Source organism: Sus scrofa, chromosome 6 (genome assembly GCF_054392235.1).
Source record: "Sus scrofa isolate SSC_HxYL_T2T_F1_AM1 chromosome 6, Sscrofa_HxYL_maternal_Yorkshire_Landrace_v2.0, whole genome shotgun sequence".
Taxonomy (NCBI): domain Eukaryota; kingdom Metazoa; phylum Chordata; class Mammalia; order Artiodactyla; family Suidae; genus Sus; species Sus scrofa.
The window spans coordinates 48,441,847-48,571,539 of NC_139388.1; the positions used below are offsets into that span (position 1 = coordinate 48,441,847).

At 44.7% G+C, this 129,693-nt stretch overlaps 1 protein-coding gene, 5 long non-coding RNA genes and 1 pseudogene across 16 annotated transcripts; 3 read left to right on the plus strand and 4 right to left on the minus strand.

Moving 5' to 3' along the window:
- Positions 1-25,287: 25,287 nt before the first annotated feature.
- Positions 25,288-37,702, plus strand: LOC146402333 (uncharacterized). Its single transcript, XR_014806190.1, has 2 exons — positions 25,288-25,530; positions 33,391-37,702. It is a non-coding gene; the product is annotated as an uncharacterized LOC146402333 (long non-coding RNA).
- On the minus strand, positions 33,169-51,024 carry LOC110261283 (uncharacterized). Of its 2 annotated transcripts, XR_014806194.1 has the most exons (4): positions 50,970-51,024; positions 40,474-40,660; positions 40,266-40,341; positions 33,169-35,188 (listed from the first exon to the last, which is right to left on the minus strand). It is a non-coding gene; the product is annotated as an uncharacterized LOC110261283 (long non-coding RNA). The 2 variants fall into 2 exon arrangements; XR_002345331.2 differs by lacking the exon at positions 33,169-35,188 and having other exon boundaries at positions 40,259-40,341.
- A 25,087-nt stretch (positions 51,025-76,111) lies between these two features.
- Positions 76,112-77,267, plus strand: LOC146402334 (histo-blood group ABO system transferase-like; annotated as a pseudogene).
- Positions 77,268-80,158: 2,891 nt separating this feature from the next.
- On the minus strand, positions 80,159-91,199 carry LOC110255296 (uncharacterized). 6 transcript variants are annotated; one of them, XR_014806173.1, is made up of 5 exons: positions 91,024-91,199; positions 90,379-90,540; positions 90,193-90,295; positions 87,193-87,231; positions 80,159-86,208 (listed from the first exon to the last, which is right to left on the minus strand). It is a non-coding gene; the product is annotated as an uncharacterized LOC110255296 (long non-coding RNA). The 6 variants fall into 6 exon arrangements; XR_014806170.1 differs by having other exon boundaries at positions 90,146-90,295; XR_014806171.1 differs by having other exon boundaries at positions 90,146-90,295; positions 90,915-91,042.
- Positions 91,200-98,184: 6,985 nt separating this feature from the next.
- Positions 98,185-114,405, minus strand: ZNF792 (zinc finger protein 792). 5 transcript variants are annotated; one of them, XR_014806091.1, is made up of 5 exons: positions 114,091-114,405; positions 102,884-103,010; positions 101,981-102,087; positions 100,652-101,352; positions 98,185-100,568 (listed from the first exon to the last, which is right to left on the minus strand). XR_014806091.1 is itself a non-coding variant. In XM_084960687.1 (5 exons), exons 1-5 carry the CDS (start codon positions 114,121-114,123, stop codon positions 100,542-100,544), a joined length of 1,011 nt encoding a protein of 336 aa, XP_084816813.1. In that variant the 5' UTR covers positions 114,124-114,405; the 3' UTR covers positions 98,185-100,541. The 5 variants fall into 5 exon arrangements, 4 of the variants coding, with proteins under 4 accessions (XP_084816813.1, XP_020952802.1, XP_005664528.1 ...); XM_084960687.1 differs by having other exon boundaries at positions 101,981-102,103; XM_021097143.2 differs by adding an exon at positions 104,471-104,622 and having other exon boundaries at positions 98,185-101,352; positions 101,981-102,103.
- LOC146402335 (uncharacterized) lies at positions 108,197-114,405 on the plus strand. The gene is made up of 2 exons (XR_014806203.1): positions 108,197-108,266; positions 111,230-114,405. It is a non-coding gene; the product is annotated as an uncharacterized LOC146402335 (long non-coding RNA).
- A 10,822-nt stretch (positions 114,406-125,227) lies between these two features.
- Positions 125,228-128,262, minus strand: LOC146402336 (uncharacterized). The gene is made up of 2 exons (XR_014806200.1): positions 128,217-128,262; positions 125,228-125,603 (listed from the first exon to the last, which is right to left on the minus strand). It is a non-coding gene; the product is annotated as an uncharacterized LOC146402336 (long non-coding RNA).
- Positions 128,263-129,693: the final 1,431 nt, after the last annotated feature.

Genomic DNA, 129,693 nt, shown 5'->3' on the forward strand with positions numbered 1-129,693 from the left:
GATTAGCTCACAGTCTTTAGATTAGAAGTTTGAGGGCTCAACGGAGTCTTCTGCATAGGGTCTCCAAGGCCAAGATCAAGGTAATGGTTAGGGCAGCAGTTTTCACCTGGGGCCTTAGGCCCTGTTCCAAAGTCACTGTTTTTGTTTGTTTGCAGAATTCATTTCCTGCTCACAATTTCCACCTGGGCTCCTTGATCTTCAAACTAGCAACAGTGGGTTGAGTGTTTCTCTCAAGTGAATCTCTTACTTCCTCTTTTACTACCAGCCAAAGTTATCTGCTTTTAAGGGATCATGAGATTAGAATAGGCCCCCACCCAGATAATCCAGGATAAATTCCTTATTTGATGGTCAATTGATAGTAACTTTATTTACATATGGAAAATCTCATTACCTTGTAATATATTCATGGGAGTAACACCAGGGGGCAAAAGATAATAGGTTCCAAAATTCTGCTTACCATGGTTTCCTTTTATCTATAAATTTATCTGTATCTATATATCTATGGGTTTGCAGATTTTATATTTTCTTACAGTAGGTCTGGAATTATTATTATTATTTTTGTCTTTTTAGGGTCACACCTGCAGCATATGGAAGTTCCCAGGCTAGGTGTCAAATCTGAGCTACAGCAGCCGGCCTACACCACAGCCATAGCAACGTGGGATCCAAGGCACATTTGCAACCTACACCACAGCTCTCGGCAACACCAGATCCTTAACCCACTGAGCAAAGCCAGGGATTGAACCCGCATCCTCATGGATACTAGTTGGATTCATTAACCACTGAGCTATGATGGGAACTCCTGGAATTATTTTACTTATATGAATTTAATAACAGTTTATTCACACAACTCAGCTATCCTCACGTCAGTTTAGAACACAAGAAAACTGGAGTTCCCGTCGTGGTGCAGAGGAAACGAATCTGACTGGGAACCCTGAGGTTGTGGGTTCGATCCCTGGCCTCACTCAGTTGGGTTAAGGATCTGGCATTACCACGAGCTGTGGTGTAGGTCGCAGACGCAGCTTGGATCCCACGTTGCTGTGGCTGTGGTGTAGGCCTGCAGCTGTATCTCTGATTAGACCCCTAGCCTGGGAACCTTCATATGCCACAGGTGCAGCCCTAAACAGACAAAAAGACAAAAAAACAAAAACAAAAAAAAAACCCAAAGAACAAAACACAAGAAAACTTACTACTATAGGCTCTGGGTGCCAGGCACCACTGTATAGATGACCTTGACTCAAATTGTGGTTTGTCCAGCTTTCACACAATGGTCTTAATCATAACCGTTTGTTTCCAAGTAATTCTGATTATCCTGGGTTTTGAAATCAAATGAATCATTGTGGGGAAAGTCTTCATTTCACTTAATTTTATGGAGTTATCTTTCTCTCTATTTCACCCGATATCCCCTTGGGGGCTCCCACGCTGGCTCTGTGAGGAATTAATACTGACTTCTGTTTACATCCCACTCCTGTCCTGATGACAAAGATCTCGCTTGTAAGAGATCTGGGACTTAAGCCTAATATTCAGTCTTTATTTTTTCTCCCCCCAGTACTCCATTTACATAATACTTTTTCTTCCTATTTTAACTGCAATAAATTGTTTTTTTAGCTGCATTAGAATTCACAGCTTTTGTTTATTTTCATATGGTGGTTGTACTAAATGTAAGAACTACATTTATATTTATTTACCCCAATTTTTCCTTTAAAGAAAACGTAGAATGTACATTAGTTTGCCAGCACTGTCATAATAAAGTATCACAGATTGAGTAGTTTAACCAAAAGAAATGTATTTTCTTATAGTTCTGGAGGCTCGAAGTCCAATATTAAGGTGTTGGCAGGTTTGGTTTCCTTTGAGGCCTCTCTCTTAGGCTCACTGTGTCCTCACAAAGTTGTCCCTCAGTCTGTTTGTGTCCTAATCTCCTCTTCTTCTTCCTTTTTTTTTTTTTTTTTTTTTAGGGCTGCACCTGTGATGTATGGAAGTTCCCGGACTAGAGGTCGAATCAGAGCTGCAGCTGCCGGCCTATGCCACAGCCACAGCAATACCAGACAGGAGCCGTATCTGCGACCTACATCACAGCTCGTGTCAACGGTGGATCCTTAACCCACTGAGTGAGGGCAGAGATCGAAACTGCATCCCCATGGATACTAGTCAGGGTCTTAACCCGCTGAGCCACTAGGGTACTCCCCTAATCTCCTCTTCTTATAGAGACACTAGTCTTATTTCATTGGGGCCTCCCCACATACCTCATTTTACCTTAATGATCTCTTTAAAAGCCCTATCTCCAAATACAGTCACATTCTGAGGTACTAGGGGTTGAGACTTCAACATATGAATTTTGGGAAAACACAGTTTTACCCACAACATTGTGAATTGTGGCATACACACTGGAAATTTTTTAAATAATTATTAGATAGCTTTTAATGACTCTTTCTAAAGTTGATACCTTTATAACTATCACTAAAGGCAAAACAAAAGAATATTAGCAGTGCCCATAGTCCTGAGTGGTCCATCTCAGTCACAATGGGATCCTCCCCCAACGGCAAGAATTGGGAAGCCCATATCCCGATTTTACAAATCAGTATTACCTGACTTTTGGATAGTTTTTCCTATGGTTTATGGGTCCCTAAAAGAGAATTTTGTTGTGGCTGATACTGATCTTTATATGAATGAAATCATATATTATGGTCTCTGTTTGGTTTTGCATCTTCTTCAAAATAAAAGCTTGTAAGATTCAGCCATTGTCATACCATAAATCTGTGTATCATCCATTTTTACTGCTATTGAGCAAGCAGTTTATCCAATCTACTGCTGATGCACCTTTGTATTGCTTTCAGTTACCAGGAATCAAAACGATGCTGATGTAAAGTTTCTATCCCTGTATTCTCATGTACATTATGGAATTCCTGTCATGGCACAGCGGTTAATGAACCCCACTAGGATCCATGAGAATGCAGATTTGATCTCTGGCCTCATTCAGTGGGTTAAGGATCTGGCATTGCTGTGAGCTGTGGTGTAGGTCGCAGTTGTGGCTCAGATCCCACATTGCTGTGGCTGTGGCGTAGGCCAGTGGCTACAGCTCCAATTTGACCCCTAGCCCAGGAACCTCCATATGCCAAGGGTGTGGCCCTAAAAAGACAAAACTAAATAAATAAAAATAAAAATGTATTTTTATAGCAGAAGTTTACACACTTAAGGATTTTTCATTGGGAAGAGTATTTATAAATGAAATGCAGAACTTCAAAACATATAAGGCAAAAACTGACCAAACTAAAAGATAGTAAACAAATTATTATCGTAATTGGAGACGCTAACATTTCTTTCTCATGAATTGTTAGAACAAGTAGACAAAAACCAAATAAGAGTATAAAAAAATTATTTTGACTTAATGCTTTTTGTCAACAATATATCCAACATTATTTGGACACACATTCTTTTGCAAGTAAACACAGAATACAGGCATATACTGGGTGAAAAATAGGTCTCAGCAATTTCAAAAGATTGAACATATACAATGGAATTAAAGTAGAATCCAAAAACTAATATATCTAGAAAGTCCTTAAGTATTTATAAATAAAGCAAACCATGCTTTTACATAAACAATGGGTCAAAGAAATAACAAGAAAAATTAAAAAAAAATTTGAAGTGAATGATAATTAAAAATAGCATATCAAAATTTGTGGATAAATTTGTGACTAAAGCAGTGCTTAAGAGACTGTTGCAGCTTTATGTGTTTATATTAAAAATTAAGCAAAATCTGGGAGTTCCCATGGTGGTGCAGTGATTAACAAATCTGACTAGGAACCATAAGGTTGCGGGTTCTATCCCTGGCCTCACTCAGTGGGTTAAGGATCTGGCGCTGCTGTGAGCTCTGGCATATGTGGGTTGGAGATGTGGCTTGGACCCCAAGTTGCTGTGGCTGTGGTGTTGGCCAGCAGCTGCAGCACTGTTTCTACCCCTAGCCTGGGAACCTCCATATGCTGTGGGTACGGCCCTAGAAAAGACAAAAAGACAAAAAAAAAAAAAAAAATTAAGCAAAATCTAAAAACAATGATATATTTTTTCATCTTAAAAATAGAGAAATAAAAAGAAAGTTAAGTCCAAAGTAGAAATAAAGAAATAACAAATATAAGAATAGAAATAGAGGAGTTCCCATCGTGGCTTAGAGAAACGAATCTGACTAGCATCCATGAGGACACAGGTTGGATCCCTGGCCTCACTCAGTGGGGTTGCCAAGATCTGGTGTTGCCATGAGCTGTGGCATGGGTCACAAATGCAGCTTATATCTGGCATTGCTGTGGCTGTGGTGTAGACCAGCGGCCATAGCTCCAATTCGACCCCTAGCCTGGGAACCTCCATATGCTGCATGTGAGACCCTTAAAAAAAAGAAAGAAAGGAAGAAAGAAAGAAAGAAAGAAAGAAAGAAAGAAAGAAAATCTATAGAGAAAATTAACAAAGCTAAAAGTGGATTTTAAAAAGACTAATAAAATTGATAAATGTCTACTAAGATTGATAGAGAAATTCAAATTCAAATTACCAATATCAAGGAAAAAAAGGGAACATTGCTACAGATCTGGAAGACGTAAAACGGATAACAAGTTATTACTTTTCCAGGAAGAAACTTGCTGGTCCAAATAATTTTCCTAGTGAATTTCATCAAATATGTAAGAAAGATATTTTACCAGTGTTACATAAACTCTCAGAAAATAGGGAAAGAGGTAGCTTTTCCTAATTCATTCTATGAGGCTAGCATTACCCTAATACTACAACATAATAATAACTATACAGATTAATATACCTCACAAACATAGATATGAAACCCTTCAACATTTTAGGAAATTAAATCTAACCAGCTATGAAAGATAATCTATTGTGGCCAAATGAAATTTGTAGCAGGAATGCAAGGTTGGTTTAATATTTAAAATCAATGTTATTTACGATATTAAGAGAATAAAGGAGAAAAGCCATAAGAACATCTCGAAGAGTGGGTAAAGTAATCGACAAAGTTTAACATCCCTTGCCCCCCCCCCAAAAAAAAAAATCTCTCAGTAAGGTAGGAATTGATGTGAATTTCCTTCATCCCAAGGCAAAGCAAGGCTATGGAGTTAGCACAAGAGATTATGCCTTGGGACACAAGGCTTTTAAACCCTAATGGATTTTGCACCCAATTGCTCTGCATTCCATCCATGCACCTGGGAGATCCCTCACAGACAGCTGTGTGGTTTCCTGAAGAGCTCAATTAGAAGACAAAGGCTTGTAGGGCTATGCTGACAATTGTCGATCTCTGTCCTACATCTTTGGAGGAGAGCAGAGCCCAGTGTGGCCGGCGGGTGCCTTATGAGTTGAACCAATTCAGTCTCCTGCTATGCAGCATGTACTCATCAGAGGTGTGCCATGGTGCTAAGTACCCTAAGGACTATAAAAATGGTCACCTATGATGCCTACACGATGAGGAGTCACCATGGTCATGAGATTAATGCATGAGCTCTGGAATCAGACAGACTTAGTTCAAATACTGACTTCTCCACTCTCAAGTGTGTAATGAGGAAGGCTCTAAAGATGAAATGCTGTCTGTCCTTTGTAAACTATGTGAAAAGAAGTGAAGGGAATCTGCCCTTCTGGAAAGGATGCTGTGGGAGCACAGGTCAGGTTAGGTTAGGATGCCTCAGCCCCACCTCAGAAAACTCCCCAGCCCTTCTGGGGGCAATGGGGACTTGTGCCTTTCCAGAATGGCCATGGAGGTGGCATGCCTAGAGAGTTCCCTGGAGGAGGCAGTGTCTGGTAGTCCTGAGATAGCATAAGACTGGAAGCATGTATGGGTAACTGGTGTGGTTGTGGTGGCTGCCTGAAAGCAAGAGGCTAAGCTTAATCGTATCCCATTCTGCTTGGTCACTCTTTCCCCATCGTAGCACATGCCCTGCTGCAGCCATCCTGGGCCACCTGAATGCACCAATATACACAAGAAACAGAGCCCCCCACCCCGTCCTCTCCATCCATGTCTCTCTTTATACTGACCTCAAGTAAGCCAGGCCCCCACTCTGTCAAGATCTAGGTTGCTCCAGCACTTGGCTCTGAGCAGATTCTGCCTTTCTGTGACTCCAGGACAAAGGGCCAGCAGACTCAGAGGCACTGACTGCTGCAGCTACTGCCCCGGGCCAAGTGCTGAGGAGGCTGCAGTCCCCATGCCCTGGTGGTCCTAGTTCTGCTGGCACCAAGTATGAGCAGTCCTAGGCAATGCCCACATAGCACAGGCAGACATCTGGCGCCAAACATCTGCAACCAGGTGTGGGAATCCCAGAGGGACTGAGGAAGGGCCACTGGACCCTACTGTTTGCCCTTTGGCACCTTCCCCCCCCCCCACCCTTTGCTGGCATGGCCTCACCCCTTCCAATGCTGTGTTACAGCATCAGGCTGAAGAGTGCATGGTTTGCCTTAGAGGGTAGGGATCAAAGAGGCGTCTCTACTCCCAGGATCAGGCAGAATATACACTGCTCTTCATCAGTAACTTTTTTAGCAAGCTTCTCCCCCACCCCTAAGCAGCTCCTGTTCCAGACCAGCTGTCACCCCCGCATTTATCCAGCTGACTGTGTTCCTCCCTCACTTCCATCAGTACCTCGTTTTCCACCGGCCAGCCCACCACTGTTTCCCCATCACTCCCACCCTTGAAGTCAGCATGTCTGCATATGCAACCTCCCAGTCTGCTCTGGAGATGGGTGTAACTGACATGGGCACTGCTCTCCTTCCCCAGGCTTTTATCTCCTGGTTTCCCCCAGGATCTAGGGTCAGCTCCCTCCCCTCTGACCAGGCCCAACCCAGTGTGGAACAGGTTCCAGTTTCCACCAGTCCACCTGCATTTCTATCAGGAGCTCTACCCCAACTTTGAACCTAAATTCCTTTATCCCAGGAGCCACCTCTCAGTCACATTTGGAGTCCCTCTCTCCAGGGCCCCTGTCTTTTCTAGCCTATCCATCTCTGCTTTTGTAGTCACCTGCTTTCCAGCAGCCAAGACCTCAGCCAACCAGGCCTCCAAGCCCGCCTTTGACTGATGAAATTGATATGGCTACAATGCCCCCTTCCCAGCTTCCTCCTGATAAGCTCTCCAGCTTTGACATCACTTACCCCATAGCAAGCATGGCAGTCCCAGGACAAGCTCCAGACTTAACCTCTACTGCAGCCCAGGCACCTTGTGGGGGCATAAATCAGCTTTTGCATATGTGACATGCCCATGTTCCACCTTTGGCATCCTTATCAGCACCCAGCCAGTCTTTGCAGGCATCTCAGGCATTTTGCCCCATTTGCACAGCTACTACTTCTTGCCCTGGAGCCATCAGCAGGACGCCCAGCACCAAGCACAGCTCACCTTTTGTTAACACCACTCCAGACCCAAATCTATCCATGGCAGCTGCAGTTCCTTTGGGGAAAGACAGCTCTGGGGTCAGCGGGTCTGCCCCAGGTCCCAGCTGCATGTCTGAAGCACTCAGCTTTAGGACAGAGCTGAAGGGGACACCCAGCAGCACAACTCTCGTTGAGGGAGGCTTAGGACCTGGACACTGGGGTTCTGCCAGCCTACAGCACCCCTGTTACACTTAGGGAGGCCAGCAGTACTGAGAGCAAAACCTTCCTGGCAGATACTTTCCTTCTTGCCTAAAGTCAGACCACCTGGGGCTCACCCAGCCAAAGCATACCTGCTGCTATTGGAAAAGACAACACCATTGAGAAGGAACATGTGTCAGATTCCTCCTTACATTCAGATCACCTGGAAACCATTTGGCCAAAGCACATCAGTTGCAGTGGGTGGGGGTCAGGACCATACCTGTATTTGGAGGCCCTTCCACCTCCAGACAGAACACCCGGGTTCCACTTGTCCAGAACACGTGTGTTGCCATGCGAGCAGCCAGGGCAATAACTAGGATGAAGAGTCAGTCTTCTCTTCCTGCATCTGGTCAGAGTGCTTGGGGCCCATATGGCCAGAGCCAACCTTTTACTGTTGGAGAAGCCTGAGCCACTGAGAAGAAACACATGCCTGGAGTTGCTTCTCTTCATGCCTTCTGTCAGACACTTGCAGGCCGAAGAATATGTGCTGCTGTGGGAGAGGCTGGTGCCATATCTGTGGTTGGAGAGACTACCGTCCATGAATACAGTCAGAGCATCCGGGGTCCATGAGTCCAGCGTACAGGTGGTGCAGTGGGAGGAGACAGCACCATACCTGTGTTTAGAGAGACATCTGCTCTCACCGTCATTCAGAGCTGCTGGGGGTGCTCATGGCCAGAGCACATCTGTTGTAGTCAGATGGGACATCATTAAACACTTTCAGGAAGACACTTCTAGTCCTGTCTGCAGTCAACACCTGGGGCCTTCCTAGCCAGGACACCCCTCTTTGACTCTGTAGGAGCTGACACTATTGAGAAAACACCTGTGCTTCAGGCACTTTTCACCTACCTTTGACCAGATCAAATGTGCCTCTTTGGTGGATCCAGCAAGCAGCAGTGTTGCCTTTAGGGCATCTTTATCACCTGTCGAGGGATTCTTTGCAGACAGGCGTATGGGGGCACCAACCCTTTCATTTTCTTCTCGTGCAAGAACTAGGATCTCAGCAACTAGGAGGCAAAAGCTTCCTCTAGAATGGCGGGTGACCGCTGTCCCCCATGAATGGACCTTGCTTTGCTAGGAACAGTCTCGGTTCTTCTAGTTGTGTCAAACAAACTTAACTTGTTTTTGTTCTCCAAGACCTAGCTGGAGGCTGAACACCTCAGGGTGTTTGTGACTGTATCTACGTTTGTGGGTCCAGATGAGGCTGGTCACAAGTCAACACACTGCCTTGGGAAGTTCCACCCTGGAGAGAAGAGAAAGATCTATATGTATGTACCAAACATGGCACACTCTGGTTTCAACGGTGAGCCTGCAAGCCTCTGAGCTCTAGGTCAATTTCCCTTAGTCTTGGAACTGGGGGGACACCCAGTATGACCTTCAATGGCCCTTTTTCCTCTTGCCCATTGGCCTCAATGTGTCCTTACCTTTCTTTCTAAGATATAATATTATACATATATTATTCTTGTGAATTCGTTCTCAGCTCATGTGTTTTTGCTCTTGAACTCAACGAGGGAGGAAGAATTGACTTCTATGAGTGGCAGTGGAATGAGCAAAACTTAACTGTGCAAAGTTTCTATGGCTCAGGGGAATAGGATATGGAGATAGTCCTACCTAATGACAGCACGAGCTGACTTTTGATGTCTGTAGTGCAAATGTAAGGGACAGTGTCCCAGGAGGAAATGAGGTGCAGAGGAGGGAGAGTCAGGGCGACAGTCTTGCCTCTTCCTTCTGTGCTTCTCCCCCACCATCTAACCTGTGGGTCAGATCACCCCTGCTGTGTGTTAGCAAACCACGCTCTATTATCTTAGCCTTATAAAAATATTTAAATGTATTTTTTGGGGGGGGTAATTTAGACTTATGTCAATAATCCACATACATTCACACCTCACCCAGTGAGGACTAATCTGGCATTTAAGCTTTTGGGCCTGGAGGGAAAAATAGAAGAAAGAACTCATGGCTGGCCCTGTAGTTTTTGAAAAAATTATTTCTAAGATGTAATATAGAGATTTTGTTATCATGCTGCTTTGAAAAATCAGAAATGATCTTTTTTTCAGGTAAATAACTGGAGAAGTTCTATTTGGAATAATAAGTCTGTCCCTTGTCTGAACCACTGAAATGTGAAGCTGCAAGATTTATAATCTTCACCCAGCCTTGGCTGACCTGAGAATTGCACGCCTCCACTATATTTTAGTGCTGAAAATAGAATACTTTCTGAGGCATTTTACAACTCACAAATACCGTCTGAAGATAGGGGAAAGAAAACACAAGCATTTTCTTCAGCTCCTTACCTATTATGTTATTAAATATTTATTGAATGACAACTCTACACCAGACACTGTGGCAGGCCCTAGTGACATATGCAAAGATACATATTGCTGAAAAGGAGAGATGATGAATAAACCAAATATTACAAAAAAGGGAATAGTGGTGGCAATGTGGGAGCAGAAAAGAAGGACAAAATTAAGTCTGGGAGAGATGGAACTTTGACTACATCTCAAGAAGGATGAAGTAGCCAGATGGAGACGGGCTACTCTCAGGAAATACCACGTGAAGAATCAGAGAAGAGAGAGTAACTGTGAGCTAGTGTGACACTAGGCAGGTGGTCAAATATGGTTGGAGAATGAAACTGAAGCTGGGAGAGGCTGTGCTTGGCAAGGACAGTTCCCAGACAAACTTCCGTACTGGCCATTGAAAAGTGTATTAAAGGAATGTTATGAAAAAAGTCCAGGCCACGCATTTGATAACCTAGATGAAATGGACCAGTTCCTTCAAAGACACAATCTGCCACAACTTACACAGTAAAGATAAATGAGGGGACCTATTTCTATTAAAAAAATTTAATCAATAATGTATAACCTCCCCAAACAGAAAGCACTAAGCCTGGATGATTTCACCAGTGAAGCCTACCACACATTTAAAGAAGAAATTGTACCAATTACTTACAATGTGTTTTATTTTATTTTTTTTGTCTTTTTGCCTTTTTCTAGGGCTGCTCCTTCAGCATATGGAGGTTCCCAGGCTAGGGGTCCAGTCTGAGCTGTAGCCGCCAGCCTACGCCAGAGCCACAGCAACATGGGATCTGAGCCGCGTCTGTGACCTACACCACAGCTCAGGGCAACGCAGGATCCTCAACCCACTGAGCAAGGCCAGGGATCGAACTGCAACCTCATGGTTCCTAGTCGGATTCGTTAACCACTGAGCCACGACGGGAACTCCTACAATGTGTTTTAGAAAACAGTAGCAGGTAGAATGTTTTCTAACTCATTTTATGAGGACGGCATTACCCAATGCCCAAACCAGGCAAAGACATCACAAGAAACGAAAACTACAAACCAATATCTCTCATGAATATAGATAAAAAAGTCCTCAAAAAATATTAGCCAGTTGAATCCAATGATGTACAATAAAAATTATAAATTGTGGCCAGGTGGGATTTATTCCAGGTATGCAAGGCTAGTTCAATATTTAAAAATCAATGACTACAACCCACTGCATTAACAGACTAAAGGGAAAAAATCATACGATGAATAAAAAATATTTAACAAACTCCAACACCCATTCATGATTAAAAACTCTCTGCAGACTCGGGGAACATCCTCAACTTGATAAAGAAAATCTACAGAAAGCCCTACATTGTACACAATGGTGAGAAACCAGATGATTTCCCTTAAGATAGGGAGCAAGGCGAGGATGGGACAAAAAATAAGTCTTAATAAACTCCTTGAGGTTGAAACTGTAACAAAGCACTTTCTCTGATCACAACAGAATTAAAGTAAAATCAGTAATAATAACATTTAGAAAATCCTCAAAAATTAAGAAATAAACAAAGCAAACATTTATGAGTCAAAGAAGAAACAAAGTTAGAAAATATTTAAAACTGAACAAAAATTAAAAACAGCAAATAAAAGTCTGTGAGATACAGGAGTTCCTGTTGTGGCTCAGTGGAAACAAATCTGACTAGCATCCATGAGGATACAGGTTCAATCTCTGGCCTTGTTCAGTAGGTTAAGGATCCAGCATTGCTGTAGGGTGGCAGCTGTAGCTCAGGACTCAACCCCTGCAGGTGTGGCCCTAAAAAGACCAAAAACAAACAAACAAACAAAAGTGAGATATACCTAAAGGGATGTGTGCTTAAGGGAATTTTGCAGCTTTAAGTGTTTCTATTAAAAATAATTTAAAAATTAAAAAACAGGAGTTCCCGTCATGGTGCAGCAGAAACGAATCCCATTAGGAACCACGAGGTTGTGGGTTTGATCCTTGGCCTTGCTCAGTGGGTTAAGGATCCTGCATTGCTATGGCATAGGCCAGTGGCTACAGCTCTGATTAGACCCCTAGCCGGGGAACCTGCATATGCCATGGGTGTGGCCCTCAAAAGACAAAAATAAATAAATAAATAAAAAACAAAATAAAAAACAATGGTTCAAGTTTCTATTCTGAGAATAGAGAAATTAGAGTAAATTAAGTAGAAATGAAGAAATAAGTAGAAATGAAGAAATAAATTAAGTAGAAAATGAAGAAATAGGAGTTCCTATCATGGCTCAGTGGTTAATAAATCCAACTAGGAACCATGAGGTTGCAGGTTCAATCCCTGGCTTTGCTCAGTGGGTTAAGGATCTGGCATTACTGTGAGCTGTGGTGTAGGTCGCAGACGCAGCTTGGATCTGGCGTGGCTGTGGCTCTGGCGAAGGCCAGTGGCTACAGCTCTGATTGGACCCCTAGCCTGGGAACTTCCATGTGCCACAGGAGCAGCCCTAGGAAAGGCAAAAAGACCAAAAAAAAAAAAAAAGTTAAAATGAAGAAATAATGAAAATAAGAGCAGAAATGGAAATTATACAGTAAGGAAAATTAACAAAGCTAAAAGAGATTTTTAAAAAAAGAGTGATGAAACTTTACTAAGACTGAAGGAGAAATAAAAAGAGAAAATTCAAATGACCAATATTAGGAATATAAAAAGGGGCATGACTCTCAATCTAAAAGACATTAAAGTGATAACAAGGGATCATAAACACTTTTCAAGGAAGAAATTTACAGGTTTAAATTTTTTTCTTGGGGAATGCTGTCAAACATGAAATGATACTACTTTACCAGGGTTACACAAATTCTTTCAGAAAATAGAGAAGGAGGCAACTTTTCCTAACTCATTCTGACTCATTACCCAAATACCAAAACCTACAAGAGAAGAAAATCGCAGGTTAATATTGCTCATAACATAGACATAAAAATCTTTAACAACATTCTTGGAAATCAAATTGAACCAAATACGAAAGGATAGCCTAGTGTGACTAAGTGGGGTTTTTCTCAGGAATGGAAGATTGTTTTAAATGATTAACTGATTGATGTAAATTTTATTAAGAGAATAAAAAAGAAAAGTCAACATGATTACCGCAATGGTTGTGGGAAAAGTAATTCACAAAATTTACACCTCTTTTTAGAAATTCTGAGCAAGGTAGAAATTGGAGGGAATTTCATTTATGTAAAGCACATCTACAAAAAAATCTGCAATTAATAACACACTGAATACTATATATATGTACTATGATATATCATAAATTATTTATATATGATGAAAATTGGCAAAGGCTATCCATTGTCTCCACTTCTATTTAATATTTTACTAGGTGTCATTGCAAAGGTAGACAGTAAGAAGAATTAATAAAAGACATACAGATTAAAAAGAAGTACAAGTGCCTTTATGCACAGAAAACGTGATGTGCATCTGGAAAATCCAATGGAATCTACAAAGAAACTACGAGAAGTAAGAAATGGATTTGGCACGTTTCCAATGTAAAGGTCAATATGAAAAAAAGCAATTGTTTTTTCTGTGTACTACTGAATTCTAATAATACCTATATAACGCATATGCATATGGATTATATGTACCTTATTCAAGTATATGCACACTTGTGGGCTGAGAAAGTTACTATTGGTGAGCCGTCAGCTTCAGTCAGGGCCCTGAAAGAGGGTCTGTGGAATTACTGTAAGTGATGTTGATGCCCCTGGGTAAGGCGTTTAAGCTGGGGTAGATCCTGCAGGTACCTGATGTGTGTCTCCTGTCCTGGTGCCTGGGAGAAGACTGCTCACCGACGATGCCTGACGGTGCTATGCTGACAGGTGTTGGTCTCTGCACATGTAAAGGTAAGAAAGAGAAATAAAAGGCATAGAGATTAAAAGAGGAATGAAACTAGCTTTATTCATAGAAACCATTACTGGAGTAGACAAAGAAACTACTAGAAGTGAGGTGATTTTAGGTAGGTCCCAGTATATAAAATCATATACACACACACACACACACATAGAATTTTCTGTATAGTACCAATGAACTATTGAAAACTGAAATTCACGAACCCCACAGAATATGTGGAACATTAACAAAAGCTATGGAAGATCTATAGACAGAAAACCATAAAACAGCGGTTGCAAATTTTCTCTTAAAAGGCCAGATAGGGAGTTCCCGTCGTGGTGCAGTGGTTAACGAATCCGACTAGGAACAATGAGGTTGCGGGTTCGGTCCCTGCGCTTGCTCAGTGGGTCAACAATCCGGCGTTGCCGTGAGCTGTGATGTAGGTCGCAGACGCGGCTCGGATCCCGCGTTGCTGTGGCTCTGGCGTAGGCTGGCGACTACAGCTCCGATTCAACCCCTAGCCTGGGAACCTCCATATGCCGCAGGAGCGGCCCAAGAAATAGCAAAAAGACCAAAAAAAAAAAAAAAAAAAAAGGCCAGATAGTAAATATCATAGGCTTTGTGGGTCACATGGTCTCAGTCACATACCCATGTGTGTGTTAAAACCCTTTAAAATTGTTAGCATGAGTCTTAGTTCACTGGTCCTAAAACAAAACAAAACAAAACAGGCTATGGGTTGAATTTGGCTCAAAGGCCTTGGTGTTGGCCCCTAGTATAAAATATTTCTGAGAGAAAAGAAAAAAAGGCCTAAATATACGGAAATATATGCCATCCTTGTGACCTGGAGAAGTTAATATTGGTAAGTTGTCAGTTTCGACAAGGATTCTGAAACCTGGTTTGTGGAATTATTATATAAAATATTGGTGGAGTTCCTGTCATGGCTCAGCAGAAATGAATCTGACTAGTATCCGTGAGGATGCAGGTTTGATCCCTGGCCTTGCTCAGTGGGTTAAGAAGCTGGTGCTGCCTTGAGCTGTGGTGTAGGTCGCAGACTCGGCTCAGATCCTGTGTTGCTGTGGCTGTGGTGTAGACCAGCAGCTACAGCTCCGACTGACCCCTAGCCTGGGAACCTCTATATGCTATGGGTATGGCCCTAAAAAGCAAAAACAATCAAAAAGAAATACCGGTGTCCTAGGGGCATAAGAGTTTTTAAGCCAGATGGATCCTGTACCCACCTAATGTGCATGCCCTAGCTCGGTTCCTGGGAGGAGATAACTCACAGACAGCTGTGTGGTTTCCTGCAAGACTCAGTTAGAAAAGAAATTCATTGTGGGCATGTGCTGACAACTAACTGGTAGTCCCTGACTACGTCATGTGAGGAGACTGAGACCCAGTGTAGCCAATGGTCCACTTCCAAGTTGAGCCCAATTACACTTCCCAGTAGGCACTGCATGTACTCACTACAGCTGAGCCATAGTGTTAAGTATGCTAAGGACTATTTAAAAAGTAACACATGAGGAGTTCCCATAGTGGATTAAGTTACCCCAGCTTTGGCCCAGGGATTTGATCCCTGGCCTGGGAATTTCCATATGCTGTGGGTGCGGCCAAAAAAAAGAAAAAAGTAACATGATGTAGACGTGATGAGGAGGCACCATTGTCTGATGATTAATATCATGATCTATAAGAACCCAAAAACAAACAAGAAAGCAAAAATCTAGGAGTTCTCCTGGTGGCCTAGCAGTTAAGGATTCCACGTTGTCACTGTTGTGGCTCCAGTTCTCTCAGGCCCAGGAACTCCTGTAAGTACATAAATATATATTTACATATACAATGATCTGTAGAAACAGCCTGAGTCGAGTCCTGGCAGAGTCACTACCTCCTGTGCGGGCTGAGAAAAGTTCTAGGATTTAAATATTGTTTTACCAAATTTGTAAAAATAAGAGAAAGAAAAAGTGAAGAGAATCTGTCTACCAGGAAGGGCCAATCTGGGGTACAATATTCAGGCAGGTCTGAGCACCTCGTTGCTACTTCAGGGGCCAGTCCAGCCCAGCTGGTGACTCTCTCAGCTCACGGTGGCCACATAGGTGCTGGGCTCCAGCATATGCAGGGGCTGCATAGAGGCTCCTAGAGGTTGGTGTCCTGAGCCCTGAGCTAGCTGCATGGGGGTGGAGGGTGCGCCTGTGGGCCAGGGTGCGGGGCATTGGCATAAACTGGTGTTCTCTCTGGCGGTTGGCTGGGGTGTCCCACACCCGGTGCTGCTCTGACCAGGGTCATCTCAATGCCTTAACCTTTTTTTGCCCTGCTGCAACCTCCCTGGTTACGTCATTCCCCCGGGAGACAGCACCGCTCTCTCCATCCTGTCTCCCACACCTAGCCCTCCCAGTGAGCCTGGTCCCCACTCCAGCAGGGTCCGGGTGGCTTCTGTACTCTGACTCTGAGCAGACTCGCCTGCTGGCAACCCCCAGGGAGAGAGCTGCAGGACCCAGAGGCACTGACGGCTGCAGCTTAGGCACCTTCTCCGGGCGCTGAGGAGTCTGCGGACCCCGCGCTTGCGCTCAGGGGGTGGGGTGGTGGGGGGGCGGTCTGGGTTCTGCTAAGGCCGAGCACCCCCAGTCCTGGACAGTCCCCATATAGCGTGGGGGTGCAGTGAGGGGGACATCTGGTGCCAAAGGCCTGCAACCAGGTACAGGACGTCTCAGAGGCGATAGAGAGTCCAGCTGGGGCCGTTGGGCCTCGCTCTTTGCCCTTCGTCACCTTTTCTGCGAGCAAGTCGCTCGTGTGCACTTCGCTCGCGCTCTTTACTCATGCTTCCTTTCTCTGTCTTAAGCATCGGACTGAATCATGCGGACTTCGCCGCGGGGGGACTCTGAAGCTAGGAAGCCTCTCTGAGTTTTCTGTTCAACTCCACACATGCTGTTCTTCATGGCAACTTCTCGGCCAGCTTTGCCCCTGCTATGCCACTGCTCAGCGGTGTTCCCGCATCTGGCCTGGTTCACCCCGCTGTCCCTGCCACTCACCCTGGCTCTGTGTGCAGACGCTTCTACTGCAATGGTGGGGCTTCATCCTTCCCTTTGGTATCTGTTGGTATCTGATCCCGCAGCCTCGGTGCTCCTCTCCGGGTCCTTCCCTCCCGTGTCCAGGGGGACTCTGGAAAGATGCCATTGCTGTCTGCTTGCACCACCACAGTGTTCAGCCAATCAGGAAGGATAAAGATCCTTCTGGAAAGGTTTAAGTACTCTCTTGTTTGCCACCTGAGCAGGCAGTCAGCTCTATGAGGTCTCTGCAGTCCAGTCACCCTCCCAGACCTTGTTCAAAGGAGACTGACCTGAGAGCCCCGGGATTGGGGAGGAAAGGGGTGGATAAGGAGGAGGGGAAAAACGAGTGCAGGCTGATGAGAGAAGCCCAGTCCCCCAAAGCAGGAGGAGCACCATTAGTGTCTCAGTCCTTGGAGAGGTCTTCTCTCTGGTGGAATCCTGGGCCTCTGAAGGGAAACCTCCATTCTCAGCGTCCAGAAGAAAGTTTGAATAAGAAAGTGAAAACATCTTCTCTGAGCCTGTCATCCAAGGCCATGCCATCTCCAGCTCTTATAGCCCTATTAGAAGATTTCCCTCTCTTTGGAAGACTGATCTGGGTGCAGCAGGGTTGTGGGGCCCACTCTCACCCTGCCCCTGCTGCCAAAGAGGTCCTTTAAAAAAGGTTTGGGAAAAAGCCACCCAGCTCTCCAACCTCGCTGAAATTAGAGAGGACACAGGGAGAAAAGCTTCCAGATGCTCTGTCCAGAAGGAATGCTCCACCCACATCTGCTGGTTGTAGGCTCCATAAACAAAAATTCCCATGCCCCTGCTATTGCCACGGCCACAGTTTTTTTGGTGGCAGGGAGCTGCCTGCTTCTCCTCCCTTCCTTGAATAGTCATTGCTGAAGATCTGGGAGAGAAAGCAGAGTGCCGATGGACCCGCAAGTGTTGAGGGCTAAAACTGAGGCCACTTGAGACAGCAGTGCCACCCAGCCTTCCCCTTATTTCTCCCTGCCAGCTGAGGGCATTTCAGACGCTGTGACTATAGTTGCTTACACCATGCAGATCCCAGACACTGCCACCTTATCGGTCACTGACTGCTGAGCAGTCTACCTGAAATAAGACTTTTAACTAAGGAACAACTCCCCCCCCACACACACCCCAGCTAAAAAGGCAGCTGCAAGCCTTTTCAGCCATGTTGGTCATCCTTCTAGTAATAATGTAGCAACTATATACCCTATGCCCAAACCAGCAGCTCTGCTAATCGTGTTCCCAGCATTGCTTATCAGTTCTGCTTCTGTAACCTTGCTTGCCCAGTTTCTTAGGGAGGAGCACTGTCTGCTCGGGGAAGGAGGGGGGCGGGGTGGTCCGGGATGCTTACACGGGAAAATCAAGCCCTTTTAATGTGTAAAAGTTGCTGAGAACAAAGACCTTGTGCTCAGACTCTGGAGATGACTCCTCTGAGCCCGCACGGGTGCTGAATAAACCTTGCTTTTCCACATCTCCAAGGGCCGTTTGTCTCCTTCCGCTGCCATGGTTTTTGCAACTTCTGCAACATACCTGGCCCCTCAATCCTGCCCACCCCTATACATTAGCCCACGCCAGATATTAATGAAATGAGATTCCTAATTCTTCTTTTGCTGTTCCTGCTGAATCTCTTTCTACCTACAGTTCAAGCCCACTTGGGATTCCACTGAGAAATGGGAGTGGAAATCCTCTCCATTCCGGTCTCTGAGTCTTAGCTGTAGGAGCTTCTGACCTCCTTGCACCTCCTAGAACCACAGTCATCTCCTTCAAGCCTGCCTCCTGCAAAGCTGAGTCACCTACACCTGTGGTGGGGATTGTCCTCTTGTTCTTATCGATCACTCTTCCAGTCCCTGCCACCAGTATCTTCACCAGCCAGCCCATCGCTGCTTCCATAGGCAGCCAGTACCTTCCACCATTGCAGCCAGTACCTCTGCATGTCCGCCATGCAGCTGCTTTGGAGTTTTGTGTAACTGACACAGGCACCACTCCTCTCCCCAGGCTTTTTTTTCAGGTGTCCCTTAGGCTCCAATGTGTGCTCCCTCTTATATGACCAGGTCCATCCTAGTGTGAAGCAGATGTCCCCTGCAAAGGCTTCAGTTTCCACACTGTCCCCTATGTTTACGGTCCGTAGCTCCATTCAACCTGCTCATCTTCCCTTGAGCCCATGGGCCTTCCCTCAGCTACATTTGGGGCCCCTGATGGGCAGCAGCAATGAACCACTTTACCCAACACCTCTATGTTTACTGTCCTACCCATCACTAACTCTGCAGTGTCCTGCACTCCAGTGGCCAGAAGCTTTGCAGATGGGCCATCCAAACCTATCTTGGACTCTGATGAAACGTATGTGGGGGTCACAGCCCCTTCCCGTCTTCCTCCTGTCTCCAACAAAAAGCTTCCCCCATTTTACCTGGTGCTTCCTCATTCTGAAAACACAAGGCTCAGTGACAGCATAGCCTCAGGATCGGTCCTCACCAGCTTGCCTGTAACACTTGATCTGGATCCCAATGCCAAATTTCAACCTTCCTTTTCAACTGGGAGCCCCTTATCAATCTACATTTGGGAAAAATGAACCTCAAGCCTCACCTGATATCATACGCAAAATTTATCTTGAAATGGATCTAGACATTAGCATAAAAACTAAAATTATAAAACTTCCAGAAGAAAATGTAGGACAAAATTTTCTTGACCCTGAATAGGGAAAGCTTTGTTAGGTAGAACACAAAAGGCATGAACCATTAACAACAACAGCAACAACAACAAAGAGATAAATTGGGAATTCCTATTGTGGCTCAGTGGGTTAAAAACACAAAATAGTGTCCAGGAGGATGTGGGGTTGATCCCTAGCCTCACTCAGTAGGTTAAGATCCTATGTTGCTGCAAGCTGTTGCACAGGTGTGGCTTGGATCTGGGTTTGATGTGGCTATGGTGTAGGCTGCAGCTGTAGCTCCAATTTGACCCCTGGCCTGGGAATTTCCATATGCTTCGGGTACAGCCCTTAAAAAAAAAAAAAAAAAAAAAGGGAAAAGAAAAAAAAGATAAATTGGGCTTTATAAAAATTAAACACTTAAGCTCTCCAAAAGAGTCCATGGAAAAAATGCAGAGAAAAACCACAGATGGAAGATAGATGTCCATATTACAAAGGACTTGTAAGTAGAACATAAGAGGAAGTATTATAACTCTTGGGGACCATCTTAGAAATCTGCCTACAAGAGTAAGTGTATCTAAAATATACTTAGTGCTTTGTCTTTTAAAACATCTTCTCATATATTTATATACTTTAACAAGTAAAAATATAACAATAACTATAAATGCCACTTGAAGAAGCAGAAAAAATGCACAGATCCAGAAGTTCAAGTTGACCATAAGCATCAACTGGAGCTTACCTGCTCACTGACCCAAATATTGCCTAATCTCTCCATGAGACAATAAGCTAAATATGGTAAGATATAAAAGATAAAGGATTCAGAGGAGGCTGTAAGATTGAAAAAGAAAAAAGAGAAAGTTTTTTTTTTTGAAACTGCAGCTTTAGTGGGATGGAAATCCTATAAAATTGGATTGTGATGATCATTGTACAACTACAAATGAAATAAATTCATTGAGTAATAAAAAAAGAGAAAGGAATTATTAGCAAATTTATTTAAATGTTTTTAAGATAAGATGCCATATCTTATGAGACCCTTCAAGTGAAATACAGATGAAAGTTCACAAAATGTTGACTGCGAACTTTATAATTTTTAACTTCTGTTTCTATCTAATCCAGGCCAAAAGAGATCTTAAACAAAACTATCAATAAGAAATACAAAATTTAAAAATGTTAAGGCACTCGAGTTTTTGATTATGTAATTCCTATGGTATTACATTTGCAGTCTTCACATTTTATGATCCCGGGCTGTCTGAGGCATAGAGTGTGGCACTTGGGGTAATAAACAAGAGATTATAACTCAAGAATATTTTCTTAACCAAACCTTGTGATGCCTCCTTCATTCAGTCATGAACCTGACTTCTATGATCCAAACAATACTAAAGTCATGAATCTACTGGCTAATATATAGAATACGTTCTGTATCCCTGTCCCTTGTGATTAATTTAGATTTGGGAGAATAAATCTCAATATTTTCTGTCATTCATGGATTTCCTCAGAACATGCTAAACCTTAAAACCACGATTATTGATATGCTAGTATAGAAGGCAAACTAAGTTTTACATAAAAATAGATGAAATGGATCCTTATTATAGAGAAAGAGTCTCACTATCTCTTATCTGTAACTGCAATGATCTGGACAAGGGCTGTCTATCTAAAGGTAGAGTTACTGCTTGACCATTTGTTATCTCCTTTAAGAAGGCTCTCCCACTGGAGGTGTGGGATGGAAGTACTATAAAACTGGATTGTGATGATCATTGTAGGACTATATATTTAATAAACTTATTGAGTAATAAAAAATAAATAAAATTTTAAAAAGAAACTGCAGCTTTAAACACTAGAACAAGTACAAAGAAAAAGGGAAAGTGACCTATTAAAGGATACAGATTTTATAATTTTTATCCCCTCATCGAAATCTAGTAAACAGTTATAGATAATGAAGCAATATTCCAAAAAGCTTCACTGACTTGGCAATTTTTAAACACTCATGAACCACCCCCCAAGTCAAAGAGGAAACTCTTGAATTGCATTTTTTGTGCAAACCAAGAACAAAAGAATGCAAAGGAAAACACCTCACAAAAAAAATGAGCTTACAGGGAACAGCTAAGGTGGTCGTGTTCATTATTAGGTTATTAGCATTAGCCTCCCAACTTTCCTTTCTATAATCTGCTTTGTGATGCTGGGGCTGGGACTCCTCACAGACTCCTATGCCAGTTGACTCCTCCTCCCAGGAAAATGGATGAACAAACCCTGGTGTATCCATACGATGAGTTACTACTATGAAATCAAATAGATTTAGGCAACAACTTAATCCAAAAATCATTCGACCGACAAAAAGAGAGGCATACAAAAGGCTATCTAACGTATGCTTCCATTTGTATGAGATTCTAGAAAAACTAATTATAATGCCAGAAAATAGGTCAATCAATTTGGGGAGCTAGATATGTGGAGGGACTGAGAGCAGAGGGGCAAAGGGGAATTTTTAGGATGATGGAACATTATTAGCTGCGTATCTTCATCACTTTGTTAGCTACTCAAGTGAATACATTTGTCCAAACTTACCAAACACTCTACTTAAAAGAGCTACATTTTCTTTTATATACATTTTACCTTGAAAACTTGACTGAAGTAAGAATATAAAGATAATCATCCTAAAGTCATTGTTTTATAAGCAGATTTTGCTACACAGATGAAATGGACCATTATCACAGCAGAGAAGACTAAATTTTCTTCGTAACCATCACAAAAGTTTTTAAACATTAAAAACATTCTTGAGGAAATAATGTTAAAGGAGAAGTGTGGCAGAGAGTGGGAAGACAGACAGTGGGGAAAAGCAAGAAAGAAACAAATCCCCGGAGTTCTCATCCTGGCTCAGCGGAAATAAATTCGACTAGGAACCATGAGGTTGCAAGTTCGATCCCTGGCCTTGCTCAGTGGCTTAAGGATCCAGCGTTGCCATGAGCTCTGGTGTAGGTTGCAGACGCTGCTCGGATCCCGCGTTGCTGTGGCTGTGGTGTAGGCCAGCGGCCACAGCTCCGATTCGACCCCTAGCCTGGGAACCTTCATATGCTGCAGGAGTGGCCCTAAAAAACAAAAACGAAAACAAAAACAAAACAAAACCCAGACCAAAAAAACCCCAAATCCCCAAGATGAGGCTTGGTGAGAATACAGGCAAAAGGCACAGGCTCACTGTGGAGCAATTCCAACATCCTCTAAAGGGTATTTTGCAGGCCACAAGGCTCCATCTTCTGGGCACATGTGACTAGACTATTGGGATCTGATCTAGAGGTGTCAGTCAGATTACCCCCTGCCCCAATCTGAGCAGGCAGGTCAGCACAGAGGGAGAATAGTCAGGTGCTTGGAGAGGACCACCCAGGGGCTCCGCATGGCCGACAACTTTCAGATCTGCTCACTGCTGTGTCTCTGGGTTCAGTCAATCTCCCCACCTCACCCCCCACCACCCACAATCCTTCAGGACTGCTGCAGTATAGGTTAGTTTTGGCTGTTCTAGAATGGGGACATGCGTATGCACCCTTTATGTAAGGCTTCCTTCCCTTCGTAAAATGTTTTTGGTTAATTCTTGTTACCTGTTATCTGCAATTCTTTCCTTGGCAGTTGGGTAGTATGAGTACTTCATTTTCTTTTATGGGTTAGTCCCAGAGATATTTCCAAGTTTTGCTTATTATGAATAAAACTGTGCAAGCCTTTTGCGTCCACATTTCCATTTCTTTCGGTTAAATAATTAGGAGTTAAATTGCTGAGTCAGAAGAGGTGTGTTTAGTTTTATGAGAAACGGTATAATTTTTTTTTTTCAAAGTGGTTGTAGTACTTTTATATTCTCATTAGAAATGAGAAGGGTTTCAGGAGCTCCACACCCTGGAAGGCATTTGCAGATGTTGGGCCTGTAATCTTCAACTTTTTTTTTTTTCTTTTTGTCTTTTGTTCTTTTAGGGCTGCACTTGTGGCATAAGGAGGTTCCCAGGTTAGGGGTCTAATTGGAGCTGTAGCTGCCGGCCTACGCCACCGCCACAGCAATGCCAGATCCAAGCCACATCTGCGACCTACACCACAGCTCACGGCAACACAGGATCCTTAAGCCACTGAGTGAGGCCAGGGATCAAACTGGCAACCTCATGGTTCCTAGTCGAATTTATTTCCGCTGCGCCACAAGAACTCCCTTTATCCTTTTTGATGGTTGTGTAATGGTATCTCTCACTATGGTTTAATTTCCCTGATGACTAATGATGTTGAGCATTTTCTTAAAAAGGCAGTTGAACATTTGTGAATCACCTTTTGGCAAGGGATTGTTCAAATGTTTTACCCATTTTTTTTACTGGCTGTTTTATTAATATTATTATTATTATTAGTCTAAAGGGAAAAAGAGATTTAGCAGGAACAGTAAAAGGAGAGTTAGGATTTGGCATCTCATTTAATGATCAAAATTTCTATGAGGATAGGTACAGGGGCCAAAAGGCTTGGGGGACTGGCAGGCAGGGCAGCCAGGTCAGTGTCACATAATAAGGCAGAAAGTGGGATCTGCAAGGTGAAAGTGGACAATGGCAAGAGGGACTGCAGTTGCTGCTGAAGGCAAGAACAGGCAGGCTGGTGGCACTGCCATCTGGTTTATCCCCCAACACCTTGTGGTTCCATTGGAGCTCATCTTTCTCCTGCAAGCCTAGGGGCTCACCAATGACTATACAAAGAATCTAGGAAGGAGAAGCAGCTCTCCTCCTCTGCCAAACAGTGGCTGTGGCAACAGCAGGGGCATGGGAATTTTTGTTTATGGAGCCTACAACCAGCAGATGTGGGTGGAGCATTCCTTCTGGACAGAGCATCTGGAAGCTTTTCTCCATGTGTCTTCTCTAATTTCAGCGAGGTTGGAGAGCTGGGTGGCCTTTTCCCAAACCTTTTTTAAAGGACCTCTTTGGCAGCAGGGGCAGGGTGAGAGTGGGCCCCACAACCCTGCTGCACCCAGATCAGTCTTCCAAAGAAAGGGAAATCTTCTAATAGGGCTGTAAGAGCTGGAGATGGCATGGCCTTGGATGACAGGCTCAGAGAAGATGTTTTCACTTTCTTATTCAAACTTTCTTCTGGGCACGCTGGACATGGAGGTTTCCCTTAGGACACCCACACTCCAGCAGAAGGAGATATGGGACTCCACCACCCCTGTGGTCTGCAGAGCCCTGCATGGGCATGACACCCTCCCACTACCCGGCAGGTGGGGGAGCCCTTCTCTCATCACCCATCCTTTGCTGTATTGTGTCCTCCACTTAGCTCTTCCTTTTCCAGGGCTTTCCGTGTCCTTTAGGCAGAGATCGAGGGGTAACTGAATGGCCCAGGCCTCGCAGAGGACTGCTCAAGTGCCAAGAGTCATTTTGCACCCTGGAGGAGGAACTGTGACAGTTCCTGAGTGGAGAACATCTAGGAAGTGCAGGCAGACAGCCATGGCTTCTGAGACCCTAAGATCAGACACACACACACTCCACACCAAGATAAGGACCAGCGGAGAGGAGCCCGAGCCTGACAGGTCAGATCTTAGCTTAGCGTCTTAGCTGCCATGTAAAACTGGGCTGGTAATGGCCCTAGGTTGCAGTAAACAGTCTAGTTGGAGGAGGGTTGTTCAGATCGGACAGTGGAATGGAGCAGGTCAGGGTATAAAGCTTGCTGAGGAAATTACTCCTGAAGAACAACGTGTGTGGAGCGATCCTCCTCGGAGTGGGCTGGGAAACTCAGAGAGGTCTCCTGGCTTCTGATTTTTCTATGACGAGGCATACATGGTCCAGCGGATGTCGGCTGGGCCACTGTTTGGCCACGTGACCAAGAAGGCTGCGCGTGCAAAGGGCGCTAAGAAGTAGCGGCAAACGGCAAAGACGAGGTCCAACAGCCCAACCACCCTCTTTGGGATTTGACGCAGACGTGAAGTGTTGCGAGTGTGCAGACTCAGATGTGCTCCGCGCGCTGCAGGAACCGTTCAGGACGGCGGTTGGTCCGCGCCAGGGCGCAGGTGTGCGGGCCCTTCAGTTCCTGGCCCTGGGATGGTGACTTCTGCAGTCAGTGCCAGAGTGTCCTGCAGCAATTCCCCCCGAGTCCCGGGAGGGCAGGACAGGACCTGCCCACTGTCTGAGGAGCACCAAAAGGGCGAGGTATGAGATGCCCGATGGGGGGAGGGGAAAGAGGTCTGCGCTGTCTCCTGCGGTGACTAGGACCCAGAGAACCAGAGAGGCTGCAGCAGGCAAGGGGACACCAGAGCATCGTGGAGAACAAGAAGCTGGGGTCTTTTCTTTTTAGGCAGTTACCACTGATGACATTATTTTACACTCCCGTCTTGCACCCCGTTCTCTCCCCCCCAAGACCCTCTTAAGGCAACTCTTCAAATCCAGGAGTCAGGCACCTTCCCTGAGGTGGTTTGAGCCTAGAGCCTCACCAGCTGGGCTGTCAGGGTTTCTGAGGTGAGCAACCTGAGTGAGCCCTGACCCGCCTGGGTGCTGCACCCCTTCCTGGCAGACAGGTTTTCTTTGCTTTGGTTTGGTAAGACAGCATTTCAGTTCTAGAAATTTCATCTGCTCACACAGGTGGAGTGGCCCTGCCAGGATTCGACCAGACTGTGGTACCCTTTCATCATGGTGGCATCATGGGTAAATTCTTCCCCCACCCCACCCCCGGGTTCTTTGTACCATGACTCCTAAAATGAGTACACATACTGGCTAGTACAAGGAGGTCTTTCTCTTTTGGGTCAACGCAGATGTCACCACTGGCCACAAGGGGGCCTCAGTCGCCCCGGAAGATGTAGTGCAGGGGCTGCTGTTTCAGGCACATTTCCTTAGGGCACTTCTCTTCTGATGGAGCCTTGTGGCAAACTGTGAAACTCTCTCTAACCTGTCTTCTCCCAGGGACAAGGACAGGAGATGGCACATGAGGTGGGTCCAAGAGTCCATTCTAGCCTTATGCCCCAAGGGTACCAACATCCCTTAAAATAATTTGACCAGCACTCAGGGTTCTGGTCAAAAATTACACTTTATCAATATTAACTTTTCCAGTATAGTAGTATGATATATATCTCCATGTATTCAGGCTTTTGAAATGTTCTCTCAGCAGTCTTTTGCAGCAGTGTCCACAGACTACGGCCTCTAGGCTAAATTTGACCCCCATTTGTTTTTACAAGGCCAATGAATAAGAATACTGTCAACAATTTAAAAGAAGTTTAAAAAATAAAAACGACTATTTCAAAGAGACTATAAGTGACTCATGAAGCCTATAATATTTACTATCTGGTCCTTTAAGAGAAAGTTTGCAACCACTGTTTTTGTAGTGTTCTGTGCATAGGTCTTGCACAGCTTTTGTTAATGTATTCCTAAGTACTTATGGGATTTGTCAGTACTGTATCTTTTCTTTTTTCTTTCTTTTTCTTTTGTCTTTTTGTCTTTTTAGGGCCACACCAGCAGCATAAGGAGGTTCCCAGGCTAGGGGTCTAATTGGAGCTACAGCCGCTGGCCTACACCACAGCCACAGCAACACCAATGCAGGATCCAAGCCACATCTGCGACCTACACCACAGCTCACGGCAACAGAGGATCCTTAACCCACTGATCGAGGCCAGGGATCAAACCCGAAATCTCATGGTTCCCAGTCATATTTGTTTCCACTGTGCCATGATGGGAACTCCAAGACCTTATCTTTTCAAATTAGCTTTCAATAGTACAATGGTGGTATACAGAAAATATATTTTTAAAAATACACAGACTTGTATACTTCTGGTAGTTTCTTCACTGAGTCTTTAGGATTTTTGATTCTTTAAGATTTTCTACATACATAATAATGATTTCTATGAATTACTCTTATATGATTAAAGCCATTTTTTTTGTCTTTTTGTCTTTTAAGGGCTGCACCCATGGCATATGGAGGTTGCCGGCTAGGGGTCCAATCAGAGCTGTAGCCTCCAGCCTACACCAGAGCCACAGCAACGCAGGATCCAAGCCACATCTGCGACCTACACCACAGCTCAGGGCAACACCGGATCCTCAACCCACTGACCGAGGCCAGGGATTGAATCTGTGTTGTCATGGATGCTAGTTGGGTTCGCTAACCACTGAGCCACGACTGGAATTCCTGATGAAAGCCATTTTAATTTCTTCTGTTTTAATCTGTACACCTTTGAATTTCTCTTTCTTACCTTTACATTTGCGGGGACCATAACTGTCAGCATAGCATGATCAGGCCACTGAGCCTGGCGGCAAACCACACAGCTGCCCGTGAGTGATCTTCTCCTGGGTGTGCATCAGGTGGGTGCAGGGTCCCCCCGGCTGAAAAGCTTCATGCCCCAAAGGTACTGATAGCTCTTAGAATAACTTAACAGACTAGCTTCTGACACTTCCCGATTGAAACGGAAAGCTTACCACTATTAATTTTCCACCCCACTAGCCCACAAACACTCAGATACACAAATACATACATATATTGGCATATGTAGTATATAGAAAAAAATTGTTTTATATATACCTGCATATGTTATATAACTTCGACACTGGAACTTTTCTAAATTCACACCTTTCTTTCTCTGATTCCTTTCTAGATGCCAAAGGTTTCCTATGTACACAATCATGATTTCCATGCATCTAAGGCAATTTTACTTTTTGTTTTTTCATCTGTATGACTTTTATTTATTTTTCTTATATGCGACATCTGCTACAACCTCCAGTAAAATGTTGGATACAAGGGTAAACAATGGACATCATTTTCCAGTTCCCGGTCTCTGGGGAAAAGTGTTCAGTATGCTGTTAACTGAGGGGTTTTTTTTTTTCTTTTTTGATATGCACATTACTGTATAAAGGAAATTCACTCCAATTCCTGCTTTGTTAAAAGAGTTTTTGGAAAGGAATATTAAATTTAATTTGTTTGTAGCTGTTGAGATAATTTCATGGCCTTACTCCTTTATTTTCTGAATATGATGAATTCCATTGATTGATTTTCTTGTAATAGCTTTTTAAAAAAGATATAATTCACATATCATACAATTCACCCATCGAAGTGTAGAATCCAAGGGTTATTAGGGTATCCACAGATATGTGCAGAAATCACCACAATCAATTTCAGAACATTCTCATCCCCCTCCAAGAAACCTTTCATGCCTTCGCTATCACCTCCCAATGCGCCTATGTCCCCCTGTCCCAGGCAAACATTTACAAAAATATACTTTTTGGATGAAAAATCTCAATGGATTTGCCTATTCTGGACATTTCATGTAAATGGAATTAGAGATCACATGGTCCTTTGTATTTGCATTCTCTCATTTACCATGATGCTTTTTTATTTATTTTTTTGGGGGGGGGTCTTTTTAGGGCCTCACCCATTGGCACATGGAGGTTCCCAGGCTAGGGGTCGAATTGGAGCTGTAGCTGCTCATCTACACCACAGCCGCGAAACTCGGGATCCAAGCCACGTCTGCAACCTACACCACAGCTCATGGCAACGCTGGATCCTTAACTCACTGAGCAAGGCCAGGGGTCGAACTTGTATCCTCATGGATGCTTTTCAGATTTGTTTCCACCGAGCCACGGTGGGAACAAAGCATTATTGCTTTTTAAAAATTGTTGTAACATATATATAACATAAAATTTATCATTTTAACAATTCAATAATGCACTTAATGCAGTCACTTTCTTGTACAACCATCACCACTGTCCATCTCTGGAACCTTTTCATTATCCCAGAAACTCTGTACCCATTAAACAGTAGTTTCCCATTACTCCCTCAAGCCCATAGTAACCACTCTTCTATTTTCTGTTTATGAATTTACCTATTCAGGTACCTCACATAAGTGGAGTCATACAACGTATATCCTTCTGTCTGGCTTATTTCATTTAGCATAATGTTTTAAGTTTATGTTGTAGTATGTATTGGAACTTCTTTTTAAGGCTGAATCATATTCCATTGTATGTCTATTGCCACATTTTGTTTATCCAGTCATCTGTTGGTGGACTTGGGTTGCTTCCACCTTTTGGCCATTGTGAATAATGCCACTATGAACATGGGTGTGCAAACACCTGTTTAGGTCCCTGCTTTCGGTTGAGTACATACCTAGGAGTGAACTACTGAATCATAGGTAATTCTGTGTTTAACTTTTTGAGGAACTACCATAATGTTTTCCACAGCAGTGGTACCATTTTAAATTCCCACAAGCAATGCACAAGCATTCCAGTTTCTCCACTTTCTTCCCAACATTTGTTATTTTCTGTTTCCTTGATAAGAGACCTCCTCATGGGTATGAAATGATTATCTCATTGTGGTTTTGGTTTGCATTTCCCTAATGATAAGTGATGTTGAGCATTGTTTTCTATGCTTATGCATACCAGTCCTTTGTTAGATATATATTTTGCAAATATTTTCCCCCATCTATGGCTTGCCTATTCATTTTTTGAATTATGTATTTTTTTGAGAAGAAGTATTTGGTCTGCAGTTTGACTTTTAGTTTTGGATTTTTTTTTTTTTGGTGTGTGTATGGATTTTAAATAAAAAGTTCTTATTTTGGTAGAATTTCGTTTCTTGGAATTTTATGATCTTTTATTTTTTTTATTACTCAAATGAATTTATCACATCTGTAGTTGTATAATGATCATAACAATCCAATTTCACAGGATTTCCATCCCACAGCCCAAGCACATCCCCCACCCACCCCAAACTGTCTCCTCTGGAGACCATAAGTTTTTCGATGTCTGTGAGTCAGCATCTGTTCTGCAAAGAAGTTCAGTCCGTCCTTTTTTCAGATTCCACATATCAGTGAAAGCATTTGATGTTGGCGTCTCATCGTATGGCTGACTTAGTATGATAATTTCTAGATCCATCCATGTTGCTAAAGATGCTGGTATTTCGTTCATTTTAATGGCTGAATAATATTCCATTGTGTATATTTACCACATCTTGATCCACTCCTCTGTCGATGGATATTGAGGTTGCTTCCATGTCTTGGCTATTGCAAATAGTGCTGCAATGAACATCAGAGTACATGTGTCTTTGCAAGTAGTGGTTTTCTCTGGATAGATGCCCACAAGCGGGATTGCTGGATCAAATGGTAGTTCTATGTTTAGTTTTCTGAGGAATCTCCATACTGTTTTCCACAGTGGCTGCACCAACTTACAATCCCACCAACAGTGTAATAGGGTTCCTTTTTCTCCACACCCTCTCCAGTACTTATTGTTTGTAGACTTTTTGATGATGGCCCTTCTGGGTGGTGTAAGGTGGTACCTCATAGTGGTTTTGATTTGCATTTCTCTAATAATGAGTGATGTTGAACGTCTTTTCATGTGTTTTCTGGCCATCTGCATGTCTTCTTTGGAGAACTGTCTGTTTAGATCTTCTGCCCATTTTTTGATGGGACTGTTTGTTTTTTTTGGTATGGAGCTGCAGAAGGTGTTTATAAATTTTGGAGATTAATCCCTTGTCAGTTGAATCACTTGCAAAGATTTTCTCCCATTCTATGGGTTGTCTTTTCACTTTGTTTAGGGTTTCCTTTGCTGTGCAGAAACTTTGAAGTTTGATTAGGTCCCATTTGTTTAGCAGAATTTGGTAGAATTTCATTTCTTGGAATTTTATGATCTTTTTATTCTTAAGAAATTCTTCATATCCCAAGGTTATCATTACAACCTCTTCATTTTGTTTTAAAACATATAATTTTTAAAAAATCTCTGGTATCTTGAATGTGATGGTTTGAGGTAAGGATGGGGGATGAATACCCGCCATACACAGAGCCAACCATCTCAACCACATATATTGCAGATTCCATCATCCTTCTATATTCTCTATTTTTATTTTTCCCTTCCTACGAATTCCTCCCTAGTTTGTTTCCATAGTTCTAGGGACCAACAATCACTGATGAATCATACATTTTATCCCACACTTAAAATGTTCAGTAATCAGGAGTTCCCATCGTGGCTCAGCAGTTAATGAACCCGAGTAGCATCCATGAGGACTTGGGTTCAAACCCTGGCCTCTCTCAATGGGTTAAGGATCTGGCGTTGCCATGAGGTGTCATGGAGGTCGCAGACATGGCTTGGATCTGGCGTTGCCGTGGCTGTATTGTAATTGTAGGCCGGCAGCTATAGCTCCGATTGGATCCCTAGCCTGAGAACCTCCATGTGCCGCAGGTGTGGCCCTAAAGAGACCAAAAAAAAAGAAAAAGAAAAAGAAAAAGAAAAAAAAAAAAAGGACACAAAAAAATGTTCAGTAATTAGAGACTGGCATGAATTCTTTCTTCCATTGTCCTTCTAGGCCCAGGAACATGGATGCCCAGCCCATCCTCTCTGGGTGAAGCATGAATGGAGCAGGAATTCCTGGCCTAACTCTCATTTAAAGTAACAGATACAGGTGTTCCCACTGTGGCTCAGCAGGTTAAGCATCAGACTGGTGTCCATGAGGATGTGGGTTCAATCCCTGGCCTTGCTCAGTGGGTTAAGGATCTGGCTTTGCCAAAAGCTGTGGTGTCACAGTTGTGGCTCGGATCTGGCATTGCTGTGGCTGTGGTATGCAGCTGTGGCTGCAGCTCTGATATGACTCCTAGCCTGGGAACTTCAATGTACCAAAGGTACAGCCCTAGAAAGAAAGAAAGAAAGAAAGAAAGAGAGAGAGAGAGAGAGATGCACTTAGGTTGTTTCCATGTCTTGGCTATTGTGAATAGTGCTGCAGTGAACATACAGGTGCATATTTTTTTTTCAATGAAAGTTTTGTCTGGAGGGGATTAAGAAGATGTGGTACATATATACAATGGAATATGACTCAGCCATAAAAAAAGGACAAAATAATGTCATTTGATGCAATATGTATGGAACTAGAGACTCTCATACTGAGTGAAGTAAGTTAGAAAGAGAAAGACACCATACGCTATCACTTATGCGCAGAGTCTAAAATATGGCACAAATGATCTATCCACAAAACAGGAACAGATCATGGACATGGAGGACAGACTTGTTTGTCAGGGGGGATGGGTTGGGAGTTTGGGGTTAGTAGATGCAAACGATTGCATTTGGAGTGGATAAGCAATGAGATCCTGCTGTACAGCACAGGGAACTCTATCCAATCACTTGTGATGGAACATGATGGAGGACAGTGTGAGAAAAACTGTATATACAACTGGGTCACTTTGCTGTAGTGTGGCAATTGACAGAACATTGTAAATCAACTACAATAAAAAAAAGAAACATACAAAAGATATTCAAACATTTTAAAATGATTAAAGTTGGAGTTCCCATCGTGGTGCAGCATAAACGAATCTGACTAGGAACCATGAGGTTGTGGGTTCGATTCCTGGCCTTGCTCAGTGGGTTGAGGATCCGGCGTTGCCGTGAGCTGTGGTGTAGGTTGCAGATGCGGCTCTGATCTGGTGTTGCTGTGGCTCTGCTGTGGGCTGGTGGCAACAGCTCTGATTGGACCCCTAGCCTGGGAACCTCCACATGCTGCGGTGCGGCCCTAAAAAGACAGAAAAGACAAAATAAATAAATAATAAAATAAAATGACTAAAGTTGTAAAGTGTGCTTTACACACAACGCGGATGGGCTACACCATCAAGGTCAGGTGGTGAGTCACCCTGCTCCTCCCTCCTGCGCTTCTGACTCCTACACTCACAACACCGACTCCAGAAGCCAGCACACGAAGTCAGACAGGGTAGCTCCTTACGTATCCTATTTGCTGAGTTCCCAGAAAACTTTGAAAAGTTAAGTCTGGCTCAACTTGTTCCCCTTCATGCAAGTCAGTTCTTCCACAGATCAATCAAATGAATGCAGGTGGGCATGGGATGAATTCACATGAGGAAGGCTTCATATATTTAACCTGGAAAGGGAAGTGAAAGAACCCTTAAGAGAAATGGGGAAGAGGGAAGGGGGCAGCTGTAGGCGGCAGGGGCGGGAAGGTCCTACTATTCTCAAGACAAGAGGAAAACCGGCCCAGAGCCTGGGTCTTCCAGGCTGACAGTCATGTGGACCAGTTGATACACACAGATCTCTCTCTTCTCTCCCCAGTGAACTTCTCAAGCCAGTACTGACCTCTGACCAGCCTCATCTGAATCCAGACCTTAACGCATATACAAAAGCACCTTGAGGCACTGGGCCTCCGGCTCGCTGCAGGGGAGAAAAGAAGCAGGCTGGGTGTGCCTGACATCACTGGACTAAGCTGAGCCTCCTCCCAGCCAAGTAAGGTTCGCGTAGGGCAGACAGTGGGCATCTGCTGCCGTTTCTAGAGGAAACTTTGGCTTCTGGGCTGTTGAGTTCCTGGTTCTTTCACTAGAAGAAAATGAGTAGGTTGGTGATTCAACACTTTGCATCTCCAATGAAGACCTGGGCAGGTGATAAAAGCACCTCAAAGATACGGCTGCTGTGTCCTGTGCCCACTGCAGTGGCACATTTCCTCCAACTGCAGGTAGGAACAAGCGAGCCTGAATCACAGGTATTTCCTCAGTGGAGTTGGCGCCTACAAAGTCAAAAGTGGGTACTCTGGCTGGGCAGGCCCCAGGTGTTCTGACTGAAGGCAAGAATAGAAGTGTCTTCCTAAAAGCGTACGGTGGTGTCCCTGCTGGCTGTAACCAGTGAGCTCTGGCCAGGATCACCTTAGGTGGAAACAGAAGTCTCTCCAAACACAGGTATGGCGCTGTCTCCTGCCATTGCACCACCTGTCCTCTGTGCTGGGAAGGTCCCTCGTGCTCTGGCTGGATTCATGAACGGCAGTACCTCCGTCACAAGTGTGGTGCCAGCTGCTCTGACAGGCACAGCTGTGCTCCCCTAGGTGTCCGACAGAAGGCTGGAATGGAAGTGCTTACTGGTTAGCTGTGCCCCAAGTGCTTTGCTCACATGCAGGAAGCGAACGAGGTGCTCCAAACATGGAGGTGGACTTGGGGAGTGAGACAATGACCCCAAAGCCACTGCTACCTAAAGGGGCCCGGATCCTGATGGTACACTCCCACTGCTGTGGCGGCCCCTTCTCTGATAGCCCTGCCCTTTGGTGACTATTTGATTGTCCTCCATCATAGTTATTGCGCTGTCCCTTCCTCCTGTGACATATGTATTCTCAACAGGTAGAACAAGGTGCTCTGACTGTAGGTGGGAACAAAAGGGCCTCCAACACAGGTGTGGTGTTGGCAACTTCAGCGCTGCAGGTGTACTCCGGCCAGGTGTGTCGCAGGTGGTCTGACTATGGGAAGGAACAGAAGAATCTCTGGCACTGGTATGGTGCTGGCCCCTCCCACCACAACTGGTGTGTTCCAGCAGCAGGCACCCACGTGACCTAAACTCAAGCAAGGGTGGTGGCGACTCAGTCACGCGTTGATCCTCAGCAATGCTGTCTCCTTCGGTAGGAACAGGCCTGCTTGGCTAGATGGGCCTCAGGTGCTCTGACTGGAGGCAGGAAGGAAAGGTCTCCCAGGACAGATTTCTGCTCCATAAAACTGGTCTTTCTAATTGCACCTGGGGTGCTAGAGGCTGAGAGGACCCTGGTGCTCAGGTCTGTGCCTCCTCCAGTGTGAACTGTGCTGCTGGGTGTCCTCCTTAGTCTTGCCCCAAAGCTGGGTGCCCCAGACATGGAACTGGGTTTTGGGACAGACACAAGGAGCCGCCACCACCCCAACGGTTCTAGATGCTAATAGGACATTCCCATTGTTCTGGTGGCTCCTCCCCTGGCAGTCCTGCCTTTTGATCACTGGTTGATCAGCGTCCTCCTGTGCTATCCCTTTCCTATGAGCTCCTCGGGCCATCACCCCAGTCTCCATTAAACAAGGACCTGGCGAGTGACTGGCGATGACTGGAGGCCTCACAGGGGCAGCTGTACCTGCTCAGGGGGCAAAAAGAGAAGTGTCACTTGGGTCCTGGAGAAGGGATCTTTACTTTTCCTGAGTGGCCACCATCTTTGAGGTGCACCATCATCTAGAGAACAAAGGAAGAACCAGGCCACCAAAGGAAGGACCTTGGAGAGGAGCCTGAGCCGGCCGGAGATCAGACGAAGCCTCTTAGGGGCGATGTCAAACTGAGGGGGTGAAGGCCCTGGATCTGGGTAGAACCTCCTGGGAACAGGGTGGAGGAGGGGCACAGGTGCTGCAGAAAGATCCCTGCCAGAAAGGGGCCCAGGGAGGGTGGGCTGGGTGTGGCACAGGAGCCGGGAGGTGTGAAACTTGCTGAAGAATTGTCCATGAAGGGCGGCTGAACCTGGGAGTGCGATACTCCACTGGGAGGGCTCTGCTGACCACCTGCTCCTCCAAGGTAAAGCACGCATGGTTCAGCCTGATGCTTGTGGCACAGCATTGGAACGTGTGACAGAGAAAGGGCGTGCCAGCAAAGGGGAGTGCTGAAAAGGCATGGACGGGCCAAGGGTGAAGCCCAGCTGTCCAGCCCAGCAAAGTGTTCTAGCTCTGAGAGACAGCCCTTTGCAAGTGTCTGGGGGGTTTGCAGGTCCCTCAGCACCTGACCCAGGCTCAGCAACCAGTCCCTGTGAGTCCCCTAGGTCTTTTCCGCAGGGTCCCCCAGATCCTGCGGGGTGGAGGGCTGGGGGGAGGGAGGCTCACGGAAGTCAGGGTAAGAGATGGGGGTTGGGGTAACAGGAGTCAACTCTGACCTGATTGCTGCTAGTGTGCCCAGGCGGCCTGGGGTGGCTGCAGGAGCATATGTGCTCAGGTGGGGAGAAAAGGATGAGCAGTGTGGGTGCGACTTAGCCCAGCCTCTGCCTTTCAGGCAGCCACCACCACACCAATTTACCCCCCACCCCAATCTCCCCTTCTCATGCTGGTAGCTCAGGGCTACCAGACACCACCACTCCCAGGGACCTCTCTATCACTGCTCCAAGTCCAGGGTCAGGCATGCCTTCTCCATGGCCCCAGCATCCTTGGAAAGGTGCGAGGCCCCAGCATCCCCAGCTGGGGAGTTTTCTGAGATGGGGCTCCCTGACCTGACTTGACCAGGTGCTGTGCCCAACAGCATCCTTTCCAGACAAGCAGGTCCCCTTCTCTTCTTTTTACATAATTTACAAAGTACAAACAGGTCCCCAGTGTCCCCAGAAGGGCTGGGGAGTTTTCTGAGGTGGGGCTGCGGCATCCTAACCTGACCTGACCTGTGCTCCCACAGCATCCTTTCCAGAAGGGCAGATTCCCTTCACTTCTTTTCACATAGTTTACAAAGGACAGACAGCATTTCACCTTTAGAACCTTCCTCATTACACACGTGAGAGTGGAAAAGTCAGTATTTGAACTCAGTCTGTCTGATTCCAAAGCTCATGCATTAACTGCCTGACCGTGGTGACTCCTCCTCATGGAGGCATCTTGGGTGACCATTTGTACAGTCCTTGGGTACTTAGCACCATGGCACACCTCTGGTGAGCACATGCGATGCACAGTAGCAGGTCTGAAGTGGTCCAACTCACAAGGCACGCAGAGGCCATGCTGGGCTGCAGTTAATCTTCAGAATCTTCTGTAAGCACGAGACAGCAGGACAGAGAGCAGAAATGGTCAGAACTACCCCTTCGGGTATTTCTTTGCTAAGTGAGCCACGCAGCAAACCGCAGAGCTGTCTGTGAGCTGGCGTCTCCCAGGTGTGGGACAGGAGATCACTTAATGCAGGCTTGACCCAGGCTCAGCAACCAGTCCCTATGAGTTCCCATTGTTCTGGTGGCTCCTCCCCTGGCAGTCCTGCCTTTTGATCACTAGTTGATCAGCGGCTGAAAAGTCTTGTAACCCAAGGACACCAACGTCCCTTGTAATAATTCATAGATCCACTTTAAGGATCCTGAGCAAAACTGACAACTTACCACTATTAAATTTGCTACCCTGCCAGGTACATATTTCCTCATATTTAGGACTTTAACATTTTCTTTCAGAATATTTTGTAGTAGGGGTTGACAAATTACAGCCCAAGGGCCAAGTTCACTCTATAGCCTGTTTTTATAAGGCCAACGGTATCAATAGTTATTAAAATTTTTTTAAAAAGAAAAATGGAAGAATACACAGCAAGATCATATATAACCTGAAAAGCCTTTAGTATTTACTTATCTGGCCCTTTACAGAAAAATCTGCCAACTTTTATTGTTTCAGTGTATGGATGTTATGCAACATTGGCTAATTTATTCCTAAGTATTTTTAACTTTTTGTATGCTATCATAAATGTTATCTTTTAAATTTCAGTTTTCAATCATTCGTTAGTAGAAATTACAACTGATTTATACACAAAGACCCTGTCTGCTGGAACCTTCCTCAATTTACTCTTTATTTCAACTGGTCTCTTTGTAGAGTCCTTCTGATTTTCTATCTACACAATCATGTTTTCAATGAATAAAAATAGTTTTACTTCCTCCTTTTTATTTTGTATGCCACTTTTTTTTTAACCTTTCTATTTGCTACAACCTACAGTAAAATATTGAGAAAAAGTCAAGACGACAGACATCATTTCCCAGTTCCTGGTCTTAGGGGAAAAGTGTTCCATACGTAAATTAAGTGAAGGTCTGTTATAGATTCACCTTATCACTTAAAGGAAATTTCCTCTACTTCCTCATTTGCTGAAAGATTTTTTTGTAGAAGACATTACATTTTCCCAATTGCTCTGCCTACAATTTTAAGATAATCACATGGCTTCCTAATATGATGAATTACCTTGATTGTTTTTTGAGTGTTAAACCAACCTTGCATGCTTGGGACAAACCTCACTGGTACCCCTAGATCAACCTTTTCTATTTGGTTGGTTTAGATTTCCTAAAATTTTGTTAAAAGATTTTTTATGTCTATGTTCATGAGGGATATTAAACTGCAAGTTTCTTTATTGCTGGGCTTTGGACTCCCCTCTTTATTCCTGATATTGGCTATTTTTTAAAAGAGTTTTATTTTTTTAAAGAGTTTTTCCCTTTTTATTTATTGATCCAACTTGCTGGAGGTTTATCAATTTTATTAATTTTCTAAAATCCATTTTAGCTTTATTATTTTCTATAACTTTTTTTTCCTATTTCTACTCTTCTATTATTTATTTCTACATACTTTGGGTTTAATTTGATCTCCTTTTCTTTAATTGTAGGATGGAAAACTAAATCCTTGTTTTTAAAATCTAATTTTTTTCATATAAGCACTTAAATCTGCAACATTCCCTTAGGTACTACTTGAGCTGCAGCCCACAAATTTTGTTTTGCTGTACTTAAATTTAAAGTGTTTTCTGGAGTTCCCATCACGGCACAACAGAAACGAATCCAACTAGGTACCACGAGGTTGCGGGTTCCATCCCTGGCTTTGCTCAGTGGGTTAAGGATCTGGCATTACTGTGAGCTCTGGTGTAGATTGTAGACATGGTTCAGATCCTGAGTTGCTGTGGCTGTGATGTAGGCTGGTAGCTATAGCTCCGACTGGCCCCCTAGCCTGGGATTCTCCATATGCCGCAGGTGTGCTCCTAAAAATAAAAAAGTGTTTTCTAACTTTCCTTATTTCTTATTTGACCCATTGGTTATATAAAAGTTTGTTTACTTATAAATATTTGAGGACTTTCTAGATATCTTGTTTTTTTATTTCTACATTAATTTTATTGTAAAATATTCCACATGACTTCAATCTTTTGAAATTTGTTGAGGCTTTTTGCCCTAGTATAGGCTCATCTTCATGAAAACCCATGTACACGTGGAAAAGATTATATGCTCAGCTATTATTGTGTGTAGCATCATTAATGGCCACTTAAATAAAGGTTAATCTTCTCTGTACCCTTGTTTTTGTACATCTGTTTTAATAATCACTGTAAGAGGGCTGTTGAAATCTCCAGCTCCAATATGTCTAATTGGACAGTTTTTGTTTTAAGTATTTGGAAGTTCTGCTATTAAAGTACATAAACATATATCTTCTGACTGAATTGACCCTTTTATTACTAGAACATGCCTCTCTGTATAGCCAGAAATAATCCTTGTATTGAAATCTAACTTGATTAATGTTAATTTTAGCCACACCATATTTGTAATTCTTAGAGTGACCAGGATCTCAGTTTGCCAGGGCATTTCCCACTTTCGGCATCAAGTTCCACATCCTGGAAAACCTCTCAATTCCTGGAGAATGGGAATGTTGGTCACCCTATTCATCCCGGTTATTCTGGTGTTTGTAGTGTGTTACATCATTTTATTTTCAACCTCATATAAAATGCGTATAGTTGGGTCTTGCTTTTTTCACCCAGTCAAGGAACCTCTGCCTTGGATTCAATCTATTCTCAGTGTAGTATAACTCCAGGTACTTCACATCTCTGCTGACATCTGGAATGGCAGGATTTTTCAACTTTATCTATTCTTGTGGATGTGCAGTGTTATCTCACTGTGGTTTTAATTTTTATTTCCTTCATGGCTAACAATATTAAGCACTTCTCATGTTTCTTGGTCATTAGTGGATCTTTTTGGTAAATGTTGATTACATTTACTTTCCAGGGTTGCTTTAAGAATTTAGGAGGAGGAGGAAGGAGTGGGATGGATTGAGAGTTTGGGGTTAGCAGATGCAAACGATTATATTTAGAATGGATAGGCAATGAGGTCCTGCTGTATAGCACAGGGAACTATATCCAATCACTTGTGACAGAAAATGATAGAAGATAACATGAGAAAAGGAATGTGTGTATATATATGCCTGGGTCACTTTGCTGCACAGCAGAAATTGATAAAACACTGTAAATCAACTATTTAAAAAATTTTGAAAATCTGCATAAAGCATAATATTAGCATACAACAAATGTTAGCTGTTGGAGTTCTCCTGTGGCTCAGTTGGTTCAGGATCCAGCTTGTCACTACAGTGGTTTGGGTTGCTGCTGTGGTGCAGGTTCAATCCTGGCCTGGAACTTCTGCATGCCATGGGTGTGGCCAAAAGAAAATGTCAACTGTCATTATTACTCCTCATTATTATTGGAATTGCCCTTACCTGTGGTGGACGCCACGTCCTCCTGCTTGGTGATGCCTAAATTCCTTCATTTCCCACAGGAGCTATTGCCATCAGCCTGTCATGGACAGAAGACTTTTGTTGAATGTTTAGGGCGATGGTAGGAGATGACAGTACAACACAGGCAACAATTAAACATTGACTAAAAGGCAACATTATTCTAAAACTCTTTTTACTGTGAATTTCTCACCCTTAATAGGATCCTCATAATGTACTTGATTATTGGGACTCTTCTTTTGCCCCAGTTTCTCCTTATACCTGTCCTTTCTTGGGTTCTTCAACTGCTCTCTCCAGAAGTAGGCATGGAAATTCAAAATTCCTCTTTCTCTGTTATGCTGAGCAATTCAGTGATTTCTCCTTTCTTTTCATAAAATACCCTAGAGGTTAAGAGGAGAGGTCAACGTTAACAGTTACAGATGCTCATCCAGGTGTTTTTCCAAAACACCATCTCCAACCTTTTCTTTTTTTGCTTTTCAGGGCCGCACCTGCAGTATATGGAAGTTCCCAGGCTAGGGGTCAAATTGGAGCTACAGCTGCCAGCCTGCACCACAACCACAGCAACATGGGATCCAAACCATATCTGTGACCTACACCACAGCTCAGAGCAATGCTGGATCCCTGACCCACTGAGCGAGAGCGAGGCCAGGGATCAAACCTGCACCCTCATGGATACTAGCTGGATTTGTTTCCTCTGTGCCACAACGGGAACTCCCTGTCTCCAACTTTTAAACTCAGCCACTTTGTTGGAATACAGAAATTGCTATAGTTAGTCCTGTTTAAAATGATTAGTTTTTTTTTTCCTGTTAGATATTTATGTGTTATTTGTCCCATTTTACAGGTAGGAGAGCTGCAGATCAGTGAAGTGAAATGATTTCTAAGTTTTAGCAACCATTAAGGGATGGAGTTTGAATTCAAATCAAGATGTGTCTGACTTTAAAGGCAGGAGACAAAACTTGGTCAGCTTGGAAATTCCTACTCTGAATGGAGATTTCCAAAAGATGAGACATTCATGGAGTTCCCGTTGTGGTTCAGTGGTTAATGAATCCGACTAGGAACCATGAGGTTGTGGGTTCCATCCCTGGCCTTGCTCAGTGGGTTAAGGATCTGGCGTTGCCATGAGCTGTGTGTAGGTTGCAGACCCGGCTTGGATCCCGTGTTGCTGTGGCTCTGGTGTAGGCCGGCGGCTACAGCTCCGATTCAACCCCTAGCCTGGGAACCTCCATATGCCGTGAGCCCTTGAAATGGCAAAAAAAAAAAAAAAAAGAAAGAAAAAAAAAAAAAGATGACACATTCATTAAAGCAGAAAGAAACAAAGCCTATCTCATAAGGATTGTGATGAAGATACTTATCTGTTGAAGCCTCAGATGTGGGTGAAAAGGACAAAAGTTTTTTCCATGAGAATTTCTAACCAAAGCCCTCACTTCCATAGACTTGGAGCTGGACATCACACCGTCCAACGATTCCAGGTCAATCATTTTGTTTAAAGTGGTCATGGTTTGGTAATGTCCCCACATACCAAACATATGCACACAAAAGAATGTTTAAAGGACACTTGGTTTTTTTCCAACTTGTGATCTGGTTCTCAGTGTTGACACAGAGCAACTCATAACTCTAAACACCCGTAGTCCTGGCGAAGCACACTCAGGTCCCTGGGAGGTGTTTCTCCATATCTCTAGCTCTGTGTCCCAGAAACAAAAGGCATTTGTGGCTCAACTCCAGGGATGCTTGTGGATTTTGCCATTGCCAATGTCTGAGATGGCCACTGCCTTGAATGCAGAGACAACTGGAGCAACAGAAGCTTTAAGTAAAAGAAAAAACTATTTTTTCAAAGCCTTCCTCTAAGCACAAATGCAAATAGTTTTTTTTTCTTTTTTTTTTGTCTTTTGTCTTTTTTTTTTTTTGTTGTTGTTGTTGTTGTTGCTATTTCTTGGGCCGCTCCCGCAGCATATGGAGGTTCCCAGGCTAGGGGTTGAATCGGAGCTGTAGCCACCGGCCTACGCCAGAGCCACAGCAACGCGGGATCCGAGCCGCGTCTGCAACCTACACCACAGCTCACGGCAACGCCAGATCGTTAACCCACTGAGCAAGGGCAGGGACCGAACCCGAAACCTCATGGTTCCTAGTCGGATTCGTTAACCACCGCGCCACGACGGGAACTCCCAAATAGTTTTCTTTACAAGAAAGTATCCTTTCCCCATGGTGCCCAGTGTCTGTTTTACCACTTCTGTTCATCTTCCAATTCATGGTGTTTATATGTCCAGAAGTTAGTGCAGTATTTGCAATAGTTGCATATGACAGATGAAGAATGTTTTGTAGTATTTAACAACATTTCTCTTATACCTGTATATATTACAGGTCCAGATATATCATGTATAAAACATGGCACCAATTTTTTTTGTGTGCTCCCATTTGTAAGTTGTGTGGTCATGTGAACTACAGTGTCCCTCCTTGCCTTGTTCAACCCATGAGTAGTGGTTATGTGACTTACTTGGGCCAATGAAGCTCTAAGGGTGAGCTCATGGCCCATCTCTTTTTTTTCCCCTTTTATAATGACCCCAGCAATATCCACCTTTAGGGCTTCCCTATCAGAATGTTATATGACTTACTTGAGCCCACAAAGCTGTAGGAGTGAACTCACAGCCCCATCTCTCTTTTTTCCCCCTCTTATCATGATCCCAGCAAGGTCCAAATTTAGGGCTTCCCCAGTAAAATGGTTCCCAGAGTAAAACGACAAGTATCAGAGCTGCAACCAACTTGTGATGGACATGTAACATGAGAAATAGATTCTGTAATAAGCCACCGCGTTTTGAAAGTCATCCACTGCTGCAGTGTAACCTAGTCCATTCTGGCTGAGGGAGTCCTCATGTTTTTAGGACAGAATGAGATAACATGTGAAGTGCTTAGCCACCACCTGACATATAGGGATTGTAGCAGTCAGGATAGGTGAAGTTATGCTGCAGTAGCAAATAACCCACAAATCTTGGTGTCCAAACACATCACATGTTTATTTCTCACTCATGCTACACATCTAATAGGAGCCCTTATTCTTTGTAGTGATTCAGGAACCCTGGCTGATAGAGGTTTTATCTTGAGAGGTGCTTTTTCAAGACCCTAAGGTAAAAAAAGAAAAAAAAGAATATGGCAAACGACACTGAATTTTGTATAGATCTAACTCAGAAAAGACACCAGTTCTTTCCTTCACATTTCACTGCCCAAAACATGTCTCACAAGTACCTCTAATTTTAAAAGGGAAGGGCACTCCTGGGCATCTGTCCAGAGAAAACCATGACTCAAAAAGACACATGTACTCCGATGTTCATTGCAGCACTATTTATAATAGCCAAGACATGGAAACAATCTAAATGTCCATCGACAGAGGAGTGGATCAAGAAGATGTGGTACATATACACAATGGGATATTACTCAGCCATTAAAATGAACGAAATACCGGCATTTTTAGCAACATGGATGGATCTAGAAATTATCATGCTAAGTGAAGTCAGCCATACAATGAGACACCAACATCAAATGCTTTCACTGACATGTGGAATCTGAAAAAAGGACAGACTGAACTTCTTTGCAGAACAGATGCTGACTCACAGACATCGAAAAACTTATGGTCTCCGGAGGAGAGTTTGGGGGGTGGGGGGATGTGCTTGGGCTGTGGGATGGAAATCCTGTGAAATTGGATTGTTATGATCATTATACAACTACAGATGTGATAAATTCATTTGAGTAATAAAAAAATAAATTTAAAAAATGTTCTTAAAAAATAAATAAATAAAAGGGAAGGGAAGTGCAAATCTATCCCATGCATAGGCGGCAAGAAGCAGGATATGTGAAGTCAGCACTAAGACCTCCCTGTAGCCATTTGATGAATGGTATCTCCTCTTAGAGATACCCTTCACCATGACATTTAGGCTAATTTCAAATGGAGAAAAGTGGGATGTGGGAACATCATTCTAAGCAGGGGGAAAAACATATGCAAATGCACAGAGTCTTGAAAGGGCCTGCCTTACTCAGTATATCGCAGATGCTCAGGGAACAAGAGATGAGGCACCCCGGCAATTGGCTAGACATGCAGTCTGCAGCCATATTGCAAAGACCTTTGAATTTAGCCTTTAGGCTGACAGCACCAATTCCTTACATTGGCAATGAGATGGGTGCAAAATGCTATTATTGTGAATAGTTTCATTTTTATAAAAACGTTTACTATTTAAATTTTCAGAGAATGAACTATAACATAGATACATTTAAAAAACTTACTTAAAATTTGATAATCATAACAATTTATATGTTGCTTTCTAATTTTAACATATAATTCTGAAATTTTAAAAAAGATATCTATAGTTATTTTCAGCATATTGAAAAAGTATTTTAATTTTCAATTTTTACATTTAAATTATAAACTTAATTTACTTTAAATTTTTGATAATAAAATATATAAACTCTGAGTGTCATTGTTAACAGAATAAATCATATGCAAAATCCTTATAACATAAATTTTGTTGAAATGAAGGCAAGAAAAATAAATACTATAAAGTAAATATAGAGTAATAAAATGAGTATTTTATAACTATTCTGAACTTCACCAGTCCTTCAAAAGAACACCTTGACATAATAATGAATTCACCCATTTTCTGTATTTTGATGAGCTCTAATTTTAAAAACTTACAGATTTCCAAATATTCATTTTGTCACTGTAAAGGTATATTTATCAAGGTAGAAAGATAGAGTACAATGTATTCAGCTATGTTTTGGGTTGATTACTCTAAAAAATTTAGACATTGGAGTTCCCATGGTGGCTCAGCAGAAATGAACCTGATTAGTGTCCATGAGCATGTGGGTTCCATCCCTGGCCTTGCTCAGTGGGTTAAGGATCTGGCACTGCCGTGAGTTGTGATGTAGGTCACAGATGCGGCTCCAATCCCATGTTGCTATGGCTGTGGTGTAGGCCAGCAGCTGCAGCTATGATCCGATCCTCAGCCTGGGAACTTCCATATGCTGTGAGTGCAGCCCTAAAAAGACACACACACACACACACACACACACACACAATTTGGACAATGCTATGTGGCCATCTTTTCCTACTCTTGCCCTCCTCTTTACAAATGTTAAGAACAAGAGTAACCAGGCCCCTGGCACATGCAAAACCAATTATTTTCCGATCAATTTAAACTCAAGTCTCATATAATTCCATACACAAAGGTCCAAGGATTATAATCTTACAACAAAAATAAAAATCCTTAAGTGTATGAGAAAATAAGCTTCTGGAGTTCCCATCGTGGCGCAGTGGTTAACGAATCCGACTAGGAACCATGAGGTTGCAGGTTCGGTCCCTGCCCTTGCTCAGTGGGTTAACAATCCGTGAGCTGTGGTGTAGGTTGCAGATGCGGCTTGGATCCTGCGTTGCTGTGGCTCTGGTGTAGGCTGGTGGCTACGGCTCCGACTAGACCCCTAGCCTGGGAATCTCCATATGCTGCGGGAGCAGCCCAAGAAATAGCAAAAAGACAAAAGAAAAAAAAAAAAGAAAATAAGCTTCCATGATTGAGAGACAGCTGAAAACCACACATACCTACATAGACAAAATCTGACCAGCTGAAACTGATGATACTTAAGTTATTGGACATAATACAAAATTAATTGCTTTAACCTGGTTGGAGTTTGGAAGTTAAAAAGATTAAGGTTACAAGACACAGATTACAGACTGAGAAAATCCAACAAATGTCTGAGTTCCAAAAGGAGGTGATTGAGAGAAGAAGGGAAGCGACCATATACATATATATATATACGATAAAGGGGACAGTGCAGATAGGCTGAGAAAAATGTGGACTAATAAAGTACTAGAAAATTGATTATCATACAGAAGAAAGTAAAAATTCAGACCACACTCAAAATTAAATTATATGAAATTACAACACTCTCTAACACCATACAACAAAAATAAACTAAAAATGTATTAAAGACCCAAATTTAAGACCAGATACTATAAAACTCCTAGAGGAAAAACCTAGGCAGAACACTCTTTGACATAAATTGCACCAATATTTTTTTTGGATCCATGTCCTAGTGGAATGCAAATAAAAACTAAAATACACTAATGGGACCTAATTAAACTTAAAAGCTTTTACACAGCAAAGAGAACCATAAACAAAACAAAAGGACAGCCTAAAGACTGGGAGAAAATATTTGCAAACAGTGCTACCAACAAGGGATTAACTTTCAAAATATACAAACAGCACATTTAGCTTAATAGCAAAAACCAAACAAGCTAATAAAAAATAGGCAGAAGACCCAAGTAGACATTTTTCCAAAGAGGACATACAGATAGCCAACAGGCACATGAAAAGATGCTCAATATCACTAGTTATTAGATAAATGCAAATCAAAACCATGAAGTATCACCTCACACCAATCAGAATATCCATCATAAAAAGCCCAATAAATCTATGTCCAAAACACATTATCAGCCATTTTCACAGAAATGGAAACTCAAATAGTCAACAAACGTAGAAGCTATCTAGTCATATTATTATTCCCAGCCATGTGAATTAAAATCAAAATGAGTTATGAGTTCATATTCACCACATTGGCAAAAAAATTTAAGTTGGATAATAAAACCATGTAGCACCACATAATAAAGTTGAATTTATGCCCATATAGTAATCCTGATAATTGAACTCCTATAAGTTCATACCTTTGATAAATTGAGAGTATCTAGCAGGCAGCTCTATTTATAATATGAAAATCTTTAAAGCAGCAAATGAATAAATTGTGAATATAAAAATACTCCACATAAATGAAAATAAACTACAAGTGCACACAATGATGTGGCTACATTATTAGAGAAAAGCATTATTGGAGGAAAAAAAGGCTGCAGTAAATACATATAATATGATTCTGTTTACATAAATGTGAAAACATTAAACACTGAATCACTATGCTGTCCACCTGGAACTAATATAATATTGTAAATCAACTCCAATTCAATTTAAAATTTTTAATTAAAATTTTTTTCTTTGTAGGGCCACACCTGCAGCATATGGACGTTCCCAGGCTAGGAGTTGAAATGGAGCTGCGGCTGCCAGCCTACATCACAGCCACACCAGATCCTAGTGGCATCTGCAACCTACACCACAGCTTGCAGCAATGCCTGCTCCTTAACTCACTGATCGAAGCCAGGGATCGAACCTGAATCCTCATGGATACTAGTCAGGTTCTTAACCCAGTGATCCACAATGGGAACTCCTAATTCAATTTTTTAAAAAAGCAAAAGCTCATCAAATTTAAGAAAAGAAATGTTAGGAGTTCCCATCATGGCGCAGTGGAAACAAATCCGACTAGGAACCATGAAGTTGTGGGTTCGATCCCTGGCCTTGCTCAGTGGGTTAAGGATCTGGTATTGCCATTAGCTGTGGTGTAGGTGGCAGATGCGGCTCGGATCCCGAGTTGCTGCGGCTGTGGCTCTGATTAGATCTCTAGCCTGGGAACCTCCATATGCCACAGGTGTGGCCCCGAAAAGACAAAAGACAAAAAAAAAGAAAAAAGAAAAAAAAAGAAATGTTAAAAGAAGTTCTTCAGAGAGTGGAAGAATTATATACGTCAGAAACTCAGATCATATAAAGAATATAAGAGTGTTAGGGAATAAATAAAGGTAAAATAAGTATTATATTTTCTTATTTATTTATATATTTCTTTTTTCTTTCTTTCCTTCTTTTTTTTTTGGCTTTTTAGGGCCATACTTGTGGCATATGGAGGTTCCCAGGCTAGGGGTCGAGTTGGAGCTACAGCTGCCAGCCTACGCCACAGCCACAGGAATGAGTGTTCCTGGAAATGAAAAGGAATGAGGAATGAGTGTTCCTGGAAAACCTCAATGAATATTTCTTTCACATTGTAAAAAAAAAAAAAAAAAAAAATTAAAAAATATTAGGTGTATTTGATGTGCTAAATTGCACAGGAAGTGTCATTGAATAGGGAGTGATGCTTAACCTTCTTCAGAGTATATCAGTAGGGGTAAATAGAATTAATACATATACTTCAGAAATTGTATGAAGTTCATAAATTTGTCAGTACCCTTGCTGCCAGGATCTGTCCTGGTTATCAGTCATAAATACAGTTAATATTTTAAAATATGAGTATGCCAGAGAAATAACCTAATTTTCTTGTCAAATGAGCTCTTTCTGACCAGTGTCATTTCAAGTCTTCTGTCATCTACAGAAAGTTTTCATTTTACTCTGATTCATCCTGGAAAGCATTTGCAATCAGCTACCAGGCAAAATAATTTGTTTTCAAAAGGAAGGACTATCTCAGAAACCCACAGAAAGAACTTTAACATGTACTCTGGAGTATGTGTTTCTAATGGCATTGCTTAAATAATTTTAACTCTATACAATTGGACTAAGTATCGCTTTCCAGAACACTAATGTAGAAGCTGATGGGTTTATGAAACTGCTAATCCAGCCTTACAGGTGAGAAAGGAAGGTTATTAGGATATTTTGGGGATCTTAAAAAGAAAAAAATTTACCCAAATCTACATGAACTGAAGGCAAAATCTGGTGGTGAATTCTCAGTTTTGCTTCCTAGCCTTGAGAAGCTTCTAAAAGTCTGATCTAAAATTCCTAGTTAAAAGTTAGAGCACTGAGTTCCCTCTGTGGCTTAGTAGGTTAAGAACCCTACTAGCATCTGTGAGGATGAAGGTTTGATCCCTGGCCTCTTTCAGTGGGTTAAGGATCTGGCATTGCTGCAAGCTGTGGCAGTGTAGGCTGCAGGATTTGTAGCTCAGATCTGGCATTGATGTGACTGTGGCATAGGCCAGCAGCTGAAGCTCTGATTTGACCCCTAGCCCATGAATTTCCCTATGCTTCAGATGCTGCCTGAAAAGAAAAGTTATAGCAAAGCAAACTTTAAAAGGCCCATGCGGTAAATTACCATTCTTGCTGCACTTAAGTAAGTACAGCCAAATCTAATTAAGACCAGACTTATTTTGTAAACAAGAATCAAAAGGGGATGGCTACAGAGAGAAATTTTGTTTCAAGTGCACCTTTGTGAGTTATTAAATTATAATCTCATGCATTGTCTCTGAGCTATTTTTCCCTTCTTGGTAAACTCCACTTTATATTCTTTGATATCTACCCATAAATTTGATCCTGTCTCTTGTACCTTTTATCAGTATTAACAGTTCCAGTTTTTCTCCCATCCTCCTCACCTGGCATCACCAAGAACTAAAACTGCCCCTTTCTCAAAGCTCTTTAAGCTAAAGCTGCATGGCATGATATAAATTTCAGGTAAATCACAACAGGTCATGGATGGGCAACTTTTGTGTTTGCTGTTTTGTGAGCCACCGGAAAAAAGTTCGCCAGAATGTCCAATGCCATCACCAAAGACATTCAAACTGCAAAAGGTGCTCTGAGCCCAACATCTAAAAACCTCCTTGAATGGCTGCCCTCAGGACTCAGAAATTAGGTTAACAGTCTGCTCCAACCATTCATTTTTGCTTTGCTTTTCTTAGAAACTCCTTTCATTAATGCTTGCCTGCTAGCCAGCCAGCATATATCCTCTACTATCAAGTCTCAAGAAATGGCTCAGCTGGTCCTTAATGAACAAAAAGCAACCGAACAAGAAATAGACTTAGAAAGTACTGGGGAAAGAAGAATGCCACTTTTTCCCTTGAACAAGAAGCGGAAAGGACAAAGTCTCTCCTGAATCAAACTTTAGTCAGACTCCTTAAGGCCCCATCTTTGGTGTCTTTCTGTCTGGCCTGCATTGCCCAGTCAGAGCAAAAATCTTGCTAAGCTGGTTTAGCCAGATCTCCCACCCTCAATATCTGATCAAATTCTCATCATCTACAGTCTCAGGCGCTATGTGATCATGCCAGCAGCATGCCTTCAGCAAGACTTTGATTGGGTCGTTTTAACCAAAATCTTCTTTACCTCTGATGTTTTCTCTCAGTAATTTTCCATTCATTCACCCCACTCTGTTCCTTGGCTATAAATCCCCACTGTATTCAAAATTGAGCCCAGTTTGATACTTAAGTCTAGTTCCCCTATTGCAATAGTTCCTGAATAACATGGGTTCTTTTGTTGTTGTTTTTATTGCTGTTACTGAGGTTTTTTTGGCCTGCCCGCTGCCTGTGGAAGTGCCCTGGTCAGGGAGTGAATTTGAGCCTGAGCAGCGACCCAAGCCACAGCAGTGACAGTAGATTTTTAACCCACTGCACAACGGAACTCCCCTGAAAAAAATGTATTTATTACTTTCACTTTTTTTTTTAACATGTGTAAGCATATGAATTCAAAAATATTACCAGGATAAAACAGTGTTGCTCTTGGACTGGAAACAATCATTGGCTACCCAGACTGGGACATTTTCTGTTCAAACCAGCGGCACAGCACCACCACTATCCACTTAATATCCGTCCTCCCTCTTCATCATTCCCCTCATGGCAGTGTCTGGAGTTATTTCTCTCTCCATCCAGCCACGTTTCACTTCAGTCCAAGTAAATTTAAAAAGAAACAAGATACTATTTATTAGCTCCCGACTAATAGGGGACACATTTTTGTATCAGGCTGACATTGTGATATTGTGCGTCTATTTGATTTTGCAGCTTTGGCGAACGTCCTCTGAAACAAGACCTCTACAAATTTCTGTCCTCAATTGCATACTACTCTTCGTCGAAACTGGCGCGCTTACCTTGAAGAGGCGCGAGAGACCCTCTCGTTCTCAGAGATTCCGGGCTCCTCTCTCCCAAGATCCCGCCCTCCCCTTGGCGCATGCCCCGTGGCCTGCAGTGGGCATGCCTTGCCGAGGCACGTGGGCCACTGGGAACTACTTTACCCAGATGCCCTCGCATCGTGCGGCCGAGGCACTGGACCAATCAAGGCCGGGAAGAGACGTCTTTCAGTGCACGTTTCCCGCGTTTTGGGGGGCAGTCGTTTTGGTTGCTCGTCGCTCTGTCCCGCGATCTGATTTTCGGGTATACAGTTGGTGGTGAGCTGGAGGCGTGAAAACTGGATGTTGCTCCCACTGACAGGCGTTTCTGAGGCTTGGTGAGAACACCGATTGGGGTGGCCTCTTGCCTGAGCCGGGCTGGCGTGAGGGTTTGGCTGAGCTCGCAGCACTCTGGCCTGGTTGCCCACCCCTCCTGGCTCTGCTCTTTTTATGGGTTTTGTGGGTGGTGTTTCCCCGGATGGACCCTACACTAGTTGCATTCCCCAAACCCTTACCCATGGGAACTGCTGCCCCTGAATCCTAAAGACCCGCATGAGTGGTGTCTGTCCACTTTGGGTCAGGGGCTTTGTGCAGGACTCTGGCACGTTCCTAGGTGGGTCTCTGTTTCTTTTTTTCCTCTGGTTGCACCCTGGCCTGCAGAAATTCGTGGTCCAGGCATGGAAACTGCACCTCGGCAGTAGCCTGCACCACAGCAGTGACAATGCCAGATCCTTAACTGCTAGGCCACCAGGGGACTCTTGCTGTCTCGGTTTCTGACACTGGGTGTGATTAAAAGGCAATAATGTGATTATTATGGAACCATTGTGTGCAGAGGTCTGGGAGTGCAATTAAGTGGAGTGTTGGGGAAACCTGGAGCCAGTCTCCTATCTGCCAGAAATACATTGGGAGCGACAGGGCAGCCTGAGCAGTTAGGTCTTCATCTGAGGCTGCTGGTAGCTGTGAAGGGTTTGAACTGAGAGCCTTGATCTGAGATAGAATTTTAAAAGGTTCCCAAAGGCAGTTCAAGGTAGAACAGACATGGGGGAGGGGTGTTGAGAGTGAAAGTGGGAGACTTAAAAAGCTACTGCAACAGAATCCAGGAGAGTTACTATGAGGGCTGAACCAGGGCGTGGTAGCCCTAGGAAGGTGTCAACCTGAAAAATGTACTGGACAAAAATTAAACAGGCAAGGAAGACTTTATTCAAAATTGTTGCAGTAGGGAAGAGAGACTCCACTCCATTTACAACGGAAGGCAGGAGGGATTTTAAGTGCCAGAGTGAGCTAGTAGGAAAATCCTGGGGGTCCTTGATGGGGAGGTTGATCAGTGGGATCTATGGAGCACATTTGAGTTATTCCTGAGTTTGCAAATCTTTTCCTCTGAGATTAAGACATGTGTTTTCTAATCGGTACCTCTGGAAGTTAGGCTCCTATACTCCCTCAGGGACTGAGAGATAGGGATGCTGTATCCTTCGATGTTTATTTTTCAAAGAGTTGGTTCTCAAGTCCTTGAGAAAAATATTTCTTGGGTTGTGAAGCTGGGAGAAAATTCATATGTTTTAAGGAGAAGAGAAAGAATTTACAGTTGCATGTTTTCTAAAATAAATGCTCTAAGAAAAGGAAGGTTGGGGCCCACAGTCAGGAAGAAATCTGGCTAAAATTTAGCCAAGTTGAGGGAATGTTAAGGCTGTTCTTGTCAGGGGGTAGAAGTAATATAATGCAAGGTAGACTTTAAGGGTAAAGGACCAGCATCTACCCCCCAGCCGAGGCCTATCTTTCCCACTCCCTATTTTAATTTACGACCTTAAGAAACATCATTTATTTCAGTATTAAGCAATCGCTGCTCCTCTAAATCTGTATAAAAGCAGTCTGTTGAGTTCCCACTGTGGCACAGCAGGTTAAGGATCTTGTGTTGTCTCTGAGGCAGCACAGGTTCAATCCCTGGCCACGCGTAGTGGTTTAAGGATGTGGTGTTGCCACAACTGTGGTGTAGGTCACAGCTGAGGCTCTGATTCAATCCCTGGTCCGGAAACTTCTGTGTCTTGTGTGCTGCCAAAAAGAAAAAAAAAGTAGTTAAAATTGAATACGTATAGATTGAACAAGTTAAATTTATGAAAGTACTTAATATTTGGTTTGCCTCTTAATATATAACTAACCGTATACTAGCATACTAAAATCAAAATTCTTAAATATCGCATTCTCTTAGATGCTTAAAGGTAGCTGAAATACACAGTCAGATGTTCAAAATCCATCACTTTTTTTGCATGGACAATGCTGACAAAAGCCTTAATCCTGTGTATGGGGATAAGCATATCCTAAGCCCTTAATAGGTACTAATGTGTTTGTCCCAAAATACTAGCCCTATGAGGTTGGTTCTCTTGTTATTTCCGTTTTACAGGAGAAGACACTGGGGCACAGAGGAGTTAAGTTGCTCAGGGTCACACAGCTGATAAGAGGCTATACTAGTGACTGAGGCTCATAAGTTAGATGTTCAAATGGAGGTCACTTTTCTCCAGAACAGGGATCAGGGGTTGGATGTGCCCTTAAAAGAACCCACCATGGAGTTCAGTTGTGGCAGGTTAAGAATCCGACTCGTATCTGTGAGGCCTCGCTCAGTGGGTTAAGGATCCAGCATTACTGCAAGCTGTGGTGTAGGTCACAGATGCAGCTCAGGTCTGGTATTGCTGTGGCTGTGGTGTAGGCCAGCAGCTGCAGCTCCAATTCAGCCCCTAGCCTGGGAACTTCCATATGCTGCAGGAAGTTCCTGCAAAAGACCCCGCCATGGATGCCCTTTGCTCACAGTCTTGTTCTTCTCACAGGGACCTGTGGCTTCAGAAGTACTGATGGACCAAACACTCGGGTAAGTAGAGGGTATTTCAGGCTCTTGTCCAGCCCATCTCCCACCCATGTAGTCTCTGGGATTGTGGTGCCCTGGAGCTCTGCATTTGCCACCTTCTTGGCCACTGTGACCAGGGCCCCTGGTTCCCTGAGATTCGGGGTCCTGGCCCCACACCATGGGTTATGTGAGGCGGGTTTCCATTTCTGACAACCAAATAGAATACTGTGTGGAAGGTTTTATAGGCACAGAGATCAGCATCTGCAGATACTTGCAGGTGAAATTGAATTAGCAGGATTCGGGGAGCTGCACATCTCCATCATGTCTGGAGGGACCAGAGAATGGGGATGCAGGAGTCACGCCTAGAATGGCAGCCTAGGAAACTGTGCCTCTATTCTGAGGGTGTTAGGAATCTTGGAACATTTGAAGCAGAGCTAGGTGATCTGAATCAGGTCTTATCAGACTCTCTGGCTGCAGACTGGAAGCCAGAGAATAGGGGTGAGGAAGGAGGGTACTGAAGGGTCCGGATGAGTGCTGGATCAGGGCATTGGCTGGGGATGTGGGAGAAACTTACAGCTTCTGAAATTGTTTTTAAGGTAGGTCTGACTATATGATGCAGAGGGTAAGAGGGGAAAGAAGAGACAGGGGTAACTCCCAGGTTTTTGGCCCCTGCAGCTGAAAAGGAGATGCCATCGACTGAGATGGAAAAGTTGGTTGTAGGAGTTCCCGTCGTGGCGCGGTGGTTAACGAATCCGACTAGGAACCATGAGGTCGCGGGTTCGGTCCCTGCCCTTGCTCAGTGGGTTAACGATCCGGCGTTGCCGTGAGCTGTGGTGTAGGTCGCAGACGCGGCTCGGATCCCGAGTTGCTGTGGCTCTGGCGTAGGCCGGCGGCTACAGCTCCGATTCAACCCCTAGCCTGGGAACCTCCATATGCTGCGGGAGCGGCCCAAGAAATAGCAACAACAGCAACAACAACAACAACAGACAAAAAGACAAAAGACAAAAAAAAAAAAAAAAAAGAAAAAAAAAAGAAAAGTTGGTTGTAGAAGTAATTTTCAGAGGGAATATCAGGAGTTGGGTTTGAGTATGGTGAGTATGAGACATTCCAGAGATTTCTGCATGGATGTGTTGAGTGAACAGCGAGGTGCACAGGTCCTGGTTTGAGGGTTGGTGTTCACGTTCAAGACACCATAAGGTAGTCGCCTGTGTGTGGACCAGGGTAGAGATGTGAGTCAAATTTAGGAGGAGAAGTCTGGTCAGGGTGGCAACGGTACTAAGCAGCGGGGGGAGGAGGGCATGGCTAGAGGACTGAACCTTTCTTTTGGTCACCTGAATGGGATTGGTGAGGATCACAAAGACAGATGATGGGGGACAGTGGCTCTGGGGGGGAAGAGGAGGGTGCAGGGGCGAGGAGGACCCAGAAGGTATGGACATGGATGTGGACGCACAGAAGGAATGGAGGTGAGATGACAGTGAGGCCAAGGGCCTGTGCTTACTCACCCCTCTAAAGGCTTGCCAGACTTTTGTGGGAGCTGGAGAGTTCTACACAGGCTCGTGGATAAACTCAGGAGCAAATGGGAGTGTCAGTGAAAGCAGTGGCCCAGTGGGGCTGGGGATTGAATGAGGCTTTGATGGGAAGAGGAAGGCTGAGATTGGTGAGGGCAGAGCATATGGGGCACAGCCACAGAAGAGGGCGTAAGGTATCTGATCCCTGACCATGGGTCTGGGTGGCTGAGTTAAGCAAGGAAGGCATATGGTGGAGAGGCCTTTCAAACAGGCCTAGGGGCTTCCTCTGCCAGTGTGGGCCATCAGGGGTCTGGAGCAGCATGGGTCATGAGCGCATTTACTGAGCACTGTCTGAATTTCATGTGCAGAGTGGAATGTGGACAGGCCAGGAAGATGCCCAAAGGCCCACCCTTGTGGAAGTTGTGGCCCACTTGTGAAAGACATTTTACTCTGACTGAGCACCAGAGAATGTTCCCTAGGCAGAAACTGCACACATTTGTGGTGTGTGGACAACGTGAGTCCACATGTCAGTGAATCCCCTTATATGTGTAGACGGTGGAAAAGACCTCCTGGCCAGCTTGAGCCATGTTCTAAAAGATCTACATTTTTTACCTTTCTGCCCCACATTTGTGTTTTTGATGTCTTATTTTACCTCTTTTTTTTTTTTTTTTTTTTTTTTTTTTCTTTTTAGGGCTGCACTTGCAGCATGTGGAAGTTCTCAGGCTAGGGGTCAAATTGGAGCTGTAGCCTCTGGCCTGCACCATAGCCCCAGCAACTTGGGATCCAAGCTGCAGCTGAGACCTACACCACAGCTCATGGCATCTCCGGATCCTTAACCCACCGAGCAAGGCCAGGGATCGAACCTGCAACCTCATGGTTCCTAGCTGGATTCGTTTCTGCTGCGCCACGATGGGAACTCCTTATTTTACCTCTTTATGTTTATCCCTCAACTGTTTATTGTAGAGTTGCTTTTACAATTTTCCATCCTTTAAATTTTGTGCTGGCTTTTTAAGTAGTTGATCTTCAGTCCTATATTTGCCTTTCCTAGTGGGAATTTTCCCTTTGCTCAAGATTCTTAACTTCTTTTCCACCTAGAGAAGGTGGAACATTTAGTATTTCTTTTACGGTAGGTTGAGTATTGATGCACTCTTTTATTTTTGCTTGTCTGAGAAGTCCTTTATCTCTCCCTTGATTCTAAAAGATAATCTCACTACATAGAGTATCTAGGTTGCACGTTTTTCCCTTTCAGCACCTTATTTTTTTATTTTTGTTTTTTGTCTTTCTATGGCCTCTCGCATGGCATATGGAGGTTCTCAGGCTAGGAGTCAAATCAGAGCCATAGCTGCTGGCCTATACCTCAGCCACAGCAATGTCTGATCGGAGCTGTGTCTGCAACATACACCACAGCTCATGGCAATGCCGGATCCTTAACCCACTAAGCAAGGCCAGGGATCGAACCTGCACTCTCAAAGATGGTAGTTAGATTCGTTTCCACTTAGCCATGACGGGAACTCCTCCCTTTAATACAATGTATGTAAACATGCCACTCCCTCTGACCTGCAAATTTTCTGCAGAGAAATCAGCTGATAGCTTTATGGGGATTCCTTTGTATTCCTTTTTTGTTTTTCTCTTGCTGGCTTTAGAATTCTCTCTTTAACTGTTCCATTTTTAATTATGATATGTCTTGGTGTAGGTCTGTATGGGTTCATCTTGTTTGGGATCCTCTGTGCTTCCTATACCTGGATATCTGCTTTCTTCTTTAGGTTTGGGAATTTTTCAGCCATAATTTTCTCAAATATATTTTTAATTCCTTTCTCTCTCTCTTCTACTTCTGGGACACCTATAATGTGAATGTTGGTGCACTTAATGTTATCCTGGAGATCTCTTAAGTTGTTTTCAATTTAAAGCTGTGTTTTTCTTTTCGTTGTTTTGATTGGGTGATGCATCCTTCATTGCCTGTCAACCTTTGATCCACTGCAGCAGGGCTGTCCCTCCTAAGCAATGAAGAGGTTATGGTGGTGTCTTATACACATTTGCCAAATTGAGTTTTTCAAGAAGAGTAAGAGATTGTGGTCTTTACATGGGACCATTTTTTAAAAAAAGCATTACTGAGATATAATTAATGTAAACTGTACATACTTAGGTAATAAAATGTGTTTATCACCAACTTTATTGAGGTGTAATTGACAAAATTTATAAAGTCTACAATATGATGATTTGACATACATATACATTGAAATGAATACCACAGTAGAATTATTTAATACATCTACCACCTCACATAGTTACTTTTTTGGTGAAAATCCTTAGGGTTTACTCTCTTAGCAAATTTCAGTTATATAATACTCTTAACTATAGTCACCATTGCTGTGCATTAGGTCCTTAGAGCTTATTTATATTATAATTGAAATACGTACACTTTGGCCAACATTTCCACATTTCCCTCATCCCAGCCCTGGTAACCACCATTCTACTCTGTTTCTATGAATTCAGCTTTTAAAAATTCCATATATAACTGAGTATTTGTGTTTTCCTGTCTGACTTTTTTCATACTGCTCTCTGGGTTCATCCATGTTGTTGCAAATGGCAGAATTTCATTCTTTTTATGGCTGAATAATATTCCATTGCATTTCCCTGATGATTAGTGATGTTGAGTGTCTTTTCATTTGCCTGTTGGCCATTTGCCTGTCTTCTTTGGAAGAATGTCTCTTCAGGTAATTTTCCCATTTTAAAATTGCATTAGCTGGGGTTTGTTGTTGTTATTGTTGTTATTTAGGTGTATAATTTGTTACATTTTATTTCTTTCTTTTTTTAATATTTTTTTTTATTTTCCCACTGTACAGCAAGGGGGTCAGGTTATCCTTACATGTATACATTACAATTACATTTTTCCCCCACCCTTTCTTCTGTTGCAACATGAGTATCTAGACAAAGTTCTCAATGCTATTCAGCAGGATCTCCTTGTAAATCTATTCTAAGTTGTGTCTGATAAACCCAAGCTCCCGATCCCTCCCACTCCCTCCCCCTCCCATCAGGCAGCCACAAGTCTCTTCTCCAAGTCCATGATTTTCTTTTCTGAGGAGATGTTCATTTGTGCTGGATATTAGATTCCAGTTATAAGGGATATCATATGGTATTTGTCTTTGTCTTTCTGGCTCATTTCACTCAGGATGAGATTCTCTAGTTCCATCCATGTTGCTGCAAATGGCATTATGTCATTCTTTTTTATGGCTGAGTAGTATTCCATTGTGTATATATACCACATCTTCCGAATCCAGTCATCTGTCGATGGACATTTGGGTTGTTTCCATGTCCTGGCTATTGTGAATAGTGCTGCAATGAACATGCGGGTGCATGTGTCTCTTTTAAGTAGAGTTTTGTCCGGATAGATGCCCAAGAGTGGGATTGTGGGGTCATATGGAAGTTCTATGTATAGATTTCTAAGGTATCTCCAAACTGTTCTCCATAGTGGCTGTACCAGTTTACATTCCCACCAACAGTGCAGGAAGGTTCCCTTTTCTCCACAGCCCCTCCAGCACTTGTTATTTGTGGATTTATTAATGATGGCCATTCTGACTGGTGTGAGGTGGTATCTCATGGTAGTTTTGATTTGCATTTCTCTTATAATCAGCGATGTTGAGCATTTTTTCATGTGTTTGTTGGCCATCTGTATATCTTCTTTGGAGAAATGTCTATTCAGCTCTTTTGCCCATTTTTCCATTGATTGATTGGCTTTTTTGCTGTTGGGTTGTATAAGTTGTTTATATATTCTAGAGATTAAGCTAATTTGTTACATTTTAGAAATTAACCCCTTATCAAATATTTTCTCCCATTTCATATGTTGCCTTTTCATGTCATTTTATTTGCTAGGTAGAAGCTTTTTAGCTTGAGGCAATCCCACTTGTTTGTTTTTGCTCTTGTTGTCATATCCAAAAAAATGATTGCCAAGACCAGTGTCAAGATTTTCCCCTGTGTTTTCTTTGGCTGCATCCATGGCTTGCAGAAGTTCCAGGGCCAAGGATCAAACCTGCACCACAGCTGCAGCCTAAGCCACAGCAGTGGCATGTCAGCAGTGACACCCTTAACCTGCTGTGCCCACCAGGGAACTCCTCCCCTCTGTTTTCTTTTAGGATTTTTATAGTTTCAGGTTTTATATTGAAGTCTTTAATCAATTTCAAGTTAGTGCATGTGGATATCTAATTTTCCTATATATTTTCCAGGATGCATCACCCCTTCCCTCATGCCCTTCTGAGGACAGTGCCCCCCTGCAACTAGGTTCACTGTGCAGGGTACAGTCCATGTTGGATGCTGTGTCTCCTCAGGCTCCAACGGGAGGCTCAGGGTACTAGTGAATGTCCATCCTGGGTCCCTGAGGTCCAGTCTCTCTGGCACGTGCCCTCATGTCTCACCCCTGTGGCCCATGCAGTGCCTGAAGCCTGGAGATATCACCTGCAGTGACACACCAGAGGCAAAAGGAAGTTCCCAGGCTAGGGGTCAGAGCTGCAGCTGCTGTCCTACACCACAGCCACAGCAATGCCAGATCCAAGCCATGTCTGGGACCTACACTGCAGCTCACAGCAATGCTGGATCCTTAACCCACTGGGTGAGGCCAGGGATCAAACCTGTATGCTCATGGATACTAGTCAGGTTCTTAACCCACTGAGCCATGATGGGAATGCCCCCAAACTGCTCTTTTTATCCATTTGAAAGTGGTTTTTCTTGGTTTTCTGCTCATCTGAGGTGTTGCAACTCATAAATGGATTCTGGAGTTCACATAAAAGTTTGTTCATTTTTTCTATTACCATACTGTTTTAATTATTATATGTCTGTAGTATGTTTTGAAGTCAGGCAGTGTAATGACTCCAGCATGCTCTTTTTCAAGATTCTTGACTGTTTGGGGTCCTTGTAGTTCTTTTTTTAAAACTTTTCCCTCATCTCCTATCATATCAATTATACTTCTTTTTAAAATTTAATATAGTTGGGAGTTCCCGTCATGGTGCAGTGGTTAACAAATCTGAATAGGAATCATGAGGTTGCAGGTTTGATCCCTGGCCTTGCTCAGTGGGTTAAGGATCTGGCGTTGCTGTGAGCTGTGGTGTAGGTCGCAGATGGGGCTTGAATCTGGCGTTGCTGTGGCTCTGGCATAGGCCGGTAACTGCAGCTCTGATTAGACCCCCAGCCTGGGCACCTCCATATGCTGCTGGAGCAGCCCTAGAAAAGGCAAAAAGACAAAAAATAAAATGAAATAAAATTTAATATAGTTGATTAACAATTTTGTCAGTTCCAGGTGTATAGCATAGTGATTCATTTTTTTGTGTACTTGTGTGTGGGGTTTTTTGCAGATTATGTTCCTTTGTAGGCTATTACAAGATAAAGGGTATAATTCCCTGTTCTATACATTAAATCATTGTTGCTTTATCTATTTTATATATAGTAGTCTGTGTTTGTTAATCCCATACTCCTCATTTGTTTCTTGTCTCCCCCCTACCTTGGTAATCCTAAATTTGTTTTCTATGTCTGTGAATCTTTTTCTGTTTTATGCATAGAATCATTTGTTCTGTTTTTCAGATTTCACATATAAGGATATCATATAGTATTTGTCTTTCTCTGACTTATTTCACTAATCATAGAGTCTGTAGGTCTATCCATGGTTGCTGCATGTGGAAATATTTCTTTTTCTTTCTTTCTTTCTTTCTTTCTTTCTTTCTTTCTTTCTTCCTTCCTTCCTTCCTTCCTTCCTTCCTTCCTTCCTTCCTTCCTTCCTTCCTTCCTTCCTTTCTTTCTTTCTTTCTTTCTTTCTTTCTTTCTTTCTTTCTTTCTTTCTTTTTTTTTTTTTTGTCTTTTTGCCTTTTCTTAAGCCACTCCCGTGGCATATGGAGGCTCCCAGGCTAGGCGTCTAATCGGAGCTGTAGCCACTGGCCTACACCAGAGCCACAGCAACGTGGGATTCGAGCTGTGTCTGCAACCTACACCACAGCTCACGGCAATGCCGGATCCTTAACCCACTGAGCAAGGCCAGGGATCGAACCTGCAACCTCATGGTTCCTAGTCGGATTCATTAACCACTGTGCCACAATAGGAACTCCAAATATTTCATTCTTTTTTATGTCTGAGTAATAGTCCATTGTGTGTATGCATGTTTGTGTGTGTATACACCACATTTTAAGCCACTGATCTATTAATGGGCACTTGGGTTGCTCCTATGTCTTGTTTGTCATACATAGGTGCTGTAATGAGCCTTGGGGTACACGTATCTTTTTGAATTAGAGTTTTCTTTTCTTCTGGATATATTTGCCCAGGATTGGGATTGCTGGATCATACGGTAACTTTGTTTTTAGTTGAGGATGCTCCATACTGTTTTCCATACTGGCTGCACCAATTTACATTTTCCCTGAGCAACATATGAGGGTTCTGTTTTCTCCACTCCCTCTTCAGTGTTTACTATTCATAGAGTTTTTGATGATAGCTGTTCTGGCAGGTGTGAGGTGATAACTCATTGTGATTTTGATGTGCATTTCTAGAATAATGAGCAGTGTTGAGCATCTTCTCATGTGCCTATTTGCCATCAGTATGTCTTTGGAAAAATGAATATTCAGTTCCTCTGCACATTTTTTGATTAGGTTGTTTGTTTCTTTGATTTTGAGTTGTATGAACTGTTTTTATAGTTTGGATTTAACCCCTTGTTGGCTGATTCATTTGCAAGTATTTTCTCCCATCACTAGGTTGTATTTTCATTTTGTTGATAGTTTCCTTTGCTGTCCAAAGGCTTTTAAGTTTGATTAGGTCCTATTTATTTATTTATTTATCTATTTATTTTTGGCTGCATGTATGATCTGTGCCACAGCTGCAGAAATACCAGATCCTTAACCTGCTGCACCACAGCCAGGAACCTCCCATTTGTTTATTTTTGTTTTTATTTCTTTTGCCTTGGGAGACTCATCTAAGGAAATATTGGTACAATTTATGTCAGAAAGTGTTTGGTTATGTTATCTCCAAGAATTTTTATGGTATCATGTCTTACATTGAGGTCTTTAAACCATTTTGAGTTGATATTTGCTTGTGGTGTGAGGGAGTGTTCTAATTTCAGTGATTTACACGTAGCTGTCCAGTGAGTCCTGCGAACTCCCTGATCTGAAAATGACCAGCCACCTTCTCTCTGCTCTTCATCTTGTAGGCTGTTTCTGTCAGTGCCATGATGACCCCCAAGGGCTCCTAGAAATCAGCACCACGGACAGAGGAGAGGCAGGGCATCTGCGCTGTTGGCCCTTGCTCATCTGGGTGTCTTACCCTTCATGCATTTCTTCTCATCTGACCACCAGCTAGGCACCCATGACCTCAGTTATATTGAGACATGAAGCTCCCTCCCTTCGTACCCCCACCCCCACCCCTGGGTCCTGTGGGAAACAACCCTTCTGCAAATGTTTAGTGAGGAAGAGTTAACAGAAATTCAGCCCAGGACCAGGGAGACACCTCTAAGCTAAGAGGACTCTGCTACTCAGCAGACATAGCGTTTGTGCAGGTGATAAAGGTCTGCAGATCCCAAATGCCCCCTGGATCAAAGACAGAGGGAGGATGTGGGCACGTTTCTCCATCTTCATGTTATTTTTATGCCATGTGTTCCCTCAAAGTTCAGAGCTTTACACGCTTCACTCTCCTTTCTGCACACACCCTAGCACTGCCTGGACCCTGGGAAAGGGAGAAGGATGCCCTCCCTGTATTTTCCATCCCTCTGTGGGGTAGGGTCACCTGTGGCTGACACCCCTCTTTCTCCCTCCTTCCCATCAAACCCAGAGCTCTCCTGGGACAGGGCTGTGAGTTGAGGGTCCAGGTCCTCAGTGAGAATGGGGAGGGGTGATCCTCACCTGAGATCAAGAACTCGGAGGGGTCCCTGGGGTGTGACAACTGATAGAGGGAGGTGCTGTGTGAGCTGTCGCACCTGTAGGTCCCATTGTGGGCTGAGGTCATAGGACTCAAGGTGAAGTTGGCCTGAAAGGGTGCAGCCATGTCCTGCAGACAAAGGCTCTCAGGAGGAGTGAGTGACCCCCTCCTTGGACAGATGGAAGGTGTCAGACCAGATCTCAGAGTGACACTGCAGGGTCATGTTCTCTCTCCAGGGGCAGGGTCACATTCTCTCCCCATGGCACTGAGGTCCCTGGATGGGCTGAGAAAGAGGGTTTCTCAGACATTCCTGGGGGAGAGGAAGGTAGTGATGTGTAGAGAGCCGCCCACTCCCCATACACCCTTGACCCTGAGCTGAGGGGCCATCGTCCTCTCTCTAGGGACCCTGTTTGTGACCCCTTCTCAGCCACTGTGTGAGTCTTTTATCTTAATACTCCCACCCCCTTCCCCTATAGACCACTGCTCCTTCTCAGCCTCTGCTCCAGGACCCTCTCCCTGGACCCCATCACCATTGTCTGTCACCTGAGCAGGCAGTCAGGACATGGGGCAGAACAAGGACGCCTCACCCACGATCAGGATGTCCAGGGCATCACTGAGGGTTGACCACGCAGAAGAGAAGTTATGGCCACCTTAGCCTCTCTATCGGCCCCTGTGAGTGTGGCTCACATGGCCCAGGGGGATGTCAGGGCTGTGCCGCCCATTAAGATGAAGAAGGCATGTGACCTCCTTGTCCTTGGTCGGAGGGAATCTGTCAAAACCAGTCTCTGAATGACATTGGAGGGTCAGTTTGTCTCCCAGGAGCACCAGTGAGCCCAGGTCCTCCCTCTTACCTGTCACCACCAGGTGCCAGGAGGCCACTCCACCCTGATCAGCTGTTCCTGCTGCGAGAAAGCCACTGGTACTGCCCTGTGTGCCTGGAGCTCAAGAACCCAAGGGGAAACGGGCCTTGTTCCTGGAGTCCCGTGGGGCCTCAGTCTCCGAAGTCCAGAGACCCTCTCTTTATTTGGATATGGACATCAGTTGTGGACACCAGATGGTCACAGGGCTCCCCTTGGTGACCAGGGCTCCCCTGGGTCAGCCCGGATGGAGGGTGTGGAGAGGTCCCCTGAAAAGGAATCAGATCTGAAGTGTCAGGGGTGCCCTTCTCCGTCAGTCTGTCTCCCCAGGTGTTACTCCAGGGCTCCTCCCAGAATGGTCACCTTCAGCCCTGACCGGCTGTGTCCCACCCCCAGATGACTGGGGCTTGTTGGGTTGAAGCTGGAGGTCTTGTGGGGACTCATCTGCCTGAGCCTGGTCCCAGGGGCCCCAGCACAGCCCTGAAAGAGTTCCCTGTGAGCCCCACCCACACAGCACACAGATGCTCCAGGCCTGTTCTGAGGTTAAGCCTATTCCCCCACCCAGACGTTCTCCCCTCACTGGGCCTCCTGAGACGGGGGGTCTCTCAGCATTCAGGCCTTGGAGGGGAGAGGCTGCATCCTCCTCTTTTCCCCAAAGCTCACCAAGGCAGAGAAGGGCAGTGAGGCTCGGGGTCATGGTGCTGCCTCCCATGGTCCCCAAGCTGTTGAAGTGACTTTTGAAGTCCACTGAGCCAGCAGGATGGACAGACACAGGAGGTATGACCAGGTCCAGGCTCTGTGTTGCACGTTACCAGTTCATTAATAGCCACCTCCTAGAAAGAGGGACAGCCCTGCCCAGGGCCTCACTCTGCTGTCCCTGAAGAATGGGGCCCAGGAGATGCTGGGACCTTCCAGACCACATCTGAGTCTCACCAGGCCCCCCCACACCCTCATGCCAAACCCACATCCAGAGAGTGACACTGGTCCAGGACAGGAAGTTGAGGATGCAGGGCAGGGACTAGGAGCAGCCCCATTTCGGTTCCAGTTCTTTTTTTCTTCAAAAAGCTGTTTTGTCTCCATTTGGTTCATGGCTTGGGAGAGGGTTCCAGTGAGGTTCAAAAGCTGCCGGGGGGCTGCAGAGAGGCTTCAGGCAGAAGTCCTGATGCTGGCTGGGCTCCAGAGGCTCCTAGTGGGGCCCGGGGTGAGCCTGCCTAGGAGAAACTCACCCAGCCCAGCCTGGGGGCGGGCCAGCCTGCGGAGGGTGGTCACATGATCGCCCATCTTCTGGATGAGTTTCACCTGCTCACCCAGGAAGCGGCTCTTCAGGAAGTCAAGGTGGCGGGAGTCTGCATGGCGAGAACCCAGGGCCTGCGGATCCTACTGAGCCTGGTTCAGGTTCTTCTCCATGAGCTCAGCAGCTTCCTAGCATCCTAGGTTTTACCCACTCATCTTGAGGCAGTTTCTGCATGTCCTGGAAGAGGCTGCAGCTCCTTGCCACTTTTGCATTTTTTCAGAGAGCTCGGTGCCCTTGTGCTTTTCGGCAAATTCATGGAAAAAGTGGCCCACACCCTCCAGAGCCGCATCATCCTGGTGAAAAAGAAGCTCAGAGAGAGGTAGGTGTGGGATGTTGCAGATGCATGTCCACCAGGTGGTTGATGGTGGTGGAATAATTCTGTGAATCTGAGTGCTCATGGTTGGTTGGCAATAGGGAGCTGAGCACGGAAAATGGTGTCGGCTGGTCCCAGAGGCTGAGGATAGCTGAGTGGTTGGTTCCAAGGTTGCGACTGGGAAAAGGTGTGGAGGGTGGTCAGAGCCTGGAGGAAGGGGTGTCACAGACACTGGCGGGATGGTCTGTTCTGTCCAAACACTGTTGAAACAACATCTGAGGGACCCTGGAGTGCACTGCTTTGGTTCCAATTCCGACTCCGCTTTCCGTAGAACCTGTGATCCTTGGGAAGTCACTTCCCTTTGTGAATGCAACATTTCTTCCTTCTACCATCCAGGCCGTCGGCCAGATTTTTGAGCAGTTCCTATATCCAGACATGAGATTCCTTTTGAAGGTGATTTTTCCTTCCCTGGACTCATGGAGCTCTGATGATAACACACAATGCCCCCTTTTTTTTTTGCTTTTTAGTGCTGCACCTGCAGCATATGGAAGTTCCCAGGCTAGGGGTTGAATCAGGCTGCAGCTGCAGGCCTACGCCACAGCCACCTGCGATCCAAGCCACATCTGTGACCTACACCACAGCTCACAGCAACGCTAGATCCTTAACCCACTGAGCGAGGCCAGGGATCGAACCTGCAACCTCATGGTTCCTAGTCATATTCGTTTCCACTGCACCATGAGGGGAACTCCAAGAAGGCTTCTTTGTCGTCATCATGATCTAGGAGTTTTGGACAGGAATCTGTGATGTTAAAAACTGGGTCACGGATTGGCCCTTGAGAAAACACAAATGTGGTAATAACTCAGGTTGTGTGTGTCTGGAGGTGGGTGATGGTGAACTGGATGAGCTTGGTTTGAGGTAGGAGTTAGCTTGGCTGGTCCTAGAGAGGTCAGCTCATTGTAATCATCAGCGTCATGGAATGTCAGGTGGGGGTACTTGCTTGGAGTTTATGTGAAGGCAGGGGGAGACCCTGGAGGATTTTTTGCAGGGGAGGGTCCTGCGGTAGATCAGGTTGGGGCCATGAGAATAAAATACCTCAGGTGGGAGTGAGGTCCTGGGGCGGAAAGGCCAGAAAGGAGGCTGCTGGGGTTGCACCAGCACGTCTTCCTGCGTCTTCCACTGAGCCAGACTGTGGTGTTGGACCAGGGTCAGGGACAGGGCTGTTCCATGGTTCATTGTATGTGAAGATGGTGAAGAATTGAGGGCTCTTTCACTGTCTCCTTGCTTGTCTAGAGGACAAGTGGGGCCATCACAGGATGGAGGACTTGGGGAGGCTGGGGGAGATGTTTCTAATACTGTCAACTGATGCACAGAGAAACCACCACCTCCCTCCTGGCCTGGGTATGTGGTTTTGTTTCTCCCAAACACTTCCTCTCTCTGACTTCCTTGTTTCTATCATCAGCAGCAGCAGCACCTTCTCGTCATCCCTCTCTGTCAAGACCTCTGAGTCTTCTGCCTTCTCACCACCTCTTGCCCCCAGTCAATAACTCTTCCTCTGATGCTGTCAACTCCGTCTCCACGCTATGGGCAAAGCACCAGTTGGAGACAATGAACAGTGTTTTTGTTTGTGTATCCATTCATCAGTGATGGACACACGAATTATTTTTCTCTCCTGTGAATACCTCAGTGAACACACTTGCATACATGATGAACATGCTTACAACTTTTCTTTTGGTTGTGATAAGAGCACTTAACATGAGATCTACCTTCTGTACACATTTGGGTTCACAGCACGGTGTTGTAAACTCTAGGCACAAAGTTGTAGAGCAGATCTCTGCATCTCATTAAGCTTGTATTACTGAGACTATACCTAGAAGGGGAATTTCTAGGTCATATGGTAAATCTGAGTACAACTCATTTAGGACCTGCCAACTTGCTTTCTGCAGCGGCTGAGCCATTTTGCATTCCCAGTAGCAGTGTATGTGGTTTCAGATTTCTGCATGTCCTCATCACCAGCTACTAAATTTTTTCAAATTATGGTCAATCTAGTTGGTTTCAAATGGTATCTCATTGTGGTTTTATTTGCATTTCCCTAATGACTAGTGTACGGAACTTCCTTTTCTGTGCCAGTTGTCCACCTATGTATCTTCTATGACAGTTCTATTCAGGCCTTTTAGCAATTTTTAAAAATATCAGATCATTTCTTGTTATTGAATTAAAGGTGTTCTTTATATATTAGGATACTATACTCTGGCTAGATAGATGATGTGCAAGTGTATGGAGGTTCCCAGGCTAGGGGTCTAATCGGAGCTGTTGCTGCCGCTCTACGCCAGAACCACAGCAACCCCAGATCCAAGCCGCGCCCGCGACCTGCACCACATTTCAGGGCACTCTCGGATCTTTAACCCACTGAGTGAGGCCAGGGATGGAACCCATAACCTCATGGTTCCTAGTTGGATTCATTTCTGCTGTGCCACGATGGGAACTCCTAAATTTTGATGAAATTTACTTCATCTATTTTTCCTTTTCTGCTTGTCCTGTTAGTGTTTTATCTAAGAAACTGCTGTCAAGTTTCAAAGTTTTGATTTTCTTTTTTTTTTTTTCAATAAGAGAATTTTAGCTCTCCTGGGATCCATTTTGAGCTAATTTGCATATGATGTGTGTAAGGGTCCAGCTTTGTTTTTCTGCATGTGGAGATCCGTATTTCTGGGCTCCATTTGTTAAAAGACTGTTCTTTCTCCATTGAATAGTCTTGGCACCTTTGTAAAAAATCAGCTGATCTCATATGTGGGTTTATGTGTTGTCCTTATGTTTTAGTCCAAGGATCCATTCTAATGCCAGCACTGTTCTGTTTTGACTTCTGGGACTCTTGGGTAAGTTTTGAAATGAGGACGTAGGCAGTGTTCAACTTCGCTCTTCTTTTCCAAGATGTTTTTGGCTATTGTGGGTCTTTTACAATTATTTGACTTAGAGAAAGGATTTTGTTTTATTTTCTTAAAATGTTATTGGAGTGTAGTTGACAATGTTGTGTTAGTTTCGGGTGTACAGAGAAGTGACTCAGTTATACATATACATGTATCCACTCTTTTTCAGATTTTTTAATATATAGGTTATTTCAGAATATTGAGTAGATTTCCCTGTACTATGCAGTGGGTCCTTGATAGTTATCTGTTTTATATGTAGCAGTGTGTATAGCTTAATCCCAAATGCCTAATTCCTCCCCCCACGTTTCCCTTTTGGTGACCGTAAGTTTGATGTCGATTCTGTGAGTCTGTTTCTGTTTTGTGAATAAGTTCATTTGTATCATTTAAAAAAATAGATTCCACGCATAAGTGATATCACATGATATTTGTCTTTCTCTGTATCATTTACTTCACTTAGTATGATAATCTCTAGGTCCATCCATGTTGCTGCAAATGGCATTATTTCAATCTTTTTTTACCACTGAGTAATCTTCTGTTGTATATATGTACCACAACTTCTTTATCCATTCCTCTGTTGATGGACCTTTAGGTTGTTTGCATGTCTTGGCTATTGTGAATAGTGCTGCAGTGAACATTAGGGTGCCCGTATCTTTTCTAATGATGGCTTTCTCTGGGTAGATGCCCAGGATTGGGATTCCTGGATCATATGGGTAGTTCTACCTTTAGTTTTTAAGGAACCTCAATGGTGTTCTCTATAGTGGTTGCATCAGCTTACATTCCCGCCAGCAGTGTAAGAGGTTCCCTGTTGTCCACACCCTCTCCAGCATTTATTGTTTGTAGCTCTTGGTGATGGCCATTCTGACTGGTGTTAGGTGGTACCTTATTGTAGTTTTGATTTGCTTTTCTCCAATACTTAGCAATGTCGAGCATCTTTTCATGTGTTTTTTGGCCATCTGTATGTCTTCTCTGGAAAAATGTCTATTTAGATCTGCCCGTTTTTGATTGGGTTGTTTGTTTTTTGATATAAAGCTGCATGAAGTTTTGTCTCTTTTCAAGATTGATCCCTCATCAGTCACTTGGTTTGCAAAGATTTTCTCCCATTCTATGGGTTGTCTTTTTGTTTTGTTTATGATCTCCTTTGCTGTGCAAAATCTTTTTAAGTTAATTAGGCCCCATTTGTTTATATTTGTTTTTATTTTCATTACTCTAGGAGGTAAATCCAAAAAGATATGCCTGTGATTTATGTCAGAGCGTTCTGCCTATGTTTTCCTTTAGGAGTTTTCTAATATCTGGCCTTACATTTAGGTCCTTAATCCATTTTGAGTTTATTTTTGTGTGTAGTGTTAGAGAATATTCTAAGTTTACTCTTTTGCATGAGGCTGTTCAGCTTTCCCAGCACCAGTTGAAGAGACTGTCTTTTCTCCATTGTATAGTCTGGTCTCCTTATTATAGATTAGTTGGCCATAAGTGTGTGGGTTTATTTCTGGGCTTTCTAATCTGTTTCATTGGTCTATATGTCAGGTTTTGTCCATATCATACTATTTTGATTACTATACCTTTGTAGTATAGTCTGAAGTCAGGGAACCTAATTCTTCCAGTTTAGCTTTTTTTTTTTTTTTTTTCAGATTGCTTTGGCTATTTGGGGCCTTTGGTGTGAAAAAGGGATTTTTAAATGTATTTCTGAAGACATTGCCCTTGGGATCCTAATAGGGATTGAATTGATTCTGTAGATTTCCTTGGAGAGCACTGTCATCTTCATAACATTGTCCTCCAAGCCATGATCCTGGGGTGTCTTTACACTGATTTAGGTCCTTTCAAACTTCCCTCTGCAGATGAGACACACAGACACCAACTATTGTGTGTAAGTATTGCACCTCCTTTGATAAACTCATCCTTATCTCTGTTTTGCTTTTGGCTGTTGGGAGTTGAATTGGTCACCCAAAGTAACATGTTGAAATCATTATCGCCAGTTCCTGTGAAGGTGGCGTTTTGGAAATAGGGTCTTTGTGGATGTGATCAAGTTACGATGAGATTGCACCGAAACAGGGTGGTCCTCACCGCACATTTTTGGTGTCCTCATTGGATGAAGGGAAGAGACATATGGAGAGGAACACCAGTGAGGATAGAGGTACACAAGAAGACGCTGGCCATGTGGAATTGGAGGGGAATGTGGAGTCGTGCTGCCACAAACTAGGATGTGCCTGGGCCAGCAGACCCTGGGAAGGGGCAGGAAGGGTTCCCCCCAAAACCTTCAAGGGGTTGTGGTCCTCCTGACACTCTCCCAGAGGGCTTCTCATCAGAATTGTAGGAGAATACCTTTCTGTTGTTTTGATCTCCCCAGATTGTGGTCATGGTACTGTAGCCCTGGGAATGTAACACAAGGTGGGAGAGCATAGTGTTTGCACATTGGGGCTCTGGTCCCAGCAGGCTGGGCTCATTTCACCATCTTATACCCTCTGTGACTCCGAGCCTGCTGCCCGACCTCTGAACCTCTGCTTCCTCATGCAAACACGTGTATGATACCAGTAAGGTCTCCTGAGGTTTATGAGAGCACCCCATTGTTCGTCACCTTTAAAACATCACACAGCTGCATGTCACCTTGGTATCTGAAGGAGCAAACTTGCATGGAGAGATTTCTCTGGAAATGCTGTGAGACTCAACCACACCATGACCCAGGCCTTGTCCCCACAGTACCTCTAGGGGCCTGGTAAGGACGGGGTCCTTGGGGGACACAGGCACATGTCCAGCCTGAGGAGAGAAGCAGAGAGTGGGGGTCGGGTGGGCTATGGAGGTCCTGCCCTGTTGCCACTACCTCAAGGGGCACTTTGTGTTGGGGGCATTTGCAGTGCCCACAGCCCTTGTACATATGCAGTGCCTGGGGGCCGCTGTCCTGTGGTGGGACTGCAGGGTGCCTCATTATGCTGGAGCTCTGATCATCCCTTTCCCCAGGCCTGGATGGTCCCATGCTCAGTGCTGTGGGAATGAGGCCAGCAGTTCTGGGATCGTGGTGCTAGGAGAGCCTTGGAGGAAACGGGAGCCTCTCTTCAAGATGCCCCAGGTTTTCTTCTCCAGAGGACGTTCTATAAGGGAACGAACTATCTGTGGACTATCAGTTATCTCAGGGCATGCTTCTTCTGTTGGAACCTTTCCTACCTCCAAGCATCATCTCCAGTTTCCATGACAACACCAAGGCTTAGGGATACTGGGTCTGTTTTTCAAGTTCACATCCCCTGTAAGCTTCCATCTGGGAATGGAATGCCGAGAAACCTGACCCCAGAGACGGTTCGATGGTTTTGTAAGATGAAAATAGATACCTATTTCTCAGTTCGAATATACTTAGCACTACTGAATGGTACACTTACAAATACTTAATACGGCAAATTTTATATCATGTGTAAAACCATAATTCAAAGTAAATTAATTTAAAAAACTATCAGATGTCGTACTTGATGTCAGGTACAATGGTAGCAGTCCTTTTGAAATCAGGAACAAAGTAAGATGCTGGCATCACTGTTTCTAGTCAATATTATAATGGATTACTAACAACTCAGATAAAAAAAAAGACTAAAATGACCCCGGGAAGAACATTGTTGTTAGTCACAAAGTTTTCACTACAGTGAAAACATAAGAGTGTTGAATATTGAATTTGGGTTTAAGCATCCTGATGATCTGTTTACTTTAAATATTATTCTCATTGAGAGCTATTAAAGTTAATCATTTATATTCTCCACATTTTGAGAACATTAACGAGTTTGCAAGAAGGTTAGACATAGAAAGGAGGAGGCCTAAATCTAAATGAAAGCAGGAACCCACAGAGATAAGATGACTTCCACCCTGAAGGAATTTGCCAAGCTCCAGGAAAAATGATCTTTAGTTTGCATTAACTAATGGGCTATGGGTAGCAGCAGGCATCTTCAGGCCCCATCGACGTCAAGAATCCAATAACATAACATCTAATGGAGGTATCTCTCAGTCCAGGCTCAGGAGAATCCTATTCCCGATACCCACATCTGTCTGCATGATCAAATTATTGAGCCTCAAAGATACTGTCAGAGCCAAGAGACTTCCACATCCACCCCCACATTAAGACAACTACTGCCTTGTTTTAGTGTTATAGCTATTTCCCTAAATTCTTTGACAAGTGAAAACTACAGTTGACATGCATGATAATCTCTTCCAAAGGAGACTTTTATCTCTTCAAGATAATTGCTGTATAAAATGTCTTTTCAGAACACCTTTGTCCTCCCTGGAGATAGCGTTTAATCTGTTGGTATATTGCTTTGTTATAAAGTTATGCTTTCCTCACTGGTGCGCCTTTCCCACTGCACTGCGAGCTCTGAGAGCAAGGGTAGTGCCATAGGTATTACTGCTCCAAGACACCTCATACAGAGTCTGTCACAGAAGAGATGCGTGTAATAATGATGGTGACGGTAAGAAAAGCTTCCGTTTATTGAGGAAGTACTCTGTGTTGCAATTAATGTATATTTTTTCAGTTGATCCTCTTCACAGCCCACTAACCAAAATTCTGTATACTCTAATTATGGGGAAATTGATGTTTATGCAGATTTAACCAAGATCACCAAGTTATTTTGTCACAGCTGAGTTGGAATTAGAATCTGTATTGGCCAGACTCTGAAACCTGCACTGTTCACCCCTTTGCTCTGTTCAAATAGCCAGGCACCACATTTTCACTTATTCAAGGTTAAGGGAATTTATATATATTTAATGCCAAATAAAGGAATAGTTCAAATTTTTTGCTAAAAAAAAGTAGGTTAGGAAACCTGATGATGCCTCAAGGGATAAAAGTAGGTTAGGAAACCTGATGTGCCTCAAGCCACACTGCACCCTCTTTGGAACTTCCTGGGGAGGGGCCTCCAGTCTTGTTTGGAGAGTGGTTGTTGGATCTGAACAGGATCCCTCCCAGTGTCCTGAACCATCAGGGTATCCCGAAGTCATGTTGAGAATTTCTTGCAAAGCTCCCTCCATAGAGCAGAGAGAGGAAGAAGGGTCACCTTTGTGGAAAGCAGGGCAGGGGGAGATGAGGGAAGAACAGAATGAAGCTGCCGAGGAGGTCTTGCCGATGCTTGGGATGAATCTCTGAGCACCTGGGAGAGGGTGTGGGATGCAGCTGAACCTGCCAGAATGAATTGTTCCATTGGCTTCGTGCCTCTGTCCTCTCTGGCACTGGTACATGAAACAGGGCCTCATCCCCACCATCTCTGGGGACAATCAAGAGCGGATTCAGGAGTTGCCATTGTGGCTCGGCGGGTTAAGAACCCAACATAGTCTCCATGGGGATGTGAGTTCCATCCCTGGCCTCTCTCAGTGAATTAAGGATCCAGCATTGCTGCAAGCTGCAGTGTAGGTCACAGATGCAGCTTGGATCGGCTGTGGCTGTGGCGTAGGCCAACAGCTGCAGCTCCGATTCAGCCTCTAGCCTGGGAACTTCCACATGCTGCACGTGGTGACTATGAAAAGAAAAAAAAAAAAGTGAGGGTTCACTCATACCTTCATCTTGGGTATCTCAGACCTAGAGAGAACAGGGGGCCTTTGTGTGGACGCTGCCTGCTCTCCCAGCATATAAGTCACAGAATGGCCCCATGAGTTCCAGAAAAGGGGCAAAATGAGGGTTTTGGGGAGGCATGGGGTCAAGGTGCTAGAATAAAGGAACGGGTGTTTGGGCAATGGAAGTGGCCAGTGGTGCAGCTATGAAAAGGATCCAGGCCCTTGTGTTGGAGAGGCTGGGGCTGGGGAGGTCAGAGCCCTGAGCCTGACACACAGGCCCGTGGTGCCATGGAGACGGGAGGTTCTCAGGCTGGCGGCCTGGCAGAAGGAGCAGTCAGGCCCTACCGAAGTGCTCAAAAGCACTGAGTCTCTCTTCCTGGTCCTTCCCTGTACTGTTGGCGACTGTCCCATCCTCTCTACCTCTTTATTCTGTAAAGTTCTTTAACCTCCACTGTCCCCCAGGAAGGGCCATTCTGAGCAGGGTGGTGCTTATCCTCTGGTGTTGTTTTCTCATCAAAGCAGTTGTTCAGTTTTTTTTTTTTTTGGTTTTTTTTTTTTGGTTTTTTTTTTTTTTTGGCATTTGCAGCATCCCAGGGTTTTTCTGATATCTTGCTGCTACATGAGCATCATTGATCAGGGGTGCCCCTCAGGCGTATGTATGCTGCATCTTTATGCCCAGCCAGACGAAAGTCACAATTCAGACCCCAAAGAAAATATGATTCCCTTAAAAGACACTAATCCGAACATTCTCCCTCCCAACATGCTCTGAACTGTCCTGAGAAGACTTCACAGCCCCCGGAAAACTCACAATTCCAGCCACGTGCTTCTGAGCAAGGGCGGGAACAAGGCATCACAGAGCAGTACGAGAGCACCAGCCCTCTTCATGGTGCAGGTGGCAGGTGCTCCTTCTCTGTCACGAGACCCTTTACTTTAACCCGTGTTGGTCCCACAGCGTGCCAAGATGGGTCTGTGTCTGAGGCTTCATTTTCTAGGAGGTCCATGTTTGGAGTTGCCTAGGATGTCAGAGGGAGGAAGAGTGTGAAATGGCAGTTTGCTAGGCCCTAGGTCAGTAAGAGGCACTGCCTCAAGCCTCTCATTCCTGTCTTGAGGTCTCTGTTGGAGAGTCAGCTACCTGTGAAGCCTAATGGAGGAAACTGAAAGTCTGACTCAAAGAATGAAAATTAAAAAACCCAGAACTCAATAAAGGAAACCTCAAGGCACGGGTGAGACGGAGGGTCCGAATGCAGGATATTTGGGGATCTGGCTACCGTGTGGTTGTGGATCAGGACCCGCTTCCCCGAGCCTGTCTGTCCATCTGTAGGATGAGGATAATGTAGCATTCATCCCCTAGACTGGTTGGATCGAGCAAGATAACGCACCTTAAGCTTAGAAGCCAACTTCCAACAGTGGAAGTCTGGTACTTAAAAAGTACATGCTCAGTGGATTCTAAGTAATTGTTGCAGGGATAAGGTGAACAGTCCTTCATCTGCAGCTCTTCTGTTCCCTCCACCCAAATCATGGCTCTCAAATCAGGCCTCTTGAAGGCTGACCCCTATTAGCCTGTATGGATTGTAGTCATGACTTCACGGGTTTTTCAGGAAATCTCATGCTTTATCCCATGGTTAGAAAGTGTCAAGGGGACAGCCAGGGCACAAGCCATGAAGCCCCTGGTCCAGCTCTCTGGTGGCTGCTGCCCTGCCTCACTTTCATCACAATCTCTGCCCTTGACCGGCTCAGTGGCCTCCCTTCAGCTGGTCTCCTAATCCTGCTTCAGGTGTCCTGACTTCTCTCCTACACGCGGGTCCTTAAGTTCCAGCTGTCTGTTGACTAATTCCTGCCATGTGGTTTTTCTGACAGTGCCGCAGACAGAAACCGCATCTCTAGAGGTCTGCCAGATCCCATCTTTCTCCACAGGGCACCCCAGAATGCACTGGGGTCAGGCCTCAGGGGAGATTGGGCTGCAGAGTCTTGAGCAGGGGCAGGGGGCATTCGGCCTCACTCCCTGCTCAGGGAGACCACTGAGAGTGGAAGGTCAGGGAAAACGAGTACCTTTATGCCACTGAGGTCACAAGAAAGAGGTGGCGTTCTGTCCTGTGGGCATGGCCCAACTACTGCAGCTATTGGCCAGGACACAGGAGTGCTGCTCACTTCGTCGACTGAACTTTCTTCTCAAAACAGCTTTTATCACAGCCTTCTTTGGCTCTTGTTACCTGAAACTGAGAGGCCGGGAGCTGGAACGCATCCAGGCTGGGGCAAGCGTGACTGTTAAAGGATTCCACCACCTGCAGATTGTAAAATTACAACCTCCTGCTGGTTCCCCTAGGAAAGATGTCCTTCTCATGACCCTTGGCTGCCTCCCACCATCTGGGATAAGACTTTCAACACTGACATCCTGAACAGCCAGTTCAGGCCCCAGAATGCCACCACTGGATTAACTGCATTTGCCATAAAAAAAAATACATATTCCAGCTTGAACCTGTTTCTGGAGACTGCAGAGCAGTACTTCATGGTGGGACGCAGAGTGAACTACATTCGCCTCCAGAAAGGACGGCAGATGGTCATTCTCAAGGTCCAGAGCTACGCCCGCTGGCAGGACGTTTCCATACATCAGCAATTTCACTGCGCAGCAGTTCCACCAGGAGGCGGGTTGCCTTGTGTGTGCAGATGTGGACATGAACTTCAGTGATCACGTGGGCGTGGAGATCCTCTCCTTGTTTGGCACCCTCCCTTCTGGCTTCTATGGGTCGAATTGGAAATACCTCCCCTAAGAACTCCGGCCTCAGTCACAGGCCCGTGTTCCCGAAGGTGGGGGGACTATTATTACAGAGGGGCCTTATCCAGGGGGTTGGTGCTGAGGTTTACAGACTCACCAAGGCCTGCCACGAGGCGGTGGTGGTTGACCGAGCCCATCACATGGAGGCTGTATGGCATGATGAGAGCCACCCGAATAAACACCTGCTCTACAGCAAACCCACCAGGCTCCTCTTCCCTGAGCACATGTGGGATGCGCAGCTACTGATTTTTTTTTTTGGGAGGAGCACCAGCTGCTGAGTTTGTTCCACCCCATGGATGGGTTTAAATTTTCAGTCATGCAGAAGGGTTACCACCTGTGAAACTGATGTGTTAAGTTTCCAGGAAGGGCTCAGAGAGGGGCCTGAGTCTTCCCTTCTGGCATGCTATCTTTCATTAAAATCAGATTTAGCAGAAAAGGTATAACTCTGCTTCCTTTCGCTGTCCGGTTGAGGCCTAGCACTGCCTCCCCGGTCTTATTCAGGCTGCCCCCACCTCCACCCATCCTCACTGTGTGTGCCTAACGCCCTTCAGGAGGGAGGAGGGAGGCGGCTTCAGCCTGTCCTGATGAACAAGGGATCAGGACATAGAAGGTGGCCTCAGGCACACAGTCTCTTACCTCCTGTGACACCCAGGCTCACGAGGACCTGCCTCACCCTGGGCCCAGCAGATGCAAAAAGTCTTCAGCTTTAATCCAGAGTCCTTCCTCTCCTCCGAAGCTGAAAACCAGTTGTGAAAGTTGAAAGGTCCCTTTAGGGTGAGGCAGGAGGAGAACATGATGCCAAATCACGGTCCTCTTTCTTGGCACTTGGCGAACTTGGTGCCTCGCCACCAGGAAACATTATTTCCGAAATACCACCACAGTACTGTCCCCTTCTGAGTCAGAATTCAATTGTATCTTTCAATTCATGGGAATCCATCATACTCTGTTTTTAAGGAGAAGGAGACTCATTTCTGGAATAATGTCCTACACGTTCTATATCAAAAGCTGCAGTGTGTGAAAATAATGAGCCTGGAGTTCCCGTTGTGGCTCAGCAGGTTAAGAACCTGACATAATCTCCGTGAGGATGTGGGTTCAATCCCTGGCCTCGCTCAGTGGCTTATGGATCTGGCTTTGCCACAGTAGGCCACAGGTGTGACTTGGATCTGGTGTCACTGTGGCTGTGGTGTAGGCTGGCAGCTGCAGCTCTGATTCGACCTCTGGCCCAGAAACTTCCATCTGCCACAGGCGGAGCCCTAAAAAACAAAAACAAAAAGTGGAATGAACTTAAGCCACAAGAGAATAGTAGTGCTGAATGATTATTTAGTATTTTAAACATACAGATTTCTTAGCACGCATCAATTTAGTTGAACTACAACCTTGACAGGTGAGAGTTATTGAAATTGCTGTTTACAAATGAATAAAGTCAAATGTCACATGAAGTCATAAACTGCTCAGGAGCATGCATTTATGAGCTGTAGAGCTAAGTCCTGAACATTAACCTTTACTAGCCTTAACTGGAGTAGAAAATACGTTAACATTTCTCAAATTAACCAAGAATTCACAAATTAACCAGAAAAAACTCACTAACCAGAAAACTATATCCTTCAAACCATAAAATAGTACACTTTTTTTTTTTTTTTTCCTGCCATATATGTAAAGCCCCTTCCTAGTCCAGGTATTTTCTAAGTTTTGGGAGCAGTCAAAACTGCCCCCTACTTAGGTTGAAAAAGCCACGTACTTGATTTCCCAGGCTCTGCTTTGGCGTGGAGGTAGGCACTTGAACTTTTTTTGATGACCAGCTGCCTCTGCCCCAGACTTTGGATTTAGGAGCTGGTGACACAGAGAAGCAAGGACAGTAGAGACCAAGCAGGTTTTTTTTAGCACACTTTGGCTGCCTGACCACCGTCATTCCTGCCTACTTGCTGAATCCAGTTCTCTAGCTTTCCAGGGAGTCCAGTAGGTTTTCAGTGTTACTTTTCTATTTAAATCAGCAGGCTTACGTTCAGATGCGTGTACTTCGATACCCCAAATGACATATGCAGAGATGTGCCTCATAGTGGGTAGTATAGGCCCAGTTTTGACTGTCAGGAAGCATTGGGCTTTTTTCACATCAAATTGGGCTACAAAATTTTTTTTTAAGATTTTTAAAGCAGCAATTTCATTTTCCATTATTAGAATATAGCAATAGAAGAGCAACCTAAACCCAGAGCAGGTAGAAATAGGGAGTGCCTGTCATGACTCAGTGGTAGCACACTGACTAGAATCCATGCAAGTTTGATCCCTGGCCTCCCTCAGTGGGTTAAGGATCTGACATTGTCGTGAGCTGTGGGTGTAGGTCACAGACACAGCACAGACCCCGAGTTGCCGTGGCTGTGCCATAGGCCGGAAGCTATCGCTTTGATTCAATCCCTGGCCTGGGAACTTCCTTATGCTGCAAATGCAGCCATAAAAATGACCCAAAAAAGTGGTAGAAATGAAGTGATAAAGATTATAGAAATAGAAAACATACAGTGGAAAGTAACACTAAAAATGGACTTTACAAAATTAATTGGCAAACCCCTAGAAAGACTGACCAGGAGACAAGGACTTAAAATACCAGTATCAGGTGTGAGTTGGGGGCATCACTACACATTTAGCAGACATTATAGGGATAACGAGTGACTATAAATGCCTTTCCATGAAGACAATTTCACTTCTGTGTGGTTTTCCCATGAATTCTATCAAAAATATATTTTACCACTGTTACACAAACTCTTTTCTGAAAATGGAGGGAAAAAACTTTTCCTAACTCATCCTATGAAGCTAGCTTTACCCTCATGCAAAAACATAACACAGAAATGTAAAAATTAGCCTTCCTCAGGAACACAGACATAAAAATCTTTAATGACATGTTAGGAAGTCGACCAAATCTAGGAGGGTGAGCTGACGTGATCGCTCCTTTGGATGGGGCTGGCCGCAGGAATCGAGGTTGGTTTAACAGTCAACAATCAATGTGATTCACCATATTAGGAGAATAAAGGTGAAAAGCCATACGATTATCTCAAATCTGTGTGCAGCATAACTGACAAAATTCAACACCCCTTTCAAAAAGAAATCTCTTAGCAAAATAGAGGTTGGAGGAATTTCCTTATGTGATGAAGCAAATACACAAAAAGCCTCCAGCCAAACAGCATCCTGAACACTTTTCCCTCAAGATCTGGAGCCTGGAAAGCATGTCTGTTGTCTCCACTGGTATTCAGTATTTTACTGGACGTCAGAGAAAATGTAAAGGTGATAAAAGGAAAACAGATTTTAAAAGATATAAAAATCTCTTTATTCACAGAAAACATGAATGCATATATAGAAGATTATGAGAAATCTACAAAAATATGACCAGAAATACAGAGTGAATTTAGCAAGATTCCAGCATGAAAAAAATCAATATATTAAGAACCAATTGTATATTCTGTATGCTACCAGCAAACACTTGAAAACTAGAATTTAAGAGAGACCAGAGCTCTAGTCATGACTCAGCAGTAACAAACGCAACTAGTATCCATGAGGATGTGGGTTCCATCCCTGGTCTCGCTCAGTGGGTTAAAGATCTGGTGCTGCTGTGAGCTATGAGGTAGGTCACAGATGTGGTTCAGATCCTGTGTTTCTGTGGCTGTGGCATAGGCTGGCAGCTGCAGTTCTAATTCCACCCCTAGCCTGGGAATGTCCATGTGCAGCAGCTTGGCCCTAAAAAGCAAAAAAACAAAAAAACACAAAAAACAGTAACAAAAAAACCATTTCCTGTAGCATTTTTAAAAACCTCCTATAAAGCACTAAAGAATACATTAGCAAATGCTGTATAAGACATTCGTACTCAAAACTACAAAATAGGGGTTGGCAATCTTTTGCTGTAAAGGACCAGGTGGGAAACATTTTAGGCTTTGCGGTTTATGTGTGGTCTTCCTATTCTGTTTTTCTGTTTAGTTTTTTCACAGTGTTTTAAAAAAAATGGGAACACCATTTTAAGTTCATTGGGATAACAAAAACAGGCTCTGGGCCAAATTTGACCCATAAGCTGTAATTTGTGGAACCTTGCTATAAAAACATGTGAGAGAACATTTTTTCAGAAGACCTAAATACAGGGAAAGTTGTACCAAACTCTTGCGGACTAGGAAAGTTAAGTTCATTTCAGCCAAGAGCCTGAAAGCTGGTCTATGGAATTATTTCAAAAGTTACTGGTGCCCTCGGGGCATAAGGCTTTTAGGCAGCGGGGTGGATCCACCACCCCCTTGGTGCGCGCGTCTGCTCGTGGGAGAAGCTCTCTCCCAGTTGCAAGGCTCCTGTGGAAGACAACTGCCCCGTAGGGATGCGATACCCCCTGGCAGTCCCAGCCCTACAGCGCCTGAGGGGCTGAAGGCCGGCGTGGCCAATGGTTGACGTCTGTATTGGGCCAAAGAAGACCTCCTTACAGGCAGTGACTGTGTTCATTCTGGGCAGATAATTTTCCTCATTATCAAAAACGTGTGCCTGTGGAGGAGGAATCACGGTCTGGTGTTGAAGTGCCTGAGCTCTGGAATCACAGAACCTGGGTTCAAATTCTGCCCTGGCCACTACCAGCTGTGCAACTTGAGGCACCTTCCAAGGCTTAAGGGCTGTTTTACCAAATTTGTAAAAATGAGAGAAACAGCGCGCGGGGAAAGAATGGGCTGTGGTGTGGTGTCCGTGTCTCTACGTCAGAAACCTTCACAGCCTGGCTGGCGATGCGGCCTTTCTGGAGTAGCCCCAGAAAAGATACACTTGACTCCAGGAACTAGAGAGGTAGCTGGAGTGGCCTCTGGAGGAGGCAGTGTTCCAAGCTTTGACCTAGTAGCACAGAGAGAGTGGAGCGGGTTGTAGGAGTTAAAAGGGGACGTGGGTAGTGGTTGCCTGAAAGAAAGAGGCTGGGGTCGATTCATCCCCGCCCCCTGCCCTCACCTCAGCACCTGCCCTGCAGCAACCAACCCACTCTCTCTGGGCACATAGAGCCGTGTGAGACAGGACTGAGCCCCAGGCTCCCAGCCTCCGTCTCTCAACCCCAACCTCCCACCAGCTAGGCCCCTACCCTGGCTGGATCCAAGCTCTGGCTTTGAGCAGGCTCTGCCCTCCGGTGACCATAGACAAAAGGACCGGTGGACCCCAAGCACAGGTTGCCTATGCTCGTGCCCTGGAGTCAGGCACTGTGGTGCCCAGCAGACCCACCGAGCTGGGGGTGACAGGTATGCAGGCTCTCGGGATTCATAGTATTGAACAGTCTCGTCAAACTACCAGGTCTATCTGGTGATGAACCCTTGTAACCAGCAGCAGAAAGTCAGAAAGACTCAAAAGTCCTGCTGGGGTTTGTTCTCCGGGCCTCACCCTTTGCCCTTGGACTTTTCCTCCTGCTGTTCACTGGCGCGTGCTCAGCTGGAGCGCTTTCTCTGTCACATGTTCCAATGCTGTGTCACAAGCATCAGGCTGAACTGCACATGCTTTACCTTGGAGGAGCAGGCAGCCAACAGAGCCCTCCCAGTTGATCAGATGGCACGCAAATGGCCCCTCTTGGGCAACGTCCTCAGCAAACTTCACTCCTGCCCTTTCACCAGCGCAGAGACGGCCGTGTTTCCCTTCTGGCAGCGTTCACCCTGCTGCCCCCGTGCCTCTCTTGGCCCTTTTCCTGGGTGGGTCTGTGTGGATCCAGTGACCCCTCCGAAAGCCTGAGTGCTCCTCTCTGAGGGTCCTGAGGGGGCTCTCCGAAGAAGCCACTGCTGTCTGCTTGTGTCTCAAAGTGTCTGGCCACTGAGAAATGATAAAGAGTCTCCTCGTGGCACAAACTGACTCTGCTCCTCCTTTGTCACCTGATCAGACACTTCTATAATGTCTGGGCCATCCCATCACCCTCCAGATCCTCGCTTAGAGGACACTGACCTGAAGACATTCGGAGTGTGAAGGAAGGGACTGTCTCGGGGGGAAGCCAGCTAAAAAGGGCCCCAAAGCAGGACCATCAGCAAAGGGACCTCCATAGCAATGCAAGTGTACCCCCAGCACCTAGGCTCCTGGTGACAGAGGAAGCTGTCATATATTTGGGAAGGGAAACCTCTATCCCAAGAAGAGAGCTTAGCTAGGACATCACAGACGTCTTCTATAAGCTCATTCACCAGGGACCATACTCTCCCCAGCTTGTACAGCCCAGCTGGTGCTGTCCTGCCCCTTTGCAGGAGTGATCCAGGTGCAGCAGGCCTGCCTGGTCTAGCCATGTGCTGCTTCCTACAGCCAGAGAAGTTGAGAAAGAAAGGCTTGATGAAAACCACTGACTCAGCACCTCGGCCTTAGCGAAGTCAAAAAAAGTAAACTCAGAGAGGAAGGCTTTCAGATCCTTTGTCAAGGAAAAATTCTCCACCCACATCTGTCAGCCGTGGGCTCTGTAAACAGAAAATTCCCATGCCACCATGGCTGCCACTGCTGCTGCTACTGACACTGTCATGGGATTGAAGGGAGCAGCCCCCCAGCTCCTACCTTCCTTGTATGGTCATTGCCGAAGATCTGGGCTTGGAGAAGAACCCAGCTCTAATGGAACCACAAGGTCGGAGGATAAAACTCCGGCCACTTCAGACAGCAGTGCCGCCCAGCTTGCCTGTCCTTTCTCCCTGTCTGTTGCGGGGACTGCAGTTACACTGCAGTGGCCACTGGCCACTTTCCCCCTGCAGATTCTAGAGACCACGACATTAGCAGTCACTGAACAGACTGGCCTGGCTGCCTCTGAACTGCTCCCCCACACCAGATGCGAGTCACAAGTTAGAAACAAGATGCACAGTTTCTAACTCTCCTTCTTTGAGGTTCTCACTGTTCCTCACTTAGGGTTCCAACCCTTCTTTGGGGTCCCACCTAATAATAAGAACAAGTAGAGGCCCTCTGCATTCTGGTCCCTCAGTCATAGTTGCAGGATCTTCTGCTTCTCTCACCACCCCTCCTGGCACCTCTCTCCTCTCCTTCAAGCCCACCTTCTGTAGACCCGAATCACCTCCACCTACGTGTGTGGATTCTCCTCCCTTTTTCTTATAGACTCCTCCTCAGGTCCCTTTCACCAGGATCCCTGACTTCACCAGCCAGCCCATCACTGGCCTCTGCAATCACTTCCTCCATCCCAGAGAGCCTGTCTGCAGACTGGACCTCCTAGTAGGATGCTTTGGACTTTAGCACAGCTGATGCGGACACCACTCTGCCTTCCCAAGCTTTCATCATCAGGTCTCTGCCAGAGTCCAGTGGGAGCTCTTTCGCCTTTTACCAGGTCACTGTCAGAGTGGAGCAAATGGTCCCTGCAAAGGCCAGTTACCACTAGCCCACCTGCTTTTATGGTCAGCAGCCCTACCTGAACTTCCAACCTTCCGATGGGGCGGGAGCCAGCCTTTAATGAAATCTGGGAGCCCATCTGGGCAGTGAAAGAGAGGCACTCCCTTTTTTGGCCCACCTACCACTGATTCTGCAGTCACCTCACTCCAATAGCCAGCACCTCTTCAGTCTTGGCATCCAAGCCTGCCTTTGACTCTGATGAAATTGATATGGATACGATGCCCAATTCGCAGTCTGTTGTCTTCCTGACTCTTCTCGACAGCTTTGATAGCCCTTTCCCTTTGGGAAACCTGGCAGCCCCAGCAAATCCTCCATACTTAACTTCTGTTGCACCCCTGGGACCTCCAGGCAACACAACTCAGTCAGCTTTGGGGAGTCTGACATCCCTGTGTTCCAGCTTTGGCACCCCTGTCAGCACCCAGCCAGCCATTGGTAGCACTTCAGTTGTTTTCCCTATTCCCCCCTTTCTTGCTCTGGCGCTGTCACCAGCAGGCACGGCACTGAGGGCTGCTGCCAGCCGTTTGCCAATAACACTCCAGACCTATTTGCATTTATGGGATTTGCAGCACCTGTGGATAGTGGCAGCTTTGGGGTTATTGTGTCTGTCCCAGGTCCCCAGCTCCACATCTGAAACACTCAGCTTGCAGCAAGGCCAAGTGGGAGGCCAGCCCCACAGCTCATTTCAGGGGTTCAGGGGATGGGGGGAGGCTTAGACCTGAGCACCAGGGTCATGTTACAACTGGAGAGGCGAGCACTACTGAGAGCAAATCTGTCCTGGGAAACCCTTTCCTTTGCACCTATGAGAGCACCTCGAGCCAGCCCAGCCACACACCTACTACTGGGGGAGACGGCATCCCTGAGAAGGGACATGTGCCAGAAGACACTTCTGCCCCGTCTTGTGCTCAGCTCACCTGGGATCCGTCCAGCCAGGGCACATCTGTTGCAGTTCAGGAGACAGAACCGTACCTGTGCTGGAGATCCTTCTTTTTCTGCCTCCAGTCTCTAGCCGTCAAAGGGTCAAGCACCTCACCTGTGCTTGGAGGCCTTTACATTCCTACCTACAGTCAGAGCTCCTGGGTCCCACCTGAACAGAGCCTGTGTTTTGCAACAGGAAGAGCAAGGCCGTAACTGCGTTTGGCATCTTCTCTTCCTGCAACTGATCTGAACACTTGGGTCCCAACTCGTGAGAGAAAGCCTGTTGCTATTGGAGCAGCCTGCACCACTGAGAAGAAATGTGTGCCAGACTATACTTCTCTTCCTGCCTTCCTTCAGACACCTAGTGCCCTCCTGGCCAGAGCACATCTGTTGCACCATATCTGTGATTGGAAAAGCTACTGTCAAGAGTACCTGGGGCACACAGTCCAGAGCACGGGTGGCAGAGTGGAAGAAGGCAACACCATACCTGTGCTTCTGGATATTTATGTGCCTGCCATCATTCAGTGTGGCCGGGTGCTCATGGTCAGACCACAGTCTAATGGGACACCACCATACACTTTTAGGAAGACACTTCTCGTGTCACCATCCCTCAGCATCCCTGGGGTAGACAGACGACCCCCTTTTGTTGTGGAGCAGTGAATACCATTAAGGCAACAGCTGGACTCGAGCACGTCTGCTGCTGTCTTTCAGAGCAAATGTAGCTCTCACTTGGGCACAGCCAGCAGCAGTCGCACCTCAGGGCACCTTTATCACCTGCCCAGGTTTCTTAGGAGACAGAAGTATTGGATCAGCAAGCTATCCATTTTCTTCTGCTGAAAGAAATACTGTCTCTGCAACTATAAGCAAAAGCCATCCAGAAATGACAGGTGACCAGTAACTGCTATGAACGGACCTTGCTCTCCTGGGAAGAGGCTCAGCCCCTTCTCGTTGTGTCAAACAAACTTAAGCTGCCCTCTGTCCTCCTAGCTGGAGGCGCAGTACCTCAGGGTGTTTGTATATGTATGAAAGGGTGTGGTTTCGGATGAGGCTGGTCAGAAGTCCGAACACTGGCGTTGAGGAGTTCCGCTGTGGAAAGAAAGAGATCAGTGAGTATCACCCACGTCATCCCTGGCTTCAGCTGTTAGCCTGCAGACTCAGGCTGTGGGCCTCTTTTCCTCTAGGATAAACAGTACCCCTTGCTGCTTAAAGCTGCCCTGTCTCTTTTGCCTGACCCATTTGCCTCAATGGGCCCTTTTCTTTCCCACTTACATTGCATTACATTATATTATATGTGTCATGTGGCTTTTTTTTTTTTTTTTCCTGCACTTACAGTCTGTGGTAGTTCTCGGGCCAGGAATTTAATCCGAGCCATAGCAGTGTCCGGCTGCTGCAGTGACAATGCCGGATCCTTAACCCACTGCACCTCAAGGGAACTCCATGGCTTTATACACACACATATATGATGTGGCTATACTGCCTCATATTTGCCAAACTACAGAACTTTGGAAAATCAAAATTAGGCTCAACACATCACCACTCATACCAGTCAAATTTCCTCCACAGTTGAGTAAAAGAGCAAAGATCTGTGAGCAGAGAATCAATTAACAACAAGAAGAAAAAATATATATATAATTTATATATTTTAATATATTATGTGTGAAATCATTATATGTATTAAAAATATGGTATAGCCACACTTTACAGCTGCACGTGCTGATATCTGAAATCTCAATATTTTGAATGTAGATGGGAGTTCCCGTTGTGGCTCAGCAGTAATGAACCTGACTAGGATCCATTGAGGACGTGGGTTCAATCCCTGGCCTCATTCAGTGGGTTAAGGATCCGACATTGCTGTGAGCTGTGGTGTAGGTCGCAGATGCAGCTCGCATCTGGCATGGCTATGGCTGTAGCGCAGGCTGGCGGCTACAGCTCTGATTAGACCCCTAGCCTGGGAACCTCTGTATGCCACAGGTGCGGCCCTAAAAAGCCAAAAAAAAAAAAAAAAAAAAAAAAAAAGTAAAGGATGTCAGCCTATGAGGAAGTGAAGTTCAGAGATGGCGAGTCTCTTACCTCTTCCCTCTGTGCTCCTCTCTCATCACTCTGATTTCACTGTAGGTCGAAGAAACAGCAATTATTTTTTAAAAATAATTAAATGTCTCGTGTGTGTTCTTCTCTTTAAATTTTAAATTTCTTTAGACTTAGGCAAATCATCCCCACACATTCATAACTCTACCAGAGAGGATGGATGTGGCATCGAGGTTCCCACAGCTGCTTTATTAGTATTAAGAGTTTTAGGTCTAGGATGTCACATATTATATGAGAAATGTTTTCATGCTCCATTAAAAAAAATCAGAAAAGATCTTCCTTTCAAAGAAATAACTGTATAAGACCTCTTTGGAAAAATAATTTGTCTGGTAATACTCTAAATGCCTAAAATAGCAAATCACAATAGTGATCATTTCAACCAGATCTGGCTGAATGTAGAGTCCGGCTGTCGCTACTAGACTTAATTCTTGAAAATATAAGCTTTTCTAAGACAATTCATATGTTGAAAGAACTATCTGAAGCTGGGAGGAAAAAGAAAAATACAGATATTTTCCTCAGCTTTTGCTATTATTTAGCATTTACTCAGTGGAAATTCTATACTCAACAGTGTGTGAAAGCCTATTAATAAGAGTGGAAAGACATCTCTTGCCCCAAAGGAGTTTGCAGTACCATAGGAGAGACAGAAAAGTATATTAAAGTATATTAAAACTGGAGGGCTTCTTAGTGGGGACAGGGGAGCAGATAAGGACAGAAAACTAAGAATTATTACCGATTCTTCAGAAACGCCTCCCCAAAAAAAAGACTAGGAGACTTCCAGTCCCACCTGTAAGGGGCTTAGAAGTTGCCCCTCTGTCCTAACTAGGAAAATGCAGAACAGACTGAAAAAATTAACAGCTCTTCTTGGCTCTGTGAAAGAGGTGAGGACACAGGGCAAAGCGCTGCCCCTAAGATTGGAGAGACAGGTGACTAAGTCACCACTTATCAGAACAGACTCGCGAGCAGAAACCACCGTGGAACCAGCACCAGAGAAGGAAAACCTGAATTCCTTGGAGGTGGCCAAGTCTGAAGGAATATCTACAAAAAACCCAAAGCTGGCAACATAATGGAGAGAAACTCGAAGCTTTTCCACTGTGATCAGGAACAAGGCAAGGATGTCCCCTCTCACCACTCCTTCTCAACTTCATACTGAAGTACTAGCTAATGTAGTAAAACAACAAAATAATTCACGGTTCACTAGCCTTACAGAAATAGGCCATGAGCCACATTTGGCTCCTAGGCTATAATTTGCTGACCCCTTGCTACCAACATTGCTGAGAGAATTTTTTTTTTTTTTTTTTTGGCTTTTTATGGCCACACCTGAGGCATATAGAGGTTCCCACGCTAGGGGTCAAATCAGAGCTGTAGCTTCCAGCCTACACCACAGCAACACAGGATCTGAGCCATGTCTGTGACCTTCACCACAGTTCATGGCAATGCCAGATTCCTTTACCCACTGAGTGAGGCCAGGGATTGAACACATGCCCTCATGGATCCTAGTTGGGTTTGTTACTGCTGAGCCACAATGGGAACTCCGAGAGAAAAATTTCAAAGACCTAGTTATATACAGAGATATCCCATGCAGTGGACTGAAAGAGTTAATATTGGTAAATTGTTCATTTTGACCAGGATCCTGACAACTGATCCATGGAGTTATTATAAGACCATTGGTACCCTTGGGGCACAAGAGTTTTAAGCCAGGGTGGGTCCTGTACCCACATAAGGCATGTCTCCTATCCTGACACAGACAGCTGTGTTTTAGGTTTACAAGGATCAATTAGAACAATGCCCTGTGGGGATCCACTGACAACCTGTGGCCCAACATCTTCTGTGGAGACTGAAGCCCAGGGTGGCCAATCTTTGCTTTGTGAGTTGAACCCTCTTAGAAGACAGCTTATGTCATTATAGTGTCATGATGCTAAGTACCTTAAGGACTTTTTTTTTTTTTCTTCTTTGTCTTTTGTCTTTTGTTGTTGTTGTTGCTATTTCTTGGGCCGCTCCCGCGGCATATGGAGGTTCCCAGGCTAGGGGTTGAATCGGAGCTATAGCCACTGGCCTACGCCAGAGCCACAGCAACGCGGGATCCGAGCCGCATCTGCAAACTACACCACAGCTCATGGCAACGCCGGATCGTTAACCCACTGAGCAAGGGCAGGGACAGAACCCGCAACCTCATGGTTCCTAGTCGGATTCGTTAACCACTGCACCACAACGGGAACTCCAGGACTATTTTTTAAAAACTGCCAGACAATCCCACCAACACTGTAAGAGGGTTCTTTTTTCTCCACACCCTCTCCAGCATTTATTGTTGGTAGACTTTTTGATGATGGCCGTTCTGGCTGGTATAAGGTGGTACCTTATAGTAGTTTGATTTGCATTTCTCTAAAAAAGGATACAAATGAACTTATTTGCAGAACAGAAACAGACTCACAGGCTTCGAAAAACTTATGGTTACCAAATGGGACAGATTGGGGCGGGGGGATGGAATAGGGGTTTGGGATGGAAATGTTCTAAAATTACGTTGTAATGGGAGGTCCTGTCGTGGCTCTGTGGTTAACGAATCCGACTAGGAACCATAAGGTTATGGCTTCGATCCCTGGCCTTGCTCAGTGGGTTAAGGATCCGGTGTTGCCGTGAGCTTCGGTGTAGGTCGCAGACACATCTCGGATCTGGCGTTGCTGTGGCTTTAGTGTAGATCAGTGGCTACAGCCCTGATTAGACCCCTAACCTGGCAACCTCCATATGCCGAGGGTGCGGCCCTAGAAAAGGCAAAAAAAAAAAGTTGTAATGATGGTTGTACAACTATAAATATAATAAAATTCATTGAATTAAAAAATAAAGTAAGAATAACTAGACTTAAAATTCTATAATCTTGATTCCAAACCTATATCTGTATAATCATTAAGAATAATGTTTTGCAACCTTTTAAATAAATAAATACCTGTTTTAAAAAAAAAAAAAAAAAAAGCTGCCATACATGATGCCTACATGATGAGGAGGCACCACAATCCAGGTGGCTAAATTCAGGAGCTCTAGAATCAAATGGCCTGGGTTCAAATCCTGACTTGCCACTACCATCTGTCCGTGCGACCTGGGGGGCGGGGGAAAAAAAAGTTATAAGGCTTAAATGCTGTTTTACCAAATTTGAAGGGGAAAAAGGTGATGAGAACACACCTGCCAGGAAGAGATGTTGTGGAAAGCAGCAGCCTATGTCCCAGGGCGGAAAGCTTCCCTGCCCAGGCAGCGGTGCCGTTGACTCATACCTTTCCCTGGCTCCAGGACACGCAGAGGCGCCGGTGTCCTTCCAGAGTAAGGAACGTGGAAGCTCCGAGCTACCTGTCCAGGGAGTGAGGAAGAAAAAATTAGTGTCTTTGATAGCGGCTGCCTGAAAGTAAGACGCTGGGGGTTCTTTCGCCTCTGCTGCTCGGGTCTTTCCTCGCCACCGCCACAGTAGCCCCTGGCCCTCCCCGGCCTCCAGGGCTGCCGTGGCTGAGCTGATCACCCAAGGAATGGCACCACCTCGGCCCTCCCTCCTACCCGGCGCTTCCTGCAGGAGGAGGCATCCCTATCCTATGCTGGGAAGATCCGTCAGGATTGCTCCAGTCCCTGACTTAGACGGTTCTGCCTCCGGGGACCCAAGGAGGAAAGGCTGGCAGCCCACAGGCCCTGTTTGCCGAGCGAGCCTCCGCGGCTCTGAACAGTCTCCACACCTGGCGGGGCCCACTTGGTAGCAAGTGCCTGTAACTAGGGGAGAAAAGGCCCGAAGCCCAAGAGTTCAGCTGGGGTTGGGCCGTTGAGCCGCCCCCTTTGCACACGCGCCTTGTCTGTTGCCGGTTCCTGAGTTGCACAATGTCCGCTGGACAGCGCGCGCTTCCCGGAAGTGGGGTCAGCAGCCAGGAAGCCTCTGAGTTTCCCAGCCCACTGCGAGGGTCCCTCAGCGCGCAACCTGCCCTTCTCAGCGCTCTTGGCACCTAGCCCGCCTGTCCCACCCCCACACCCCGCCGCAGTCCACACAGTGTTTCCGCGGTCTGGCTGGGGTCCCTCCCCTGCCCCTGCTCAAAGACTGTTCTGCAATTGCCTGACTTGACGACCCTGGTTTTCCATCGCTGCGAAGAGACGGTATCTGATCCAGCAGGCTCAGCCCTGGAGACCTTCCCTACGGGTCCAGGCAGGACTCTAAAATGAAGCCAGTGCTGTCTGCTGACAATTCAGCCAAATATTTGGTAATGTTAAATTGCCAGACCTAAATCTGGGTTCTCAAGGAAGCAGATACGGAGATGGCAATGGCCACACAAGGCAGTTATTTGGAGTGACAGTTGTGGGAGGCAAAGGAAATAAACAGGATTGGGCAGAGGGAGAAGTTGAGCTGTTACGCAAAAATAGTGATGGCCTCAGCCAACCCCACAGGAAGCTCTGGATCTGGGAAGATCTTCAATGTGGTCCTGAGTTGGAGAGGAAGCCCTGGGTTTTGTACTCCTACGTTTACTAGTCAATGGATGTGGTCATCTTCTCCCAAAGGCATATTGTTCTGGCCATTTCTTCTTCATGGAACAACTCCATGTGATTCAAATCACTCTCTCATCTCCTTTAAGTATTTGCTCAAATATCATTTCTCACTGAGACTAACCCCGCCCCTTCTGTTCCCTGTGGCAACAGGAATTCATTCTATTCCAAATGTACGTCATTACACAGTTCAGCTGTTCATTTTTTCTTTTTCATTGTACTTTCACCTTATAAGGTACTGTATAACTTATAACATTTTCTTCATTACTTATTGTCTGCTTCCCTCAATACAATTGAAGGCTGCAGGTGGACACATTTCTTTGTAGGTTTGTTCACTGATGTGCATAACGAATGTATCTAGAAGGTGCTTCTAGAACCGCAGCTGCACCAGAGTAGATGCTCAGTAAGTACTGCTCGAAACAATGGAACCCTTAGAAAAGGCAGCTTACCTCCCACCTCTTGGTTCCTCTCTCTAATGCTACCCTTATCATTCCTTTCCTTCCAAGTTTTTCATTGGTCAATATTATCAGGAATAGAAATGATTCATGTTTTGAAAGAACAGAAATTTAATAAGCCATGATTCCAGTATGGCCATTCTCTCAACTAATTTCCTCACTTCTCAGAGCTCAGCATTCTGTACTTGCCTCTCATTAAGACTTATCTTTTCTCAGACTTGACAGATAATTTTTTTCTGTAGCTATTCATGCCATTCTTTTTGGATAATTTCATTGATCAGCATTAATGGCTTTCTGGGAACTTTTCACTTCACACGTTTTTTTCAGAGATCGTCTTAATTCCCCATGCAGTCCCTGTCACTGAACCTATAGATGAAATGATAATCACTTCCCAGGACCTGACATGTGGAATCCCAAACCTATCTCAGGGTTCAGATGCCTCCTCTTTACAGATAAACAAGATGGTACGATACAGCTGCTATCTTAGCAAGAAACACAATTTAGTAGCTGCTGTCTTAGCAAGAAACACAATTTAGTAGCTGCTGTCTTAGCAAGAAACACAATTTGGTAAGTGGCTATTCTTTTCAGATAAACATATGAAACTTTGAAGAAATAGAATATATCTCAGGAGATGCAGTGAGAAATATATGGACAAGAAATTCTGCTTTCCTAGTTTAGAACAACCTATTACTGGTAGAGACCAGAAAGAGCTTTCTGAGGGTTCCAGAGTCACACCGTTAAGTCATTCTGCCTTCTTTAGAGCTTCTGGGCATTCTTCCTCCCTCTCCCCTGATGTAGCCCTGTCTGAAATCTCTTCCATCTTGGCCCTGACCAGTCAAACACCTATAACATCACTATTTTTATGCTAAGCTCTTCACTCTAAACACAAATAAAGAGCAATAATATAATGATCATTAGCTCTGGGATCTGTGGTATGGTCATTTGGTGTCTAAAGGGCATTTTCTGATATGTAGAGAGGGATTTTTGGAGGGGAGAGTTATTCTCCCCTCCTTGGAGAGTCTGTTGTGGTTAAAGGAGATTAATAACTTCTCAAAAATATTTGTGATTTTGGAGTTCCTGTTGTGGCTCAGTATGACTAGTATCCATGAGGACACAGGTTCAGTGGGTTAAGGATCTGGCGTTGCTGTGAATTATGGTGTAGGTTGCAGACATGGCTCAGATCCTGCGTTGCTATGGCTGTGGTGTAGGCCAGCAGCTGTAGCTTTGATTCAACCCCTAGCCTGGGAACTTCCATATGCTGCAGGTGCCACCCTGAAAAGAAAGAAAAAAAAAAGTTTTCAAATTCTTTTGAGAATCTAATTATTCTTCTAACCCAACAAGGAACTCACATTCTCCTCTGCAAAATACAAATTTCTAATGTAATCACCCTTCATCCCCGAACACATTCATTATAACAGTTTGTTCTCACAAATGAATTCTGCCCAGAGAACACTGTAATGGATATTTGCTTATCTCCATCTCAGAGACCACAATATATATAATTTGGCCTCTGATAGAGTCTCCTGTGATCAGGGGAAAAACATGAGTCTTTATTTGTCCTTGAGTATCTCCAGCATCTCCAGGACAGGAGGGGCCAGTGACCACAGCTGATTGAAGAACCACAGGCTCCTGCAAAGTTGTCTCTCATTTGCATGAACTGTGTGCTTTCTCCCTCCCAGTCATAAGACCTCCCTGTTTGTTTACATATTTATCTTGCACATGATTTCTGGTTCTTTCTCTCTGACCCTTAGCTTACTTCGCTTCTTAGATAAACTCCTAATAGATATCATATATATACACGCTGCTAGTTTTTTCCTGAAATTATCCATCTAATTTAATCGCTCTTTTAAAAGTTATGTTTACAAACATTTTAAATAAGTCCGTACGTTTACAAAATTAATATGAATGTTTTCTGTCTAAATACTCTACTACTCCTCTCCTGTTTCAAGAACTCAAGGAGTAAGCAGCGTTATTAATTGATGTATATTCTTTAAGAAGCATATTTATCCATTTATTATTTCTCAGTGAAACCTCCCTTGACAAACCTCTACTTAACCCTCCTGTATAATTCATCCTCTATTCCCTGAGTGGTGTCCACAGAAAATTGAAAGATCATTACCGGTTGGCTGTGTTCCTCCATGCCTGAGCTTTTCTGATCCAACTATTTGAAGTTTTTTTATTTATAAGAAGTCTACTGTTTTCTATTAAAAACATTAATGTCATTGTTACATTTTATTTAAATTGCAGAAAGCACTTACCATACCATGAGCAACTTCAATATGCCTTCCAAAGAAAGAATGTCCTTTAAATTAATCTAATATAAATGCTCTGTAATAAACGCCAAGTGTTAGATTACTATCTAAATATGACTGTTGGAGTTCGCAATATGGAACAGCAGAAATGAATCTGACTAGTATCCACGAGGATTTGGATTCGATCCCTGACCTCTCTCAGTGGATGGGGGATCCATTGTTGCTGTGAGCTGTGGTGTAGATCAAAGATGCAGCTTGGATCTGGCATTGCTGTGGCTCTGATTCAATCCCCAGCCTGGGGACTTCCATATGCTACTGGTGTGGCTTTAAAAACAAAGAAAAGAAAAAAGACTGTTGTGTAAATGTTGGTAAAATGTTAACTTTCAAGAAATAGTATAAGTCAATAAATATCTCCCCCCTCAGTCTGAGGGAGCGCTAATTCCTACTGGGTTGTAGTTAGATCTTATCAATGGAAAAGGCAATATATACCTATTCTGTAAACATTAAATGTATTCTGAGTTTATTCTGATATTTTTTAACCAGTTTAGAAATGCAGAGTTTCTACTCAATTCTGTGGTTTTATATTTGCATTTATGCTTACTTAAGCTAATAACATTTTTCTTTCAAAATAAAAATTCCCTTAATTTTATTAGTATGATTATATACAGCAGTTTGAAATTTCTTTGAATTTAAAAAAATTTTTATTTTGAAGTAATTTTTTTTTTTCTTTTTACAGCCACACCTGCAGCATATGGAAGTTCTCAGGCAGGGGTTGAATCGGAGCAATAGCTGCTGGCCTACACCACAGCCACAGCAATGCAGAATCCAAGCTGCATCTACCACCTACACCGCAGCTCACAGCAATGTTGGGTCCTTAACCCACTGAGCAAAGCCCTGGATTGAATCCACGTCCTCACAGATACTAGTTGGGTTCATTGTTACTGAGCCACAATGGGAACTCCTGTATTTTAATCTTGTATGCTGAGGCTTTACTGAATTTATTTATTAGTTCTTTTTTTTATTTATTAGTTCTAATAGTTTTTTTTTTTTTTTTGGCTTTTTTGTCTTTTTTTGCTGTTGTTGTTGTTGTTGCTATTTCTTGGGCCGCTCCCGCGGCATATGGAGGTTCCCACGCTAGGGGTTGAATCGGAGCTGTAGCCACCGGCCTACGCCAGAGCCACAGCAACGCGGGATCCGAGCCGCATCTGCAACCTACACCACAGCTCACGGCAACGCCGGATCGTTAACCCATTGAGCAAGGGCAGGGACCGAACCCGCAACCTCATGGTTCCTAGTCAGATTCGTTAACCACTGCGCCACGACGGGAACTCCCAGTTTTTGTTTTTTTTTTTTTTGAGACTTAGAGCTCCTATATGTAGTATCAAGTCTTCTAGTAGTAGTAACAGTTTTACTTCTCTTCCAATTTGGATGCCTTACTTTCTTTTTGTTTTCTGATTGCTGTGGTTAGAACTCCAATCCTTTTTAAATAAAAATGGAAAGAATGGACATTCTTGGCTTATTCCTGATCAAAGAGGAAAAGTTTATAGCTTTTCACAATTGACTGTGATGTTAGCTGTGGGATTGTCATAAATGGCCTTTATTATGTTGAGATATGTTCCCCCATACCAACTTTGATGTGAGGTTTTTTAATCATGAATGGATGTTGAATTATCAAATGCCTTTTCTGCATCTATTGTGATAATCATGTGATTTTTATTCTTCATTTTGTTAATGTGGTTTATTACATTTGCAGGTATTGAACCATCATTGCATTCCTGGAATAAATATCACTTGATCATGGTGTATGATCCTTTTTATATGTTGTTGAAATTTGGTTTGCTTATATTTTGTTGAAGATTTTCTGCATCTATATTCATTAGAGATGTTAGCCTGTAATTTTCTTCCTTTTTGGTGTCTTTGTCTGGCTTTGGTGTCAGGGTAATGATGGCCTCATAGAATGAATTTGGGAGTGTTCTCGCTTCTATTTTTTTTGAATAGTCTGAGAAGGATAGGTATTAGCTCTTCTTTATATGTTTGGTAGAATTTCCCTGTGACTTTTTTTTGTTGGGAGTTTTTTTTTTATTACTGATTTAATTTTACTGCTAGTGATTGGTCTGTTCAGATTATCTGTTTCTTCCAGATTCAGTTTTGGAAGCTGATATGTTTCTAGGAATTTATTCATTTCTTCTAGGTTGTCAATTGGTTGGCATATAAACTGTTCCTAGTATTCTCTCATTTTTTTTTTTTGCATCTCTGTGATATCAGCTGTAATTTCTCCTCTTTCGTTTCTAATTTTGTCCCACTTTCTGTTTCCTTTAGTCCAGTTAGCATTGTTTCTACTGATATAATCTCAGCATGTATAGGAATTCCCAGAACTCAGCAACAGAATACAAAAATCCAATTCAAAAATGGAGAAAGGATTCGAATAGATATTTTTCTAAAGAAGATATACCAATAAGACCAATAAGCACTTGAAATGATAGTTACTGTCATGAATCATTATAGGAAAACAAATCAAAACAATGAGATACTACTTTATACCCATCAGGATAGATACTATAAAAAAAAAAGTGTTAGGGAGCTTGTGGAAAAATTAGAACCCTTGTTAAAAATGTACAATTTGGAGTTCCCTGATGGCTCAGCAGATTAAGGATCTAGCATTGTCACTTCTGTGGCATGGGTTTGGTCCCTGGCCTGGGAACTTCAGCGTGCCACAGGTGTGGCCAAAAAAAAAAAAAGTAAAATTGTATAGCCACTGTGGGAAACAGTATGGAGTTTCCTCAAAACATTGAAAATATATTTACTATATGATCTAGTAACTCCACTTTTAAGTATATAGAAAGCAGTGTTTCAAAGAGATATCTGTACACCCATTTCATAGCAGCCTTAATTACAGTATCCAAAAGGTGGGGGGAAATCAAGTATCCATTGAGGGATGAATGAATAAGTAAAATATGGCATATACATATGCGTATATAAATACGTACAGCCTGTTATTGCATATTATTCAGCTAAAAAGGAAGGTAATTCTGACACATGCTACAAAATAAATGAACCTTGAGGATATTATGCTAAGTCAAATAAGTCAGTCACAAAATGACAAATAATATATAACTCCATTTATAAGGGGTAACCATAGGAGCTCCTGTTGTGGCACAGTGGAAACAAATTCGACTAGAAACCATGAGGTTGTGGGTTTGATCCCTGGCCTTGCTCAGTGGGTTGAGGATCCAGCGTTGCCATGAGTATGATATAAGTCGCAGACATGGCTTGGATTCAGCATTGCTATGGCTGTGGTGTAGGCCAGCAGCTATAGCTCCGATTCGACCCCTAACCTGGGAACCTCCATATGCCACAGGAGTGGCCCTAAAAAGCAAAAAGTAAAAAATAAAAATAAACAATATAAGAAGTAACTAGAGTAGTCAAATTCAGTTACAGAAAGTAGAATGTTGGTTTCCAGGGGCTTGGGGCAGGGGGCAATAGGGAGTTACTGTTTAATAGGTATAGTTTCAGTTTTGCAAAATGAAAACTGGAGATAAATGATTGTGATGGTTGTACAATATGACTGTACTTAATACCACTGAACTGTACACCTAACAATGGTTAAGATAGTAAAATTTATGTTGTGTATTTTACAAGATTTTTTTTCATTAAAAAAATATTCATTCAGTAGAGCACTATTCAGCAGTAAAAGGAATGAACTATTCACATATACAGAATGGATGATGCTCAAGATGATTATGCTCTATGAAAGAAAACAGGTCAAAAAATAGAGTAGAAATACTTTATGATTCCAATTGTATAAAACTCTAAGAAAGGCAAACAAATCTATAGTGAAAAAAGGTAAATCAATGGTTTTCCTGGGGAAGGCAAGGAGGGGTAGTAAAGGGGCATGAGGTAGCTTTGCAGGTGAGGGATAGGTTCACTATCATAATTATAGTGTTGGCTCCCTGAGTGTATACATATTTAAAAACTTAGATTGTACACATTTAATAAGTACAGCCTATTATTGCATGAACATTATATCTCAACAAAGCATTAAAAAGAAACTCTTGCACATAAAAAACCTGATCTCCCACTCATTTTAGAAAACTTGAAGATTTGGCAACCTCATATTAACTACTACCTTGCTCCTCATGTGTTGGCAGCAAAGATGGCTAGCTGTGTCTCTAATGCCTTATCCGTGGTGTACAGGATCTGCCTTCTCTTAATCCCCATTTTCCTACCAACACAGCAATGGCTTTGACATAAATAATGCAGAGAGCCTGTAGTAATCCACAAAACATTTAGATTATTTGCTCTGCCAGTGCCCTTAGTTATAGGACAGAAGTCTGGAGGTCCTGAAAACTTCTGCAAATCCCAAATCTTGCACAGTCACATTTAAGGGAACATTTGTGGATACACTTTTAAAACAGATAGATACCCTGTTTGTTAACTGGACCCAGTAAGTCTTACAGCAGGTTACATATTACTGGCTGTTAGGCATCAAGGTATATAATTCCTTGGCAGGGGCCAGGTAAAATGTGTCTACTCAACAGTGCTAGAGAATAGGAGGCATCCCCAGGAAACAAGGGGCCCAAATAATGCTGCTTCCAGGTGCACTGAAGGTTGTACAGTCTCTGCTTCCTCAGGGTAATCTATAATCCACAAAAGTTCATGCCACTCAGACCACAACATTAGGCCCACAAAGCCCTACAAGCTTCCCTTGGAGGCCTTGGGTAGCAACACAAATGAGGCCAAGTCTGGCCTGAGGACTGTTCTCTACCATCCTACTCTTCCCTGAAGCAATAATTTTGGAGACACCCTTTGGTTTGGTAGATCTTCATTTTGTTCTCAGCCTACTCCACACAGTTATCAGAACACAAGAGATTAAAAGTGTCTTTATCAGTAAGGCTCTTATCACCCAAACCAGAAGGATGTAAAGTAAATAATTGTTTGGATGGGTGGTATGGAAGTTGGATGAATCCATAATGAGCATCTTACAAGATCAACAATGTCCTTGAAAAAGGGAAACCTCTGCAAGCTGCCAGTAGGACCCAGCTCAGGTCTTCACAGCCCAAGGTAAGTCATGTCCACAGCTAAGCCAGTCACAGTGGGAGGGAATGACATCTTGTGGCATCAAGCTACTCGCAATTACCTCTTAGAAAAAGGAAACAGAGGCCTGAGAAAACAGGGTGTAGCTGACACACACTCTGGAGACCTGCCAGTGGGTACACCGGAGAAGGCTTCTGCCACAGACACTAGCAGTGACAAAACTCTGACAAAGTCCATGGTCAGAAAATGTAACCTTGCTCCAGAAAGCTTCCAACATATCTAGTATCCATTGGGAATCTCTCCAGCATTGATATCTGGATAAACAAAGTTCAACTTCTGCCTGAAAGCTCCCTAATAAAGACCACTCTCAGAGCCAATCTCTAGTGTGTGCCTTTGTGTTGAAGAAGGAGGGAGCACATTCCCCGAAGTCCTTTCTCTAGCATGAATTTTCTGATGCCGGATGAGGGTAGACCTCTGGCTGAAAGCTTTTCCACATTCATGGCACTTATATGGCTTCTCTGGTTTGTGAACTTTCTGGTGCTGCCTCAAATTAGAACTTTGTCTGAAGGTTTTCCCACATTCAAGGCACTCATAAGGCCGCTCACCAGTGTGAAGTCTCCGATGGTTATTGAAGCTGGAGCGTTGGCTAAAGAATTTCCCACATTCAGGGCACTGATAAGGCCGCTCACCAGTGTGAAGTCTCCGATGGCTATTGAGGCTGGAGCTTTGGCTAAACAATTTCCCACATTCTCTGCATTCATAAGGCCGTTCACCAGTGTGGACTCGCTGATGTTTCATGAAATCAGAGCTTCGGCTGAAGGCTTTCCCACATATGCTGCACCCAAAGGGCCGCTCACCAGTGTGAACTATCTGATGTTGAATGAGTCCATCAAAGTGGCTAAAGAATTTCCCGCATTCGTTGCACTTGTAAGGTTTTTCTCCAGTGTGAACTCTCCAATGTTTAATTAAGCTAGAGTTGCAGTTGAAGGATTTCCCACATTCACTGCACTCATGAGCACTTTTACCAGTATGAACCCTCTTGTGATGAATGAGGTTGGAGCGTTGGCTGAAGAATTTCCCACATTCACTGCACTCATAAGGCTTTTCTCCAGTGTGAACCCTCTTATGTTGAATGAGATTAGAGCTTCGGCTAAAGAATTTCCCACATTCACTGCACACGTGAGGGCTCTCACCAGTGTGAACTCTTTGATGTTTGACGAGACTGGAGTGCTGGCTAAAGAATTTCCCACACTCACAGCACTCATAAGGCTTTCCTCTGTTGTGATCTCTCTGGTGTTGAAAGAGGCTAGTGGCATAGCTAAAGAATATCCCACATTTGCTGCACTCATAAGGCCTTTCTCCAGTGTGGGTTCTCTGCTGAACAAGTGTGGGCTTCTCACTGGGAGCATTCTCAAGTTTACTGCACTTCTTACTACATTGCACAGTGGGAAAATGCCCCACGCCTTTGGAGCTCAGGTGTGCCTCCCCCACATTGGGAGTGGCCTGATGCTGGAGGAAATCACATTTGGCCACAAAGGCCTTCCCACTGTCCCTTGGGATAAAAGCATTCTTTGATGTGTCATCTCTGCAGCCCTTCATAAATAAGGCCCTGCTTTCATTCCTTCCCATAGGCTTGTCCACATTCTGTTGCATTTGTGGCTGGTGAAGGCGAGCACTGAACTTGAACTCTCTCTGATAGGCCTCACACACATGTGGTTTCCGCCTGGGGGCTGTTGCCTGGTGTTCAGTCAGGTGTAAAATGTCTTTCAAGTGTAGGCCACACCTGTCACAGGGGTCGTCCTTCTGGATGGATGGAACCAACTTGGAATTCATGTCCCGTGACACTTCTACAGAGACACTAAGCTCAGAAGAGGACTCCTCACCCTCTGTCCTGAAGCAGAAATCTGCAAGTAGAGAAATGCTGCTGACATTCATGTTGATTTTCATGGAAGGAAGCAACCCAATCACAAATGCCAGTGTGACCCACAAACGAGTCCATGAGACTGTTGGCAAGATGGGAAGCCTGAGATCAGAATAGGGAATGGTCTCTTCAGTACTGTGCCTGGAAAGGTCCAAGAGAGGAAGGGCCTTACCAGGAGCAAGGACACAAGGATGGACATAGTATCAGGCAGGGTCTCCAGCTCACTTCTCTATAAAGGTTTTTCAGAAGGTCCCTGGCTGCTGGCCTGTGTCCAGGACCAGGAAAATCTGATTGCAATTGGATAACTGGTGCTCAAGAACTATCAGAGGAAATGTGCACATCTTACATTAAATGTAGGCCCACAATGGAGATTATTGCAGAGGGAGCTGTGGAAAGAAGGAGATGTAGACACCAAAAAAGTGGGGCATAGCAAGGGACCCCACATCAGAGTAGAATTGACAAGTGGGCAATGTGTCAAGAACAGGAAAGTAACAGTAGAAGAGTCATAAGCCCACTGCCTTTCATACCCAAACAGTGATAGACACAAGAAAAGCTGCTGGTGTGATTTGAAGACAGCAATGATGTCACATGCTCCCCCATCTCCCACTTACCCAAGCCACACCCTCTATACGCCCCTCTTGCCATGGCAGAAGTCATGTCCACTCGGTCAGGCACCCAGGGCTCTGCCCCCATCTCCAGCTGGGCAACCACATGGGACCTGAAAGAGGTAAGTCCTAAGGGAAAGACAGGGGAGGTAAGGGGCCAGCACTGGCCCAGGTGAACTACTCCACAACAGACCACAGGAAAGAAAACAAAATATCACAAAAGAAACACAGAAAGAAGTCTGGTAGGAACTCGCCAGTGCTCAGGGAAAGTAGCAACCCCAACAGTGCCTAGAATTCCTGGCAGTCAGGCCTCAGGAAGTGTGAACTACAGGAAAGAAGCAGAATAGAAATGTCAGATCTGGATGATCAGGAGTTCCCGTCATGGCTCAGTGGGTTAAGAACCTAACTAATGTCCATTAAGATGTGGGTTCAATCCCTGGCCTCACTCAGTGGGTTAAGGGTCCGGCGTTGCCACGAGCTGTGATGTAGATTGCAGATGTGGCTTAGATCTGGCATTGCTATGGCTGTTGTGTAGGCTGGTGACTGAAGCTCCTATTTGACCCCTAGCCCAGGAACTTCCATGTGCAGCACATGTGGCCCTAAAAAAAAAAAGAAAAAAATAAGATTTGGATGATCACCCAGGTGGGCAGTGGCTGACTCAGACAGGATCCACGGGGGTGACTGCAAGACTCTGCCTTCTGGGACCCTTCCCCACAAGGCTTCAGGGCAGCAGGGAGGAGCATGGGACCCTGCACACAGCTCAACTCTGGAACCTAGGGCACATATGCCAGAAAGTGGGGAAGGAGGCTGTGCCCATGGCCTGACTATGGGAAGGAAAGAGCTGCCTCTTAGGAAAAGAGGACAGGCAGAGATGGGCTGGGGACGCCTGGGTGGGTGTGGAAGCCTTACCCAAAGAGGCTATCAGTGCAAAGTTCTCCAGCATCACATCGCAGTACAGGAGTCTCTGAGCCTCATCAAGGAGTCCCCACTCCTCCTGGGAGAAGTAAATGGTCACGTCCTCAAAGGTCACACAGCCCTGCCATGATGGGGGACAATTCATGCTGTGATCAGCTTCTCTCCTCAGGACTCCCTGTCTACCCCCCACTCACCCTCCTCCCCAGTTCCCCAACCCAGAGATCCCAGCCCTGGTTCTGCACCTTATGTGATTGCTGTGTCAACCCACAGCAACACCAGGCAAGCGGTCAGAGACACCAGCTAAGCTCTGAGCCTGCAGTGCCAGGCCTCTGGTGTCACCAGTGTCATGCCTCTGCCTCCCAGTAATCTCTCCCTTAGTTCCCTGTACCAGGGACCGGGGCCAGCATCTCACAGGCACTCCCCACATGCCTTTCACTCTTGTACCCTCCTCAAACCCTGGACATCACCACTGAATCCCCATCGTTGCTGTAGCCTCTTCCCATCCCAGCCCACATCAGACCCATCTCCATGGATCCCCTATTTTCACTCTGTCCATGGCATTGTTGGGGCCCAGGGCAGCCACCCCCAAATGGGTCTCAATGGCATGTTGATTATTTTGAATTAAAGTTACTTAAGAAATGGCCAGCACAAACAGATGAACCTATCTACAGAACAGAAACAGACTCACAGACATGGAGAGCAGACTTGTGGTTGCCAAGGGAGAAGGGGAAGGAGTGGGATGGACAGCGAGTTTGGGGTTAGTAGATGCAAACTATTACATTTAGAGTGGATAAGCAACGAGGTCCTGCTGCATAGCACAGGGAACTATATCCAATCACTTGTGATGGAACACGATGGAAGATAATATAAGAAAAAGAATGTATATATATGTGTGTGTGTGTGTGTGTGTAACCGGGTCACTTTGCTGTACTGCAGAAATTGACAGGACACTGTATATCAACTATAATTTTAAAAAATTAAAAAGTAATAAAAGAACAAGATAAAAATTTAAAAGGAAAAAAAAAATCAAAAGAAATGGCCAACACAAAAGCAGGAGGCCAGTTGGACCCTGCTTCCTGCCCTGAGGCTGCTGTAGCTGAGAGATTCTGGGCAACTGATGAAGACTGAAGAAGGTGAGATTTCTCATCTAGTCAGCCTCCCGGTCTCTGCCCTCAAGGTCTGGTGGAAGGGAAGGTGGTGAGAGTCCCTTTTCTCTGTCTCTAGATTAGCAGGAGAGGAGTTCCTGTTGTGGCTCAGTGGTAACGAACCTGACTAGTATCCATGAGGACATGGGTTCGATCCCTGGTCTCACTCAGTGGGTTAAGAATCCAGTGTTGCCGTGAGCTGTGGTGTAGGTGGCAGATGCAGCTCGAATCCTGCGTTGCTGTGGCTGTGGCATAGGCCAGCAGCTGCAGCTCCAATCAGACCCCTAGCCTGGGAACTTCCATGTCCCATGGGTGTGGCCCTAAAAAGACAAAAAAAAAAAAAAAAAAAAAAAAAGATTGGTAAAAGAGAAAGAGAAAATATTTGTTGAGCTGGTTAGTGCCTCGAATTAGCGATCAGGGAATCCTTATGCTTTACCTCCCAGAAGGGTCACTGTCTTCCTTTGTCTCTGTCTGCCGTTTCTCATGAGGAAGAATTGTAGGAAAGAACATAGGCACAGGTCCTATGAGCCTGCCATCTGAGCCAGCCTCACAGACTGGCTTTTATTCAGACAAACTTTGCTGTGGGTTCTCCATTAAAAAAAAAAAAAAAAAAGGTGAGGTTTTTCCTTATGTCTTGTTTTATGTTCTCAGAGCTTGGCTTTGTGTCCCATGAGAATATTCTCTCTGGTCTCTGCCATGCGGAAGGTGCATTTAACCAGGCTGCATCTGGTGGCCAGGCTTTGGCCATAGCAGCTCTCAGGGGAATTTGTCACAAGGGGTCCCAGTCCAGAAGGGGCCTTAGGCATCTCAGCCTTCATTGATTGTTACTGCTTGAAAAGTCCCATTCCAGTAGTGCCTGCCTGACGGCACACATGATCGAGTTTACGGCTGGCAGTGCCCCCGAATTTCTATGGGACACTGGAGACACCATTTTCACACCATTCTCACGACACGTAGAAACAAAGGGGGTTCTACTTTCTTAGACTAACTCTGGGAGTGGACTTTGTGGATCTTGTGAGGGCGCTGTCTACTCTTCCTGTGAGATGCCTCTTGCATCTTTGATTAAGGCGTAATAAAACACTTACTGGTTTGAGTCCCTATTGAAATTAATATAAGATCCTACTTGTCAATGGCCAGATGTTAGATTTTTTAAATAGGCTTGCTTGCTTGTTTTCTTTCTCTCTTTCTTTTTTTCTTTCTTTCTTTCTTCCTTTCTTTCTTTCTTTCTTTCTTTCTTTCTTTCTTTCTTTCTTTCTTTCTTTCTTTCTTTCTTTCTTTCTTTCTTTCTTTCTTTTCTTCCTTCCTTCCTTCCTTCCTTTTTCTCTTTTTAGGGCTGCACCTGTGGCATATGGAAGCTTCCAGGCTAGAGGCTGAATTAGAGCTGCACCTGCTGCACAGCCATAGCAATGCGGATCTGAGTTGCATCTGTGACCTATACCACAGCTCACAGCAACGCCAGATCCTTAACCCACTGATCAAAGTCAGGGATCGATCCTGCATCCTCACTGATACCATTCAGGTTTGTTACCACTGAGCCATGACAGGAACTCCTAAATTGGCTATATTTAAAAGGAAAAAAAAAATTGAGAGCTTTCATAATAAACAGCTGTCCTATTGGTACTTAAAAGGAAAAAACAAGGGACACATTAAAATGGACATAGAAAATTGTAGGTTTGTGAATAAAGGAATCTTTGGAAAGGAATGTTATGTGTGATCATAAATGAATAAGACTGGAGTGAATTTAAGTGAATGTTTTAATATCAAACTGGTGTAAAATTTGAATTTGGTTTTCTCTCTGTTAAAAGAACAAAGTTTGTTTTGTTTTTTTGTTTTTTTTCTATTGGCTTGCTCTTGATAATAAGAGATGATGAAAGGTTTTTCTTTACCTTTAAGTAATGTGTCCAGAAAAAAGCAAAGATCTATGTCTTTTCTAAATAATTCTTATGTTCTATGTTGTCTTTATCAGGTGACTTAAGTAAACCTAGTCCCATCACTATTAAAAGAGCTAAACTTTTATTTTACCTAAGAAGTCTTTGTTATTTTGGTTAAATGGATAATGAAGCATTGCTTCACAGTGACCTGTTTAACTAAGTCAAATATTTTTTTATATTTTTGACAAACTTCCCCAAAATCAAGTTGTAAGTGACATCTTTTTTGACTTAGAACTAACTTTGAGAATGTGAGATATTTCAGGGGCCCTCTGAAATGCCTCAAAGATTTATCCCCTCTCTTTATGAAATGAGAGATATTGAACTAATTAGATATATTTGATATGTTAAATGATATGGAAACTCTTGTCACGTAAGTTCTAATAACCATGAAGTTGTGGATTCAATCCCTGGCCTCGCTCAGTGGGTTAAAGGATCCGGTGTTGCTGTATGCTATGGTGTTGGTTGCAGATGTGGCTTGGATCTGGTATTGCTGTGGCTGTGGCGTAGGCTGGCAGCTGTAGCTCCGATTTGACTCCTAGCCTGGGAACCTCCATATACCATGGGTGCAGGAACTCCACAATAGCTGTAAATTAAACAATCGGGGCTATAAGAACAGATGACCGCTTAGTTCTTCCAGGCTCCCTGGCAAACCATTTTTTTTTTTTCTTGCATTCCTTCACCCACCGTAGTGTATTTAAAATGCATTTAAATAGACATTGAGGCGTTCCCTTCGTGCTACAGCAGAAACAAATCCGACTAGTATCCATGAGGATACGGGTTCGATCCCTGGTCTCGCTCAATGGGTCAGGGATCTGGCATTGCCGTGAGCTGTGGTGTGGGTCGTAGATGGGGCTCAGATTCTGAGTAGCTGTGGCTGTGGTGTAGGCAGGCAGCTCTAGCTCCGATTCGACCCCTAGCCTGGGAACCTCCATATGCTGTGGGTGTGGTCCTAAAAAGCGAAAAATAAAATAAAATAAATAGACATGGGCAGGAAATTTCTATAAAAATTGCAAAAACAGTCTACCAGCAATGTCTGACCTGTCAGGTCCATCACCCTGTGAAAAACTATTGTTTGTCCCCAGAGGCTTCAGACTTCTTCACTTTGGACCCTTTGAGCACCTGTAGCTGGACTTCATTTAACTGCCACTAAGTATGGGTTATCAGAATGTTCTTCTTATTAGATTATGTATTTGTTTCCCAGATGGGTTGAAGCCTTCCCTAACTGCAAGGCTGATGTGCTCACAATGGCAAAGAAATGGCTTTTTCTTTTTTTTTCTTTTCTTTCTTTTTTTTTTGCTTCTGCTGTGCCACAACAGGAACTCCAGAAATGGCTTAAAAGAAAAAAAAAAAAAAGTGTTTTGAGAGTTCCCACTGTGGCTTAGTGGATTAAGAACCTGACATAATGTCTGTGAGGGTGTGGTTTCGATCCCTGGCCTTGCTTAGTGTGTTAAGGATCTGGTGTTGCTGTGGCTATGGCTTAGGCCAGCAGCTACAGCTCCAATTCAACCCCTAGTCGAGGATCCCATAGCGCCTAGCCTATGGCAGGTGTACCCATTAAAAAAAAAAAAAAAGTGTTTTGGAGCTTCCTTGTGGTGTAGGGGGTTAAGGATCCAGCATTGTCACTGCAGCAGCTCAGGTTCCTGCTTTGGTGCAGTTTTGATCCCTGGTCAGGTGACTTCTGTGTGCTGTAGGCTCAGCCAAAAAAAAAAAAAAAAGGTATTTTCCATTTGGAGTATACTTTCCACAGTCTTCAGGGATCATGGCACCCACCTCACTGGCAAATCATAGAAGCCTTCACAAAAACCTTGCAAATTTCTTGGCATTATCGCTATTGCTATCACCCTTGATCATAAGGCAAGATTGACAGAACTTGTGGAAGAACTAGACTCAAAGCAGAACAAGAATTACTTACATGGGGTTGAAGGAACTGATGAATATGATTACAACTTGTATGAATTATGTATAAAATATTACTGATCTTTTAATCTTTTCCAGATACAAGAAAAATTTTTTAAAGATCTCAGCAACTTGGTAAATCAAACCTTTGTAAGCAAAAATGAAACACTTATCTTTTTCTCCCTATGTGATATTTCCAGAGTTCAGAAACTCTTAATGAATATTCATATTTTCTTAGCAATCTAGATATTTGCATAAGTTCAATAAGAATCTGTTCTCCATATAATAGAACACAATTAGAAACATTGGTTATATCACCAAGGCTTTGACTGGAATTTTTTTTTTTTTTTTTTTTTTTGTCTTTTTAGGGCACACCCGCAGCAGATGGACGTTCCCAGGCTAGGGGTCCAATCAGAGCTGTAGCCACTGGCCTATGCCACAGCCACAGCAATGCCAGATCCGAGCTGTGTCTGTGACCTACACCACAGTACATGGCAACGCCAGATCCCCAACCCAGTAAGTGAGGCCAGGGACCCAACCTGTGTCCTCATGGATACTAGCTGGGTTTGTTAACCACTGAGCCATGACAGGAACTCCCCAGACTGGAGTGTCATTTTTTTTTTTTTAAGATGATGGCTTCCATCGTGGTCTCTGTTGTTGTTAGTAGTAGTAGTAGTAGTATTTTGGCCAGGACCACAGCATGTGAAATTCCTAGGCCAGGGATCAAACCTGGGTCACAGCAGCAACCAGAGCCACCACAGTGACAGTGCTGGATATTTCATTCACTGAGCTACATGGAAACTCCCGAAATGTCATATTTGAGTGAGATACATGTACACTCAGATAAGACCAGACAGCTTGAAGGAACTAAGATTGACTTTATGGAGCCAATAAAACCATCCTGGTACCTTGCAATTCTCAGCAGCCTTACCAGGTGAATAAGGCTCCTTGCAGGCACAGGAAACTTCAAGATATTTAAGGGGACCTCAAGAAGAGAGGAATTCACCCAGTTTTATAGGTTTTATGGGCACATCTGATGTGGCTTCCTGGCCTTAAGAGGCCATTTAAAGTTCAGTCTGGGAGTTCCCGTCGTGGCGCAGTGGTTAACGAATCCAACTAGGAACCATGAGGTTGTGGGTTCGATCCCTGGCCTTGCTCAGTGGGTTAACGATCCGGTGTTGCCATGAGCTGTGGTGTAGGTCGCAGACGTGGCTCAGATCCGGTGTTGCTATGGCTCTGGCGTAGGCTGGCAGCTACAGCTCCGATTAGACCCCTAGCCTGGGAACCTCCATATGCCGCGGGAGCGGCCCAAGAAATGGCAAAAAGACAAAATAAATAAATAAAGTTCAGTCTGGAAATTCCTTACAAAAAGTTCCAGCAGGAGTTCCCTTGTGGTGGTGCAGTGGGTTAAGGATCCGGTATTGTCACTGCAGCAGCTAGGGTTGCTGCTGTGGTGTGGGTTCAGTCTCTGGCCCAGGAACCCAAGAACTTCCACATGCCAAATAAAATTTTAAAAGTTCCAGCAAAGCAGACTTAGAAGAGCCTATAAGGCCAGTTGCTATTCTTGCTGGACCTATGTAAATAATCAGGCCAAGTTTATTGAATCTAGACTTACTCTGCAAACAAATTAGTCCTAGTTTGGCTACCTTTGATAGAAATGGGGGTGATATTAGAGAGAAAAATTACATTTCAGTGGAAACTATAATGCACACTCATGGATATTAGATTCTAGTGCTACTAATTGTCATTGAGGTTTTAGCTGAAAACTGAACTGGAACATGAATTTAAACTGAACTGGAACACGAGTTTTTCTAGTTTCCTCCAGTATCTGGCTATAACTCTCAACTATCGTATCCGATTTTTCTCTTACCCTTTTGACTTGGAATCATTGAGAACTAAAATTGCCCTTTTCCTGAAGCCTTGTAAGTTGAAGGTAGACAACTTGATATAAACTTCAGAGGAATTGCCACCACAGCTCATATTTCAACAAACCTGGTGTCTCTTGCTGTGTGAGCCACTTGGAAAAGCTCACCTGGGAGTTCCTGTCGTGGCTCAGTAGAAACAAACCCGACTAGGAACCATGAGGTTTCGGGTTCGATCCCTGGCCCCACTCAGTGGGTTAAGGATCTGGCATTAGTAGGTCACAGACTCAGTTCAGATCCCGAGTTGCTGTGTCTGTGATGTAGGCTGGCAGCTGCAGCTCCAATTGGACCCCTAGCCTGGGAACCTCCATATGCCATGGGTACAGCCCTAAAAAGAAAAACAAAAGAAAAGCTCATCTGAACACCTGATGACATCAGAGACATTTCAACCTGCAAAAGATGCTTCTACCCTGACATCTAGAAGTCTTCTTGACTGCATCTTGGTCCTAAAACTGGATCTGCTCCAATCATTAACCTTTGTTTTTCTTTTGTTTCCTTAGAAGTGTCTCATTAAATACCTGATTGCTTGCACTACAGGCCTAGCTTTGGGAGCCCACCTGTATCACTGCCTCTGGAAATAATACATAACTGTGTGGAGCTCCCCTTGTAGCGCAGTGGAAACGAACCCAACTAGTATCCAGGAGGACTTGGGTTCAACCCCTGGCCTCACTCAGTGGATTAAGGATCCAGTGTTGCCCATGAGCTGTGGTGTAGGTCACCGATGTGGCTTGGATCTGGCGTTGCTGTGGCTGTGGTGTAGGCCAGCGGCTACAGCTCTGATTAGACCCCTAGCCTGGGAACCTCCATAAGCTGCAGGTGCAGCCCTAAACACACACACACCCACACACACACACACAAAGATATATAACCGTTTAACTGAACCGACCTGTTCTCAGAACTGCGAACCTGGCTCAGTGAACTGCAGGACTCTGCTAACCCATGCTCTGTCTCCTCAGAGGAACTTTCAGAGGAGGGAACTGTTGGGGCCAGGGGGTAGGCCTCCTCAAAATATGCCTTAATAGCATATGGATTATTTGGAATTCAAGTTACTGAAGAGGACTTTCCACTGTGGCTCAGCGGGTTAAGAACCCGACCTTGTCTCTGCGAGGATGCCGGTTTCACCCCGGCCTCACTCAGTGGCTTAAGGATCTGGCGTTGCCACAAGCTGCGTCGTGGTTGCAGATGCAGCTGGGATTAGACCCCAGCTCAGGAATTTCTATATGCTGTGGTGTGGCCATAAATAGAAAAGTAAATAAATAATATATTATTTAATTATTATAAGTTAGTTATTATATATAACTTAGTTATTATAAGTTACTGAAGAAATAGCCAAGGCAAGAGGGACATTCTGACGCTCCTTTGTCCCCTGAAACAGGAAATAATGTCTTAAGTAGAAGGTGCACCCCTGCATCTGGAGGTAAAGAATACCTTTATTGCCAAAGATAGGGAATTTAGGCTGAGAAACCTGTATAAATAAATCTTATTACTTCTTCTTCTTTGGCTTTTTTTTTTTTTTTTTTTTTTTTGGCTGTGCCCACAGCATGCAAAAATTCCAGGGCCATGGACCAAACCCAAGACACAGTGACCAGAGCCACAGCAGTGACAACACTGGATCCTTAACCCACTGAGCCGCCAGGGAACCCAGACCTTGTTACTTCTTTAATTTAACACCTGAAGCCCAAACTCTGTTTAGATACTTCACTAATTGGGTATCCAAAACCTAAGTTTCTTTTTCCAGTCAATCCCTCGCAAAGTTATTGTTTCTTTGTCTAAGTATAAAAGCTGCCTATTTTGGCCAATTTTAGGTCCCACCTCTGTGAGACCCTCATGTGCACTGAAATTTCTTTCTCTTTCTCCTGTTAATGTGTCTTCTGTTAATTTTATTATTAGTCCAGCCGCAAGAACTCAAAAGAGAGGTAGAGAGGGAAGTTTCCCCCTCCCCGACAGCATCCAGAGCATTCCTGGCAAACACAACCACGATCCCACTCTGTCCCACTCTGTCCCAGGTCTTCTACGGCTCCCACTGCAGAGAGCCTGGATGTGAAGGCCTCACCAGCTGGGCCTCTGCCTGGCATCCAGGACCGCATCAGACACCCTTGGCCCTCTTCTCCTGTACTGCACATTGGTCCCCTAATCAATCCCACTCATTCAAAAGCCAACCTCTCTGGTCCTCTTGCCCCCACCCACCAGGGCCTAATGGCTCTTCCCAACTCGCCCCATTTGCCTGAGTTGATTTCCCAGCCTGACTGACCCCCCTAAGGGTCCACAAAGGCCTGATGAGAAAGCAGGTGGCTGAATGAGCACCAGCCCAGGTCTCACTATAAAACTATCTGCATTGGAGCTCCTGTCGTGGCACAGCAGAAACAAATCCGACTAGGAACCATGAGGTTGCAGGTTCAATCCCTGGCCTCACTCAGTAGGTTGAGGATCCAGCATTGCCATGAGCTGTGGTATAGTTTGCAGACGTGGCTCGGCTCTGGTGTTGCTGTGGCTGTGGTGCAGGCCAGCAGCTGCAGCTCTGATTGGACCCCTAGCCTGGGAACCTCCACATGCCATGGGTGCAGATCTAAAAAAAAGACAAAAAACCCCCACAACTATCTGCATACTACAAAGCCTCAGCACCCCTTTCCCATCTATGCCCCCCAGGAAAACGTGACCACCTGCCCACTTTTCCCTACACAGCCCCCCTCCCAACCACCATGAACACGAACTCTCCCTCATATACGTTGTTGTTTTTTTTTTCTTCTTCTTTTTTGGCTGACCCTGAGGCATGCAGAAGTTTCCAAGTCAGGGATGGAACCCAAGCCATAGCAGTGACAACACTGAATCCTTAACCACTAGGCCACGAAGGAACTCCACTCCCTCATCCGTCTTTATGATACCAAACAAGCCAGCCAAAGTCCCCAGGCAAGCAAGGTAGTTCTCAGGCCCCAATTTCCTCCTTCTTCCATTCCCCTAACGTCACCTGAAGTTTCACCCTCCTAGACCGGACACACAGTTACATCCTTGTCCACATACCAGATGCCACATTTTGGATGTTTCCCGTGAACATTAACACAGACCAACTATATGAGAAAAGCAAAAGCTATTTGTTCTGAGTTTGCTATAGAAAGGGAGGCAGCCACTTACGTTCTGGCAGAGACTCAAAGGCAGACAGAGGAGGGGGCAAGCTTTATAAGTGGAAAAAAATGGAAGGCTTCGGGTACGCCCTGCTGGCAAAGGGAAGCTGTGGGCAGGCTAAGCAGAAGCAAGGTGTTCTCTGTGATTGGTGAGGAGCACATATCTGGCTTTCTCTGGTTGGCCTGAGTTGGAAGTAGCAACAAAAATTAGACCAGTCATCAGTTATTAAGTCCTGGTCATTTGGGGCCAATAGTTAGAGCAGTTATTGTTTAACTTCCTGGATTGTCACTAGAGATAGCAATCTGGCTTCCTGCAAGTCTAACTTAGAGCAGGATGGCTTCCTGGGTTGTTTGCTGTAGATAAAGAGGTTGACTTCCTGGGCAGGTTGCTGCAGGTTGTGGTTCAGAGTTCTGTTTTATACATGGTCTGCCTATGGTTCCTGTATAGAGTCGGTGTCCCATGACCTAAACCAAGCCTCCCCAGCACACATAACTGGGTGTCCAGCTCCACTCTGGGGTCTCTGGAACTCAGATCCAAACCTAACTTCCTGCTCCTTCTACACCAACTTCCCCTTCTCACTTGAGGCTTCAGCCATCCTTCCAGCCGCTAAAATCAAAAGCCATGAAATCACCTCTTTTTTTTTCTCTGTCTGCCTCCACATCAGAAAATCTTAAAAAACACACCTGGAATCCAGTCACTTCTTCTAACTCCTGTCACCCACCCCACTCCCATGGACTGCCTCCCTACCTTCACCCTCAACAGTCCATTTTCCACTCTTCATCCACGGGGTGGGGGTGGATCATCTTCCTCCTCTGCTCTCAAACCTTCTATGGCTCCCAACACTCTCAGAACAGAGGCCCAAACCTGCCATTCCAGGGCTGACTTTGGCCCACCTGCTCCCTGAACACTACAGGCATTTGCACGTGCTGGTTCCTGTGCCTAGTAAACGCTTTCCCACCTCATCCCGCTAGAGTTCAGAAATGGGAGCAGCTCCATATATTTATTCCCTGGCCTGGATTGGGGACCCTAGGCTGTGAGTGATTCCCCACCCTACCCCATGCCCAGGGCGCCCTCAAAAGCAGAGGAGAAAGGTGGAAATTCCTTGAGCCACGCCCATCTTTGGTGCCCCAGCGCAGGGCACGTGAGCGTGGGTCCCAGCGGTGAGGGTCCGACGCCCATCCACTCACCTGCGCGGGGTCCATCAGCGCCGCCTCCGCCATCGCAGCCCGTGGACGCAGCGCGGCCCCTAAGAGGCAGGTGACTGAGGCGGGGGTCGCAGGTTCAGCCTACCACTGCCTGGCCTTGCCCTGGGCGAGGTGGGACGTCCGTCTCCCGGGGGTCAAGGGCGCCCCGGGCCCGGGCGCCGCCTCTGGGGCCGCGAAGAGCGCGCGGCCCGGAGGGACCCTGGCGGACACCGCGTCCCAGGGGGTCGCGACTAATTAAAAGGCGCGGGGGAGGCTCCCAGCCTCCCGTCCTTCCTCACCGGGTCCCACAAGCCGCCTGGGAAGCGTCACCCGCCCAGCCCCACCCCCGGCCCTGGGCCCACCTCTCGGGGCGCACCGACCCGCCCAGGGAAATGACTTGCTGGACTGAAACGCAGGAAGTTCCGGCCCCCACCTCCCCGGCCCTAAGAAACGACACTCTCCCGGACTGTCATTGGCCCAGCGCCAGCCGGTGACGCACCGGCACAGCCTCCTGGATCGCGTGTTCTGTCCTGCATCCGGCCAGGCTGGTCGGTTGCGGCGTGGAGGAGGCGGGCTGGGGAGGTGAGAGGACCTTGCAGGTTGTCGTTGTCGCCGGCGGAGCTGCACCGAGTGGTTTTCCTCCTGGGTGGGGAGGGGGGGCTGTCCCCAGACTTCTGGGACTGCCTGGGGCCAAATCCCGCGGGTCCTCAGAGGTCTGTTCACATGACACCCACAGGTGCCTGTGTGGACGCGGGCCAGCCTCCCTACTTCTCAGACTCCTGAGCACCTAGAGTCACATTGAAAAATGAGGACAGTATCTAATGTCGGGATTTTCCTACGTTAAATGTGGCGCTCATTCAGGGCTTCTCCAAGCAGTAACGTCAGCATCACCTGGGAATTTGCTAGAAATGGAAGTTCTCTGGTAATAACCTAAACCTAGACATTCAGAAATCATCCTGGGGGTGGGGCCCAGCCTTCTGTGTGTGAACGAGCCTTCTAGGCGACTCCAGTTTAAGCAAAAGGGACCCTCGTGAACAGCCAGTAAACAAAATAGGAGAATAACACTACCTGGCTCGGATAGGTAGCAGGCCTTGGCATACAGTTCCTGCAAATCTAAGGAATAACTTCAGTGACCCCAGATTCTTGTATCTTCCCATACATAGAAAGGCACTGAAATCTTTAACTTAAGATGTCTGAGGGGGTTCCTGTGGGTTATGAATTCATCCATGAGGATGCAGGTTTGATCCCTGGCCCTGCTCAGTGGGTTAAGGATACACCGTTGCTCCAAGCTGCAGTGTAGGTCGCAGATGCAGCTCAGATCGGACCCCTATGCTGTGGCTGTGGCATAGGCCAGCATCTGCAGCTCTGATTGGACCCCTAGCCTGGGAACCTCCATATGCCACAGGGGTGTGGCCCTAAAAAAGAAAAAAAGAAAAAAAAAGTCTGGGTTTTTTGTTTTTAATTGAATATATATGTGTGTGTATATATACATATACTTTTTTTTTTCTTTTTACAGCTGCACCTGCAATATATGGAAGTTCCCAGGTTAGGGGTCAAATCAGAGTTGCAGCTGCTGGCTTATGGCTCAGCCACAGCAACACCAGATCTGAGCCACCTTAGCAACCTATGCCACAGTTACGGAAATGCTGAATCCTTAACCCACTGATCAAGTCTAGGGACTGAATCTGCAACTTCACAGAGACAACATAGGGTCCTAGACCCACTAAGCCACAATAGGAGCTCCAATATGTCTGGTTTTTTAGCAGTGTGAATGAACAATATTGCCAGCCATATCCGTAAACAAAGGCTGTTGCAGCCCTCAAGCCATCACTTTATAGCCACCCTAACCAAACCATGAGCCCTGAGGGAACTCCAGATGGAGACAGGATGCTGCCATCAAACCCTCAACCACTGCAGCCACCCTCCAATGGTGCACCCTGAGGAGACTCAGGATGAGAAAGCACAGGATACTGGTCCCAGACAGCTGAGGTGCATATCCAAAGGATGATTTCAGTGAGCCAGACTCTTGCGTCTTCCCATATATAGAAAAGCACTAAATTCCTTAACTTGAGGTATACAGTTTCCTTCAATTAACGGTAATCTTTTGGAGTTCCCTGGTGGTGCATTGGGTTAAGGATCCGATGTTGTCACTGCTATGGCTCGGGTTCAATTCCTGGCCCAGGAACCTGCTGCAGGCATGGCCAAACCAAACCAAACCAAAAAAGTGGGATTTTTTGTTTGTTTTCCAAATAGTAATCTTTTGATGTTCTGACTAGCTGGTCTTTTCTGCAAAAACTCCTATATATCCTAGCTCATCTTACTTCTTCAGAGCAGTCTCTCAGATTCCGAATGGCTCACAGAGCTCAAGGAAATATTTGCCTGTGTGTACCAGTTTATTACAAAGCTTATTAGCAAGGATACAGATGGAAAGACAGATGAAGAGATACATAGGGCGAGGTCTGGGAGGGTCCCAAGTGCAAGGGCTTCCATCCCCCTGGAACTGGAATGCACCACCTTCCTGGCACACGGATGGGTTCATCAACCTTGAATTTCATCAAATCTTGCTGTTCAAGAGTTTTTATATACAGGGAACTATATGTAGTCACTTGTGATGGAACATGATGGAGGATAATGTGAGAAAAAAATGTGTGTGTGTGACTGGGTCACTGTGCTGTACAGTAGAAAATTGACAAAACACTGTAAACCAATTATAATGGGAAAAATAAAAATAATTTTTAAAAAAGTTTTTATAGAGTTTAATCTGTATCCTTCAGCCACCACCTTTCCCTCCCCAGAGGTTGATAGGTAGAGCGGAAAGCTCCAACCTTAAATCTTTTGATCTTTCTGGTGATCAGTCATATCCTAAGCCTATCTAGGGACCCCTACCTCATTAGCAGAAACTCAGGTGTGCCCAAAAGGATCTCCTTATGAATAACAAAGACATTTCTCTCACCCAGGAAATTCCCAGGGCTTTAGGAGATTTTTCTCAGAAGCCAGGGACAAAGATCCAATATATTGATTATACCACAGTACCTTTGACATATGGGGAAAATGATAGTACCTCTATGCTCTTCTCCCCCAAATTCATCAATCCAGTCCAATCATGAGAAAATCATGAGACAAATTCCCAGAAAGGCACATCCTACAACCATTACTACTCAAAACCGCCAAGGTCATCAAAAACAAAGAAAGTGAAAAATAAAATAAATAAAAATTTTAAAATAGTATTAAAAAAAAAAAGTGAGACACTCTCATGGCTAAGAGGAATTTAGGAAGATGCAACAACTGAATGTAATGTGGCAACCCGGAGGAGAGTCTGATACATAAAAAGTGCATTAGATTAAAAACTCAGGAGGAGTTTCCACTGTGGTGCAGTAGGCTAAGGACCCAGTGTTGTCTCTGCAGCAGCACTAGTTGGATCCCCCGCCTGCTGCAGTGGGCTGAGTATCTGATGTTGCACAGCTGGGGCATGGGTCGAACCTGTGCTCAGATTTGATCCCTGGCCAGGGAACTTCCATATGCTGGAAGAAAAGAAAACAAAAACAAAACTTCAGGATATCTTGAGGCAGGAGATAGATGGGCTCTAGGATAAACCTTCCCAACTAGCCTCTTGTTTACAGTTCCTGAAGCAGGAGGTAAGTGGGCCCCAGGATAAACACTTGCAACCAGCCACCTATCTATCCTTCAAGATATAACAACCAGCACAAGGCAAACAATTGGTACTTGTCTTCTTTGACTTGTCGAACGATGCTCATGACAGAATCCAAAAGAGGACCTAAGCCCTTCTTGGGCAAAAAACCAAGAGGTCACATACTTCCCATTTCTGGGGTCAGGGAGATGGCAACTACACATGTGCAGAGAGACCCCCTCTGGGTCAGAAAGGGAAGGGCTACCAGGCCATAATAAGTCTGATAACCTTCCCGCCATGCCTTGCCTTAGAATCCATCTTGGCCTAAACTGCGCACACAGATGGAGAGGGCCCTGGGTCTGATCAGGTGTGAAAGATAAAACAAGACAATTGGCCAAAGGAAAAGAAAGACCTGGAAGAACTGTCCTATATAAGTGGTTTAACTCACCTCTCTGGGCACGCCTCATTGAGGGGGACACCCGCACTCCGACTCCTGCTTTGGGTGTGTATTACTGCTTCGCTTCTGCCTTAGATAAATAGACTACTTCTCTCTGTGCTCTCCTGCATGTTATGCTCTGTTGCTAACAATAAACTTTTTATCTGTTTTTACAGTCTTTGCCTCCTTGAAACATTCTTGCTTTCAACAGGGCACCTGGAATTACCCAGGCCAGGGATCGAACCCTAACCAGGGCAAGAATCAGGGCTGTTCTGATTTTAGCCTCTAGCTAGCCTAGGGGCTAGAACTCCTGGTTTCCAATTAGGCTGCCCAGGTTCAATTCCTAAGCAGAGAATTAAGATCCTGCTCCAAGCTGTCACTCTCTGCTGTCTCTCCAAAATCAATCTGAGTAAATTTTGGGCATTGGTTAAAAATAATGTATTGGGAGTTCCCAGTTGTGGCTCAGTAGACATGAACCTGACCAGTATCCATGAGGATGCAGGTTTGATCCCTGGCCTTGCTCAGTGGATTAGGGATGGGCCTTGCTGTGAGCTGTGGTGTAGGCCAGCAGCTGTAGCTCTGCTTCGACTCCCAGCCTGCGAATTTCCATATGCTGTAGGTGCGGCCCTAAAAAGCAAAAAACAAACAAACCAAAAAATAATGTATCCATATTGGTTCATTCGATGTAACAAATGTAGCTTGTAACAGAGATGTTATGAAGTTCCCTTGTCCTGCTGCGAGTTAAGGATCTGACATTGTCACTGCAGTGGCTGTATACTGCTCTGGCTGGATTTGATCCCCGGCCTGGGAACTTCCATGTGCTGGGAGAATGGCCAAAAAAAAAAAGATATTACGTGTGTAGAAAAGAGGTGTAGAAGAACCCTCCATACTATCTGCTCTTTTTTTTTTTTTTCCTGCAAATCTAAAGCTATTCTAAAAAATATTAAGTCTATTACCAATAAAAAATAAATCAGGGCTCTCTTGGAGTTAACAATAAGGGGAATTGGGACTTGCAGATATGAATCCTTTCAATGAGGTTCAAGGTTAATCTTTGATAGTGTCATTTCCAGAGAACCAATTTTCCAATTTTAAGGAGGCTCCCAGCCTAGGGGTCAAATTGGAGCTACGGCTGCCGGCCTATGCCACAGCCACAGCCACGCCAGATCTGAGCTGCGTCTGCGACCTACACCACTGGGCGAGACCAGGGATCAAACCTGAGTCCTCATGGATACTAGTTGGGTTTGTTACCACTGAGCCACAATGGGAACTCCCCAATCCTCCAATTTCTATATGTGGACTAGTTTCCGTGGAGGACAGGAGGAAAAACAACACTAATCTGGTGCTAAGTATGGATAAATTGATAAGTGAATGAGTTCATTTTAATAGTTGAGAGTGTCTGAACTGACCCAGCTGGAATTTTCTATAGCCCATGCCATGTGTGACATTCTCACAGAAGAAGAGTTGATGTGGCCTTGTTGGTGTGGATGAGAGTTATCAAAGCTGAAGGTAAAGCCTTGAACCATGGAAGGCAAGTTCCCTGGAGAGTTTTGCAACTTTAGATTTTTTTTGTTTAGTTAAAAATTTTTTTTCCTTAAATTATGCTATTTTATTTTATTTTATTTGTATTTATTTATTTGGCCACGCCCATGGCATGTAGAAGATCCCAAGGCCAGGGATCAAACCCGTGGCACAGCAGCAACCTGAGTCACAGCAATGGCAATGCCAGATCCTTAACCAGCTGTGCCAATGGGGAACTCCAAGCATGCAATTTTAGATTGAATTGTCAATCAGACAGGGCACGTGGATTTCATAGGTGGAGAAGAATCGCTCCAGCAGAAATTTATCAACCGCAGTGATGGTGGCACTCTTATATGGGAAAGCTTTGATCCAATGAAAGATATGTGAATAATGATAAGGACATATTTATAACGATAAGACATAGGGAACCAAATAAAATGGAATGGCCAGTGGAGAAGGAGTCCTGCTGAAGGTGGCCCTCTTCCTTGCCCCACCTTTGCCATCTGTTTTTGGCAGATGAAGCCAAAGGATACTGTTTGTTCCAGGAAAGGAGTAAAACTTCCTCACTGAAGCCAACTGAGGCTCTGATCTAGTTTTTCTTTCAGATTTTGTGCAAGCCATAGATTAAATTTCAGACAGCGGTTGGAGGAGAGGCCAAAAAACCATCTGGATGTCTCCGAAGTTTATCTGGATGACTAAAGCATCCAGATGTTTCCAATCTGCTTTTTAGTCTTAGGAGCTTTGAACTGGGGAGTTTTCATTTCCTTTCTTAGAGGGCCAGGTGGTAGGCAGAGTAGCTTTCATATTCTCTCATTGGGGCAGACCTAGGAGCTGCTAGCCTAGCGTGTTTATCAGCTAAAAAGTTCCCTCTTTGCTTTGGGATCTTATTGTCCATATGAGCTTCTTTTTAAAAACGTGTCCACATCTTTCAGCAATTATAAATCCTCTAAGTGACCAATCGTCTGTTTCCATTTGTAATTGGGGTTCCACTTGTAGTCATACCCGCCCCCTCCAGCTTTCTCTAACGTACCAGTCAGGTACCGACTCAAAAGCATATCCGCTACCTTTTGCAGATGTTAATTCTCTTATTTTTAATGAAGAGCAGGCTTGTGTGACAATATAAGTTCTGCTCTCCAGGATGATTCCATATCAGGCAATGACTTATACTCCACAGGGCTTTGGAAATCTGTAATAGCATAACCTGCCTGGAATGTTTCTTCTGAGGTGTGGAGATAAGATCCATCAACAAAGAGGGTCATACAAACAACTGATATAACTCAACAACAAAAAGACAAGCGAACAAATTTTAAAAACGGGCAGAAGACCTTCACAAACATTTCTCCAAAGAAGACATATGGATGGCCAGTAGGGACTTGAAAATTTGTTCACCATTGCTAATGATTTGAGAAATGCAAATCAAAACTACAATGAGGTACCACCTCACACTGGTCAGAATGGCCATCATTAATAAATCTACAAGTAACAAATGCTGGAGAGGGTATGGAGAAAAAGGAACACTTCTGCACTGTTGGTGGGAATGTAAATTGGTACAACCCCTGTGGAGAACAGTACGGCGTGTCCTCAGAAAACTAAAAATAGAACTATCATATATGATCCAGCAATCCCACTCCTGGGCATATATCTGGACAAAACTATAATTCAAAAAGGTACATGCACCCCTATGTTTGTAGCAGCACTATTCACAATAGCCAAGACATGGAATCAATCTAAATGTCCATCAACAGATGAATGGGTTAAGAAGACGTGGGTACATATGTACAATGGAATACTACTCCGCCATTAAAAAAGAACTAAATAATGCTATTTGCAGCAACATGGATAGAACTAGAAACTATCCTACTAAGTGAAATAAGTCAGAAAGAGAAAGACAAATACCATACAATATCACTTATCTGTGGAATTTAAAATATGTCACAAATCAACCTATCTACCAAACAGAAACAGACTTAGAGACAGAGAAAACAGACTTGTGGTTGCCAAGGGGGAGTGGAGAGGGAGTGGAATGGACTAGGAATATGGGTTTAGCAGATGTAAACTATGACATTTAGAATGGATAAGCAATGAGGTCCTACTGTACAGCACAGGAAACTATATCCAATCTCCTGAGACCATGATGGCAAATAAGATTTAAAAAAGAATAGATATGTATTCTGAGTCACTTTGCTGTACAGCAGAAATTGGCGTGACATTGTAAATCAACTATACTTTAATAAAAACAACAAACAAAAAACCAAAAAGGGTGAGTTCTGGGTTTGCAAGGGGAACCTCTGAAAGGTCTGGATGAGCAAGGGTTGAATGCAGGTGGCCACAGTGCAGTCTGTGGTTGTCCTTCAGTTAAGACAGGAAGAAGGGCAGCAGGGTTAAGATGCTGCACAGGGGAGAGCAATGTAAGAAGAAAGCCCAGGGATCTCAAGAGAAGCGAGGTGTTTCACTTAGAAGAGGATTTGGGCTGCATAGGGTACATACATTTCCGGGTATGACCCAGCAGAAGGTCAGCTGTAGCTTGAACCAATTTTGCTGTTGCTGCAACTGCTTGAAGACAGGAACGGAAGGCTTCAGCTATAGCATCTAAAGCGAGGCTAAGGAAGTTCCTGATGTGGCTCAGAGGTAAAGGGCCCGACTAGGATCCATGAGGATGTGGTTCCATCCCTGGCCTTGCTCTATGTGTTAAGAATCCGGCATTATGGTGAGCGGTGGTGTAGGTGGCAGACGCGGCTCAGATCCCGCGTTGCTGTGGCTGTGGTGTAGGCCGGTGGCTACAGCTCTGATTAGACCCCTAGCCTGGGAACTTCCATGTGTCGCAGGAGAGGCCCAAGAAATAGCAAAAAGACAAAAAAAAAAAAGAAGCCCCTTGTCAAGGAATCCACGAATGATAGATGGTGAGACCATAGACAGTCTTGGGTTGTTGAGTACTGGGTCAGTTTGGGGAGGCACCCTTCAAGGCTCTTCTTCCCAGATGTGTCCTACGTGGGTTATTCCTTTTGCCCAAAGTGAGTCAGCAATGTGAATGAGGATGCGCTGAATGCTTGAGTCATTTGAATTGAAGAGCCATGAATTTACACGGTGCAGATTTCAGTTTAGCAGATTTTTGTATCCTCACAGTGCAGTGCTAAGGCATGGATCTCAGGGAGAAGAGGATTTTCCAATTAAGAGGATGTTGGTGAACAGCCCCTCTTAGTTCCACATGGAAACCTGTGAGCCAAGTAAGTACTTAAAGCAGAGACCATATGGGCAGCTAGAGTTAGACCCAAGTAAGCATTCCAGATACTGTCTAAGCAGTGCCTATAGTTAGAAACCAATGCTCTGCTTTGTTTTCTGCACTCTGGAAAATTGGACGAGCCTGTTTTAGATGGGAAGACTAGGAGTGGGATCCAAAAGCTTGTCTCCAGTTCCCTTAGTTCTGTGCTAAGCCCTGGGTATATTTAGATTTCACTGTAACCTTCAAGGACTCTGACCCATCTGCCCTCTTTGGATTATAAGGAGACATCTCTAGGACCAACAAGATGCTGGACTAATTGGTGAAGGTCTGAAAACCCTGGAGAACATGCCCCTAAAACTAATCCAAGCTGTGTAGAAAATTCCTGTTTTTCTCGTGGGTTAGGGAAAGCTTTTATTATAACATCTAAATCAGATTGAGACCAAGGTTTTTGTTTAGCTCTTGTTGTTGGGCTTTTTTTTTTTTTTTCCATGTCTGCAGCATGTGGAAATTCCCAGGTCAGGGACAGAACCCGAACCACCGGCAATAACTCAATCCGCTGCAGTGACGATGCCAGAGCCTTAACCTGCTGAGCCACAGGGAATTCCTGTTGTTGTTTCTGTTGAAGTATAGTTGATTGACAAGGTTGCATTAGATTCTGGTGTACAAAGAAGTGATTCAGTTATACATATATATTCTTTTTCATATTTTTTCATTGTAAGTTATTACAAGATATTGAATACAGTTTGCTGTGATGTATGTACAGTAGGATCTTATTTTTTATCTATTTCATATATAGTAGTTTGTATTTGCTAATCCCAAACTCTTAATTTATCTCTCCCCCTTTCCCCCCTTTGGTAGCCGTAAGTCTGTTTTCTATGTCTGTGAGTCTGTTTTTTTGTTTTGTAAATAAAACCACCTGTATCATAGTTTAGATTTCTCATAAAAGTGATGTCATGGAATTTGTCTTTCTGATTTACTTCACTTGGTATGGTCATTTTAGGTCCATCCAAGTTGCTGCAAATTGTATTATTTCCTCACTGTAGTTTTGATTTGCGCTTCTCTGATAATTAGCAGTGTTGAGCATCTTTTCATGTGTTTGTTAGCCATCTGTATGTCTTCTTCAGAGAAATGTCTCTTTAGGTCTCCTGCCCATTTTTTGATTGGGTTGTTTATTTTTTTTAATATTAAGCTGTGTGTACTGTTGGTATAGTTTAGAAATTAATCAGAGTTCCCATCGTGGCTCAGTGGCTTAAGGACCTGATGTGAGGATGCAGGTTCGATCCCTGGCCTCGCTCCGTGGGTTAAGAATCTGGCATTGCCATCAGCTGGCACACAGATGAGGCTTGGACTCGATGTTGCTATTGCTGTAGTGTAGGCCTCAGCTGCAGTTCTGATTTGACCCCTAGCCTGGGAACTTCCTTGTGCTGCAAGTGCTGCTGTAAAGAAAAGAAAAAAAAAAAAAAACTGAACTGGGAAGGAAATGAACAAATTATGTACTCTATACTAAAATCCCTTGTCAGTAGCATCATTTGCAAATATTTTCTCCCAGTCTATATGTTGACTTTTCATTTTGTTTATGGTTTCCTTTACTATGCATAAGCTTTTATGTTTAATCCACCAAATTAAAAAGTATGTATATTGCTGGAATTTATTGACAGGTACTGTAGTGGGAGGAGGCCGTGCCCTCCCAGATCAAAGAGGAGACATGCAGCACCTCCAACATCTGTACACGCATGCGTAGTTCTGTAGTAATGTAGCACAACCCATATCCTTGAGCACGGGCGCATCTATAGTGGTCTGCCTGAAATTTATACCTGATAAGGGGCACAGAGAAACTTAGAAGCAGCGGAAAGAACAAGCGGGGTATGTAAGGCGGCGCCCCGCTGCATTTGGGGCTCAGCCTCCGGATACTAATTCGCTGAGCCCGTGCGGGCACAAAGAAATGCTGCTTCCTGGGAAAAAGCCTTGGTGTCTCCTTTCTCTGTCCTTCAGTTCCGCTTACAGTACAACAGACTTCTTGAATGTCATCCACCTGGAGCCGACCTAAAGGAGGTCGTGCCAACTGGAGAAGCATGGACTCCAGCAGCTGGGGTGGAAAGTGGGTATCAAGTGAGAGAAAAACGCGCAGTGTGAGAGCTGTGTGTTAAGTTTTATTCAGGGAACTTACTGAGGACTAGAGCCAGGAGAGAGACTCTCAGTAGCTCTGAGGGGACTGTTCTGAGGAGGAAGGGGGAGAAGCCAGTTTATACGTGATTTTTAGGTAGGGAATACATGCAGTGAAGCATACATCTTGATAAAAGATTACTGATAGTTACAAAGATCAGATAACTCAAGTTAATGATTTTAGTGCTTTTCTATATTTAGGAAGATGCAAGACTCTGGGGTCATTAAAATTCTTCCCAAGATATACATCTAACTCCCTCAGGGGACTTCTTGTCCAAAGCACAGAGCATCCTGTTATCATCTTCATTTCCTCTGCCTGAAGCACGGAGTGCACTGTTGGTGAGTAGCAGGTTAGTCCTGGCAGAACTGGGTATGAGCAGCATTCTCTGTTCTTCTCTGTTTACGTGGGTAAGAGAAAAATACACAGGAACAACTCTGTCTCCCCGTCCTGGTTTGGTTCCCTGGGTGGGATGGCTTCTGTTCAGGTCTGGGTCCAAGCCTGGAGTGCATGGGTCATCCAGATTGAGTCAAGGCCAAGTTGTTCTCCGGCACTGGAGAGCAACATAAGAATAGGGCTTTTGAATCTCATAGGTCTGCTTTGAATTCACAGTTTGAATATCAGCTGTGACATTGGCTTGGTCTCCTAATTTCTCTCTGCTCCAGATTCTTAAACTGTAAAGCAGGGCTGGTAGGAGGGGGTTAGATAATTTATTGCCTTTGTGAAAATAATAACTTAAAAGGCTTTGCTCATGATAAAGCACTCAATTCACACTAAACACAACGAAAAATATTTCTTTTTCTTTTCTTTTCTTTTCTTTTTTTTTTTTTTGGCTATGGCATGCAGTGGCTTGAGGTAGGATCTTAGTTCCAGAACAGGGATGGAACCCAGGTTGCAGCAGTGAAGGCACCAAATCCTAACCGCTAGACCACCAGGGAACTCCTGAGAAATATTTCATTACATTAGTTCATTTGACACAAAGGATGTATTTCATTTGTTGATATCACCCCAGATCTTAGCTCAATGCCAAGACACAATATGGCTTCAATAAAACTTTTCTGTTTTGTTTTGTTTTGTTTTTTTTGGCTGTGCCCACGGCAGGTGGAAGTTCCCGGGCCAGGGATCAAACCCATGCCACAGCAGCTTCCTGAGCCACTGCAATGATGATGCCTGATCCTTAACAAGAGAACTCCCCAGTGTGAGGATTAAATTGATGAAAACTAGGAGTTCCCGTCATGGTGCAGTCGTTAATGAATCCGACTAGGAACCATGAGGTTTGCGGGTTCAGATCCCTCCCCTTGCTCAGTGGGTTAAGGATCCAGCGTTGTTATGAGCTGTGGTGTAGGTCGCAGACGAGGCTCGGATCCCAAGTTGCTGTGGCTCTGGCGTAGGCTGATGACTACAGCTCTGATTAGACCCCTAGCCTGGGAACCTCCATATGCTGCAGGAGTGGCCTAAGAAATGGCAATAAAAGACAAACAAACAAACAAACAAAAAATTAGAAAAAAAAAAAAAGGAAAAGGTAAAAAGACAAAAATAAATAAATAAATTGATGAAAACTAAGTAAATTCATGATTTAAAAAATTCATAATTAAGGAATTCCCTTTGTGGCTCAGTGGTTAACAAACCTGACTAGTATCCATGAGGACACAGGTCTGATTCCCGGCCTTGCTAAGTGGGTTAAAGCATCCAGCGTTTCCGTGAGCTGTGGTGTGGGTCACAGATGCCGCTTGGATCTGGCATTGCTGTGGCTGTGGCTGTGGCCGGCAGCTGCAGCTCCAATTTGACTCCTAGCCTGGGAACCTCCATAGGCCGTGGGTATGGCCCTAAAAAGACAAAAATAATAATAATAGTAAAAGAGTCATAATTAAAAAATAATGATCCTATCGAGTCATGGAAATTTGGATGGATGGGAAGGTCTAGATAACTGACCGGATGAGTGATGTGATGAATGGGTGTGTGTTACTCAATCTTCGAGCAGCATTTGACCCAAAGGGCTTTCTCCGCCCCCCCTTACCTACCTTCTTGGGCATCACATTCTCCTTGTTTTCCTCCCTCGCCGTCTCACCTCTTTTAACCAGTCCTGGGTTGATACTGTCCCCCAGTAGTAATCTCCCTGCCCTTCTCTCCTCTCCCAAACTCTAACTATGAGGTCCCGACTGCACGGTCATGGTGCCTCTTGTCTGTCTACCCCCTCAGATGAGTTCATTCGTCTCCCCTCCCCCACCCTAAATTTCTATATCATGCGTTTGCTCCTGATTTCCAGTTATATCGCGCCCCCTCCCAGGTCTTCCTTCCCTGCCCCCTCAGCCTGTATCCCCAGGGGCTACCTCACAGCCCTCTCCGCGTCAGCATTTTCCTCCAAATCTATTCCTTCTCCCGCAGCTCCCATTGGTCAGGAAGAGAGACGTGAGAAGAGAGAACTGAGGCGTGGAGAGCGGGAGAGAGAGCCAACACAAAGAAGGCACGCAGAGACTTCGTGTTCTTGTGTGTGTATTTGCTTTTTAAGGCCACACATGCGGCATTATGGAAGTTTCCAGGCTACGGGTTAAATCAGAGCTGCAGCTGCTGGTTGACACCACAACCACAGCCACGCCCGATCCGAGCCGCACCTGTGACCTACACCACAGCTCATGGCAATGCCAGATCCTTAACCCACGGAGCGGGGCCAGGGATCGAACCGAAATCCTCTCGGATACTAGTTGGATTCATAACCCACTGAGCCATGATGGAAACTCCCACACTGAGACTTTGAAGCCCAGAAGATAACAGATTGAGAGGCAACTTTGGCCCAGCCCCACGAAGGACAGCCCAGCAAGTCTAGGAGCTTGATTCTAGGTACTGGGAATGGGGTCCCCATTTTAAGTCCTTTCCGAGCCAGGGCAGAGCCCTGGGGAACCCCAACATTTCAGTATCAGGCACCACTCGTATGGGGGGACCTCTGCAGGCTGGGGGTGTACATGCAATTGCCAGAGCCCACTGTCCTCAAGATGCTCCTACCTCCCACTCTGTTCCCATGGGCGGGGCCCGGGCCCAAGCCGGGCATATTCTGCATCCTCCATGGACGGTGGTGGTCCAGGCCACCCTCCTCTCCTGCTGGAATTCCTGAGCCAGCCACCTCCCCAGTTCTTTGAGGAAGCCTCCACACCCACTGGGTGTTACTCACCCTGCTGGCTCCTTCTCCTTCATCACAGTCTGTAACTGTTCACCACCTGTGGGAGGTTAACCCAGAGTGTCTCCCATGTCTCTCCGCCCTGAGCTCCATCAGGGCAAAGACCTGGGGTGTCTCATTCCCCTTTGTACCCTAACAGCAAGCAGCGGGTGCTCGATGCCTCTTTACCGAGAGCACGTGTGAATAAAATGGGTATCAGGAGGATGGAGGGAGGGGCACATGAGGGGATAAAAGGACCAGACAATTGATGGGTAGTTAAGGCACCACTGAAATAAGAGCAGGAAGGATGGAATTAGGATGCACCTGCGTACTGTGGAGAGGGGGCTTTGGTAGATGTGTTCCAGAGGGACTTATTTGGAAGTCCCCTTCCTCGTGTCTTCCCAGCCTCCCATAGCCACACTGGTCCTCTCAGGCTCCTTAACTGACAGACAGGACCCAATGCCATCTTTCTTGGCCTCAGTGGCACCAACAATTGGGGCAGCCACTGAGTCCCACTCCAGCCTGTTAGGAGGAAGGTGGTAGGTGTTGGGAGGCGCTGTAGGTGCAGTTGGAGGGGCTGCTCCAGAAATCCCCTCCCAAGAGCCTTAAGCCAGGCGGCTGAGACCTTCGGTCTGAAAAATAAATCAACTCTATCAGGAGTTCCCATTGTGGCCCAGCAGGTTATGAACCTGACTAGTATCCATGAGGACACGAGATCGATCCCTGGCCTCACTCAGTGGGTTAAGAATCTGGTGTTGCCGTAAGCTGTGTCATAGGTCGCAGACACGGCTCAGTTATGGCATTGCTGTGGCTGTGGTATAGGTTGGCAGCTGTACCTCCAATTCCAGCCCTAGAGGGGGAGCTTCCATATGTCTGGGGTTCGGCCCTAAAAAGAAACAAACAAACAAAAAGTCAGTTGTATTAACTACCCAGATTCCTTCCCTCAATGTCAGAAGGGGGATGTGAGGGGAGACTGGAGGTGGGGTCTAAGAAATGAATTCTCAGGCCTTTGCAGTCTTTTTTTGTGCACCTATTATGTGCCTGAGCTTGTGAAGAAAATAGATTTATAGGACATTTATGATTTAAAATAAGAACTTTACAGTAAAAAAAATGTGAGAGATACCACCTTAAGCCAGTAATCAAGGTCACAAGTTAATGTCACATTAACAGGATGCCCCGCCCCCCACCACCGCTATGAAGCACCAAGAAGGGCCTAACAGCAATCCTGAGGCAAGTGAAACCTCAATCTCATTGTGAGAAAACATCATACAAGCACAAATTGAGTGGGAGTTCCCGCTGTGGTGAAGTGGGTTAAGAACCAGACCTCAGCGGCTTGGGTCACTGCGGAGGCACGGATTCAACCCCTTGGCTGGGCACGATGGATTAGATGGATTAGAAGTTCTGACGTTGCTGCAGCTGCAGCATAGGTCACAGCTGCAGCTTGGATTCAGTCCCTGATCTGGGAACTTCCACATGCCACTGGTGCCACCAT

What these genes read in the sequence shown, in the direction of transcription:
- ZNF792 (XM_005664471.4), bottom strand. Translation starts at nt 114,123, where the DNA reads ATGGCGGAGGCGGCGCTGATGGACCCCGCGCAG. An exon ending in CGCTGATGGACCCCGCGCAG is followed by an intron (nt 103,011 to 114,090) that starts GTGAGTGGATGG and finishes CCATCATGGCAG; the next exon opens with GGCTGTGTGACCTTTGAGGA. An exon ending in GTATAGAGGGTGTGGCTTGG is followed by an intron (nt 101,353 to 101,980) that starts GTAAGTGGGAGA and finishes CTCTACTTGCAG; the next exon opens with ATTTCTGCTTCAGGACAGAG.